The following is a 144,179-nucleotide window of genomic DNA, read 5'->3' as shown; positions in this document are numbered from 1 at the left end:
GACTATTACATTGAATTTTTAACTCTTCTGGACCAAGTAAAAATATAAGCTTTATATGAATGTTAAATAAACTAATTTTGATTGAAAAAGATGTTTGAATCTAGACCTTAAAAACTACTTCAGTATTACTTCCATTTCAATATTACTGAAATGAAGGTAGAACTTAAGTTCTGATTTAGGATATAGCACAGCTTTCAATGAATAAAAAGCTTTAAACTGTAGGTTTTTCCATGTCAGATAACAAAGGTGTTTTCTTAGTAGTAATGATATACATCCAACCTCCCCACCTTTCAGTCTTATTTCCAAATCCTAGGTTTGCTGTTTTGATGTGGAGTTGGTTTCTCCTTGAAATTTGGAGATGTTAAAAAACATGTAACTTTACTATAAAGGTTTTCAGCAATTTGGGCCATGACAAAGCTCAAAGCTTATACATCCCACAATTACTCTTGAAAGGGGTCTTCTAAAATTCACTTCTGGTGCAGTTTAAAAAAGGCCTCAGAGCTTAAATGTTCTTTATCCTGTGACTTGAACATAGACATATTTTTTAATATTTTATTATCTGCATTATCAACTTGAAAAAAAAATCAGCAGATAACTATAATATATCCTACTGTCCTATAAGATGTAAATAACCAAGCTCAAGATGGCAATGAAGAACTTGCAAATATCTTTGCAGTTGGAAATTTGAAGCAAGAATAAATGTTTCCTTGATACAAAGGAAAGGCTTGTTTAGGCTTGTAGTTAGGTCCCCCTGTTACCAGCAGGAGGAAAGGAAAAAGTAAAGATTCTGTTGTCATCTTCCAATTACATGATAAAGATACTGAAGACAGCCCTTTGAAGCTTGTTGAATTTCTACTTAGCCAAAGGGTTAAACTATCACTAAGATTTTTACTTTAAGATTTCTAATTTGATTTAATGACTCAAAAACTTTACCTCTGGCATATTTAAGAGAAAATAATGCCTTCAGTCTCCATTATTAGAGTTAATCCATTTATTTGAACTCTGATGACTGATTTTCTCTGAATCTTCTCAGCAAGAATGTGGTCGTTACAATGTTTACTGCACACTGATAATATACCAGACTATTTCTACCCCTTCGGTTGAGATGTGAGCAAAATGCATTACTCACACACCTGTGTTCCTTCTTAGCTGGCAGGTTTTTAGCTCTCAGCAGAATTTAATGATACCTGCTTCAGTCTCATGATTGCTAATGAAATGGCATGAATTCTGCATTTCTTATGTCAAGCCAACTTGATGCAATACTGATATCCTTCATTTGCTCTAACTCTTATATGAAATGTATTTTTTACAAAACAAATATATCACAGAAGGCAGCCAGATTAGCTGAAGAAGAAAAATTTTTCAAGGAGCACAAATATATACCATAATATTACCTTTTTTTTTGACAAAGCCAAGTGCTCTTGAGTGAGAAGGAGAGAAATAAAATTATTTATCACAAAAAGTTTTCTTTTCTTCTAATAGTGTTGGCACTTGAAAAGTAAAACCTCTGTTCTGTGTAGGTTTAAAGCTTTTGTTTTCATGCACTCCTTGTTGACAAACCTTTTTCTCTTTTGATCTTGTTCTATGATCCTTCATAAGGTTGCTAAACAAAGCGTGTAATGCTAGTAAGGTCACATTGAAAAATTAGTTTTACAGACAGTAGCTAAAGGCTTGTTGACCTTGCACAAAAGAAAGCAGGAAATTTTTTTTCATTAAATGAAAAAATGCATAGTGCTCTGGAGAAGTACCTGCAAACATATTCTTACCGTTTCTCCAACTATATTTTCAGTAAAAGGAACACTTAGAAAAGATGGGAAAGTGGTTGACTGGGGAAATTAATACAATTTCAAGCAAAATTGAAATTACTGTAGTACTTCTATTAATGTTTACCTTCCTACATGGTTTGGTAAAAACTTAGATGTGTTGTGTGAGAGAGAAGCTTTTATTTGTAGATTAAATAGTAACCCACAAATTGTCAGTTTTAAACAAGATAAAATTTCTAATAAAAAAAATTACATGCCCTGAAAGTATGAAAATTATTGATTAAAAACAATCATCATGTTTTTAATAGAAAGGGTGTGAGTACCACAAAATCCCTTTGTTATTCAGGCTTGTAGAAGTACATATGTAGAACATGCTTCATAATAAATATCTGAAAATATCTCTGAATATCTGCAACTTTTTACTCAGGAGCACCATGACTTATTTTTGCATATAAAACTGAAACATGAATGACTTTAAGTCTTTCGGACACAATTAGGCTCTTAATAAGGATTAGAGCAGTACAAAAGGTAGCATTTACATTGTATGTTCTGAATAAATACTATCCTGATAATTTACTCATGAATATCCTGGTCCAGTAAACAATTCATTTTTAATATACTGGTTATAAGCATTCTCCACCATGTAACATACAACAGTTTTGTCTTGACATCTATAATCAGAGATAATTTCTTGTAATTAAATTATAATGCAACTAATATACCTACATGATAAAAATGCATTCATTAAGTATGCCAAGACCAGAATGTTGATGGAAAAAATATTAAATAATTATATCAGACAAATTTTACAACAACAAATAAAGTGGTGGTTATTTTTAATTAATCAGAATTAGATACATCCTTAAGTAATTAATTATTAAATTATTAATGAAGTTACCTCTTCCTGGAAGCAAAGGATGCCAACCCATGAGGTGATTTTATTAAGCAGAGATTACTTTAGTATATCTTGTTAGAATTCAATTTCAAATCGTATTCAGGAGTCAATAACTTCATGTTGCTATGGCAGAGTATGACATACATTTATAACTATGCATTTTCGACAAAGGATACAAATCCATTGGGAAATATGGAAAAAAGGAGGAAGTTAGAAACTCTGAAAACTGATGTAGGCATGCACTAATTTAAGTTCTTTAGTCTAATGACTAGAAGTCTTGATCAGGAAGAGAATAGCAGGACTTTAAATGTATGAAGTTGTATGGTGGAACAGTTGGCTTTTTCAGTTTCTGCTCACATATCAAGTAGTATGTCATTTGGGACCTAGGAAAATTCCAACATTTACTACTGGACACACCTCCTTTAAAACCTTGTAAAAACTACTTAAAGACCACATTAAAGAATGGAAAAAATAGACATGATCTGTATATCATTAATCTTTGAAACTCATTTATTCAGGAAAACTACTTGACAAATCAGAAATTTTTAAAAATAAATTTATATTTAAAGGAATGAAGTAGTTTCACAGAAAATTGTTTAGAATGGGTATTTCTGCCAGGAAATAGGTGATGACTCTTATGGCAGTCCTGTTGTCTTTGCCATTTCCAAGAGATTAACTACCAAACACATTAATTCCTTTTCTTTAACCCAGAATGCAGTGCAAGAAAAGAGTCTTCTGAGTAGCGCTAGAGGATAAAGTGTTAAAGTTTTCTTTCTTTGTTTAAAGGTGTTAAAATATACCACAGAACATAAAGAGAGCATGTAATCAACAATTTTTTTTCACACAACAAACCACAGAAGAGCACTTCTGACTAAAGCCTGAATGATTCTGCTCTTATAACTGAACTTGCATGTGACAAAATGCTGTGTGTTAGCTGATGAGACTACACAAGCTAAATTTTACACAATCTAAATATTATGCTTATCATATATTGTTGAAATGGGATTAACTGACTGAAATGAGACCAACAGGTTAAGATCTTTCAGGGAATCTAGGTTTTAACTTCACAGTGGTACAGTAGGAAAAAATATTTACTCAGCTCAATGTTATTTAGTCAGAGCTATTTTATTTCAGTTGTACATTATTGAAAGCAAACCCAAAAGCAACCTGGGCAATGTTACGGCAATCTAAGGAAGTAAGTAAGAAAAAGTTAAAGTACTGTTTGGTACAACTGTAAATGAATAATTGGTGCCTTACTGTATTCTAGTGTTGGGGTGCTCTTTTCTGATACTTAGTAGAAATAACCAGCAGAATTAAAAGGAAGTTTTAGGAACAGATGTGCAGAGGAAGAATTGTTTGTTTTTTTCATGTCACTTTGGAGCACATCTTTTATATTCTATGAAGAAAAAAACCTAAAAAGACTACAAGAGGAATTTTGATAATGGTATCCCTGTGAAAAATAATGAAAATAATTGTTAAAATCCAGTATGGAAACCTCAACTCTCTGACATCTGAAAAAAAAAAAATGGAGCTCTAGTTAAAGAACTCTGCAACAGAAATATGAATAATTTACAATTTTTTTTCAGGAATAAAAGGAGTTATTGGAGAATATAATAGAATGGCAAAACCCTAAAAGCTGAAATTCAGCTGACACTGAAATTCACACAGCAGGATTGCATCCTGCTCATATCAGTTCAAAATAATGTTAGGGCTAGAAAAGAGAATACTTCAGTGTTTGAACTTGAAATATGATAAGCACTCTAGGAATAAGAACTGTCGAAACATGGACTTAAGGTAGAAGCTTTTCCGTAGGGGCAGTGTACATAAAGATTTTAGAGAATGGTTTTAAAATGATCTGATAAAAGTGAAAGTTTCTAGTGTTGAAGAAAGTTACTATTTAATGCTCTTATTTAATAGTAAGTTTAAGTACCTTTCAGCAGGTAGTCTGAATACTAACATTGTCTATCTCAATCTTGAGTGCTTAATGCAAACTTCTTTAAAAAGTCAAGACTTGTTAAAAAAAAAATCAAAAACGTGTTATCAAAAAAATCAAAAATCAAAACAGAGAAATCCTAAAAACACTTTGAGGTAGGATATATCTGGAGTTTGCAGAAAAATATTTAAAATTATAAATTTGTTATTTACTTTAAGATAGTGGTACATAAACATAAATTTTTAGTTGTGCTGAAAGACTGACATTTGACAGTTGGATTCAGTAAAAGCATCAAACTTTTTGCAGAATTTAGCCATAGTATCTACTTTTTTTTTCTAGTCTCTGCCTTATTTATCTAATTTCTGAGCACTGTCACTCAGTATTATCTTTCCTGAAGGATTATTTACTCCTGCCATCCTATCCCTGTTCTGGATTGAAATATAAATGAACCATGTATTTATTTTTAGTTTCAAGTTCATCAGGCAAACTTGAGGTAAACTGATTGTAAATGAAAGTAAATAAAAGTAAAACAATTTTATTGCACTGTTCAGTGTAGTGATCAAAAGACATAATGATCTACAAATGCAAATGTGCAGCTTTCCATGCCCATCTCAGTCATGTAATTTTTCAGTCTATTGGATAGGTCACTGATAATTAAGGCATGACAGATTTTAAAACTGCACGTAAAATGTGATCTAGAAAATCATGCTTTTTGACCTAATAATGTTATATGCTGCTTTATAATTTTAAATGTTTTTATTGTTTGGCTAATGGACATAAATGAGCAATTTAACAATACATTGAAATATTTTGTGCATGATGGTTTACTTCATCTGTAAATTGAAATGTCAGAAATATTTCTACTCCACATTTTCAAAAGTCACAAGTGATTTATTTTAGCTCTTATTAAAAAAGCTAAAAATCAACAATATATTTGAGAGATATGAGGATGCAGCAAAATGCCTGTTTAAGCTATATCAGCAGTTTCATGGATTTGGCAGATTTTGAAGTCTTCTGTGTCTTTCCTGCTTTATTTTATATCTTTATTGATATCAATGAAATGTATTGTGATAAACTGCAGAATTCTGTTTATGAACTCTGATTAAGATTATTAATCATAGAAAGGGTTGTGTTTGAAGGAACCTTCAAGATCATCTAGTTTCAATTCCCCTGCTGTGGGCAGGGACCCAGGTTGCTCAAAGCCCCATCTAACCTGGCCTTGAACACTTCCAGGAATAGGACACTGGCAACTTATCTTGGCAACCTGTGCCAGTGTCTCACCACTCTCACAATGCAGAGTTTCTTTCAAATATCTGACCTAAACCTGCTCTCAGTTTGAAGCCACTGTTCCTTGTTCTATCACAACATGTGCTTATAAAGAGTTCCTCTTCAGATTTTCTTTTAGGCCCTTGCTGGGGACCCCAGACTGGACACAGCACTCCAGGTGGGCTCTTTCCTGAGCAGAGTGGAGGGGCAGAATCTCCTCCCTTGCCCTGCTGGCCATGATGCTTCTGATGCAGCCCAGGATCCAATTTGCTTTCTGGGCTGAGAGTGCCAGTTCCTGTCCAGCCTCTCATCCACCAGCACTAACAAGTCCTTGCAGAGCTGCTCTGGATTCATTCATCCCCCAGCCTGTGCTGACACTGCAGGTTGCCCTGACCCAGGTACAGCAGGGTGCACTTGGACTGGTTGAATCTCATGAGATTCCCATGGGCACAATTCTCAAGATTGACCAGATCCCTCTGGATGGCCTCTGATGCCTGAGGTGTGTCAACTGCACCCCTCAACTTGGGGTCATCTGCAAATTTGCTGAGGGCGGACTTAATCACTTTGTCTATGTCATTGATGGAGATATTAAATAACATTGGTCCCAACACACACTCCTGAGAGACACACCTGTCATCACTGATGTCCATCTGGACTGAGCCATTGTCATCAATGTTTTGTATGGATGTCCATCAAGTTAGTATTTGCAGTTGATACATGGAGCCTTTTGTTTCTTTGTCTTTTTTGTCTTTTGTTTTTCTTCAGCCTAGTCTTCAGAAGCAGCTCAGAGAGAGGATAGTTCAGAGCTAGCAGAAGAAAGCTATTGCTGTAAAGACTCCATTGCTGACCTCCATTCTAACCAACAAGCTGTCTCAATTTAAGCGAAAATTGTTTTGTCATGGGGAGACTGTCAACGAATTGATTAAATCTAGTAATGATTCACATCAGGTTGCCAGACAAGCAGAGGAAGAGGAACGGCAAAAAGGATTTGAAATGGACTTGTTTGATTGTCAGTCGTCTTCTGCAGTTAAGACTGAGGAACACCATCTGCATCCAGAAGAGAGCTGGGGAAGGATTCCTAGAACAGTCACAACACCAGTGCGCACACTGTTGAGCATGAAGCCCTTCGTCCTTGAAGGGTTCTTGCATTTTCCCCATCAGGTGAAACAGAATAAACATGTTTCTCACTAGTAACCCTTCAAATGGCTTTTGCAAGATACTCCACCATATTTACTCTGCTAGTCTTGTCTCTTTATTCATTAGGTTTCCAGGTAATACTAGGTAGTTTTTTGGTTTGGATGAGAGATAGTGATGCTAGGTGCTGTTGGAAATATTTTATACTTGTGTCCATTTCTGGCTGTCTTAAGCTGCTGCCTTCTTTGCTCTAATTCTTACACATAACTCATGTTTTCCGACACACATTTCCTATCCCATCACACAGCTCCTTTTGTTTTCAGTTTTGCCTCTCGATCTCCTTGATAGACTTCCTGTAAGTGTAGGATCTGTAGACCAGTGTGCACCAAACACGACATCAACTGAATGAGTGCAAGTCATGTCCATCCTGGAATAATATTCTGACAGTTCATAAATAGTGGTATTGCCAGAAAAAGTGCAATTTGCATTGATTTGTCATCTAGTGAGTGGTTAAACTGAGTGTATAATAAGTGAGCAAGAGATGTTTTCTCAGGAAATGCAGCTGACAGGACGAGGTGAAATAATCTTCGGAAGGAAGTGCTAATTTTTTACACACTTATCTCCTTTTTTCCATCATCTGCAACTCTAGGATCCAATTTATAGCTGACGTTACTGTTTGTCATCCAAGTTTTACTATAAAAATAAACAATTTCCATTTTTTTTCTTAGCTGCTATATTAGATCAACATTAAATTCAAATGTTTTGCATACCCGTGGAAATATGAAACAGCCACAACTTTTTCTACACTGATCCCCAAGCCTTTTTCTTTCTTTTAATGCAGAGATGTAGCATATTGCTTTTATGTACATGAGTTGTTTAATTTAGTTAATCCCAGTGAAAAATGTTTAGATATAATAGAGACACTTGCCATTGATAATTGTAGGTTTAAACCCTACAAAATTTTAAGGATTTGAAGTTAAAGATACAGTAAACGTATAAAAGTTAAGGATACAGTAAACATATAAAAAAAATGGAGTGATAAAACTATAAGTTCAATTTTCCTGATTCTTATCTGAGTAGTGAGTTGAACCCGGCTGGTTCCAAACAGGTGACCAAACACCCTTGCCACCTCCTGATCATTCTCCTCTCCATTGGGCTGGGATGAAAATCAAAGGAAAATGTTAGGTCATGGATTGAGAAAATGACAGCTTAATAAAGAATGAAAAATCTGTGTTTGCAAGCAAAACAAAATAAGGAATTGATTCACTATTTCCCATCAGCAATCAGATGTCCAGCCACTTCTAGGAAGCAGGGATTCTGCACCTGTAAATGTTTCTTGGGAAAAGAGCAGAACTTTGAAAGTCCTGCCTTCCTCTGCCTTTCCCTGAACTTTTGCTGATGAGCACAACATTTTATAGTTTGGAATATCCCTTTAGACAAGTTGGATCACCTCTCCTGCCTGTGTCCCTTCCTGACTTCTTGTACTTGAGTCTGTTTGCTTTTGGTCAAAAAGTGGGAAGGCGGAAAGCCTTGATTCTGTGTAAAGACTGTTGACCCAAAATACTGGTGTGTTATCAACAGTTTTACCCATAAAGCACAGCACCACATTGGCTGCTATGAAGAAACTTAACTCAATCACAGCCAGACTCAGTACAGAGCATATTTTTCTGCTGAAATTCTGTAGCTATATACTTACTCTTTATTCTGTGTCCATGATGACAAAAACAAGAGGATGGTGTTTGAAGGGAGTAGGGACAAATGCAAATTATTTACTCCTTCAGAGTAAAGTCTTCAGTAATTTTATGTAAATTTGTTTTGAATGTATTAATCATACTCTTGCTATGTGTTTTGCAGTGCAGGATTAGATTTTGTAAAAACCAGTGTCATTTAATACATAGCTTTATAATGCATTTCCCAATGCATGTTATGTTAATTTGACCTTGCAAGGTATGTTATTATTTGCCTACCAGTTAACATATGAATTGCTCAGGAATTTATTTCTATTTTGAGATTAAAACATTTGTCTTATGTTCTTGATTTCCAATAATTATTTTTATAACTTTTTTATTTATTTCAAATATATGAGAAGCAACATTTTGACTTCTTTTCTTAAAGACCATAACTATTTAGCTAATACTGTATGAGAGTAATCTCCTTATTAAATTGACAGTTTCATTCTATAGTAACATTCTCTCATTTGAAACTGTACCTATTTTACAACCATCTTCTAAAAGCAGTCCAGACAACAGCACTATTTCACAGAAATGTTTCCTTTACTTCTCTGTTATTTTTGTAAACTTGTAAGTGCAAATTTGTTTTTCTAAGAAAAATAATGTACTGAATATTATTATCATGTTCTATAGAAGGAGGGGGGTTTCTTAAATTTGTACTTCCACTGCAAGTAAAAATAGTCATATTAAGAAAAAAAACTCCTTAAGCAGGATGGTCTAATTTTAATGTGTTTCATGGAATACTGGAATCATTTTACCTAATAAATATTCTATTTTTTTAAGTCAGTGATAATTGCCTATAACTAGCTTTTGAGATGCTTGTTTAGTTTTTTCAACTTTTACTGCCATTAAAGATACTCCTACTGAAAATATTCAGCTTTTACAAAAAATAGCTTTCAATAACATACTATTCTCCCTCCTTCCCCTTCATGTTTAAGTCACCAGCACTTTATGGACTGGGTCTCATAAACTGCGTATTACTGGACCTGATTGAACAGGAACAGATAGCGGGTGAAGGGAACTTTCAATATCAACTCTGTTGCCAAAGAAAACGCAATTTAACTAGCTCCATAAAATTATTATGTCCAGATAATGTTTTCAAAATGCCTAATTTCAGTTCTTTCTTGAATACTTAGTATTTTTATTACATGACATTTTAATTTCTATATACATGAAATATATATCAGAGTGCTATATATCTGTTACATGACAGAAGACAATATAAATCAGCTTAGAGAAACTTTAGGCAATTATGAGGACTGTGATAGGGCCATAACAGGCAGTATTCAAAAAGATGTTGATGTCTGTTTCTTTTTTCACTATTACGTATTTTTTCATCATTCTCTCTATGACTCAGAGTATAAGCTATGATAACAATACAGGGTTTTTAAGCTGGATTCTTTTTGTTTTTATTTTTAGGTTCATACATATACATATCTATGCATATGTTTTTATAGATATATATGTATGCATATATTTATACATACATAAAAATCTATGTATAAATATATATAGATGTATACATATATATCTGCATGTATATGTATGTATATATATATGTATAAAAGATAAGAGTTAGACTTTTTTTGCTAATAATTATATATGTATATTATAAAGGCCAATTTTGGGAAAAGCATAAAGTTGTTATTCTAAAGAGAGCAAAATGAAAATTATTTTTATATCATTTTTTTGAAATTAAAATTAGAGAGTTGTTAGGGACACTATCTATTTGCTATGTATTTATTAGTTTAGTCAGGATTTGTTTAAAAGGTCAAAATCACAGTTATCCCTGAAATATGGTTTAGGTGCCTGAAAATACCATAATCACTACTCACCATTTTGATTCAACTGTCTCTGGATATTCATGTCAGTTTTCTGTAGTAGCAGTAGTAGTGAGACTGAACATTACTCAGTAATAATTTAGTAAGTAATTATATGTTGGTTAGCTATACTTTGGGAGAGATTTTATTTCATAGGAAGAAGGATCAAGGGTCAAAATTCAAAACAGGGTGAGCTCTTGTAAGCCATTGTAACCCACTGTTCCACAGGGATGTACACTCAGATGGGGCAGATGGGAACACTCCTAAAAACATCTGTTGTCCATCATTCTTCTGCTCAGCCACCCAGATGCTGTTGACAAGTTGTGTGCAAATCGTGCCGACAATTTGTTCAATGTCTTTCCTGCTGTGACTGAGGTTGTTCTGCTGATACCATCTATCAGATGTACAGGACATCGTGGTCCTGCAAGAATGGCTCCAACTGTTTTGTTGGTCAATGAGCAATGGTAGTCATTAAACCAGTGAAAAAGTTTCTCTACCTAGAATATGTCTCTATCTTTCAGAAGGAATTGTTACCTATTTCCCTCATTCTGTGTGAAATTGAACGTTAGTTACTGAATATTATGCATACTAGAAAATTCTAAATTGCTTTCTATGCCTTTTTCCTCTACCTTTATAGTGACAATGGCAGATATTTCTCTACTCTTGTGTTTTAAAATTATTTACATCTCAAGCATGTGACATACAAGTGGGAAATTGCACATACATTATTGTATAAATGTCAGGCTTTTTAGTTTGGAAATGCTGCTATAAAATCTTTACATTGATAGAAAGGGGATTTATACCCCTTATCAGGCTTAAATTTACATCTTCCTAATTTTTACCCTGAATTAATCAAAAAGATTTTGATATTTGTTAGGGGCAGGAGAGGAAAAAATGTTAAGTGGGTTTTTTTTGTTTTTGGTTTTGGGTTTTTTTGTCTTTTTTTTTGTTTGTTTTGTTTTTTGTTTGTTTTTTTATTGTAGGTTTCCCAAATAATGAGCTAAACCACTGGATTTTAATAGGTCAATATAAAACTGCTATAGACTATTTTAAATCCCCTCTATTGTGAATGGAAAAAAATGTGTAGAATGTCATCCTACTTAAAGACATGGGAATATATTTATGGACTTTTTATGAGATGGATAATGCATAGTTCTTGTGTGACAAATAAAGCCTTGCAGATTAGTTATGATTGGGTTTAGTATGCTGATATTAATGGATTGGTGGTGGGACTCCCATGGTCAAATGGGAATGAATACAAGTTACATAGGATGGCCAGAAGAATCACAGAAAAAATGTATAATGATCTCTGAGTGCTCCCTGAGAAGTACTGAATATACTGCTAAAATTATGTTACCCTTAATGCATAAATATTCCAATAAACTTGCAGGAACATGTAGAATAAGAAAGACAGAATACATTGTATACCTGCAGACAGTGTCTCTATATTGAAAGAAATCTATTCTTTATAATTAAGTTAAATGTATGTCAATTGGGCTATAGTTTGATTAATGTAAATTTGCAATGCTTCCTATTTAATGATATTTAAAAAAAAAAATGCTCCATTCAGAAAGATATTCAGAAAGCCAGAAAAAATAATGACAATGTAGCATAGTCTCTGAAACTTCATAGAAACATCCTTAAAGAATGCACTTATATGGGACTGATTTTTTTTTAATGCCCTGTACTTATTTACAAAGTTTATTTCAGTTTGTTAAAATCTTTTAAAAAGTTAAAAATTGGCTGGGTTTAGTCCAAATTTCTCTAGTTTTTTTCCCCCTTATGGACTTTTGTTACTAAAAATCTTTGTATCATCAATAGCAGAAGTACTATTTCTAAATAAATATTAATCCATTCTAAAATAATTCTATTCTAATTAGAAAGGTAGAAAATAATGGTACTTATTCTGAAGCGCCACTATTTATTGGTTTTCATCATGATTCTAATGGATTTAAAATGTCACTAAAATTATTTATTTTGCAAATCAAAATCAATAAAGATTTGGAGTCCAGCTTGCAAGAAAATTAGAGGTAAAAAAATCAGGCACTTTATACTTTGTGACAGATCTTTTTCATAAATTTATCCTTTTAATAGAGTATTTCATCACACTGAATAATAATGTGTATTTGTAACAAGATACACAACAGAAATAGTTCTTGAGATGGAAGATTAATGCAGCATTATGGTTCTACATCTTGGTTCTAAGTCTGAATGACATGCATTATCAGAAAACAAGTAAGAGGTCTGAATTCTGCAAACTTTTCTGAAATTAGGATCCCATGACTTCCTATGTTTCCAGCTCCAATCAGAAATAATATTTAAATTGCAATAACACAATAACAATAATTACAATAATAATATTAAAATTGCAAAGGAGATTGGAAATAAACTGCATGGAGCAGTGAAGCCCTGTTTTATTAGATTTATGTATATCATATAGTGTACTTAACTTCTGTTAAATGGTGCAGAATACCATGCAATGAAAACATTCATTCATTGAAGAAAGTAGAAAGTGCAGTAGGCAGACAACAAATTGTAAACTTCTGTCCAGTAATATACCTAAAAATAATATTCTAGTTATGTCTGGGAAGATAAAAACCCAAATCACAAAAGCCTAACCAACAAAAACAAAATCAAAAGAACAATAACAAAACCACAAACAAACAAACAAAAACAAGCCAAAAAACCACCCCAAAATTAGAGTTTATTGTTTATTTTTGTGTGCCTCTAATTAATGAAAAGTGACCCTGAAAGAGTTCACAGTTTATGACTGTCATTTTTTTTTCTGTTCCAAAAAATGTTGGTACATTTTATTTCTCTACTGCCACTCATCTGACCTCTTCAAATGACAAATGGCTAAGGTATTTTTACAGTCTTTTTAAGAAACCAGCAAGTACCTTATGTGTCTATATTGGGTTTATGTGGCTGGATTTTGGTAGTGGAGGGATGACAGAAGTGGCTTCTCTGAGAAACTGCCAGAAGCTTCCCCTGTATCCAGTAGAGACAAAGCCAGAGTGCTCCAAGACAAACCTGCTTCTGTGATAACACCTTTAAGAAGGGGAAAAAGTTACTGCATCAGAACAGCTGGAGCCAGAGAGGAGGAGAATGAGAATGTGTGAGAGAAACAACTGCAGACACCAATACGTTAAAAGAGTAAAGTATCAAACAGAGAGCTCTTTCAAATGTGCTTCTGTCACTCCTGCATTCTGGTGAAAGGGTGCTCAGCCAATGTTATCAACTGCATACACAGCAGCTATAGACTCTCTTGTAAATGTGGACAAAGTAAAATATTGTAATTTTATTTACCTTCAAGCTTCTGTTAACATTTAAACATGGCCATGAAATGTTACTTGCTGAGCTCAACAGCTCCAGTGCAGGCACATCCTACAGCTGAGCAGAGATGAACTTCACAGCAAGCACAGTAACCTTCTGGAGCCAGGGAATCTGCAGGAGAGCACTGAGACCCCCATGGAGACAGCAGCTTGCCCTAGGGTGGTGTCAATGTGAGCAGAGCCAGCACTGACAGCAGCTGCTCCCATGTGATGGTGTTCACAGGGGTCTCAGGTTGAGGGAAGAGACGAGAACCTTGACTCCATGTTTCAGAAGGCTGATTTATTATTTTATGATATATATGATATTAAAACTATACTAAAAGAATAGAAGAAAGGATTTCATCAGAAGGCTAGCAAGTAATAGAAAAGAATTATAACAAAAGCTCGTGACTTTCAGAGAGTTCGAGCCAGCTGACTGTGATTGGCCATTAATTAGAAACAACCAACATGGACCAATCAAAGATGCACCTGTTGCATTCCACAGCAGCAGATAATTATTATTTACATTTTGTTTCTGAGGCCTCTCAGCTTCTCAGGAGAAAAAATCCTAACAAAAGGATATTTCATAAAATGTGTCTGTGACACTCCCACTCTGTCATACGGGGCCCACAGGGAGTGCAAGTGACCAGGAATGTGGTGAACGGAGCAGGCAAACAGGGCATGGCGCAACACCTTGCTAAAGCCTGTGCAACAGGGAGGGCTTGTCTCTCACCATCTGGGAGCATCTAATAGAGGCAACGACCAGCCCCAGAATTTTGTGACAGAGGGCACAAAGAGGTCTTTTCATCATCAGTCTCATGCCTGCATACTTTCTCAGCTCTAGTTTTGGCAGGCTGAAGAGTTCATTCTCCTGTCCACTGTTGTGCCATGTCAGAGGCCTCCAGCCAGATCTTCTGATGGTAGATGTAGCAACCTGTAGCTCTGGATCTCAGGCTGCCCAGCATGCCTGATGTCTCTCTGGGCTTACAATCATTCCTTTTTGCTGCTGTTGCTGAGCTATATTGTCAGGTGAAGGAACTACGGAAGGAAATGAGCAGTCTGTGAAGCATTCCTGAGAATGAGTGAGAGACAGGTAGGCTATCCAGGGAAATATTACAGTCTCAGGAGTCTCAGAAGCAGAGATACAGGTGGACTGAGAACTCTGACAAGTAGTTAGTCAAGGATCTTTTTGAACATGAAGGCTGGAGGCTAGTCACTGCCCATACTAGGAGGAGGACTCCTACTGCTGAAAACTTAGAATCATAGATTCAGTTCCTTGGTATCTGCACAGAAGTGAGGAAGTGCATGTAATTTTTATCTGGAAACTGAAAAAAACTACTGGGAATAGCGTCTAAAATATAGGTCTTCCCATCAAGGTGATCAGTTAGTTACAAACTAAAATCCTTTCTTTTAAATCACATAATTCTTGCATTTCTCTCTGTACAATGATTAAGTTCCACTAGGCAAGGAGAAGAAGGGATGTAACCTATGACTGGTTCAAAACCAAATAAATTATTTTTGTACTTTTGCATTTTGAAGACTTTATGTATTCTGAGCGAATTCACTCAGTGTTGAGGACTTGCTACAGTTCTAGGATATATTATTGCTATTTCTTTATAACAGGGAAGGTAATTAAAATAAATCATTGTTTGAAGCTCAAAAATCAACTAAATTTTCTCTGGAGGCTTCAAATTACTTATTTCAATGATATTATCTAAATGTTGCCCAACCCTATGGCAATATCTTTGCTACTTCCTCAGAAAGACTGAAAGGCTCCTATAAATACCCAGTTTGGGATGCACTTGTGGAACAGGTGAGTCCTCAGGTTATTTCCAAAATAAACACATGGATCTTAAAATGGATTAATCTGCATATTTTCTACCATGTTGAAAGTATTTTTGTTTCAGAAACTAAAGAATGGAAACTGAAAAATGGGATACTTAATATTTTTGCAAAGCAATGACAATTTCCATTTTCACCACCCCAAAATGTAGGGCAGTTGAATCAAGAAAACTTATCAGACATCTTAATGTCTGAAAAGACATACTAATGCTGATAAAAGCTACAACGTCAGCAAATTTATAAAGATAATGACTGGCATGAAATAGTTCCAACTAGTTATTTAATATTCAACTTTTTGGCTCATGTTTTTGCTAAATTCCTAACACCTCCTTTTTTGAAATAGCTTTCATATAGAAGTCAAAGCAATTTTATAATCTCAAATAATTTCATATTTTTAGGATACTGATGTTAGTTCATGATTCATTTCTTCAATATAGCCAATACCAAGAATCTTGGTAGGAGTGAGAAGCATTGCTTGCTTTTTTAAAAGTTTTTTTTCTTTTGTCCCATCATTTTATAATTCTTGATGTAATCTGTGAATGCTTTTAATTATTTGATTCTGTGTGTGACACAGTAACAATAAAACCATGCTGCAAAAGAAAAAAATATAGGAAACAATGTGTATCTATGGAAAATGGATGAAATAAGGTTACTTTTGTTTTTTAAACTTATATTTCACAGCTGATATACACCAAAGATTTAGAGCATATTCCAGACTTGATTTTGGTATTCATTTTGCTTACTTTTTTCCTTCACAGTCCTTTACCTTTTAAAATATTCTTACTATAATACCATTTAGTATTTAGGGAATTGGTCTTACAGCTAAATTTGAACCCAGAGTGCTTCTTACTCCGCAAAGCATTTATGCCTGGATTTGAATATGATAGGTTTGAATTTGTTTTCTAGTTTAGACCAGGTCCATTACATTCAGATTACTTCATATTTCTCCTGTGACATTAAATTCTTTGCTGTAATGGTGCTCATTACTTGAAACAATTTATATAAGTATCCTTTCAGCAACACTGTTTTTAATTTCAGTAATGTATTTTTTTTCCTAGAGATGAATGCCAAAGTCTTTATTTCAGTTTGTTTTATTGTCCCCGTGAAGGAAATGAAAGCATTTGGGGAACCATTACAAGTAGCCAGATATTTGTCGTAACAGTGTGAACAGTAAGGTTTCCATCACTTGTTCTCTTTCTAAAATATTTAGAAGAGTTTTGGGGGGACAGTAATATTTTTAGTCAAATATAGCACATAAATGATATAGGACTAGTTAGGAAACACAAAATTGAGGTTATAGATCAGTACTGATGACAGTAATAGGATTCACAAAAGTCAATTTTCCAGCTTTGGATATATAAATGGGGGCGGGGGGGGAAAGGTACTTTTAGAGGCATAAGTCTATTTCCACATTTAGTAGGTACTGGAATATGAATACTTCCTATTTCAATTTGGTAAGGGGTTTTTATAAGTTTTCCTCTGAAAAGTTTGGTAAAAAGGATGCTCCAAATGAGTTACAGTCAGATTGTCACAACTGTTCCTATTGGGAAATGTACAGTGGAAACAATTTCATGCAGATCTTCTTTCTATTAAACTTAATTTTTTTTCAGGAATAACTCTGAAGGTGAGAAACAGATGGAAATGTCAAAATGGATGGAAGTCCACAGACTAATTTAGTTCTGCAAGTGTTAACACTTGATATACTGAAGTATGATTAACAATATTAAAGTTCTCTAGAAACGTGATATTTCTTGTTGCCCTCTTGATGGGGAAGGGAATTCCTGCAGTCACATGTAATTCAAATTGAGTGAACCTCCCACCAAACAAGCCACAAGGTCAACAGCTCTCTTAATAAAGATAAGCCTTTTGTTTTTGTTTTTTTTTTTTAATATTTTACTTAGGAAAGCACAATTATTATTTTAAAATGCATTAAGGTCCTTTGTGAAATATTCTCTGAAAGATAAGCAGAGCAACTTGAATCCAGAAAATGGATATTTAAAACTTAGAGATAATGAAACTTATAGTATTTGTTCAAAGTTCTGTTTAGAATGGTGTCAAATTAACTTTTGGTGGGAGGCTGCTCTTATCAGAAATTTTTTATGATTTTCTAAAGCAACAAGAATTAAGAGATCAGTGTCAGCCTTCTACCTTTCAGTTTTTGTTATTGCTTTTTAACCCATGAACACTTAGAACCAAATGTCCCAAAGATGCATAAGTCATAGAATTAACTTCATGTAAGTTAGATAGTTGGAAGACAAGTAAAAAAGGAGAAAGCTTCTGTAACCTCCAGAACAATGCCTGGCCTGTTACTTGGTGTCTGTTGATCAGGAATGAAAATGTGGATTCTTTGATAGAAATGAGTGGAAGAGGTATTGGAAGAAATACAGGAAATATAAGTAGGAGAGACAAGGTCCTTGCAAAAATGAAGAAGAGAAATATGAGTAATTTTTTCATCTCTAGGGAATTAGGTTTAATTATTTCATATGCCCTTGCAACAGCTTCTTTATTGTTAGGAAAAAAAAAGTACTGGAGTTGCTCTGAAAAATGAAGTCAGTTACAAGAAAGATTAAATAAGACAGGTACCTCCCATTTCATGAGAATCATTTTATGACCCTAGGCATCCAACCATGATTTTCAGCAGTGATTATTCATGTTATGATCTTTATTCTTCTAATAGCCAATACGAGATGCAAAGGACCTAATGGTCAGCAATTACTAAACACAGCCTTTGAAATGTAGAATCTCTTTTTTTTTTTAAACAGAGAGATCATAGGCAGAATGCTTCTTCCTTTCAGCCATTGTCATGAGAAAATTAAAAAGGCTGGTTGCTGTCAGATGAACCATGTTGTGCTTTTATGTTCATTCTACAACTGTCTTGTTTAGTAATTATGATTCTTTAATTGGTGAAATATTCCCTGGAGACATGGTTGTATATTATACTACCTACAGCTACACTTAACAGTTATCTTCCCTATGTTTTCTTCCTGATTATTTAATTTCTATAATAAATAATTAAGTAGTGCTCAGATTGCCAGCATAAGGACTTAATGATGTAAGCTAGAAGATATAAACTTGAAATGCTGTTTGTAATATAAATGGGAAGAGAAAATTAATTACCTGGGATTTCAATATGCAAAAAATTAACAAAGACTGAAAACATTACCAGGGTCATCATAATCAGTCACTTAATTATCGATCAGTCTATAAAGATGCATCATAATTTTCAAAAATCTCATTAAGAAAAAAATACAAAGCCATATCAAAAGTAAAACACTATTTAATGAAGTGCAGTACTGTCCTAGTTTCAGCCAGAACACAGTCCATTTTTTTAGTAGCCAGTAAGGATGCATGGTCAGACCCAAGCATTATTTAATGCCATATCATGGGATGAGATGCAAGGGGTAGGAGTAAGGGAGTAAGGGTAAGCTTACTCCACGTGGGAGAAAGCTGGATGTGGTGGGGAAGAACCAGTCAGTATTTTGTCATGGTTTTTCTATGTAAATAGTGTCGTACTTACGTACCTTTTTAATACTGTTGCTGTTACTGTTATTTATCTTATTGCTGTTTCCAGTAAACTGTTCCTATCTCAAACCCTATTTTTCACATTTTAGAGACTCCAGTTTTCAATTCCATTACTGGAGTGGGAATGTGGGGGAGAATCGGTGGGGAACATGCAGGCAGCATCTGTTTTGGGAGAGCCTTGATTGCAGGGGGCACTAAAATGAAAACTGCCATTCCTGAACCGTGACAAGTACAAACACTGTAAGTGTCATCTTACAAGTACTGGAAGTCTGAAGTTCATGTCTACCAGTGCCATGCTTTTGTGTCTGTAGCAATAAATAATGAGGCAGGTTGCTAAAATGTGCGACTGCCATCTAGTCTCACCCACTTGTCTTCTTGGAGTGTCAGAAAAAGTTCTCATGGACCTTCAATATTTCTATAGCCTGAGTTTTGTGTATTATTTTGTATAATATTTCATATATTATATATGTATATTTTATTCCTGCATACTTACAGGTTAATACAGAAAGAAGCGAAATACTGTATAAATACATATACAGTATATATAAATACATATACAGTTTATACAGGTATAAAAGGAAATAAAAAAAAATTAAAATTAAGATGCTTAGACTGATTGTGCTTTTATTAGTTATATAGACTTTGATCATAATTATGATGAAGCCAAACTGTTCCATATATGTTGTTGAAGAAGGTATTCCCATAAGATACCTCAGGATGTTCTGAATATCTTTATTTTATTCTTAGTCTGGTGACTGTGCTTTAATTTTCCTGTCATTTCATTTCAGTGTGTCACTGTTGTATGTATAGTTGTTAAATGCGAGTTTAGGAAATAAATGTATTTCCATCAAAAATCTGGTTCTGGAAACAATTACTGGAGAAAAGGATTTTTTTTGAGGATAGCCTTTAATGGAACTTTATGCCCTGAATACAGATCAAGTAAGTGTTTTGGCCAAACTAAGTGAAGGATATGTGCTATTCTTAGGAGAATCCCTCTGTTCCCACCTTTATAAAAGGAGCCTTAGAAAGAAACACATCTAGGATGTGTGATGTGGAAATCTGTTTTAACAACAAGCCTTGTAATTGTGTAGCCATTATTCAATTGCCCATTTTGCCTCTAGAGAGGAAATGGGTTCCTACACATCCATTCAGGAAGGATAAGGTTGCCAGGAAGACTCTTGCACTATATGACACTATATTATCATTTTCTAAATAGAAATATTTCAAAAAGATAGGCTTAATTCTTAGGAATCTGGAATCTAAATACTTCTAATCTGTAATAAACTAGAAGGATGTTGCTCTTATTTTCTTCTCATTCATTGCTCTCTGTGAGTCTTGTTTTTAAAAGCCTGTTAGGGCATTAGTTATTGATGTTTGTTTTACACTGGGCCCTTCTGGGGGCTCCCTGGATGGGGGAAACCCTCCTGTAGCAGTTCTGTGCCAGGAAAAAGGAGATACATGAGACTTTTTCAGTCTTTAGCTTGTTTACTGTTATCTTATGTAAAGTTTTGCACACTGTCCACACCAGGCTCAGCGCGCTGGAAAAGCACTGCCAAATGCCCCCAAAATGTACAGTTTCAAGGTATTTTAAAGTTGTTTCATCCAATTAACTCTTAAAATGTACATTATTTCTACTTATCTACCAATAACTCATCCCTTGACTGTACACATAACCTCTGCACTGTGCTTTCCTTGACCGATCACCCTGTGCCACCAACGCTGCAGAAATTGGAACAGATGAGGAAGAAGACAGGGACGACACCCAAATTCCTCCATCTTGCTTCTTGTCTGCACCATACTAAAAATCCAAAACCTAAATTTTTCACCCAAGTGATATACTACACTACTCTCTATTACCTATTTCACACGTTGGTAGACTCCAGTCTATCTCAAAGCCTTAGAAGCCCTCTCCATGGGCGAAGGTTAAAGGCAGTGTTTCTCTGGGGGTCAGAACACCCTAGAGCAGACAGAGAAATATTCCCTGGGCCCCAGATTCCTACAAAAGTCTGCTTTTTTTCTTGTTGTTTTTTTTATTAATATTTAAAGCTTGATTTTTTTCTTTGTTTTTCTTTGTTGTGTTTTTTTATTCTAAAGGCATATTCTATCATATTACTTTTTTACAGGAAAGAAGTTAGTACTTCTCTGTATTTGAGACTGGAGAAAATGTTAAATTATTTTCTTGTTATTATGAACAAAACATGCATGAAGAAAATTATTTAAAAATTAATAACCTAAGATATCTTGTAGTACAAATATTCAACAACTATAAGAATGCTGTATGGCTCTCATGTATTATACATAATCACTAACATCTCTATGTTGTGCTATACAGTGTTCATTGTAACAGCCTATTATGTAGTCAGAAAAGTTTATACTACCTTTCCATGATTAATACATTTTCTATATTGTCTTGGTCACCCAAGGACATATATATCTTATTTAAATGCAGTAACCATTACAGAAATGTTGTACATATGTTATTAATATTGAGATAATAATTAGAAAGATTATTTCTATTATAGATATAAAATTAATATGTCCATAATAACTAAAATATTTTAATATTAAGAAAAGTGAACAAAGATGCCATTGTTATATACAGTCCTAGCATCTAGTCCTTATATACATATAGTATAATTACCACAATGTACAAATAAAAACAAAATGTTCCATAAATACAGTAGACACATTTTTATGTAAAGTGAAGAACATTTTGAAATAATTCCTACCATCCAACAAAATTTAAAAGCTCTATGTATAAAGATCCATGCTATATTTAGGTACATATTCTTCACATCTAGATTTCATCAGTGAGAACATATCCTAATTAATAGATTTGTTTAGGTTGGAAAAGACCTTTAAGATCATCATATTAAACAGCTAAGCCAGTACTGATATGTCCACCACTAAACCATATCCCTGGGTGTCACATCTGTATGTCTTTTAAATGCCTTAGCTTCTTTAGTCCCTGCCTTGAGGTCCATCCGCTCATTAGATGTGGGAAGAGAGGCTGCCAACGAAGACTGAGGCAAAAATGTTGTTAAGTACCTCACCCTTCTCCTTGTCAATTGTCATTGACCTTCATTTTCTGGCTGACATACCTGTAGAATCCTTTGTCATTGTTATTATTATTATTATTATTGTTATTATTATTATTATTATTATTATTATTATTATTATTATTATTATTATTATTATTATTATTATTATTATTATTATTATTATTATTATTATTAGTGTCCTTTCCTGAGCTCTAGCTGTGCCTCGGATTTCCTGGCTTTACTCAGCCATGCCAGTGTCTTACCTTTCTTTTCTGATTTTCTGCACCAGAGCATCAAGAGCTCTTGCACACTATGAAAAGAATCTTTAAATATCTGCCTTCTCCTGCTCTTGTCCCTAGTCTCTCAGGGCAGTTTCCCTGGGAGTCCTATTGACTAACTCTATGACCTCTTTGAACAGCTGGAAGTTTGCTTTCCTAAAATTCAGGATCCTGACTTTACCCTTTGCCCACCCTATAATCCACAGGTCTGTGAACTCCACCAGTGCATGATTACTCCAGTTAAAGTTCCCTCAAATCTTGATGTCATTGATCAACTCACTTACATTGGTAGCCATCAGGTCCAGTATTGCATCCACTCTTGTAGGGTTGTCTACTACCTGGCATAAGAAGTTATCTTCAGTTCACTTCAGGAATCTCTTGCATTGCCTACAGCTTATTGTGCTATTTCCCAAGCAGATGTCAGAATGGTTGAAGATCCTCACCAGGACAAGAGGCTGCGAATGTGGTGCCTCCCACAGCTGGAACAAAAAGGCCTTGTTAATAGGCTTTTCTTGACCAGGCAGACTTTAGTAGACACAAACAACATTCCCTTTCTTGCCTCAATCTCTAGTTATTCCTCATAATCTTTCAACTTGCTCATGGCTGTTCTTCAGAGACAGCTTTACGTATTTCTGTTCATTTTTTGATGTAGAGGACAACCCCTCCACCTTTCCTCCCTCTCCCGTCCCTGCTGAACAGCCTGAATCCACTGATAGCCAGACTCTCAGCTTTGTATTCATATCATCAAGTCACAATTATGGAAACTAGGTTGCAGCTTTTCAGCAGCACGGTGGCTTCCAACTCCCGTTTGCTGACAATGCTCCATGCGTAACTCTGGAAGCACTTCAGCTGTCACCTTCTTAGAGGAATGCACCTTAATTCCTTTGAGGTATTTCAGCAGTATTTCCCTGTTGGTTCTTACTACTCCATGAGCCCCTTGCCCATCTATGTAAGATGCCAAGTGTGCTCCAGCATGACTCAGAGCAGTAGAGGCTAAGAGCCCTCTCAAGCAGCATGTCCCTCTACCCTTTGAGGAAGGTGATTCTCAAAACTAGACATCCAATACCCAAAAATATTTCATAGACATAAAGGAACTTGTAATATCTAGACTTTAGATAGTCTAAAGACCTACATTTAGAATCTTTCTAGATTTTAACAATAAAAGAAAACATGAAAGGAACTATGGAATGCGAAAACCGGAATACTGGAATAGAATGGGTTATCCCAATGGGAAGGAACCTAAAATGTCAAAGTGCCTGACCATTTCAGAGTTGACCATAAACTAAAGCATGTTATTAAGGACAGTGTCCACATTCCTCTTAGACATCGACAGGCTTGGTGCATCAACCACATCTCTAGAAAGTATTTAAGTGTTTGACCACCCTCATGGTTAATAAATGCTTTATGATATCCAGTCTAAATATCCCCTAGTGCATTTTTTTTCCTCTACACCCTATCACTGGATCAGGGAGAAGAAATCAGTTCCTTCCTTCCTGTCCACTTCCCTTTCTCAGGAAAATGTAGAGCTTTGACGTCAGCCATCAGCCTCCTTTCTCCAAGCTAGGCAAGTCCAAAATATCCAGCAGAAAGAAGCACTTTAACTAGCCAAATTTTGTTGATTGGTGGAAATTTTTATGGATAACATGCCATATTTTACCAGTTTGGGTAGCCCTCCAGTGATCCTTATCCAGAAGCCAAAGTAATGGGTAACCTTCCTGAAGCAGCACCTTTGGCCATGGACAGTCTTTCCCTTAGAAAATGGCTGCTAAGAAGACTTTGGCACCTGTCCAGGTGTCATGAAATTAGCATAACTTTAGTAGCTGTTACACATCCAACACCTTTTTTACAGGCAATTTTGCACGTGGACTGTCAATTCAAAGATTTCCTTGATGTAAAGTTTTTGAAGATGCACTGAAGAGGTGATAAGTGGAAACGTATATCCCACACAGTGGAAGAATAAGTAATATTTTGTCTTGACTTCACATTTCATACTTCTACAGGTTGACAGAATATAAAGATGTATTGAAAAGCGCCTGCAGGTAATTGAGAAATACTGGAAAGTACTGAGGAGATTAGGTCAGTGAATATTTGATTTTTAATCTAAAATATGAATTTTTGTAATAATACTAAGGAAACTGTAATCTTTCCACTCATATATACTAATATTCTGACGCTGGCAAACTGTGTGAAATATATTTTTGTCAGACAAGGTATAGTGGAGATCCTATGAATGGATAGTTGCAGAAACTTCCTTAGAAGATAATAAATAAATCTAATTTTAAAGAGATGCTGAGATGATCCTAAGTAAGGTACAAGCTTAGCCTACTTTTTCTCTCACATTTTACTTAGAATGTTTTGTGCTAGCTAATCAACTGATATTAATCATTCAGGTACCATGAAATACGTACAAGCCCTAGGGGCAGTACTGTTACATTTATCTTATTGTGACAGAACTGGTGCAGAACTGCCTTAAGATATCTGTATTCCTACAGTGTGTGTAATGTCACCTGGAGCTACCCCATGAACATGTGGCAGACTAATCAATTCTGTGAGCTTGCTCCTTCTCTCCTCACTGGTTCAGGGAGTGTAGAATGGAGGCAGAAAGAGAGGAAAAATTATTACTTTAAAGTAAATGTCTCTGGAAGGGTGAAAAAACATGGAAAACTCTCATTTGTGCAGGAACTGTCATATTTCTATCCTATGCCATAAACAAAAAGCTAGAGGTCTTTCTTTATCTTTCTTTCTTTCTTTCTTTCTTTCTTTCTTTCTTTCTTTCTTTCTTTCTTTCTTTCTTTCTTTCTTTCTTTCTTTCTTTCTTTCTTTCTTTCTTTCTTTCTTTCTCTTCTATTGATCATCAAGCATTCCTAAAAGAATTGCTCTTTTTCATTTTCCACTTGATTTTTTTTGTGAAGAACAGGCACATGAGAGGGGTTATATTTAGTGAGTAAGGCTGACAACAAAAGGTTTTCACTACCTGGATAATCCATTTAGTATTTTAATGCTTTTTTTTTACAATCTCTTCCTCCATATATATCGAACGGGCCAAAGTACATGGAAACAAATCCTTAATTGCGGTGTGTCAAAATGAAAAAAATAGCTTGAAATAAGGCACATGAAAATGCAAATGTTAGGAGTGTTTTGATATTTGGCTTGTTGACTGTTTGCTCCATTTAATTATTATTCACGATAAAAAATGTAAGTATGTGGTATTTCCCAGGCTTTTGCCTGATGAAAAGGTGTGGACTTGTTCATATCAATTCTAGATCAATATTACTCTGCTTACAGCCTGGCAAAATATTATTTGATGTGATTTGATCTTCATGGGTTAGAACAGTGTTCTGACCCCTTGTGAAGGCTGTATATTAATTTTGTTCTTCTAGTACAATTTCTTGTTTCTACATGTGTTTGTTCATAGACACACAACTTAATAAATTTGGCAACTTTTTAAATTCTCAACAATATTGGAAAACTGAAGATGGATTAATGTAGTGTCTTGGGGCCTCTCGCTGGTCTGAGTGACCCCAAGAAATGTTAGAAAGTGTTTTTTCTCAGCCCAGTGGTCGAAGAAGGAGTCAGAGTTCTTCAGTTCTCGGTCTCAAGGTTGTTTATTGTTCTTTATCTATAAAATTCTTTCTCCTGTCTAGCTGAGGTCCACTCAGCAAGACAGTCAGAGGCATTCTGCCTGCCCCTGGGGCGGTGTTATGTCTTTATACTAACAACTACATATACAATGTTTACAATTACTTTCTAATACTTATTATGTTAGACAGTGAGTTTCTACTCTAAACTAATCTAAAAGTGCCAACATCACAGCAGAAGATAGAGGCCAAGAAGAAGAAGGAGAAAGGCTGGACACACCCAGATCTTTCCATCTTGCCCCCTGAACCTCCATTCTAAAAACCCCAAAATCTACTTTTTCATCCCATGATAAATTCACTATCATTCTACTTAATCTGTCATGGCTTGCAGATCTTCCTCTAAGGTTGGTAACTTGCTCCACGGGTCATAATCAAAACCACAGGCATCTTGGGCTCTGTGCCAGAGTCTCTGAGCCCCCTGGCAGGGGTCTTGGCTGCTCAGGACAGCCAGAGGGATGTCCTGGGTCCTGACAATCTAGGGTCTGATTTTAACGTTCCTTAAATGGGACTTGAAAATAAAATGACAAGTTCTGCAACCCTCCTTCTCTTATTTATTTGTTTGGCCATAATAATATGCACTTATTGCAGAAAATTATAAGTCAAGAGAAATCTTCAGATTTGTAGCTCTAGAATTTGCTTTGTACAATGATAGAAAAATCTTGGTGAAGAAAGATTTCAGGACTTAGTTCACAAGAATGAAGCACAGAAAAAACTAAAAAAAAAAACCAAGAAACTGATTTTTCTTGCAACAGGTTTATAACTCTTTTGATCCTTTTTTTAAGCTTTAGCAGAATTAATCCTGATATGTAGTAATTAAAGGGTAATAAAAAATCACATCCTAAGATATAATTTCAAAGAATAGCCTGAAATAGGTATACTCTGGCAGTCTTAGCTTCAAGCAAGTAAAGATTGGAAACAAAAGTATAACATTCTTCAAAAAATTACATCTATTTAATAGGGAAACTAGAATTCCTTCTTATTCAAATAATGTGTATCAATCACATGAAAATTCAAACTCTTTTTACTGTTCTAATTACATATACCATTCCTATTCAGATTAATGCTTCAAGGAAATATTTAGATACTTCTAATTTTAAACTACGGGATTTAAGTGAAAAATTGAAGGTTCTTTGCCATATAACAATCTCATTGCTATTCCTGGATCCATACTGCATAGGAAGGAGTTGTATGGTTTAGTAAAGACCTGCAGTCAGTGGAGTGGAAAAGAAAGTGCATTAGACCAGAAATAGTAACCTCTAAAGGAATTGTGCCATCAACACAAAAAGTATAAATGTTATATACAGCAGAGTATTTGAATTTCTCTTGTACATTTTGTATATACAAACATACAAAACCCAAAATACCGTGAATGCACACATATAAAAACAGATTTTAAAATAGAATATAGCTGTTCATTAAGAGATATTTAAAATAAATTACATCCAAATAGCCAATACGTGCTACTTTTCCACACAGCAAAATGAGTTTTCCCTGCCAGACTTAAAATGGGTAATGACTTGTTTTCTAATGCAGATAGATTAACCATCCAAAAATTTCTCTTAATTCTTGTGATGGGCCTTAGTTTAAGTCAGAGCATCCTAACCCTGTCTGTCACCTTTTCTGTTGTAATTTCAATTCACCTAGTTTCTTCATGCTTAAATATTTCTGCAAAGTTTTGCTTTACCAACACTTGGAGAGAAAAATTAAATACTCAAAAACATACATCAAGCTCAAGACTCATTTTGAGCTTCTTCTTGAAAAGTCAGCTTCTCCTCCAAGTAAGTCTCTTTCTATTACACATATCTCAAACATGAAATGGGTATTTTTGCATTGCATTACATCTTATGTGAGCCACCAGATCAGGTCCTGAGTTCATCTTAATCTTCATATAAGTGTTCTCAGATACAAGCTTGCAGCCATTAAAGTTCCCTTCCAACAAAAGCAAAGCATGTTTGCTTCTGCTTGCTAACTTTCCAATTGTTCTATTGATCCTATGATTTTTTTCTGACCCAAATAGGAAAAAAAAAGGTTCTGCAGGATTGCAGTGATTAATTTACTCTCTGTTTGTTCCATTCCTCAACAGTCAGGTTTAAGTGTCAGAGTTGGCATGTAGGAGGTGTCAAAAATGTTACAGAATTTCAGGAAATGCACAAGAGAACCTTGTGAAGAATAAAACCTCTGTTTCTGGTGTCAGGAAGCTACTAAATGGACTCACTTGTATTTTTCAGCCATGATCCATTTCCCTGTTTGCTAGGCAATGATTTCAATAGTTTTACATAAATAAACATTTGTGGTGTGGTTCAGACTTCCTGTTTGTTCTACCTGTGAGTTTGAAAGGCTCTCATAAATACATCTGTGATTTCATCAGACAGAAGAAAACCAGACACCAAACAATTCAGTACCTGGCCTATCATAATAACACAATAAGGATATTTATATTGACACATTTCCTATGTTCATTATCATTGTCATTCTCCTGAAAGGTTAATGTCTTCACAAACTCATTTGGACTCACTTAACACATAAAAAAACCATTTTTCACTTCCATCTGCACAATGAAATTAAATCATAATATTCTCAAATGACGAGTTCATGTAGAAAAACCATGTTAAAAAATAAAGCCAACAAACCAAAACTCAAAAAAAACCTACCAAAAAACCAAAACTAATTTCCATTGTTTTTCAGAGTTCTGATTTCCATTTGTGTCTGGCCATCTTATGCAGAGTAAGACTAAAAGCTGACATGTTAAGGGGAGAAAGAGGAGTAGAAGCTATTCCTGTCCAAAATACAAACAAGAATATGCTCACAGGGTTCCAGATCTTGAGTAAAAGTATTGTTTAAGTAAAAGCTGTGGCAAAGTATTTAAGCGAATACTCTTATTGTGGTATCTGGAGCTGTGTGCTTCAATTCATCACCTTAAGGACTCTTCTGGTCCAGTTATTAATTTGTCAATGAGATACAACAAAGAATGTACCAAAAAAATGTGTTCATCACCCATCATGTAAAGCTGCCTGATGTTTTAGTTGTTGTGAAAAAAAATTTTATATATATATATATATATATATATATATATATACATACACACACACTGTATTTTTATACAGAGGTGCCTGTATATAGGGAGAAAGTGGAAAAGCAGTCAATAAAATTTTAGGCAGTCCCAGTAGTCAAGGTAATAATGCCTATCGTCCATCCACAAGGCTTAGATTGACACATTATTTCTAAGTTTAAGACATCTAATAATGCTTGAGTTCACATTTTTAAGGGTGTTAAGTTGGTATTTGGACAATTTTGAGGATACTTCTTGTATGTCTCTCATTAAGAGGGTAGGTACTTTCCAAGGGTAAACACAAAAGCTGATAAAATTGACAACAGAAGCAATGTATAATGAGCTAAGAAAATTCATAAGGAATGTCGGGATTGTCTCTAGGACCCTTGAGTAAGATGTTGTCAGCTGAAAATGAGCTAAGACAATTCTTCTAATTGCTGAAGAGATACTTGGCAGATTTGCAAGTTATCACCATAATTTGTTTTTCAATCTATGCAAAATGCATGTGTGAAGCAGCACATGCACATTAACTTGCTATATCTAATGGGAATACCATCACCATATGGCAGTTTTCCATTACTTCTAGCCCTATATAGGTAAGTACAATTCTATCCCTCGCTGCTGAAAGACTGCTCACAGTTGGAAAAGCATAATGATGTGAAAAGAATGACTGGAGAGACAGGACTCACAGCTGGAACCTGAAGGGTTTGAAGAAAACCAGGTTGGACCCAGCCAGTTTAATTACTGAATTACCTATGTTTCTTATTTCTAGAAGGTATCTTTGTATCAAGAGTGATCAATGACTTTTTATTCAATAATAAAACCCAGAAGAAATCAAGAAAGATGCTGCATTTTTTCTTATGAATAAAACCAAATCATAGATTCACAGAACCCTTAGGTTTAAAAAAGACCTCCATGATCACTGAGTTTGACCTGTGACTGAACACCATAATGTCAACTGAACCACAGGGAATGTCTTGAACACCTCCAGTGATGGTGGCTCTAACACTTCCTTGGGGAGACTGTTTCAATGCTTAATCACCCTTTCAGTGAAGATATTCTTCCTGATGACCAATCTGAACCTCTCCCTGGCATATCTTGGGACCGTTTACTCTTGCCCTATTGCTAGCTGCCACTGAAAAATGGCAGCTCCCACCTGGCTATGGCCTCCTTTCAGGTAGTTGTAGAGAGTGGCAGGGTCTTTCCTGAGCCTCTCACAAGACTTCCTCTCCAGATCCTTCATCACCTCCATTGCACTTCTCTGGACATGCTCCAGCACCTCAATGTCTTTTGGTGAAGGACCCAGAACTGGACATAGGACTTGAGGTGCAGCTTCTGCAGCACTGAGTACATGGGGACAATCACTGCCCTGGTGCTGCTGGCCACGCTGCTGCTGACATAGGCCAGGATGCTATTGACCTTCCTGGCCACCTGGGAGCTTGCTGGATTATTTTCAGCTGCTGTTGACCAGCACCCCCAGATTCTCTTCTGCTGGGCCACTTTCCAGAGCAGACACTCTGCTCCCACTACAGGGAGTGTAGTGTTGTAGTAGTAGTGTTGCATGGAGTCATTGTGACTCAAGTGTTGGACCTGGCACTTTACTTATTGAGCTACATACAATTGGCCTTGGCCCATGAATCCAGCGTGTCCATATCCCTCTGCAGAGCCCTCCTACTTTACAGCAGATTAACACTCCCACCAATTTAGTGCCATCCTGCATGGATGTGCTCAATCCATCAGACAGACCATTGACTGGCCCCAATCCTGAGCCCTGGGGACCGCCACTCTTGACTGGTAGCCAGCTGCATGTAACTCCCTTCACCAGTTAGACTAAATCCACAACTTTTCCTTTATCTACCAGGCAAGTCATGAAGTTTTGTTTACTTAAAATTTTCCAAATATCTATTCCTAACTTTTTCAGTTGCAAACAATATGTTGCAACATATACTTGTTTTGTTACTTTGGTTTGCATTAAAAATCCCAAAACCAAACAAACAAATGCAACCCCCCCCCCCCCCCCGCCAAGCCTGTCTACAGTTTAGTGTCTCAGAACATATTTTACATAAATAATAATGACTCAATTTTCACATTCCTATCTGGAAAAGTTTTTCCACTCTCACCCTGGCAAAAGATCAAAAAAGTTAATGTGAATCCCACAGAGTAACAGATAGGCTTATGAGACCTCTGGTCACCAACATTCCTTGTCCATACATTTAGGAGACATTGTGTTTAATCACAAGTTAAACAAAACCTCTCACAGGAGTATTGCGGTATGGTAAAAACAAGTTTCAAGGAAACATTTCATATCCGCATTTTATTTTTTTCTCTGTGCTAGCACTGTATGTTGGTAGATTCCACATGCAGTTGATCACAGCTGTCTAATTCTTAGCCAAAATCTCAGAAATTACCTAGAGAAAAGAAAACAGCATGCAGACAGTCAAACCCTGCATGACATCATGTACAGCAGTGGGTGTTTCAGAGTCAGAATTCAGGTTTTGACTTTCAAAGAGAAGAAGTTCTATCTCACAAGATTATGCCATTCAGTTTATAGTGCAAACTCTCTCACAGTCCCTGACAATTAAAGACCTGTGAAAAATGTGTGAAATAACTAATTAGCATGAAAGTAAGGAGCAGTTCAGAAGGTATAACATCTGCAGAAGTGAGGTGTGAAACACTTTTTCAGAAGGGTTAAATGAAATAACAATCAGTGGTTTTCAAAGAAAATTCCTGGCTATTTTCCCCCTATCCTGAATTTGGCCAACAAAGGATATTTTAAGGGAAAAAAAAAGCACTCAATGTTTATCTGAAAAAAGTATGCCAAAATTTGATTATTTCCTGTTAAAAACCCAAAGAAATTAATTGAAATGTGTTTGCTTTCCTTCAAAATTTGCATGGGAGCAAATTAGATCATTTTCACTGCTGTAAATGTTATGAAGACAGAAGCTGAATTGGAGAAATCAGGTGTTTTATTGCCATGTTTTAGAAAGCATTTCGGAAAAGATGAGATGCTATACAAAATTATATTTTTTCTCAGCCTGAAAAATATGTGTTCCATAGCCTGCAACAGCTGACGTAGCTTTCTTAGAGAAATAATATATCCTGCCTTTAATACTGCAAGTGCCATAGTAAAGAATGCTTCACATTTAATGAGAAAGGAATAAGATTTCAGAAAAGCTGTGAACACCATTGCATCTTCATACTTTGTTGTTTAAAAAAACCAGTACAGATCCTTTACACATGAAATGAACCTTCCCAAAGGTTTTACATGGAAAGGATGAATAGTTACAGCCTCTGACATCAGACATTGGATTTGGCTGACCAAGAATAGCAGCCAAGTCTTGAGCAGGATAACATGGCTGGCTGAAAAAGAACTAAAACTGTTCTGAGACTTCAGAACTCTTCAGAACCCAGAAGAGATGCTATAGAGCCCCATTTTTTTTTGCCATATTTTCAATTTATGTAAAATATACTGAGAGGTTCCTAATAGAACATCACTCAAAGTTGTAGCATGGGACTGGGACATGAGAGATCTTTTCTATGGAGATAGCATTAGGTAATATGAACAACAACAAAAAGAAAAAATGAAGAGCATTCTAACAGATATTTCTAACAGATAGCATGTAAAACCACTAAACAAAGACCTGGATTCACCTTTTCCTAATTCTTTCTAATGTTTTAGGTTTTGCATTGATAACATTACTACAGGACATCCAGTCATGAGTATAATTTAAATAAAAGTCTTAAAATAATAGAGTTGAAAAAACAATTATTACAGCAATATAATCTTCCATGCAGGGTCAGTTTAGGTCATCATTATGTGATTGAGTCCAAAACAGTAAGGTGAAAGCAGTTTGGCAGCATTTTTGCAAAATATGCCTCTGCTTGAAGCTTCAGTCCAGTTGAAAAAAGATAATGTCTGAACGGGGGTGGGGGCAAATGGGGAAAGGCAGATGAAAGACACATAAATCAGAATAGGAGGATTTGAAGCCCATTAAAAAAAAAATAAAAAGCTTTTCATTTCCAAATATAGAGTATCAGATTTGGTTGTGATTTTACTTCTTTTCAGTTGGCACATCAGTTATACTGAAAAGCAATAGAAATGTTTCACCATGTACTGATGCATTTTCCTAAAGCAAAGCCTCACTAAATTAATAAAACATACAATAACGGTTTTGAATATGCTAACACAAACATATTTTAATTCTCAATGTAACTCACTTTTGTCTAACACAAAACAGTGTTGAAGTAAAATATTATATATGGGATGTTGTTCACTTGGTCATGAGGATTAATTGTCATTAATTCAAATAATGGTTAATTTTGTATTTGTAAAATAAGTTTATCTAGAGAAGAAATTTCCAATGCTCTAATTTATAGTTTGTGAGCCATTTCCTATATATCTCTTAGTGAGATAGTAATATGTATGTGCTGTGTAGTCAGAAATCTACATGACATGTTTCTTGAGCTATTCCATCTTTGTGAAATTGATACTTCTAATGATGTGCTGAAATGTGTCAGGTATGTTTCAACGGAGCAACATAATCAGAGCTCTCTTACAAAGAGGGATGATACACCGTTATTGTGAAAATGTTATGAAATATACTAATACTTGTGAAAAATAATTTCTTTTATTCCTGTACACTTTTAAAATGTGTCTTCCTAAAATAAAATGTGCAGTTAACACAGGAGTTAGGAGTTCAGTTTATACAAGGCAATATCGTAAGACCTAATTTTAAGTAGCTTTATTTTTTTTCATGCTGTAAAAATATCATTGTTGCTTGCTGAATATTTGGTTTTCTATTTAAGTATACTCAAGATGATATAACTGAAATATGCTGATATTTGCATATCATCAAGAAAACAGATGATAACTTGCAGAGGCATTAGAAATATAGAGCTTCTCACTGAAAGTCAGAAATATTTGTTTGCAGAGAATGTGTTTTAGACAGCTGTATCTTGAATGCCTCCTGAATGGCTTGGGTGATATTTTTGAAAAGTATACAGTTCAGGTTTGTTGTTCTTGTAAGTCTTCTGGTTGTTCTTCGTAAGTCTTCTGGTTCAAGAAGAAGCTATAACCACATATGTTAGAATTAAGTAATAGCTGTGCTCTGCTATTAACATATATATATCTGATTCTCAAAGTAATTGTGAAATATTAACAATGGAATTTCCCTGAAATATAGAAATAACAGGAAGGGATATGGGTCATCTGCAGTCACAGTAATGCCAGGCAGAGATACAGATAATTTTAGGTCTTGGTTTTCTGAAAGTAATAAGTAAAAAAAAAAAAAAACAAAAACAAAAACAACTTTATATTGCTTCTAGTTGTTTTTATGAATCAGGGAAGAGTCATAGACTTTGGACTTGAAATTTTCTTTTCCCTAGTCTCATTTTGCTCCTTAATCATCTAGAACTGATGCCTTTAAAGGAAATGAATGGTGCTTCTCTCCAGAACTGCACCAGGATATGGTAGTAGGATCTACTACAGCTTCTTTTCAAATGTAATCCCCCTCATGCTCAGTACACAACTTAATTTATGCCAATATCTAATGAAGAAGAGAGTTAAAAAATCCATAGTCCATTGTTTTTCTTTTTAAAACTCTGTGACTGCTCTTCTTTACTGAAGGACTAATGAGGAAAAAGTAGACTATCAGAATGAATAAACAAGCTGATTTTACTAGTACATACTGGTTTCTCAAAACAAATTTATTTTAATCATATGTTTTTATCTTTGCAAGTTCGACTTCCTTGATTGTGCATGAAAAATCCCACTATAGTTATGAAAGAGAAGAAACACCCAGAATTCATAAAGTAAATGGTCCTGACTAACCCAAACTGCATCCTGCTGAAATTACATTGAAGTTGTCTTATCACTTTAGGGTTCTACTTTCTTTAATATCAGCAGAGGAATATCAAGGTGCCTAAAAATAATCAGTTAGGCTGTGAATTGCTCGTTTGTGCTTAACTGAACTGAATCTATTTGAGGTATCCACTGGAAGAAATAAAGCTGAACTAATGATAGAAGGAAACATTGGCCATTTCTTCAGGTTATACAACAATATTTTATTGCTACATTATTTCAATACTTTTTCCTGTAATAACAGTGCAAAAAAAACCACCAAGCCCAAAACATTTTTCAGCTTTCACTATTTTGTAAATAAAAAATAATTTATATTCAACCTCTAGTGGCAGCATGAATTGCTGTTAATTCATTTCACAGCATTTGGGTGCTAGAAAAAAACTAGACCACTCCCCTCTCCTGACATTTTACTTTTAAACATAAAATGTTTTTCCTTTAATATCTTATGTAAGATAATTGTGCATTAAATGGCTTAGATATATATAAATAGCTGACAGTGGCCAGGAGTAGTTATTTTCAGTGGGCTTAAAGAGATTTTATCTGCACATATGAATGTTGATTGCTATTGCTTTTACTTATATTAATTAAATTAAGGGATGTAATCACAGAAATATTTTGTTTTCATTGAAATGGAGAGACCTGACAAATTGCTACAAAGCTGAATCTCAACTGTGCAGATTCTTGTAAGCTCTGTCGGTTGATTTGTTTTTCCTTACATAAAAACTTTGAGAAAGGTTTCCTCTGTTTTTCAGTTGCAGGTCTTCAAAATTACTCCTAATTCTGGTTTTAGGCACCTTCAATGAAGCTTACTGGCATTAATTTTAACAGAGTTAAAGCATTCTTTGTGTGGTTTGCAACATGATGCACTTGATGCTGAAAGAAATAACATCCTTCTGTAACGAGCATAATCAGGCAGGTTGGTAGCTCTGGAACTACAAAGATTTGAATTTAGAAAGCAGATACACAGGACTGTTTGCACACTGTCTCAGTCAAAAACCAGTTCCAGTTTGCAAGCATGTTTTACATTGGCAAAAATGTGTACTGACCCAAAGGTAGAAGATTAGAGCACTTTATAAGAGCAATTTTACATTAGATATTTGATTTTATTCTGACAGTTATTAAGAGTAGGGGTAAGGCATATGGTATTAGTCAGAACATGCCTGTGAATAAATATGACAGCAATAAGTCATATTCTTATTTGAGGGTTTCTTAATGTGTTATCCGAAAGGAATAAATACTGAAAAGATTGCTACATTTACTTTTAAGAATATTTACAATTTATTATTCAATCATGTTTTTACCCTATGAACTGGAATTTTAGGGAAATAGAATTTTCTTTTAGGTGTCTGCTGATAAAAAGGCCTTTTTAAAATGTTTTATAGTTGAAGGTTTGGGGTATATTTTTTCTATTTTCCTATACAACAGATAAGAACTCTGAAGTTTTACTAATATTAATATTAATAGAAGAGTCTATTTTTTTCAGGGAACAATAATCTGGCAGGGCCTTATTTACAGTAAACAAACAAAACCCCAAATTTTCCTTACATTTTAAATTAGCTAAATCTACAAGGGAATCTTAGACCAGTCAGATTTTCAAATTTTATGTATGAAATGGTTCCTTACACGTTACAATATAGGTACAACTGAATCAGGAAAAATCTGATTGACTTTAGCACATACTAATGGGAATAACAATTAAACTTATTATTAGTTATCAAAATTAAGGCTGTAAAGGCAACTCAGAAAATTCTGTTATTGAGGCTGTGCTTATTTCTTTATTTTATATGTGTGTTATAGGCGAGTTTTAATCATGTGGTGTTTTTTTCAGGTGTCTTTTTCTCTGTTGAAAAAGAGACTGCACTTCCTAAGCAACTATTGACTTTGTCCAATGAGTACCCAAATATTTAATTCATCTTATTCTCTATAGAAGGGGCTATCAAGTATTTTTCTGTGGTTTGTTTGCTTGTTTGTTTTGGCACTCCTATTGTACTTTCCACTATAGAAGACCAGTGTTTGACAATTAATTGAACAATAAAAATCCTCATGGTCTAAAAGCCTTATTTATATGTCTTTTAAAAATAAGACCCGTGGAATAACTACTAAAGAAAATACCTCCCAGCTGAGATAGGTAGCTGTGAATTCTTGGTTTGAAGGACTGATGGTTTTGCCACAAGCTTGGAGCTCAGAAATTCAAAACTATATAGGTTATGGTTCTCAATATTTATTTTATTTTAAGACTCTCCAGTAGGAATAAAAATAGAAGACTGCTTCCTTGGGAAGTGGCATTTTGTTGGAATATTTTTACTACAAATGACAATCTCTGTATGAAATGAGGCAAATCTCTACAGAAAATAGTCATTTTACAGTAGCCCCTAACTATTCCCAAAACAAGTTTACCCAGTGTGGAACTGAGGAAAATAGACCAAGCAAAAATAAAATATGGGAGCATAAGAGCTACCATAATACTTGGAGTACATGGAAATTTGCATTAAGGAAGAAGATTTTTCTCTCTCTCTAGTTCACTAATATGGAAGAAGGCCAGACTGAGGCCTTAGCTACAAAGGAACACTTTTTTACAAGAAGGGTTTTTTGGATTACATAATTAAAGGTCAGAAGACAACCTTCATGATTTTCTTTTTTTCTGTCATCCAGCCTCATTTGTGCCAAGGCTGCTCAGGTCACTGTTTTGAGCTGGTGATGCAGGAAGGTTTCTATGTCTTTGGTATAATTGTGCATAGCAGTTTCCCAAAGTTTCTCTGCTGGGAGTGTCGTTCAGAAAGGTTACTGTGACATTTTGAAAACTGTGTCTTATTAACAGGAATGAAACATGTTTGTTTCCCTTTTCATCCATCAATATTGTATACATATTTATCTATGTTGTGATATGTTTATCTAGAACATTAATACATACTTGTATATATATATATATGGAATATTGATGTTAGAAATAGTATTTTCTTTGGGTCATATTTTGCTTTGAATGTAACATAAAGAGTAGTAAGCAAAACTACTTCTCAAACATGAATTATTTGGAGGAGAGAAAGAAGTTGAGCTGCAATTTCCTTCCAATAATCGTTTTCAGTAGTCTCTCAGTTATGAACAAGATTTACTAAATAAGGTGATACTTATGGCAGCTAAATAAACTATAAAATCCTTGACTATGTCTGATGGAATTTCATGTAGAGGGAAATATTTTAAATTTCAATTTATATATCATCTCATTAAACCTAGTGTTTGCTAGCTATTATGTCAGCCATGTCCTAGAAAAGTATCCACTTGTATCCACAAAGTATAAATTTGAATTAATTTATATTTTGGCCCCACTTATATTAAAGTGTAACTGTAATGAAGGGAAGGTGAGTTTAGCTGAGTAAAGGTAAAATAGAGCTTTTCTGTCAGTGATGTTTAACATTTTCCTGGTCTACTTCTCTTCTGCATACTGTTAAAACACTTTCTGGCATGACAATTTAGCAGCACTTAAAGATGTATTGAAAGAATGTCAAGGATTTTTGATCCACTTGATCCATTGAGAATTATATGGTGGGATTTTTTGCTGGGGACAGAGGGAAGGTCATAAAAATGAGAATGTATTAATCATTGTAACAGAAATCCAAATGTCTAGGTCGTCAAAGCCTGTTTTTGATGGTGGCCACCTGTGGGTGGTTAGGAAGACTGAAAGCATAAAGTAAGCATGTAGTGATAATTACATATAGAAGTTTCTTCTATGATCACTGGCAGTGTAAAATTGTTGGGCTTCTTGATTGATTATAACTTACATGGAGGGGCTTTTGAAACATTTCCTTCAATGATTTTGTAATCTATTTAAGCAGCTGGCATCTAAAAAATCTTGCAGCAAGGAAATCCACAGTCTAAAGTGTGTTTTGTATCTGAAAATAATCTCCTTTTCTTTTTTAACCTGGTAATTTTTTTTTGTTTTTATTATAAGATTCCTGATTCTGTTATTGAGAAACACAGTGAATATTAGACCCTGCATAAAATTCATGTTTTCATAGACATCTATTTCCTATCAGCTGGAAAATCCCAGCCTGCCTTGTTCTTTATAAAGAAACCATTTTCTGACTTTGATCATCGCTCGCTTGCCCTCTTCTTTATTTTTTGCTAGATGGAGAACACCCTGTCTGAGGGAGGATATGCTAATGACAACAACAAAACCTTCACTATAAGGACATGCCAGTTAGTAGCATAACATTTATTCTTCTTTTCCTAATAATTCTTAATATATTATTTCCTTTATTTACTTAGCACTGAGGTAAGACTTTCCCACAATGAGCTATAACTACAAGATCTCATTTGTGAATAACCATGTTGTACCACTTCATCACTTCTCATTCTTTTGAATGGCCTTTTTATTTACTGGTCTTAATAACAATCTCAAATAAGCTCTCGTACCAATTATTCATTTCCTTTGCCAGATCAAAAGATCAGATCTAAAAGAATTCCACTTTTTTCCATCCTCTATTAGGATTATTTAATGTTTACTTTAATTAATTTTTCTGTATTTTGTTGAGGAGATTTTCTAGCTTAATTTCTTTTGAAATGTTGATGATAGACCTTGTCAAATACCTTCTGGAAAGCCCAGCAGATTATGAAATCTAAAGCTCCCTCTTCTGTATGTAAGAAGTGTAACTTCCTTGATTCATAGCATTCAAATGAAATTCCTGCAAGTGGCCAAATCTTAATTTCTGTCCTTGTGAACAAGCAGGGTACCACACTATCTGGAAACCAGCCAAAATTAAGAAAGTTCATTGATTATGTAATGTTTTACAATTCTGAAATGAGTAGGATGAGACAAACAATTACAACATGAATATGATGGAGATATTTCTTATGCACCTATGTTAAATACACTGAAGTTCCTAACTAAATTAAAGTTTTTTCAACAGTGTCATGACTTTCAAATCTTTTCAGGTGTTACCGATTATTTAATTTGCATTTTCTGTACTTTCTTTGACTGCAAAGTTGCAAGTTGTGCTACCTGTTTAGAACATAAAAGATACTTTCTAGATTCAGCTACTGACTTTTCTCTGACCTTTTAGTGACTATAATAAATTAGAATTTGTTCTGCTTCCCTCAAAAAGTTTTGATAGAAGTTTCCACACAGAGTAGCTAGACATGGGTGCAAAAATATTTATAAAATGCTTACCTTCCAAGACTTAATAATTAAACAAGATACCATTTAGCAAACATTAATGGAAATGTACAAAATTTTTTTGCCAAATATAAGTTCAAAATTTATATGATTTCTGGTTTGCAGACAAAAAAAAAGGAATATTTCATATTAATTTTCAGATACATTTTTAGTTTGTCCTTGTTGACTAGGGTTTACATCAATTTAAAGACAATGAATTTTCTCAAAATTTAAATGATTGTTTTGATTTTTTTTTTTTGAGGGGAAAAATTCAGGAGAAACTGACATTCTGAAAAAATATTGGTTTAAAAACTGTCATTTTGATTTAATAGTTGATTACATTCTTTTAAAATGGAAAGAAAAATAGCTATGAAGAAGGGAAAACAAAAGAATTTAAGAAATTCTCTCTGGCTTATTGTATTTGTGAATTCCCATGTTATTAGCTCTATCTTCTGTCATGTAGAAAGTGACTTTTCATACAGCTTAACCATATTAGAATAGAGTTTATATAAGCCTCTAAAAAACTGGAGAGACAATAGAGAAGCCCAGAATACTTTGTTGGAAAAATAAAAGTTGTATTCACATGTCTCCTTGTGTTTCCAATTATTTCCTTATGTTTACTATTTATAGGATGGCTTTGAACGTAACAGATAACACTGTTACGAATAAGTGAAATTGTTTTAGACTGAACATCTATTTGTGCATCTTGCTATGAACAGATTACAGCTGAGTGATTTCTGCGCTGTTCAAGCCTGATAATGATAACACAGTGTTTGAAGGCTTCTGGTAACTTTTATTTCCTGGTCTCTAGTTCAATTTATTTGACACAAAGTAAGGAAACCTCAACTCTTTATATTTTTATATAACATGTATACTACTAACTAGCTTCCTGAAAGGTTCATTGTGGTTTTTTTATTTTATTTTATTGGGTATAGTTAGTGATGGGCCAAAAGAGTGTTTGCTTTTTATTCAATATTGGATAAACTTAGAGGAACACTGTCAAAAATTTTAATTCTGATAGAATAAGGGCAAACCAGTCTGAAGCAACCTGGAAAAATGATTGCATTTAATTTTCTCCATCATTCATGATGTTTCTTCTGGGTCCCTTCCAACACAGAATATTCTGTTATTAGCATAATAAGCAGCTCTGTAGCCATTAACAAGTATTTATGTAGTTTACCCAGTAGGAGCAAATTATAATAACAGGTTTGAAGAGAAATAATGTAGAAAAATTGGTCCTCTTTCTTCCAACTTTCTGTGATAGGTAGAACAGGAAGAATTTAAGAAGTAATAGGAACATGTAATTCAAAGGCAACTGAGTCACACTGGACAACTGAGTGGGAGGAATGAAGGGTAAACTCTTGACAGACAGTAATGCAATTGATAAATAGTTTGGCCTGGGAATATTATTACATATGATTGAAGGAGAAATGATGGAAATATGATATGCTGTAGGAGCGAATGAGTTAAAAACATTTGCATATACAGAGATGGAAGTGGTGGATATTACCTGATCTTTGTAACATGAGGATTTTGATGGTTTAAGTGCTTGTTTTATACTCTGGAGTTTTTTTACTCTCCTTAGACTGTTCTTCCCATCAACCACTTTCCTGAAGGCCCTATAAAATATTACTCTTTACATTGTTGTCAATAACATAAGATCTTATGCACATCTGCTTCCATAAAATCCCTTTAAATATACTTTTTTTTTTAACACACTCTAAGAACTCACTGTCAATTGCATGTCCAGTGGCTACAATTGTTTTTATATACTTCTGACTTTTTAAACATTCATAAGGTGTCTGTTATAAATAACTTGTAAGTTCCAACTGAAATGCAATATTAATGTTTTTTGTTTGTTTCTGTGGTTGTGTGGTAATTTTGTCTTAAGAAAATATAGAAAATTAATTCAGTCTAAACAATACCATGATTTTGTTTACTACATGTTGGTATATTTTGTTAATTTTCATCTGATTTCATGTGGCTAAGCTTAGCAGATACTACTTGGGAAGCAGGTATCCTGTTTTACAATTTTTCCACTTTGAGTTGTCCAGGAGTTTCACTTTCCAATTCCTCACTATCTTAAGGGTACAAGAAGACATTTGTAATAGTGCCTTTGATTCCTAGACTTTCCTAAAAGGTACTGAGAAATAAATGTCCAAGGATATGGCAGCAAATAAAAAAAATTTATACTATTTATATGATAATGTTAGTAGGATTTTTATATATGGTTATATATTTTCACAATATATACTAATATTTAATAGAACACACAGGATTAAATTTTAAACATCAGATTCAGATTCTGCTGAATAGTTATAAAATAACTTCCTCTAACACAGTGACTGAAAAATATTTCCTTATGTTTATTACTTGGAAATTAGTACTGTAATGCAAATCAAAGTCATAGAGTCTTATTTGATGTTTGCTGATATTGATTAATAATGAGGGAGATGTGTATTTGTTTTTTATTTCTGGAAACAAACCAGAAATTTTATATGTAGAAGTGTTGTCTGGACCTGTTTAACTTTGTTGTTGTTGTTGTTGTTGTTGATTTTTTGTTTTGTTTTGGTTTGGTTTTTAGCAAAGAGGTAAAAACCCCAGATGTTTTACAGCCTATTTCACCTTCTGTCCTAGTATGTACTCAGTTAAATACATAGCAGGCCACTGATCTCAGTGTGGCTGTAGACAAAATTAGTTTTGGAAGAGTGTCTTTTGTCCATTTATATATTTAATGGCTGGATATTATTTGTTTTTTTCTTCTTATTGCATGCTGTTGAAGGACTAATGGGGATTTGGAAGAAAAAAATTAGGTCCTGTTCACTAAGTGATCATAAAGAAGATCAACTGTTTGCATCACCTGTAAGACTTTTTAAAAACTTTGTAATGCTGATTATGTAAGACATCTTAATATTCTTAGATTCATATTCTAATAAAGAATTTAAAAAATCATTAGTTAATAAAAGTACTACTGATTGAAATTAAGAAAAATCCATAATATTCACAGTTTGTTCATATTGTTAATAGATCAAATAGTTAGCTTGATATCAGGTCAATAAAAATTTTTTTTGCACGTCTCCATTGCACCAAAATAGATTGCTAAATGGTAGTGTATTCAGCTTTCAGCTTCACTAGGTTTTATCAGCCCATTAAGGAGAAGAAATATCCAACTAAAAGAGAATGCAACATTTCACTTTTCAAAGGACTAATATATTTCCAATATCTCTTGGTGTTATGCCAATAATTAGCTAAGAGAAAGTGAGGACAAATAAACCTTCAGGTGTTTTTCTCCCACAGTAGCTAATACAGACCTTTTAACATACTGCTTTGGCTCTGAAATGATTTAATCTCAGCAGCATTTCAAAATTGTCTTCAGTGCTTGTCTAGTACAAAACTTGCATAACCTAAAAATTATGGGAAAGGAAGAAGCATTTCAAAATGTTTTCGGATACCTACTCTGTTTTGTGATAGCTAAAGTATATTTTTGGTTACAGTTGACTAGGTGCTCAGGTTTCTTTTTACCAGACTTGAGAAAACTCAGTAAATTGAGGGGAGGGGATGCTGGTTTTCGTGACACTTTCTCAGTCTTCACATTGACAGCTTTAAAAGTGGTTGAAAAAGAACACATGATGCTTGTCAGCAAATGTCTTTGGAAAAATAGAGCTTAAAAAGGATTGAGCATCTTTTTATGCTTTATCTGTTGCACTTACAGATCACTTCTGATGATGATGTAAGTATGATTCAAAATGGAGAACTATAGAACAAATAAACTGAGATTTTGAAACTAATGTTATGTGTTTGGATACATAAATTGTGCCAGCATGTTTTTTGAATAAGGCTATTTGAGGTGACACAAGATAGTAATTCATCTTTCCAGACAAGAATAGGATTAGTTTAGTTAAAAAATAAAACCAAAATAATTCTCACAAACATTGAACTGTAGAAAATAGCCCTTCTGAGCAAGCAAGTAATTGTATAACTTGCTCCTGTCTCAGTGAGCATAAGCACTTCAGACTTTGTTGTATGTATGGAGAATACTTCAGCACAGAAGTATTAGCACTTGGTTGTGATCTCACTGGAAAAATTCCATGTTCTCTTCAAAATTCTCTTCAAGTTTGAAACTCATGGTGAGAACAGGCAGGCAAACGTTAGCATAGTTGTAAAAACTGGTTTATTTTTTAAAAATAAATACAAAAATATAAATATAAAACATTGGCAGATAGAATTTGATGAAATGAAGTTGCACAAACTTTTTTTTAAACCAGCTGCATATTACACTTATTAACACCACGTGTACATTTTGTTTTATTTTAATGTACAGAACAGGACATATTGGATTTTTCTTCTTCGCCATCTTAAAAGCTGCACTTGCAGGAATAGGACATGTACCTAACAGAAGCGGCTTGTACATGAGGTTGCTTAAGGGATTATCACCCTGTTCAAATTTCTGAAGGTAAGATATTTTTTATTTTACTTACTAAATGTACAACACTGAATTTCCATAGCTTTGGCTCTTGGAAGTTTGATTAAATAAAATGTTGTATATATTCCAAGTGGCATCCTACTAGAAAGAATGAATGACATGAATGGACAAGTTTAAAACAAATTTTAAAAGGAAACCATTGTGCTGAGTGACAGGAAAATTTTCCTGAATGTTAAATACTGTTGAGTGCAGAAGGTGTCTGTAAAATTACTTCCGCTCAAAGGAAAAGAAAAAAGTAGCCTACTGTAGGTTAAGAAGTGTCTTTGTCACTTTCTCCTCCACCGTACATCTCAGCTAGCTTATTAAACCGAGGGCCCCACTCTCGGAGGTAATCATAGTTTTGGTCTCCTTCGGTAGTACCTGACTCCAAGGAGCTCAAGGATTCAGCTATGGAATCATTTCCTTCATAGGCATAGGTTGCAAGTGAGTCATACGGCGGCGCGGAGGGATCAGTGTCGTGCTCTTTTAGCCTTTGGTTAATGAAATCTCGGACATCCGTGTTGTCTGGTGCCGAAGGAGTCCTCCGTGGCACAAATAACGTTTCAGGGATAATGTCTCGCCGAAGCTTCTTATCTTCGATAGCTGCAGGATTCCTCAGTGTGCCGATATCAAAGGCTTGGGTGTCTTCCTCTCCACCGCCTTCGTCATTGTAACTCACAATGTTGTCTCTGATGTCCTCTTTAGAGAGGATCAAAGGCTCCTTCTTTCGTTGCCTCTTCAGAGCAGCAAATAGCACCACTATAACTTAAAGAGGGAAACAAAGAATGGGTAAAGATCTCTATTTAACAATTTCTTAGCAGCAAATCCACTGGGTGCAAGAACGACATTTCAGCTACATTTCACCAACCCATTTTTTTCTGATAACTGGATAAACACCTCTATCTGTATAATGGCAGCACAATAAAGTCTATATCAAAAACCTATTTTGCACACATTGTGTGCTCTGCTGTACTGGACCATGAGCTTGTCTGCATGCTCCTTCTGTAGCTGTAATGAGCTTTAAAATAGCCAGGTCTATTCTGAAGATATTTTTCCTTTTTCAAGCTCAAAGGATATTGTTAAAAAGTGGGTTTGAGTTGAATTATAGGTCATTAAGTGTTATTCTGCAAACCACAAAATGGAGGTTTTACAAAATTTTTCTTTTTTTTTATTACAGCACTGAAACCACTGGATAGACAGGGCTTTGATGTAGTAAAAATGCTGCTTACTGTTATAGCATATGTGAAATATATACTGCATATTGATTTTTAGTAGTTATTTAAATGAAAAAGAGACTTTTCCTCAAAAAAAATTAAAATGAGAGACATGAAAGCAATTTTTGATTATACTTTTCAGCCTCTCTGATCTTTCTTTTTTTGGGCAACTTAACGAAACAACATAAATGAGCTTCTGGTTGCACAGTGATAGTTTAACAGTCTGGGACTCGAATTCTTATTTACGGTGTTAAATTAGCAGATAACGAAGATAACGAGGGTTTGGCCTTGCTTTTTCCTTTTTATTTTAAGCTGCAGTTATATTCTTCTCGCAAAATTCAGGACCATTAACTCTATCCACCTGCATAATTTTGTGAAATGAGTCAGGCCTTTAATATTTGTTCCTGGGTAGGGGACGACGCATTTCTCCCCTTACCTAGCAGGATAATGATGCAGAGGAGAATGGCCACCAGTGCTCCCGTGCTGAGGCCGGCAGGGAGCAGCAAGGCCTCGGCGCTGCAGGACTGCATGTTCCCCCGGCTGTCACAGGCGCACACCCGGATGGTCAGCGTGCCCGTGCTGCTCTGGATCGGGTAGTCGTTGTCCGAGATCACCACTGGGAGAAGGTAAGTGCTTATTTCATGCCGACTAAAGCCATTCCTCCTCGTCAAAATCCTGGCAGTGTTATCTAGATCGATTAAAAGATACTGTTGTAGGCTATACAAACAGAAACCATATCACTTATAGTAGATGCAAATAATCGTATTTTATATGACTTCAAAATAGATCCTGATATCATAGTGATATCTCTGTTTTTCTAACAACATTCTCATTTGATCAGAAAGCTATTTTTAAGTTTTTAGGTACATCTGGCCTGCTTCTCTGTGCCTCTGCACCACTTTGGCGTGTGATTTGAAAAAAGGATTTCTCAAAGCTTAAAATGTTTTATAGATTAATGCATGCAGTTCATGACACAGTTACAGTTCAGGGCTGAAATCCTGAGATGCAGCAACCAACCGAGGAAAAAGAACCTTCCACTTTGTGCAGTTCAACAAGTACTCTGTTCTAGAAGATTCTTTCTGTGGATCATCTGTGACAACACCCACAGGAATGCTGTCAACTCAGTATGAGATTTGTTAAACCAAACCGCTTTCAACACGCTATAGAACAATGAATTATGTACCTTAGCACATGAAGTAGGGCTTTTTTTGGATAGAAATTGTCTTAGGAATTCAGAAAATGTGAAAGATGTTAGGTATTCCTGCACATTTTTGAGAAGTGAACTTGCTAAACTGTATCTGTAACAGACAAATCTTAGTTGTGTGCAGGATACTTCAGCACCGAAAGGTGTCCACAGAGTGGCCAGAGGGAATGGAAGGAAGAGAAGGAATGAATAACAGGGAGAGACTATTTCTTCTACTGTTAGAACCACAATGCTAGAGTGGCAGCCAACACCAGAGCTGATAACGTTTCATCCAAAAGACAGAAAATACAGGTTTAATGTGCACTAAAAAGAAAATTTAATTTTCATCATATTTGTGGGTTGTCTGAGCTATGTGGTTAGCTATTTTGATAGATCACTTCAGGCACAACTAAAATAACCCATGTGCAAAAAGAAAGAAAATAACTACAGATAATAAGGAAATATCAAGGTCTATACCTCTCTGTATTCAGGGCCTAGTCACCAATATAGAACCTTTGTTTAAAATATTAAATCATGTATTTTTTAATAGACCTCAAGATGTGAAACATAAAGTTTTTCTTTCTTGCTTCCCTTCACTGGTTTTAGGTATTTCAACGTTATTTGTTTTCACTCAACATCAAAAAGTCTCTTACAGATCTTTAAACACCTCTTCTGCAAAGGATTTTATAAGGTATGGAAAATATTTTATTTAATTACTTCAATTTCCCTACCATTAGAAGTTTTTTTTCTGCTGTTTTTTGTAGTCTACTACATCCTGAAATACTCACCAGGAACAGAGGATTATTCCCTTTGCCTTTATGCCTTTGACATATTTGAAGGCTGATATCATGTCCTCTCTCATTTATGTCTTCTGTAATCTAGAGTCCTCTCAATTAATCATACTAATAATGAAAGCCAAAATTCATAGTCTCACTTCCCCAACAGAAGCTTCTGAAAATTTTCTCTGATAAAGACAGATTGAGCAAGGATCAAAAGAAAAGCCAAAGTGGTTCTCAGAACCATTATTTTCATTAATGGTCAGAAAGAAGCAAAACAGAAGGCCAGGGGAATCAGAACAATGTCACAAAAGGCTAAAGCGAAAAATCTCAACTTTCAGCTGAAGACATTTTTGAAAGCTTTTTTCTTTTGTAGTCAAGTATTTAATCTGTCTCTTACCCCAAACCAACACTTTTCTGAGTTTCTTCATAACTTTTTTTAAATCACATTTTTGCTTTACACAGATACAAGTGTAGACGTCCTAAACCTCATTCAGGTAAAGTATTCTTGGGAGCAGCAACCTTCACAACTTCTCTACATATTGATAGACATCAAAAGCAAATATATTTCAGGAATGTAGCCAGACAGAAAAGATAAAACTCCTTCCTTGGAACAGGCATGAATTTTACCTTCATTGTCCTGAACAGTGAAGTTAGGGTTAACGGCAGCTAAACTGAAGAAAAATTTTTGTCCACCAAGAGGGTCATCTTTGTCTACTGCACTTATGGTTTGAATAAGCTGCAGGAAAAAAAGCAAGCAAACAAACAACAACAACAACAAAAAGACCAAATACACCTAGGTTTTTGATAGAGCTGTCTGATCAAAGAAGATGAAAAGCATTGGAATAACTTGGCATTCATACATATTGACTTAATATTTATTCTGTAAAATAAAAAACCAAACAAATGTTCAACAACTGTCTTATATAAGTTTTTTTTGAAAAAGAACATCTGTATTTTTCATGTGATAGAATATGTGCACCTATATTATTGGAGCTACATAGTGGACAAAAATTGCCAAAAATAGTTTTAGCTGTAGCTGGTAGTTGTTATACTTCATCTTTGATTCATGATTTTAAATTCAAATCAACACCTAAGACTGTAATTCACATGAAGTTTTCTATTTTTGTGATAAAAATGGCATTTTATTAAACCGTTTTTTTTGAAAGGGAAGTTAATGCTTCAAATTACATTTCTACATTCAAACATTTTTTCTTAAAACATGATTTTTCTATTTATTAGTATAGGAGAATACACCAACATGATTCCTGAGATTAAAAATTCCAGTTATATTTTATACATATTTCTACTCTTGTAAAACATTGTAGCACACCCTAGAGTTGCACAAGTTTGGAGTGGGATGAGAATCAGGTGTCATAATTCGGAGAGTAACCTGCACCAGGTCAGTTCCATACTCAGACTCAGAGCTTTCTGCAATGCCTACAACAAATTTGGGCTATTTTTGGGGACAGTACTGGCAACCCCTTTATCAGTACTTCTTCACATGTCAGGCAAGTGAATATGTGGCTTTTTCAGTGAAATTTCTATACCTAAGAGTGGCTAAATATTGTTTCCCAAGAAAAATGATTTTTTTTACTATTATTTTTTAGTTTATTGCCTATTTTCAGTCTGGGGCTTTTTTTTATACTATGGAATATAAAGTTAATTTAAGTCTGGACTTTTGTGCATACATGCTTGAAGGTTCAGTTATGTTCTTAAGTTTAACTTCCAAATATAGATTATCTTTAGTCTAGATCATTTTTATTCTTCATTTCTTATCCATCATTTTAAATTGCACTGCTCTTTCAACCATGGAATTACATCTAATTTTTAACACTATTCCTTCCCTGTGGTGTACTTGTTAAACCCTGTTTGTTTTTCCTCTTCCAGTTCTTCCAAATACAGCCATTTCTCTTCATATCACAGCTTTTGTCAGGTCTGATCATCTTTCACATCAACAACTGCAGTGCACTCCTGTTTGCCTTAAAAAACGCATGACTAACTCCCAATTTCTCTCTTGTCCATCCAGAAAATAGCAGTAAATATCTTGAGAAGGCAAGGATGGGATTTCTTTTAATAGAGCAGCTTCCTTGCTTTTTCAACAGGAGTTTTGTCTTTCTCTAAATCTGTTTTCTTACATAATCCTCCAATAACTTTCTATATGAATAAAACTGATAATGCAAGCATAGAATATTATTTGTTTTTGAAGAATGAATACTTTAATTATTTAGTGAGCAATTACCATATGAATTTTAATAGATATTTACAAAATGAAATAAAAAAACCCCACTAGTTTATTTTACTTAACAACTAGAGACCATGAATATGGTCAGTTGCAGGTGTTAGGCTATTGAACATCAACTGATTTGCTGAGTGTTCATTATCGTAGTTTTTTTTTAAAAGAGCATGTAGAATTGAAAGCATTATATTGCAGCTTGAAAACAGCTTCCTGATAATATTGATTACTATTTTAACGTGATAAATCCTGTTTTACATGTGGTTTCCAAAAGGTCTTTTCTCTTAGACCTGCCAGCCATGGGAAACCCCAATTACCTTGTAAATAAGGATATAATACTCTTAAATTGTTTCTTTCTAGAAATGGCACTAAGCAGTAACTGCAGGAAAGCCAAGGATGTTACTCTGTATGATAACAGGTAGGAAATTAATGGCACAGTAGCAGTCATGAGGGTCATTAACCACTAAAAAACTGATAAACCACTGAAAACAAGTTTGCTATATGGTCTGCTTATTCCAACAAAATTCATCTTTCTGCTTGGTAGGACTTCGGCAAGCATCAGTTCCATCAACTGTTTAGGTAGATGTTTTCTTCTAAAATATACTATATTTTTTGCTTTTAATTTTAGGACAAAGAAAATATAATGTGCTATTGAGAAAAAGAAAGCAGGACGCTTTAGAAATTCTACATCAATTTGCAGTTCAGAAACTTTTCCAAGTGAAAAAAGTAAACCTTTGAGAGTTTTTGAAAAAGGTAAGGCAAAGACAAAATTCTGACACTCATAAAACCACTGGAAAGTATAAGATCTATGGCTATATAGTGAAGAAACTAAAGAATGAATCAGGGGAATTGGGAAAGAAAGAGAACAAAATTTCAAGTAAATTGATCACAAATTGTGATTTGTCAAAAAAAATGAAAGATGCAATAAACAGAGATAAAATAACACTTCAGCATTAAAGGATTTAAGAAATTTTTATAGAAATATCTGAAATATAGGAAGGGAAAATTGAAAGCTAGAAAAAAACCTCAGGGATTTTAGTTTTTCAATAGATATGAATTTTAGCTATTTTTAGGAAGACACTTGGTGAATATAAGAAGGAAATTTCTGGAAATATGAAGATCCCAAAAGCCATGTTTAAGCAAGATTATGGTGAGAAAAGGATATCCTTTTCCTGATAAGGATTGTTATATGGCTCAAATGAGCTGATAACATGAAGAGCAGCATAAAAATGATTGGTTCAAGAAACCTAGTGTGTTTATATAATCTATACTGAATTAAGTTATCAGATAAAGGAAAATAGACCCCATGATTCATATTTTAAAATGTCTTTGAAAGAGAATCCATTATGAGCTAGACCTATTTACATAACATTTGACCATGTGAAAAGGTATGCATGGATTAGGTAAAAATGAAGGCTAGTAACAGCAAGACAATAACAAGCCTTTTAGACATCACACTGGACTTGAAAAAGGTGAGGCTGTCCTAGTGCTGGCTGTGCCGAGACTGTGCCAGGGCTGCCAGGCTGGCCCCAGGTGGTGCCAGCGGCTGCAACAGCCCCAAATTGAGTCTGTTTTGCCAGTGATGGTAATTTGTAAGTTTGTCTCAAGCCATTTATTTTTCATCTTTTTCCCCCTGTACTGTTGAGGGGGAAGGAAGTGGCTTGTTGGGCACTTGGCTGCTGACTAAGGGCAACAGCTGCCTTCCTTTTTTTGGCAGATCATTTACAGATAAAGAAGAAGGGCCTCTCTTCTGACATCTACTATAGGGAAAATGAATATCTAGAAAAGTTTTGCTTAACTTCCATGCAAGATCTCTCTAAAGCAAGGCTGACTTCTGCTTTCTAAACTGATTCTTATCTTTTACATTAGAGGATCTTTGGAGGCTGGCAGCTGAGCTGCCAGACATGTGACAGCTGGGAGCTGACAAAACCAGTGGGATTCCATCTGTCCAGATGCCCAGCTCCTGGCTCTTCTCACCTGGGGGCAGAGGACAGCTGAACTTCTTTGGTTGCAGGGCTGCAGCAGTCTGAGCATTTTGCTGCTTTATTTCCCTGAACTCCTTTTGAGTCAGCCTTGTGTAGGTCACATGAATGCCTGTGTCCTCTTTATGCCATCACACCAAGACTGTCCTCATTTTTAGAGGGGGTCAAAAGAACAGCAACCACCAAAATAGCATTCTGCCAGAGGTGCTGCTTGTGTATAGCTTGAGCTTTTTGAGATAGGATATTTGCATTGTTTGTAAGTTCATGGTAGGATCTGACATCAGCAGTAATAGCAAGCAGGAAAATAATCACAGGCCCTTTGAGTCATTCAGACTACAAAAGTCACGTTTTTCTCTTGCTATATATTTGCATATATATGTAGGTTTGTAGACATGGATTTATGTGCACCTCCCTACGTATCACATATAGTATGTGTATGTTTAGATATATATATGTATAAAATTTAGGTTTCTGTACAAATTAAGTAAATGGAAAAGTATAATATTTATTATAATATCTGTCTTTAGTAGAGGGGAAATGCTGAAATGAATACAACAGAATCTGTGACTGATGAAGCATCATCAGTTTCAGTTACCTAATAGATATAAATTTCATGGATCAAATGTAATTATGAAAACGTGAAAGGGAAGAAAAATAGCAGAAATGTGGGAGGAATCAAGCTCAGGGAACCATGTTCAGTTTGAATTGATTACATTCTCTCGGGACAGATTGAATTCAAAAACTAAAAAGTCTTATTTATGAGCTGCCAGTAAACAAGAAGAATATAATTACATTCAAATAGATTATTTGTGTTATCCTGCATTACATTTTTTCTCTTCCTGAGAATTGTTTTCTTTAAGCAATCATTTGCAATTCAGATTTCGTAAAAAATGTTTATATTTATGGTCCTCTCAATAACCTTGGCAGGTTTTTTCTGATAAAGACACTATTGAGCCCTATAACAATTCAAATAAGCATTTGTGGATGTGTAAACTTATTTAGCATCTCATTTATTAGTTATAAGTGATTAGTGCTATTTTATTCAACTTTTTAACTGACAGCCTATTCTGATTGTAAACAATACAACAATGCAATGTTGAAATACTTTTATATTTACTTTTAAATTATACTAACTTTTATAGTTTAGATAGCACAGAAAAAAACCTGTTCCTTAAAATACATTTAATATATTTACATGGAAATTTAACTGCTCTCTTAACATTTCCTGTGCGCTCTAGAACTAGTAACCTGCTGCACAGAAAAAATTCTGAAAACTCAGATGGGTAAAATTTGTGGATTCATGTGTTTTTTTTGTTTTTTTCTTTTGTACCATTTGATTTTTTTTTGTTAAACTGGAAGAGGAAAATTCAAAGTTCTTCTTTTACAAGTCTTAATACTTATGTCATATTGAAAATTATTAAAACATTATTTTAGCATTTATAGTTGACACTTCAGCTGTCCAAAATTCTACATTTTTGGCCAGTGATTTCTCTTTATCTAACACATTGAATTCTCTTGTAACTGCCACAGCAGACAAATGCACTTGCTCAGTACCTTTATATATTTTGTGCATTATAAATTTGGGCCTCAAGTTCTTTGTTGTAAGTTCAAACTGAAGTCTCTTTGGAAGGAAGAATGGCAACCTGAATGCAAAATTTGCAATACAACCTGAATGCTATACCTGTGGGACTCCAACAGTTAAGACAAGCTGGCACTTGTACCACATTCTATTCAAATGTACTGAGAGGGTTGCACTGAGGTACTACTGCTACCATTTTAAAGGTTTTATTATTGGCTGATTATGCTCTGGGACATGTAATAGGAAAAAAAATTTAGAAGTTCTAATAAGTGACTGCCTATTGGACATTAGGTATTAAGCAGTACAGTCATTTCACTTAAATTGAAGTACACATTGTGTAGCCTCAAAGAAGCAAAAGAAAATATTATGTTACCATTTTAAAAATGCATGTTTTCTTTACAGAAATTTTTGGTGTGATAATGAAAGATGAATCTAACAATTGAAAAAAGAAAATTGTGACAGATTTTTGGTTTGTTTCACTGTCAGCATGGATTGAAATATATCTGAATTTTGCTGTTGGAGAATTATTAAAAAAATATAGATCAAAGTTTTTAGTTACATATAATGTTCTACTTTGGGAAATTAAGGACAAAGTGAATCATGACCATGTCATGGATATATCTCATCTCACTACATTTAAAAGCAGTACAAGGTTAGGTAAGAAAAAGTGGTGATTGAAACACTGATGTGCTTGTAACATATTGACATTTCACCTAAACCTCACTTACAGAGCTTCTTTGCTTTCATTTTGAACACATCAAAAGCTAATTTATATATGATTTTTCTTAAGCAATAGGCAGGAATGATCTGCAATTGAGTTCTGTAGCAAAACTGGATGGTGGGAAGTGTTTATCAAAGGCATACCTGTCCAGCTCTTGCATTTTCACAGACAAAAGTGTCGTAGAATACAGCAAACTGTGGGGCATTGTCATTAACATCCAAAATTCTTACATAGACAGGAACACGAGTAGTATCTTTGGGGTTGTCTGACAGTAGAAGAGAGAAGAAACATGAGATCATTTTCTTATTAAGAGTTTTCTGTTTTCTTCCAAATTTCATGAGCAATACACATGCAAGATGAAGTTTGAATCTGGTCAATATTGAGTGTACAAACCAGTAACAAAGCAGAATCAGGCCTTCTGAAAAAGAAAGGAATTAGTTGTGTAGAGTAAAAAAAAAGAAGTATTGGGATCTAGTGAGCAATTAAGTTTTACATGAAGATAGGGGGCTGCAAATGTTAATAATATATTCAAATATTGTATATGAAAAGTATGCCCACTACTACAGTAACAAATTTGATCACTTGGTGGGCTTAAGGTTTTGTATGGTTTTGATCTTTAATTTTAAAATTCTTTGTTTATCTGGTTTGTTTTACAGATAAATGATACCAAGGACATCATTTGTGCATTGTGTTGGTTTTGGCTGGGTTAGAGTTAATTTAGTCTATGACATGCATACATATTTTGAAAAATAGTTAAGTCTGACTTTCCTCTCTTACCCCTCAAAGAAATTCCAACAAAACAAATGAAAGTACTCCTCCAAAAATTTGGTAAAGAATTTATTAGAATAAGATTTTTTAATGTTTAAATTGCCTTAAAAAATATGAATGTAAATTTTCAGACCTTAGGTTCAGAAACAAGAATAACGTCCCCCTTGCCAAATGCCAAAATACTATTATTATTATTTAGAGTGCTCTTTTGTTAGTATAGGTTAATTCAGGAATATAACAGTCCCTGTTCTCACTTGCTGATCTTGTTGCCATACCAAAAATAATAAATAATTCCTGGGTGTAAAAAGTGCAGATGTTTCTTGGAATTCTGCTGTGTGGTAACTAAGCAGCATATGATTTTTAAACATTAATGGAACTGGATAAGTAACAAAAGTAACAGATTGCTCCAAATTACTGATTTTGCCCCCTCTTCTTCTGCTTTAAATAAAACAAAAGACATTTAGGAGCAGCTGGAATTACATTGGCTTGTTATCAGTAACAACTTTGCTAAAGAGTATGAAGTGGATCTTTTTTGACATCCTGAATTATTTAAATTTCCAGGTTTAGGATGCAGTTTTTCATAGCCTTCTGTATGTTCATGCTAACTTTCCAAATCAGTTCTAACACTGCTTTCATTCTGTCATGCTTCACAGGTAGCATTTTAAAATATTTAAAGATCTCTCCCTCTTCACTTCTTTCTCCAAAATTAACATATCTCTGTGGAGAATGCTAGCTACTCCAGATATGTCCATAATGTAAATTTGCTCTAAGTTTACTGACAAGTAGATAAGTTTAGCACTAAGATCTAGTCATGCAAGGATGCTAAGTTTCATCATTATATAAATCTGAAAATAATTTGTACAACATTAGACAGCGATCTAAATGCTTGCAAGCTCAGGACAAAGCATCAAAAGAAAAAAAAAAAGTGTTTTTTTTTAAAAAAACCCCCAAACTACTGTATTTTTTTGTTTGTTTGTTTGTTTGTTTGTTTTAACACAGAATGTATAATTGGCAGGACACAATGCTCCATTTAGTCTTCTGCAGTGTAACTCTTGCCAGACATATTTCACTGCTGACCAGTACTTTTTCCTTTTTTTTTTTAACTGATACAGAATTAGCCCTAAAAAAATTAGTGACTTTGAGAGGAAGTGATTCTTAGATGCTGATTTCAAAGATCAGACCTTTGTCCCTTAGAAAATTTTCTGTCCATTGATTAAAGCTATTCTCAATAATGTAGTAGGTTTAGGAGGATATCTGTTCTTCTCTTTATACTCTTAACATGAAAATATCTACAGACAGGTGTTTTAAATGGTCCAAGAAATGCTACAGCTTTGGGAGAAACTGGATGGAACTTGTAAGATATATTGATTCTAAGAGCTGTAGGTGTAGATACCATAGGAAGAGATAATGAAAGTATTTCTAAGGAAATGAAGAAAATAATAGAGACAAAAACATAGATTACTATGCTAAACTCGACTATTTTAACAGCAAAATCATGTTATTGTCTTCCAAGACAAGGAATAAAAATAATTACTCCAGTCTTATAATTTAATTGGCCAACATTTCAGAAGTAACTTGGATATTAAAGGTCAGTGATGGAGGTAGCTGAGGAAAAGAGCAATGAGGAGACAGCTGCTGTTAGCTACCCCACAGTTCACTTTTCCAGAACATCTAGTATAAAGGGAGAGGGAGAAAATAAAGGAGGGGTTTTCATCACAAAGATGCAGCTGTAACTTTACAGGCTAAGGAAAACTGAAAGGAAAAAGAAAAACCAAATTAGCTTACTAATCTCAGCTGCTATTACACTAAGATTGTGCCATTGGGATATCTCACGGTCAAGTGGCTTAGAAGTATAGATGGACCCGTTTCCAGAATGAATGTTAAATATTCTGTCAAGGTCAGTGTGACGATCCAGAGAAAACCTAAATATGACAGTAAAATAGAAAGTAGCATCAAAATTATAAAAAGTCAAAGAAAACATATATTTCACAAGTCACTACAGGTTTTATGTTCTATATTACAAAGGTTAGTTTTGAAAAGATATATATTTAGTTTCTATAAATACTTCTCAAAATTCTGAATGATAGCTCCATAGAACAAGGAATTAAAATTTGGATTTTAAGAATGTGATGCAATAGTGTAATATTTGATAACTGGAGCTTTTACAAGATTATAGGAGAATTATTTTAAAAAATCAGAATTTCAATGTATATTTAAAGAATTAATTTAATCCTGAAAGGAAAATGGTCTTTGATATACTGTTTCTTCAGACTGAGACGGACAGCTAATTTACAAGCTGTTCAAAATTATTGCTATGAGCTCAGCTTCTGCTATTTAGGATGTATTAATTCACTAGAGATCAAGATTAAAAAAACATGTGTAAAAATAAGTCCACATGCAGAACTTTCATGCATAGACCTTAAAGGACCTTCTATATTTCTATAGTTGCCGTACTTCTGGCAGGCATGATGTCCACCAACATGCTATGGTAGTGTCAAACAGTATCAGAAAATTTCTCTTTCCTCATTTTTTTCTTTTTTTTTTTTAAATATTTAACATTGCCTTCAAATTAGAATTGGAATGGAATTAAATGCAGGATTTTGTCAAATACAGAATGATTTTTAGAATACATGTCAGAATTTGGCCAAATTTTTTTAAAAGTTAAATAGTACACTTGTATAGCACAAGAGAAACAATGCTTATGTTTCTATGAAAATTCATGAGTGATCTAAACTGTTAATCAAGTGCATCTGGTTTCATTTACAGTACTTAACTAAATTGAGCCAAATAAAAAAGTGCTGTTATATGAAAACAACATCTATTCGGTTTTGGTGGCTGTTGTTTGCTCACTCCACTACACACAATTGCAGTAAATATAAAAGACGAACAAATAAAACCCCAATGAATAAGTCAATGCCAAAATGAATATGAAAACAACAAAAAAAGGAAATTAGAACAGCCAATGAAAACTTCTGATAATGCAATAAAGACTTACTCAAATGTTTTTGGTTTTTTTACTACTAGCTTATTTAAATAACTCTTAACTAGAATAAAACAAAAATGTACTATTTACTAGAGAAATTATAAAGAAGAGAATTATAAAGAGAAATTATTAAGACTATTTGGCTTATATGGTAAGCATTTCATTTTACTTCATACATGATGTTAGTTTTATTGAAGACTAGAACTTGTTTCATCAGCACTCTAAAAGCTTTTCACAGTGCGAAGTAAAAAGCAATCCTGATGGGCCTACTTGAAATCAAGTTTTTATGAATTGTGACACTGGAAAATATTTTGTGTGTCTCTTGAGTGCAAGTAAATTGCTGTTGCCTGACATATTTGTAGGTTTACAGATAGCACCATTCTCAATTCTGTCTATCTCTGGGACACTAATAAATAATAGAAAAAACCTCTATCTGAAATTAATGTTGAATTACTATTTATCTTAATTTCTTTAGCAAAAAATATGTTTAGACAGTGAAGTATTACCTTATTGGACTTGAGGCAGAATCAGGATCCCGTGCCATTACTGTTCCTATTATTGTCCCCAACTCAATGTCTTCATGCACCTCAAAAAGGTAAGAAGACCTGCTGAAAACAGGAGGCTCATCTACATCTTCTACAGAGATTTTCACAATAATTGTGTCTTTGAAAGGCCCAAGGTAATAGAAACGGGGATCCACATGGGTATTTTCAGCTTCTACTTTCAAAGTATAAAGTCGTCTTGTCTCATAGTCCAGTGGCTAAAAATGAAAATTGCAGTAAATTTTATTAAATAAGATTTACATATTGGCAGATGTTGACCTATGTACATAATGGAAACTGAAGAGGGCTCAAGCTTTATCAGATCCTACCCCTGTATTCTGGGAGCACCAACACAGTTAATATTTTCCCCACCACAGGAGTCACTTTGTCAAATAAGAAATTACATTGTTTTTAGAAGAAGTATCTTTTCCTGTATATTAGTTAAATTATCGCAGCATGAATGATAAAAAGATTTTCAGTGCAAATTAACTAATTATTTAGGGAATTCTGCAGCTGTTTCATAAGAATATGGATTTGAAATAATCATATGACCATTTAAAAAGCTTGAGATACTGACTGGAAATACAAACATTCCAGAACAAGGTATTTAACACTAATGTTTCATAGGAAATTCTGTAAACTCCTGAATAATCAAAATGACCAGAGTATTGTTATCATCAAGCCCATATGGTGGGCCTTAAATATCAGGAATATTTTAGGTGTCTTTTGAGGAAGGTATGTATGTCAAAGCTCTCTATATTTAGAGAAAAAGTGGGGTTTAATCTTGTTCCTTTTCATTTAATTTAATGAATCCGACATCAGAAGGGTTTTTTTTTTTGAAAATATATTTGACATTTTTGTCAGCAGTTCCTTTTAAAATGGGAGGAGGAGCAGTTCATGGTTATAATTAGAAATCATTTTGGATAGAAAATAATTCTATTCCTTCAAATTTTTCTAGCTGTCATAGATGAAAAGTGTTAGCTAATTAATGATTCTAAGGAAATGAGCAAGCTGAAAATCTACCTTTCTGACACAAAGAAGACTTTATTAACTCCCACAGATTCTCAAAGAGATATAGAACTGGTGGTTTTCATTCATCAAAATGGGTGGTTGATAGCTTATTTTTTTCTGCCTAGCTGCTTTTAAATATTAATTAATGCTCACTAAAGATGCCAAAGTGACAGGTTATATATTTAAGTACACTATACAAAAGCAGAAAGATGCAGTCCAGCGCATGAGAAAGAATGAGTTTCCCCACTGCCTCAGACTTGTTTTAAACAAGTAGTCAGAGCAGATGGGAGTGTATCTATGAATACAAATGAGGAAAACAACTATTTAACCTAGATCTGAGGCTATTGCTGTGTCTGTAAAGTGTATCATTCAGCTGTTAAGGGACACTGGCTTCAATCCTAAGAGCAAAGAAGACATGCTAGTCCTAATTTATTCTAATCAATTTAATCTGGCAGAATGTGCACCATGAATATGGAAACTTGCTACTACAACATTCACATCCAATTTGGATATATCTACCTACAGTGCAAAACATGGGTATGAAACCTGTGGATTATACAGGCATTACAGCACATCCACAGTAATGAAGAAAAGTCTTGCCCAAATATATGAAATTGTGGAAAATCAATTATTTGGTGTGTGAGAAATTGTATAGAAAAATTTGTATAGAAAAAGTTCTTTTATAGCACATAATAAATTCAGACTTAATAACTTGGAAGCTTTGTAAAGGAATACAAGCTATTTGTAGTTATTCACCACTGAAAACAGAAATTACAATCAAAGTGGATAAATAACAACAAAAAGAAAAGAGACTATTTTAATTAATCAATGAACTCAGCATTCTCATCTCCTTCCTTGCTTGTTAGTGCTGTTGTCTGTGGTATTGAATAAACTACTTATTCATGACTGAGAGAGCATCCTGAAAAATGCAAATTCTGTCAGACTGTTAATAACAAAATCAGAAGATCTTGTTCATTAGTATTTATTGACATTTTTGGAACTGCTGTATTATAATTTAGGAAATTTCTTGTGCTTGACTCAGCTACTAGATTTTTTTCAAGATGCTATTGATTTAATGTAATTGTGTGAAAATCTGAAGCAAGCAAGAAAAGAACATCTCAAGAGAAGCCTTCACAAACTAGGAAAAGAAAAACTATTAGACCTCAAACTTTTCTTTTTTTAGTTTTTTTTCCCAGATAAACAACTACACTGACTATGAACAAAATAAAACACAGAAATTAAAAAGGAACATTATTTGCAGAACTTCTCTCTTCCTTGGTTGCCATTATCAAGAATGTGAAGGTATCTTTTATATCACTGTTTATTTCATTATTCTATGCTTAAGAACATTTGTTTGGAAAGCTAATATAAACAATGTTTTATCTTAAATATGGTGCCTGAACTCTTTGAAGTTCATCTCAAAGTCCCAAGGACAAGGACCAAGGGACTTCTGGAAGGGAAATTTTTGAGGAGTAGGAGAGTAGCATTTCTACTTGTGAGATAGACTTAGAAAACAAGCATCTGGAAGTGCTCTGACAGTGCAAAACAGAGGGCAGAACTAAAGCTAGCTCTGGATCAGGAACAATACCTTCATTACATACACATTGCTCATGTGGCAGCCCTCTCACACATTGGAAACAGGAATAAAACCATATCCTTTGTAACTCATGTCTGTGTTCTGGAGCACAGATCTCATCTCACCCAAGCAGATGAGGATCTCACAGAGAAGGAATCTGTGTCTCTCATTAGTGAGTGAGCTGCTGATTGCTTGCTGAAGAAAACAGGTAATAGAAATACTTAAGAAGTCTGCATTTGAAATCACAGATAATTAGTGCTAAAACACTGGGGCTGGTCCACTTTTTCATACTTTGCTTACAACAATGCTTTGAACCTATGCATACCTTAGATATGGTCACCACCTTTTATTTCCAGTTCACCTTAAAGGGAAATAGTACCTTTCAGTCACTGATGGGGGATGCTTGCAAATGTTAAGCAATTAGCATGTGTTATCACATTATGCAAGCAATGAACACTTGTGACATAACTTTGACATAAAAATCATTTAGTGAATGCTGTTAAGAGACACCTTTCGCACAGTGATGATGCCTTCCTGTGTGTCCTTCTGTGTCACAATATCAAACATATCAGTCCCATCACCATCTATAATTCTGTACTCTACTTCTGCATTCTTTCCAGTGTCTGCATCTGTGGCTTTAACGCTGCCAATGGCTGTCCCAACTGGGGAGGACTCAGGAATGCGGAGATGGATGGTACCTGTCAAAGAGACAAAGAGCCATTCAGGACCCCCACAAGCTGGTACACATGCAGGAAGTAACACTGTGTGACACAATAGCTGGTAACATAATTGTTTGTGTATTTTTTTGTTCTAGAGAACTTGCCATTTAATACTGAGGCAATGGAGAAAATACGAGGCAGAGAACTATCCAGAGAAAAGTTTTATATAGAAGACTGAAAACAAAATTGTTGAAAAAACATTCATAGAAAATAGGGTTGAGAAAGACCTTTATTCAATCTCAGAGAAGAATCAACTATATCTGCACTCTTCTTGCCTTTCTTTTCCTTGTGAGTTTCTTGTTCTCATTTTTCTTTCATTCCTGAAATATCATCTGGAAAGACTGCTGTGTGTTCTTGCTCAGTTTCACTCTTCTTTTTTACCCCTTAATATCTAAGGGCAGTCTTTGAGATATATATTACATGTATTTTATCACGGAAACAATAAGAAGAATAGAATTCCTTGATTTTACTGGCCAATTCTATGCAACAGATGGACATTTCAGCTTTCAAAATTAGATAGCAAGATATCATATTAAATAAATTTGAATAACACATTAATTCAGGGGGAAGTATTTTAAAAATCTGCGAGCAGAAATTGTGCCTATACTTGTTAAAGCAGTTAATTCATACTGAAATAGGCTTATGAATATTACAATTCTTGGTTTGTGCTACTTTTCTTATCTCAGTTATATCCCTTTATGGTAGTGTCATACAGCTGATAAAATACATAGGAATAAAACTGTCATCATTCAGACATGCTGCAGTAAATTGAAATAAGTATCTTACCATATATTTTAGCATTCTATGTCCTAGCCTTAGTGTGAAAACTGTAAATAACCATTGTGATATTTGATCCCATCTGTTGGAACATATGCTACAAAAACACGTGGGGGACATAATACGGTATGAAGAATTCTCAGAAAAAATATTTTAAAATTAATGCATCTCCAGTTGTCATTCCAAAGATGAAAGTGAATGCATCAAATCTCTCTTGGAAAGCATTTTCTTCTATGGTCTTTGTTAAGTTTACCAAGATTTTCTGTTCTACTTAGACACTACCTAAGTTAAAGGAGCTAGAAGTATGCTTGAAATAACACAAAAATGGAAATTGTAAAGGGCAGCAACCACAACAGTAAAAAGCTGGACAGGCTACACAAAAAGCAACACATAAATACATTGCCCAAATAAGTAGTACAGAAAAGTCCATCAAGGGCATATTAGTTTTATGCAATCAAGAAGAGTCATGGGGAGAGATTGGCATGGCTGTATGGGAAGGTCATTGGCAATGTGATTTTACCATAGTTCAGGAAAGCATGAGTCATTTGAGGATTATTGGTGTATTACAAGACATCTACAGAGTGACACTTAGTACAAAAAACCCTATTATTTATTGGGTCATTAGAGATTTTTTTCTGCTTCTACAGAGTTGTTTTTTTCTGTTCTATTATGGTATTATGTTCCCCTTTGACAGACCTAAAAAAGCAAAAATGCAAAAATTGAAAAATAAATGCATTCACATTTAGTTTGCAATTAAACACTGAATGAAAAATATCGAAATATTTAAATTTAATTTCTTCATATAATTTTACTTAAGCATATTTTAATATGAAAGGGACATATAGCAGCAGAATGAATTCTTTATGGCCATGTACACCCCATTCTATTTGTATGTGTTTATTTTTGGCTCAGTCACAGTTTGATGTTCAGTTGAGTATTTTATCCTGCATTTTCTCTAATATTTTCATTACCTTTCTCTAATATCTAAACCTGTAATACTTCACTAGTAGAGAATCTCTCTCTAATCACCTAATGGTAAAAAAAAAGCAAAAGTAAAATTATCCCTAGTTTAGTATTTAAGCAGTACTGTAGGAGACTATGGTGAAAGACTGTTGGTTTTTTTAATCCCCAATTAATATTTATATGTTATAATTATTTTTATGAGGTGTCAACTACTCTCCACTTTTCTTTTTTCAGGACTTAAAACTATCTCCCTATACCTTGTGGACACTACTTTGACTCCCAGGGCAATACTCGAGTCATTATTTAGTCTACAAAGTTGTAAGAGCTCATACCATGAATTGCTAATAAGGTAGTGGAAACAGAGAGGGAAAATAACCAGAAACTTATCCTCTAAAAGATAATTTTTAATCTAGCCTATCTATTACTGGAAATCTCCACCATAGTATGAGACACTTCATTTTATTCCTTTTGTCACTGAATACATTTAATTGACTAAGTATGGGATGCAGTGCAGCTTTGGACACGGTATCAGAATACAAAGTACACCAAAGTAGACTCATCCTTGCAAAACTCTGCTGTCAATCTTATTTCTTCCTTCTCAAGGAATGCAGTTTACTCTTTGCATTTACTCCAGTGAATGATGTCCTTTCATTTGTCTGTCAGGAAAAGAAATGGGAGGATCAAGGAAAGGAATACTTTTCCATAGACTAAGGAGAGCAGAAATCAGCTTGAGGATTACAGTCTACACACTTGGGATTGAAAATACTTCAGTCAGTCATAAAGAATGAAAAACCAGTCTCATTTTTCCATTTACCCTTCTTCCCATTCACTCTTGAATAGGCATATAATGTAAGGGCAGATATTATAAACTACCACAGGCTATAGTCTCACAGGATACATGGGCTGCCATAATTCAGGTGCACTGAGTTTCACTGAGTCTCAGACTTCTAAGTCCATAAATCACATTTTCTGTTTATCACTGGTCAACAGCATCTCCTTACTTCTGAGAACACCTGGAAGTATTATAGTTGAAACAAAGATCCAATGTTTGAGGTCTTTGAAGACCTTTCTGTAGCACCTTGAAAAAGTTTTCAATCTCATCACCACTGTTATCTATTTGGGTTTTAGTATATTTTTAAGAAGAGAAAAATATTCTGAAGAATCCTTGTTTCATAATGCAAACAACAGAGGAATTAGGGGTTCTTCTATATTTATTTTTTTAGAATGTATGATACAATACATTATGTCAAATTTTCCCCAATATTAATATGAGTTTCTTGTGGGAGACATATAACCTGATATTAAACATTTTATTGAAACATATAGCTGTAATATGCTGAGTCCTGTGGAAACATAATGGGAATTCTAATACTTAGCCTGATAATTTATAAATCTGATATGAATATTATTGTTTCATTAACCTAATACATCTGGGTTTTTTTATTATTGGAATAGAATAAGAATAATTTAACTTAATCAGTTTCAATTCTAACAGTCTCACTGAACTCTGTTAAAATCTTGAATTGTTATAATGTCTACTTCCATTTTGAGGCTAAATATATATATTTTTAAAGTCAATAGCTATTTTTACTTTCATATATTTAGTAAAATATGTCATCCTTATAAATGTTTTAGTTTTCATCTCCAATGAAACATGCATTTATATCTAACAAAGAAATTGGAAGAGAGAAAGTAGAGAGAAAAATCAAACAAAAACAACAAAAGCCCATGAAAGCAAAATTAAGTTTCTTTAAAGCAAATGACACGTCTGATTTAAACTGACATTAAAGAAAAATGCAGAGATGCTTATCCTTCTCTATCTCAAATATTATCTTGGAATCCCAGATAAGTCATGTTAAAATGGTCTGGAAAGTTGATTCCATCATTCTAACTTCTAATTCACCACACTGTTTAAGAAACAAGAAAAAAGAGAAAAGTATAAATATGCACTCTTGAAGCTTCTATGCTGTCTTAAGTTTAACTTATTTTTTTTTTCCTGCAAGGCTTTGAACATGGCACCTCTTTGAATGGCCTTCTTCAGTGTGTCTCCAGAGAAGAGTAATACAGCATTCCTGTCCTACACAGCAATGGAAATACCATAATCTTCTATATACATATTGAAACAATAAAAATAATTTTTAAAAATTGTGGAAAAATGAAAAAAATAAAATTATAAATTAACAATAAATTCTGTTCAGAATATGACCTTTGTAGAAATGCACAAGTTCTACTTATTTAATGGTGTATGTCTTTTTTTTTTTTTAAGTGTGAATATGAAATTACATGCTGATAAACATCTTGGCTGAATGCATATATATTAACTTCAATATTAAATTGAACATAATTATGTACTCCAGTTCTGCCATAAGGAGCATAATTTGAAGCTGATTCTGTTATTTTGATCAAGAAGAGTGCATGAGTAACTACTGGATTGAGTAGAATAATACAGAGTGTATAAAATGTGTGGTGAGGATACTCTAAATCCTTTACATACTAAGTAAATCTAAATCATCGCACAAATACTGCAACTTCAATTTATGCAAAAGGCTTCAAATGTATTTAAAATGCTTAACTGTTACAAGTTCAATGCTACATAGTTCAATATTTTCATATCAGATAGAGACCGAAAATATTTTTACATTTTGGTTTGAGGATAAAAAGTCTTGACAGTGGTAGTATCAAGAAGCAAAAAGCATTATAAAAACCTTCACTAAAGCTGTAAAAAACAAAGAAAAAAAAAGTTTAATGTAATTTCCTTTAATTTGGGAAATTTTGTATATTGTTTTGTAGCTCTATAGCTGAAAAGTACAAATCTGTCTGATTCCCTTTGAGTAATTTCTTTTCCACATTCTTTATGATTAAATATTTAAGCAGATACCTCAATTCAAACATTTCTGCATATCTAGAATTACAACATGTCTTATTCTCCAGTGGGAGAGAATGTAGGATTTAAGCAATAGGTAAGGAAAGAGCAAAAACATTGCTTTAATGCTCTTATGATTCCACCTACTATTGCTCCCCATATTCCTGGGAGGAATTCCAGGTTTACTGCAGTTATGTTTCATCATGTAACTGTTTCTTAACAAAAAGAAAAAAAAGCTTTAACATTTAATATACTGCTTTAATAATAATAATAATCAGCACATAAGCCTTTTGTTTATATGTGCCCCATAATCTAGATTTACTCTAAATTAAACCAGATGGTGACTGCTTAACTGTTCCAGCACAAGTCAACTATTAAATGCAGCTTACTCTGGGGGAAGCGAGGTGGATTGTCGTTGACATCAGTCAGTGTGATGTTCACGGTGGTGGTCCCTGATAATCCACCCATCTGGCCTCCCATGTCCTTTGCCTGGATAACTACTTGGTATTGCTCCCTGTTTTCTCTGTTCATGTTCGGCAACGCCGTCCTGATGATGCCTAAAAGAAATAAATTGGAAAACAGAATCGCTAATAATGTATTTGTTGCTTATCTTTTTTATATTAGTCTTGAAATAAATCTCTAAAATATTCATTTAATGTTTCAAAGAACAAATTTCTGTCCATAAGTTTTATAGTAGTCTTATAATTATAGTAGTCTTTAGTACAGGCTATGTCTTGGTTGAGTACTTGTTCTACATCACAGGTACTTTTCCAGTTTCATGCTAAAAATGCTTCAAGATATTTGTGTCAAAGGTTTAGGAGAAAGAACATATTTTATTAATCTAAGTAGAATCATTAGGGAAAAAAAGAACAATATTTTCTAAGGAAAAAAACCTTTATGCCTGCCTTTATCAGAAATGTTGTTATTTAAATCTTAAGCAATAAATAGTCCCACTGTGAAATTACTTATACTTCATAATTTCAGATGTCTTGAGTTTTTATATGTATTATAAAAGTTATAAATAATGAGAAAAAGCAAGAAATGCTCTTTCATTTCAGTTAGTTTTTAATTACATTTTTATGTGATCTAAGGTCTTTTAAATGAAAGAAAAAGTTTAAAGTTTATGGTAAATGAAAATAATGAAAATATTTATTACCTGTTTCTGGTTCCACAGAGAAATATGGCTGCCCTTGAAGTATGCTGTAAATTATTCTGGCGCTGTTTCCATATGAAGGGTCATCAGCATCAGTAGCTGTAACTTGGACCACAGAAGTACCTGGAACATCCAAAGCCAACTTAGTTGCATATGACACTACACGGAGGTGTCAGAGCATCAATTTCCATTCCAACAGACACCAAAGAAAATGTCAGCTAATACTAATTGGATTTTCCAAATATATTTGTGATCTTCTAGTCAACATTAGGAACATTCTTCCTTATTCCGGGTCTCCTTCTACATAAATTGAAAATAAACTTCCGTAATCCCAAGTGTGATTAAGATTTAATTAGAAAATATAAACAATAGCTATGTCTGAGCTGAAATCTTATCCTTACCTAGCTACAACAATTTCACGTATTCACATCGTCTTTGCAGAAGACACTTTTTTACTTGGAAAAAATACCTTCATTCCATTGCCTAGAATGGGTTTGGGGTGTTTTGTGGTTTGTTTTCTTTTTCTTTTCTTTTGTTCAATGATATGAGTATGATATGATATGAAATTACACATGCAGGAGCATGACAGAAAAAGATGATTAAACAGGTCATTGGAACTTGTGAAAAACAAGGCATCAGTTCTCCCTGTTTCTAAGTGTTACTATAGATAGATATTACCAGAAGAAACAGTGTCATATGAACTTTAAAGTCGGCTGATTATTTAGATTACAGAAAATTTCCTAACCTTAAAGACCTTTTCTAAGTTTTAGTAGAACATACCAATCCTTTAAGACATGAAATGTTTGCCGTTACCACTGACAGTTTTTCCACAATCAAAATATATTCTACATCATGTTCAACTCTTCCATCACAGAAACAAAGTATGAACAAGGATCCCCCCAACTGAGCATCCATAAAGTGGAGACACTATTTTAAGTATATAGGAAAGAATTAGAAAAAAATAAAAGGAAAAACAATCATCGTAAGCACGTGACTGGCTAGCCATGGGCTAATCTGAGGATCTTCTAGAAGACTTCAAAACTTGTTTCTCCCAATTCTTTCAAAATTCTTTTCCCCACCAAATATGAAAAAGGCACCTGAAATCCAGGACCCTTGGCACAACTATTTAATCCCTCTCATTATCTGCATTGTCTGTCCAGATTACATACTTATTCTAACATACACAGAAAAACATAAAAAAGTAAAAGTAAATGCTATTTCTCCATTTATTTGGGATTTTATGACATGACAACAAACCCACTTTTTACAAGTAAATTGTTCAATCATAGCACCAATATCAAGGGAATAAGCATGTGCCTAACTGTTGAAACAGAGATGAGTTCTCCGAAATGTTCAGTTTTCAACTGCTAGAGAATCAAAATGCTTGGTTCAGTGAGTCCTTAAAAGTACTGGCTTCTCATAAAGAAGGCAGAATGGGCTGGTTATAATCATGAATTTAGCAGAGAAAAGACCCAAACATAAAATAAAATTTTAAAATGTAAAAACTGCTACACAAGTATAAAGAAATTAAGAGAAAATAACTTTCTATTGTATTACAGATTGCATCTAAAAAGTGGCTGAATCCAAAAATCTGATTTTTTTTTTTAAAAAAATAAGAATGTGGAGATGACAGGTCTGTTCTAAAAGCTTTGTCTCTATGATTCTCTATGTCTCATGTCTTCAGCCTTACTGAACTCCATGCGTAGATATATGTCTATATAACTATTCTGCTAAAAGGGGAATAGGCCTTTTGTTTAATATATTTAAGTTCTGAAGAGTGTTGTCTTGATTCTGAAATGCACTTTCGCACCATCTTACTACTATAGAGAAACTGCAGTGCTAGAATGCATGCCTGTTCCTAAAGAACACCTTCTCTGAAATAGCGGTTGTGTAAAAGAAGGATAAGACAAACCATCTTCAGTAACTGAAGTGCTGCAAGTTAAAAAAAGGGCAAAAAGCCCCCAAGCGACTGAGTATGCTGACCAACACGTGTGCAAGTAAAGTTTACAACTCCTCAATTTCATATCCATACCAACAGAGAACAGTCATAATCAACACATATGTCACAACAGCCTGATGTGTTAATCAGAAACTTCTACATTGTAAATACATGAAAATAAATACTATATTACATGTAACTGAATAATTTATTTTTTCTAGTTTTCACATTTCCTTCACAAACTAAACGTATCTATTAATAGGTCAATTGTATGAGACTTTTGTTTCATTTTAGTTTAAAAATATAAGGAAAACCAATTTTGAAGAATAATTTGGAAGGAAACTGAAGAAAATGTTTAATAAATTTAAAATATATTTTAAACAAATAAATTTTAAATGCAATAATATGTGTCTAACAGTTACTGCTGTCTTATTTGGGTGTCATAATGAATATAATAATTAATACTCTCAGTGCACATGCACATGAAACAGCAAATTACATCATCTATACTTCTCCCCAGCTGGAATTAACATGGCTGCATATATACACCCCCAAAAAACCTGTCAGAAACTTCTGAAAACTGTAGATTTGTACCTATTCCCTTTAAAGTCTGTGGAAAGAGACTTGTGCTCCTTAATTTCATTGCTATCACACCATGCAATTGGTGGGTTATGTTCAGGACAATGTATACACTCTATTACCCAAATGCAGTAAGGATGAACTTTACTTTTTAATGTTACCTCAGCTCTTTGGTTTTTATGGGTCTGGTACCTGGGAGGAGAAGTGCAAGGGCACTACTACACTTCCAAGTGCCATTTAGGATGCAGAACTCCCCTTGCTATGAGAGGAAAATAGATGTGCTCCTCAGGCTTCCACAGGGGATCAGCAATTCCTGTAAAAACCTGACAGAAACCACATCAAGAAGTAAACAGGAGTAGTGCCATCAGTGTATCAATTACATTCTGCACATCATCTGTCAAAGCACCAGCTGGTTTTGCTTTGCTTCAGTACACTGAAGACCACTGATGCTCAATAAAACAAATGTATTGTTTGTTCTGGTAGGAAACCTGGACCAGAAATCCAAAGGCATTGAAGATGATCAGTTATGCCAGGGCTTAAAAACTACAGTGTAGGCATCACTTAATAATCATCACTTAGTCTAGATCATGCTCTGTCTTTTACATAGTCACAGGTTGCTTCTGATGAAGCTGGTCTTTGACTTTCAGAATTTAAAGCCTAATCTGACCTCTATAGCAGTGCATAAAGGAGACAGTGATTACATACAGGAGAGATGGAGATGGACATTTTACAAGGGCATGTAGTGATAGGACACGGGCGAATGGCTTCAAACTGAAAGACAACAGGTTTAGATAAGATATAAAGAACAAATTCTTTACTGTGAGGGTGGTGAGGCACTGGAACAGGTTCTCCAGAGAAGCTTTAGCTGCCCCATCCTTGGCAGTGCTCAGTGCCTGGTTGGATGGGGTTCTGAGCAATGAGGTCAGTAGGTGACATCCCTGCCATGGCAGGGGAACTGGAACTAGAAGATCTTTAAGGTCCCTTCCAACTCAAACCATTCTATGAATCTATGAATAAGGCACCATCTACATTATTAATAACACACCCGTGAATTCTATTATTTTCTTCTGGCATAATTGCCTATTTTACATACCATGAAGTAGAATTTAACAGTGGTAAACTTGGCCCAGACACAAACAGTCTCTTGGCAGATTATTGTAGTTCTCAGAAGGCATATTTTAACATATCTTTAATTGTAGTGTTTGACTCTCCCTTGAGTCTAGGACTATAAAAGTAATTAATATATTTGGCCCTTGCTGCTGTTTTCTGCAAGCATCTTCAAACACAATACAAGTATTAATGACTTTGACCTCACAATTCATTTATGATGCATACATATTAGATAAAAATCACTGGAAATAATTATCTAGGAAAAGGAATCCACAAAATATCCACTGTGGAGCTGGATTGTAAGCTTAGGTTTTGTTTTCTTTACTCCCAGCTGAGTTATGTGATACTTGACTAGAGTAAGTACCCTCTATAGTAAATTATCCATACAAAAAACAAGCCAAATTAATAGAAATTTTCTGCTGTTTTTAGTGGAAAAGACAGGAAATAATGACACCTATTTTCCCCAGAAATAATGACAAATGTTTTCCTCTGAAATAATCTATTTTAAGCTGCAGAATACAGAAAAGAACTGAAAAGGGCTGCATGTTCAGAGAACTCAGTGTCAGAAAGATCTTTGACTACAAGATAGTCCTGTAACTTAGAAAAAAATAAGTTGCAAACAAGCACAGGAGTGGATAATTTCAATTCTTTTAAGATGTCCTTTTTAAGGAAAAATGTTTTAGCTTGGTGGGTTTTTGTTTTGTTTTGGGTTTTTTTTTAAACTTTTTGTTTCATCTCCTAATGGCAGGATTTGTGTGCAGAATGAAATTAAACTCTGTAAAAAAATAAAAAAAATCCTGATTTGGGTTTTTGAAATGTCCTAAGTCAGAAGATGCAAAAGGGTTTGTTGAGAGAACTTTGTATGAAAAAAAAAAAGATTTTGAAATATCTTTCTAAGTAGGAAACTAGAAGGAGGTGTTGTAAGATGAATTCCATGGCAGAGAGGACTAAGCATTGGGAACTGATGAATAGCACTAATAAGGGAGTATAGAAGAAGCTAGGGTAAAAAGTTAAGCAGCTCTAACTGCTGTCTCAAGAGAAAGAAAATATATAACAAGAGGTAGAGATGACAGACCAACAGGGCACCCTGTACATCACATGTAAACCCAGAAGGAGGTTACATCTTCTGAATATCATATATTGATATCACTAATTTAGAAGCAGAAAAGTTACAAGATGCAATAAGGATAGGGAATGATTATAGAATATATAGTCTGTGAAGATATATAAATATATAAAAAGAGGTCTAAAGAGAAAGTTCTGAAAACTTTTCTAAAATACACTAATAGGCAAATTCTACAGGAAAATCCATCTAGATGAAAATAGACTATTTGCAGTTCTGAAAAGAAATCTCAAAATGAGCAGAAAGAGATAGGTAAAAAATATGATGGACAGAGCAGAAGACTGTCGTCAAAACTGTAAGAATATTCTGGGTCACAAACTCTGAAAGTAAGGAAAGGAAAAAGTGAAAGAAGATAAAAATCCAGTAATCAGTACAAAGACTTCAGGAGAATAAGTTGTCTTCTCAAATATCGACCCAGCTGTGAGATCCTGAAGCTGGCCCATTTATGTCTGCCTTTTCAATGTTTAATAAGCAACAAAAGAAAGATGAACAAGACAACAAAGGATTTATGGGCCTTTGTAAAACACTCTATTTGATAATAGAAATAGCCATATCCTCTGGTGTCTGTCTGGTTAGTACCACAGCCGGAGGAAGAAATCAAAACTGCTCTTGTGGTCTGAAAGAGGCTGGTGTATGGCTGCATCATGACTTGATAAGGTTTATGGATGGAGGCATATGGAGTAGATAAAGACTAAATAGTGCTTTTCTGACTTCCCGATCACCTTATCATTCCTTCTTGCACAGGAAACTTCAGGATGGAGCAACCCCTGTTCTCCAAGGGTGCACTGATTTCAATCACTTCAAGGTTTTGTTATATAAGCATTTCATTCTTTTCTTTGCATGATGTGATACCATGTTTCTCTTCTTTCTGGTATCCTGATAAGTGTATACAAGGTTCATATGAACACCTCACCATTGTAGCTGCTTTACAGATGTGTAGAAATAGACAACACAGTGGCAAAATTGCAGAATAGCTGACTTTTTGGGGTTTTTTGACACTTCTTAAAGTAGAGATAAGATTAAGCCTATTTGAAACATTGATAATCAGTACCAGGACAGAGAATGCAGTCACCAGGCGATGGCCAAGGTTTTGAGAACACAGACAAAGCACAACATAAATACAAGGCACAGTTACAAGTTCTAAGTTAGTAGTCATATTAAAGACTGATACGGATTTTATGTATAACAAAGGAAAAAAAGAGTAAATATTTATTATCTATGAAACATTGCTTGTGTGATGAATATACATATAAAAGATTATGACTACTTCCACAGGAATTGGAAACAATGAACAAAGAGAATTGTTCCAGTGTTCTGTCCTCCAATAGGAGGCATGACATCTGATCTCTATCTGCACCATCTATGTGCACAGGTCCTCTTTCACCTTTGATAGTGAAAGTGCCATGTATTTTATTTTCCTTTTCACCCCATTTTATTATACTATACAATCCTACTTTTATATATAAGGATCTTTCTCTGTGCAGTTGGTTTGAATAAACTAGTATCTTAAAAAACATTGTTTGGATATGTTTATGTGTCTGTCTAGTGGTCCAGCCTTTAGACCTGATTGATAGTAAACTATTGAACTTAGATGTACCAATAGTAGCAGGAGCGCAAGTCATCCTATAAGAATATAGATGTATTTTTGGTGGATAATGCTATCATGGAATCATATAATATACTGGGTTGGAAAGGACCCATAAGGATCACAAGTCCAACTTCCTGCTTCTCATAGGACTACCTAGAACTAAACCATATGACTAAGAGAAGCATTCAAGACACTCTGACACTTTTCTGGAGAGCCTGTTCCAGTGACTGACCAATCTGTCGATGAAGAACTTTTTCCTAATGTCTAATTAGAGCTTCCCTTGACACAGTTCCATTCCATTTTATTGTGCCTTATTGCAAATCAGCAGAGAGGGGAGATCAGCACCACCCCTGCAAGGGCACCTGTGACAGTGAGGTAGTTGCGGAACAGATGCACCTGCAGGACTGAGCAGGAACTTGTCACCATTCTCCCCTATCCCTGAAGTCATGGCATTCAGCAAAGTGGAAGAGAGTGAGGACAGGGAATCCTTCACATGGGATTTTGTCTGCTTGGCAGGTCTGACACAGGAAAGGCAGGGTGTGGTTCCAGCAAAATCTCTCTTTCTCAGGCTCCCAATATGTAGCATAGTGCCACACCATGTTGACTATCCTGGGTTAGATAATGAAAATATTACAGTCCTGAGAGTAGCACACTTTTTGTAGAACCATATAACTCATCTCTATTCAGGTAAGGGCCAGAGTAATTTAGCTTTGTAATTTCTCTTTCTGGTACCTATCACTGTGAAAATATTAATATCATAAACTCCTCTTAATGTTTGCAGACATTTATAGAAAAATTAACTGTTTCTACTTTCTCACAGAAGTGACTACTACAGGGGACATTCAACGGAATGTGCAATTACATCCAAGACTGCAATTTCTATCTGCATTCCTTACATCAAGCCTGACAGTTTCTTAGCCCATGGCCAACAGTACTGGGCAAGTAATAGGCTGCTCACAATACCATAACAAAAAAAAAAGAAAAGTCCAGAGAGAAAGAAAATAGAGAAATGTAGGAATTTCTTCCTATTTTCCTTTGAATGAGGAAGTGAAATTGTAATAAAAAATGTAATTGCTCCTTTTTTCATAAATTTCTCATGTAAGTTGCTGTACTAAAAATTCTTGAATTGTATGATGCGAGAAAAAATACAAATTTAAAAATATTTTGTAATAATGATGTGATAATATATTATTGTTGTACCAAAATGTGAAGTATTTTGACATAATGACTTCACAATTTCTGATTAGTTCTATTTTTCTCAAAAGTGTTAGTCGCTTATTCTTTTAGAAGATTTCTCCCCTTCTTCCCTTAGCCTTTAGTTTTCAGATTACTGAGTAGATTTTTTTTTAAGTTGGAGAATTAAATTAGTGTTATGAAGAAATGAATCAACTTTGATGAATACTTTATAAAATCACGTCATTCTCTTATGGACTACAGATGAATATAAACCTCTAGGGAGCAGACATAAAGCTAAAAGTAATAAAGCTCAAAGAAATGCTGCCTGTCAGGTAGACAGTCACTCTAACAGCTGAATGACTGCATTTATAAAACCCAGGAACATGACAGATTTGAACTGTGTTACAATTCTCCTAATTATTATCATTTTATTGACAAAATGAAGTCCATTTGTTTCAGCACAGCTATTTATGTAAGATAAAAGGTTAACACACTAAGTACACCCAAGTTGGTGTGTTTGTTGCTCTTTGTTTCTCTATAAATTATTGTTTTGTAAATATTTTTCTTATCATATTATCTCATTTTTTGTTGTTTTAATGCTGACATTTTGCAGTTTCAGAATTTTATGATCTATGTACAGCTGTACAGATACACTGGAACCTTGCAATCTGAATACTTCAGAAGCATTGAAATAATGCTGTGAATGTTTGAGAATACTTATAGAAAAAATGTTATTTATGGAATTGAGACTGATGAAATGAAGAAACAATAGCTTAAAACTTAGTATTATATAATAGTATAATATTTAATGAAAATCCTGATTAATTTTATTATATCTTTCCAATCATGTTTTAAACAATTCATTTTGGAATTTACAGAAAGACCATAAGAAATGAAGTTGAAACTCTGAGACATACTTTTTCAGCCCTCCTGTAATCTAGCCAAATGCTTCTGTAGAAAATGCTCCAGAAATGTTCTTTCAGGATTCACTTTCAAGATGCTCTGTCTAAAGCTGTATATGTTTATGGAAATTTAGAAAACTGACCAGTATGTTAGTAAATTGGTATTACACTTTGTTAGATTTTGGAACAGTAAAGGTGGAAGATTTTTCAGTTCTTCTCTTTATGTGGGCTGATTTGATGAGATTTCAGTACAGGCCTACACAATCATCTGTCAGATTTCTCTAACTTTCTTTATAAATTTTATTTTCCTTTACAATAAAAAACACTTGCTGAATGCTGGAATCGTAAAAACTGATTCAATCACAAACTGAAAGTAGATTGAAATATTAAGAACAAAAAGATATTAGTATTATGCTTCCATACAATGCTGCACAGATTTGCTGAGGGCATTCTCTTTCAATAATTATGTATTTTTTTTTTCTCTTTTAGCATTTTCCAAGGTCCTGGAAGTTAAATATTAAATTATTAATACCTATGTATTTAAAACATCTTAAAAACTTATCATCTCAACAGGCTAATTTAGTAATCTAAAATACCTGTTTGACCTATTCAGGCAGTGGAGGTGATTAAAATGGTAATAATAGCCTAAAATTACATTGAATGAATTGTTTGTTTTCTGAATTTTTAGAATTTAATATTATAGTAGCTACATTTATGCAATTAATTAATTAATATTATATTTTAAAAGAAACATAATATATTTTTAAGTTTTTTAAAATTATCCTTAATGAATTGTATGCACTAATATCAATAATAGGTCATATTTCAAAATGTTATTGGTTATAAAATTCACCAGCTGGCATGATCCAGGCCACAACTTTATAGTTAAGATAGGAACTGAAGATACATTGCAAAGAGAAGAAAGATCAAGTCAAACAGCTGTTTAATATTCATGAAGGTGTCATTCGTGGATGGAGTTAAGGAAGTGAAAGCACAAGAGGATTTGTCTATACAGTAAAAAAGTGAAAAAAAAAAATTAAGAGGGTGTCTACCTTCAGACAGTGCATCGACAGTGCATGAGTCAATATGTAATTCTCCTCACCCACAGAGGGAGTGGAGATAGCTCTCCATTCAGTGCTTATCACCACTGGGAACTTACAGTGAAAATGAAAGAAAAAAAAATATTGAGCTTTCAACAGGCTAATTTAGTCATCTTATTCTAACAGTTCCTAAGGAGGAAGATGATTCACCATTCACCTACTATCTATAATATTTATATTCCAAAGAACTGTAAAGCCAATAATTTGGATATTCCAAGTAGAAACAGATCTTAGATCATAAAAATCTGGTTCTGAATGCCATTTCAGTATTTGAACAAATGTGTCAAAATGAAAAAAACTTACCAGGTAGAATTCTGCTGACTTTTGAAAAGATGGGGAAATAATTTGTCAAGTAATAGAGAAAAGGCATTTGTACCTCAGTACAGAGAACCCACCTACTACTGACATCTCAGGAACACTAGCAGTGTAAACTTCTTCTGGAAATGTCGGTTCATTGTCATTGATGTCATGGATCTTGATGACAAACTCAGACTCAGGTTCCACTGGTCTCAAAGTTCTTCTATTGATAGCTTGGGCACGCAGGGTGTAAAAGGCTTTCTCTTCCCTGTCAATTCTCCGAGTTGCATGAATATCTCCTGTTTTCTCATCAATTATAAAAAGAGTACCAGCCCCATCTCCTGACAAAATGTATTTGAGGGATCCATCTCCTTTATCCTGATCAGAATGAAGCTGAAATGGAAGAAGATAGTACTTTGTTTAGAAGCAATGAAAAGAATGGTTGTTTTTAAATATCATTATTATATTTTAAGTTATTCTGTATGCCACATATATGGTTGATACCATTAAGAAAGTATTTTTTATTCACCACTGACTGACAGCCAGTTTCCTAACTTAGTTCCAAGAATCTTTCAACTTGGCTGTTCTGGAAGATTTTACTTTTGCAGCAACACCTGTTCTCTGCTAAGAAACCTCTGCACCACATTCTTAAAGAAGATTTTTATGTTAATACTGACCTTTTCTTTCCTTGAAGAGATCCTATTAAAAATTCACAACTGCTGTGCTAGTTGTAAATTCACTAAGCAGATAAAGAACATGGCTAAATACAAGACAATTAAGGAAAACAGAACCACTGGTTTCATGAAATAATATATTTTTAAAAATTTCATTTCATATTATTTATATTCCTCCCAAATCAGGGAACATTTAATTTTAAATAATTTTCACTTGCACTTTATCAACTAATGTAAATAGACTAAAGGAAAAACACCCAAATTTATTAAGCATTCAGTATTGATTTAACACCCATTATTTAAGTTGTATAAAGCTTAACTTAACATATATAACTTGCAGTCCTGAGTGCCTTTATATGGAAAATTATTCAATTATGCTTTGTTGCTCAGCACACCCGCGTGGATGATGGCTCATTCGATCTTTTGGATACATTTAGCATAATTTCTCTAAACACCTTGTTGGAAAGGTCCTTCCAATCTCATTGATTCCATAATTAACTGAAAGAATCTGGCACTCAGATTTATTTTCACCATGAAATATATTCTTTTTAGTACACTTAGTTTTGAGTTCAGCAGAAGGAGAAAAGTAGAAGCTCTTATTACAAAACTGAAGTGCAAATACATTTCTTTTAAATCACACTAAAAAAATAGCAGAATATTCCAGTTGAAGAACTGGTGCATTTTTTCCCTTCTAAAACTAGTTATTTGCACACGTAATTGCAGCACTGATTAAATCCACAGGAAGATAATATTTAGTCATGTGAAGAGTTTTTTTTAATTTAAGCCTCTATTTCAGATAATGAAAAATGTTATACATGTAGCATAGCATAAATACCCCCCCTTGCTTTGCAGCCATGAAAATATTTCTCTTTTTCATCTGTGATGCCCTCATGTTGTCTTCCATAGCAACTGTTTCAAGTATAAGAATAGAAATAGTTAATTATTCTGGTTTCAAATTTGTCTTTCCTTGTCTTTTGTGCTGAAACCAAGCATAAAGAGTGGACTGGTGGGATAAGCTAAAGTCAAACAGTAGACTTTTAGGTTGTGCAAAATTTTCAAACACTCAATATTTCCCACAGACTTGATGTTGTGAAAAATTCTCAAACACTGAATATTTCCCACAGACTTGATACATGTGGAACAGACAGAACTCACCAGGCATCTTCGATCAAAGCCTTCATGGTAGAAATTTGAATACTATCATGTTCTGAACTTTGATTTTCTACATGAAAGTATTTAGACCCATTAAACTTTGCTTACACTACACACGTGCATGTTTACTTTACAAAGTGTTTTCTTACTGTTTCTTTTCACTCTACAACAAATAAAAAAATATGAAACTCCACCAAACACAAAAGAGTAGGAAGGTAGACGTTAAGAAAAATCCTTTGCAAATAAATATTTTTCTTTCTTTTCCTTCTGTTTCTCTTAATGACTTCAAACTGAAGGTTGCAAGCCATTCTCACACCTCTTTTGAAGAATGAATTTTTAAAGTGAGCTTTAATCTCTCCCCTGAAGGCTCACAAAAATTGCGACCTTTCATGCCTCCAACTAACCCTTTCACCCTTCTTTAAGGGACTTGACAGCATCTTCCAAGCTGTGTTCCATTTTAAAATGTCATCTAGTGTAAGTAGTTCTTGAGTGTTTTCTTCTCCATGTCTTCCTAGAATATAATTTCACTGCAAAAACATTTTGGTCCTAGGAACTCACTGCTGAAATATTTGACCACTCTATGAAACATGACCACTCTATGAAATATTTTCATACCAGAATGATGAAGAGTACGATAAGAGCATGCTCTTCCTTAGACCTGTGACAGAAATATAAAATAAGGTTCTGTTTGAGTGGAATCCTTAAATGGGCACATTGCAGTTTTCCCAGATGCTTTCCAAGCCCAGGTCTGGTATTATTAATTCTTGCAAAAGTTTACAATAGTGTATTGGTGCGGCAGTGCCTGTCCTTTCACTCAGAAACCATTAGGCAGCCTGGCAAAATCCATTCTAATAAATTATCTCCAGAACAGAATAACTCCATGCAAACAGTTCCCAGCAATAGTGTCTGGCCAAACGGATGATGCATGTAAATTGTTTTGGAGAGTGATATTTAGCAAAACCATGCCAGGAACTTGTAAAATAATTTAGCAATCCAATAATCATATTCTGGTGCCTTAAAATATTGCCTGGCACTTGAAGCCTGAACAGTATGGTGAAGAAAACTAAATCAGAAAACTAAGAAAATCCCTGCACTACAAAATATGGAGTTTTTGAACAACTATATTTAAATCCAATTTAGCGTGTAAAGATCTTTTAACACAGTTATTTATCTAATATGTAAGCTACCATCATTGCTGATTTTCCATTGCCTTTCCTGTAGCCATGTTTAAGCCTTAGTGAGGTGATTTAAAAATGTTTTTTTTTCCCACAAAATCATTAACCTATTACCTCTGCCAAATTCAAACTTCCTACTTGTGTGTGCTTTTTTTGTTTGTGTGGTTTTGGGACTTTTTGTTTGTCTGTTTTTCCCCACACATATATTAGCCAAAAGTCTGGAAACGGAGCTGAATATAGGAGACAACCACATAAAGACTTCTAAGGAGCCAAGAGTTGCACCTCACAGTAACATAAAAGGAATACAAACATACATAGTTAGAAGAACACTTTAAGCTATAACACTATGCTCACTAAAAAAATATTAATAATGCCTTTAGTTTGGTAATCCAGTTTAAATTATATGTATATACATAGGAGTCCAGAGTTATGGTAGAAAAACTTCAAATTCAGAATAACCTTTCAGGTCTTTTTGAGTCATCAGGAAACACAAAGCTATAGATAAAATGAACAAGTCTTCCAGACTTAATTCAAGGGGTGAAAATGTGTAGTATAGTTAAACAACAAAAGAGAATACTTCTGATTTTGTTTTTTTCAGTTCTTAATTCAATCCAGATGTTAATACAGGATTCGAGGTGACTAAAGTCTGCCCAAGGTGTTTCACAACCCTGTATGGTGAATCATTACCCAACTCTGAAATGCCTAAACACTTTGTCAATCAGTGCTGCAGAGTTTTTTTCATTTTACTCAAGTACTAAAAAAATATTCTGTGAAATATTTTTCTGCTACTTTTAGCATAAAGTGTTTCCTATAGTTATTTTAGCTAATGGGCATCTGTGATTCATGTCAGCCAAGCTGAGAAATGGAAAGACATCTGTTTCATTTAGCAATTTCATTGCACAAAATGATCAGCTGTGAAGATGTGGTTTTGTTTTCATATCTGTCACTGATATTTTGCAAACTCCTGAATTTCTTGCAGTTCTTCCACAGAAATGTTTCCCTTTTCAGCTCCACTGGTATATGTATTTTATGTGTATTTTTTCTCACTTCACAGGAAATCAGAACGTCAGTTGGTATTATTTTATATAGCCCTGTTTCATTATACAGTAATTGCAATTACTATGATATTTTTGCATCTCTTCTATCTAAATCAGTTGAATAGCCTTTTTAATCCAGAAGGATTTCATATAAATAAAAAAGGAAGATCTTGTTAAATGGAAGATAATATTTACAGAGGGCCACAAAATGGATTGTTATGTGAATACTTAAAAATGAAACTGAATTAGCAATCCAAGGCAGACACAAAAACCGGTTTAAAGAGAAGTTTACTTTTTATTCATTTGTGGGAAAAACACAGGGTTAATGAACATATTACATCCTTCTTTAGGGTAAATGCAACCATAAATAAAATGAGCTCATGAAAAGATGCTCCAATCAAATTCAGCTCAATAACTTTTTAGATCTGTATAAGATCTTTGTAAAAATACAGATTTGTATTTGTATTTCTAAAAATACTTTCAGAAGACTTTAGTTGAACAACACAATAATTTTGCTTCAAAAACTACAACAGAGGAAATCCATGTTAATTAGCATGCAATGATTCAAATCAAACCTGTCCACTCAGGATTTTGGGATTTCTCCCCATCTTCCCCTATGAAATCCACACAATTCTGAAATCTCCCAAAATGAGTATAAAGTAGGTGGACTTTTTTTTGTAATAGCATACAAAGTGTTAATCCTATTTTCACCAAAAAGCAAAAAGATGCTACTGTAAAAATGAGAGAGAAGATTGGGCTAGTCAGATCTATTTTATCATACAAGCTACTTCTGGAATTCAAAATGATTTATGACAATGAGAAATAGACTTCAGGATTTGTCACACATATTTCTATTTGAATTTCTGATTCAAAACTCTCTCTATGATTTTTCAGTGATTGGTATTCAAATAACTAGACACCAGATATGAGTGCATTAAGAAACCTCCCTCTGGTTAGAAAATTTATGTAGGCATTAATGCAGTTCAAGTTATTTTTAATCTTAATTTAATATACTATAATGTATATAGTATATTCCAAAACAGTTTAAAGTTTTTGTAGTCTTTGCAAACTGACAGACTATTTTATTATTAACTTACTAAATGGACTCTTAATCTCTTACTTCATAGCAGTCATGTTTTAATTATATAATGCAACTTTTTTTTTTCTACTTTCTTCGGCAATGTGTCAATATTTCAATTTAATTCTAGTATCACAAGAACAATGAGACCTCAGTACACTCTTGAATTAGTCTATCTTTTAGATTTTATACAAATAAGTCCAGAGCATCTCCTAATTCTGAGGATAAGTTTCAGGGCAAATTGTAACCTATTAGCTTTTTTGTAAGTAATTATATTAGCAAAGTGAAGCCAGAATACACCATAGAAGCATCTGCCATTTCATTCATTGTTCTAGTGCACACTTAATATTAGCAACTTGACTGGATACTTAGTTGAATAAGAATGATTGTGTCTCTAAACATAATCACAACAGTGGGAAGATTTGACATGAAGTCAGCAGAAAATAATTGATACAAAATTCCCACAATGGAGATATTTGTTTTAATCATCATGAACTGAACTATTAAATGATGCAGTTGTTTAACAGTAGCTGCATTTACTGTCAAAGATTTTCAGACCAGCTCATATCCTGTGTGGTATTCTCACAGTTGACAGATGTAACAGTCAATGGCTTTCAGACACATTTACTCGCCAAAGACGTTCACTTATTTAAATGTATCCAAAAGGTAACATTTTAAGCAACTCTTTTCAGCGATTCTGTAATTTGCACTAAGTTTTATTCAGACATGTCACACATTAAATTTTCTCACTCAGTTATACTGTCAGTTTGCCAGGACTGTGCTATTGTATGTTATTTAAGAGGAGACAGGCAGAAAGGAAAAAGATTTAAAAAAAAATGCTTTGTGAGACTGGGAAAGATAAGGGATGAGCAAATAAACTGGAAGTGCAACAAGTAATGTAAGATGAGGAGTCCTCTGAAATTCTTTTGCAAGAAACGGAAATTAAAAACTCCAGTCTGCAATGCAGACTATTTTCAGACTGTGTTTGCTTAACTTGATTCATTATCAAAAGGAAAGAGAAAAATATTTTCCACTATTTTTTTGATAAATTTCACAGTAGTTCCTTGATGTTCAAAATATTTGCTTGTTCTTAACAATGTTTTAAAATGGTAAGACATAAATTAAAATTAATATACTTTTTTAGCATTTCTTTCCACATCCCTGAGTGAAATACCATCACATAGATAGAATTTTCACATCTCCCTACAATTTTCATTACTGATAGAATCTTGAAGATTCTCACTTCCCAGAAAATAAGCATACAACAAACACATTTTTCATCACTAGATTTGTATCTTTTTCCTCTTACTGTAGATTATTTTAAAGGGAAGAGTCAAGCCCGGAGAAGGTAAATAGTCTTGTCACTGACAAAATATTCTAGGATTTCAGGTGAGAAATGCTGGATTTTTTTTTTAAGACACATCATATGAGCAGCAGCAAAAGGTCTTTCATAGATGCACTAAGTCAATATGCCAATACCCAATCTCCCTCCTCAAGCCAAGGTCTTTATCCGATGTTCAGAGAGTTAGAACTAGAAAGTTTCAGCTTCATTAGGTTGTTGTAGCTTCCACTCCAGAAGACACACAATCATTGAGCTAAGATGAAAGACTAATTGAATTTCATACACCAAAAAGTTCTTGCATAAGCCAATATGCATATTGTCTTCCAATTTTCATGTAATAAATAAAATCTGTACATTAGGTAAAGACAGAAAGAATTGCCAGTAGACCTGAAGCGCCCTTATTTCCTGGCTCCTCCAATACATGGGTATGAGTAAGCAGAAAGGAATTCTTGTGTTAAAGAGAGGAAAAAAGTCCTGACCTGTGGCAGTTGTCCAGGTCCCCATTCATTAAAACACTGGACTGAACAAAGAAACATGGTTTGGCTCTCCTCCTACTGAAATCAATATGGCGCAAGCCTACATTCCTACTTCTACGAGTAGTCTCTGTCCTGTGGTCTCAGAATAAAAAAATATCTGGTAAGATCTTCCTCAGACTTGGTTAAAGGGTCTTTTTAACATCCATGAGTTTTATGTGCTATGTTTTTTGCCTAATAAAAAATTGGTGCTAAATATTGTATAAAGGAATAAGTAGCTTCCAGAACAATCTCTCTATTCCACCAAGGAACAGTCTAGGAAGGCAAATACACTAAGACAGCACATATTTTTATTTGACTGAATTCACAATAGCTTCATGTGTTTTAAAACGTAGGGGTTTGTCTGTTTAGGTTGAGGGGTTTTTAAAGGAAAAGATTCCACTTATTCCTATGCTCTCTGCATTAATCACAAAAGAGTGGTTGTAAGAACCAATTGTAGGTTTGGGGTTATTTGTAAACAAGAATTATTTTATTATATATATGTTCATATATGTTTTCCTAAAGTAGCCTAGTTATTAACAAAATAACCATTGAAACAGTTATTTTTTTGTATCCTAATGTACAATTTGCACTATACATATAAAGTATTGTATTTTTAAAAATAAAATAAAATTTAAAATATTGATGCTTGGTTTATTTTTCCTACTGCTGGAGGCCATTTAAAAACACATTACACAATATTGTGTTTGGAAATATTGTCTTTGTTTCCATCTGAAATCATTGCAACATGTCAATTGGTAAGTGTTTTGAAGGTTTTCTACCATTATGATATATGTTTTTTTCTTTTCATGTATACTCTGTATTTATCACACAGAAATGAATAACAATGTCTGTCAACCCAGGAAGTGGAAAATGTCAACTTAAGAGGAGACTGTATATCAAAATTAAGGAATAAAAGCTATTTTAATAATCTCCAAAACAGTGTTGTCCACAATAATTGAGTATTATTGTTAAATTCAATCCCAAGGAAGGGAAGAGAAAGAAGGAGAGAGCTGACATATGTTTTTATACATTTCAGGAGACTTCTGATGAGTCTGAATTGATACTATTTTTAATCACAGCAACCAAAAAAATGAGAGATGAAGATGTTCTGTATCAATCCTGACCTCATATATATCATAGTGAAATCAGTGTAACTATATATCCAGGAAAGAAATCTTATAACCCTAAACAGGTAGGTAAGGCATTAAATGAGGATCAGTGATAGAAAAGAGGTGGAATATGTATAAACTCTTAAATGCAACTCATATTTTTATTTTTCCATCAAGTTTGTCTCTTCTTTTAGTAAATTATGAAATCTGTTATTCTAGGGAACACTATTCTCAAGAAAAATCCTGTGTACATACCAGCTAAACACTAAATAAAGAAGTTGTAATTTAAATCATTACATAAAATTACATTCTGGCATGGTTTTTCCAGTGCTATCACCTTCACAGGACAAAAGTGTTTCCTGATAAAAGTGTTTCCTGATGTTCAGAGGAACCTCTTGCTTTCTGGTTTGTGCCCATTGCCTCTGGTCCTGTCAGTGGGCATCTCAGGAAAGAGCCTGGCTCTGTTCTCTTTGTCCCCTCCCCTCAGGTGTTTGTGTACATTGGTAAGATCTCCCTGGGCCTTCTCTCCTCTGTACAAAGAGCTGCTCTCTCTCAGCCTTTCCTCATATGTAAGATGCTCCAGTGCCTTAAGCATCCTTTGCTGTACTCTCTCCAGTGTGTCCATCTCTTGTTCTGGGAGGCCTAGAACTGGACACAGCACTCCAGGCATGGCCTTCCCAGAGTTGAGCAGAGGAAGGATCTCTCCTCTTGGCCTGCTGTGAAGGCTGAGGCCACTTCTATCTGTTTCTAGAGAGCCTCATCTACTTGTTCTTCTTGGTCAAGTGGCCTAGAGCAAGCACCCATTATAATGTCACCTTTGCCTGTCCTGCCTTTAAACCTAATCCATAAACTCCCCACTGGCTCCTCTCCCATCCCCAAGCAGAGCTTCATGTGCTCTAGCTGCTCTGTCACATAAAGGGCAACTCCCTCTCTTTGTGTTCCCTTCCCATCCTTCCTAAAGAGTCTGTATCTGTCCATTTCAATGCTTCAGTCAAGCAAGTCATTCCACTAAATATCCATATTCCCAACAAAATCAGCGTACTGCAGCTGTATGCAGGCCTCTAACTCATTGTGTTTATTACCCACACCTCATGTTTTATCATACAGGCATTTAAGAGTGCAATCCTAGCATGCTAAGTTCCTGGAGACAGTTTAGGGACTTATCCAAAATGGTTCCTTGTAGACACCTTGTAGGCACCCCAATTATGTAGGGAATTACAATCACATAATTAAATTTAATTGAATTTAATCATGTTTCTATTAATACTAGCTGTACTAGCTGTGTACGTAGCTATAATTACTATTAATTACAATTTTTCTACCAAAGCAGCATATTTTATTCCACTATCAGAGTGCAAAGTACCAAAATAACCAGATTTGGGTGTAAATCTTGGCACAAATCATACAGAGAATTGCATGTTATGGTGTATACAAAAGGACAGCACCATCAGCCCCAGTGAACTCTATTCCTGAAATACTTTTACTGGGGACAAAAAGCCCATCGTGATCTTGAGTGATAGAAATTAAGAACTGTATTCTACAGTAATTATTCTCCCCTGCAATGTTAATTGCTGATTTCAAAAATGTGTTCTGTGGACTACATCACTGATGAAAAATTTTTTCTAACTTATGTGAACTCCAGTAATCAGCTGATAGGCCTAGCCAGTATTTCCATAAAGCTTCTGTGACATTTGCTGACACTTGTAAGACATCAAAAGCACCCTTTACTTAATCTCCCTTTTCCTAATTACAAATAAAGTACACTATATTAGTTATGCTGCTGGTCTTTCATTCTCTTTGTGTGGGGTTTTATGTTTTGTCTATAGAATAAAAGAAATCCTTTACATTCTCTTTTTTTCCCCAGAATTAGTTCATTTCCATGAAGCTTTAGCTCTTCCCTTGTGTATTATTTTCTCCTACTTTCTTCTTTCGATAGTAAAAGGAATTCTAAACTATCCCTAGAAAACTTTATTCTCTTTTATGATACAGAGACTTTTACGTGGCACTTGAAATAGTATTCCTTATTCCTTTAATGACTTTGTTTTCTATAGCATGTCATTATCCTTTCCTAGGAAATACATCAATATTACTGAAATCTCTTCCATTATTCTTAAATGACAAGCCTTGATTAATCCTGTGCAGCTCTTTCCAGTGTCACAGCCATCAGCAGTCCTCTAGCTATTCCATTTATTTTACTTGGCTTTTCGTAGACAACATGCCACTCCTGACACATAGAGAATGGTCTGTCACATAACCTGACCTAACTAAATAGGTAATTAAGCAGTTTCCTCATATTCCAACTGTATTATTTATATAGCAGTCTCATTATCCTTTTTGAATGACCTAAGACATCCTGCTGATTGCTAGAGGTATTTCTAAGTCCTCTATGACATCTTCAGTAGCAAAAATGTGTAAAATTGTCGCTGTATTTCTGCATGGTAATTCTCACAAGGGACAGGTATTTTAAAAGTACAAGAGTGTTCTGTAAAAGATTTAAATTTTAAAAACTTAAATAAATTAACAGAAGTTATGTTTTTTTTCTGTCTCCTCATAGATGTATTTATTTGCTGTATGGCTGCACCCAAGTGGCCTCTCCTGAAGCTCACATATTCTACTTGCCTCATTAATTTTACTTTTTACAAGTACTTTCACATCATTAAAACTTTTCTTAAATTTTAGTAACATGGCTTGGAACACTGCCTTACTCTCTTTCCAGTTTCCTTTCTCAAAATGGATTTTCATGGCATTTCTTTAAATTCCTACTCGTTAAAACAAAATTTAAAAAATAGAACCCTCTTTTTCTCCCCCCATTTACTTCACCTCTCACTGTTGCAACAGAGTTGCATTAATCAATATTCTCACTGCCAAAACTTAAAATATCAATGTCATTTTAATAATTTGGTATTAAGATAGATAATTTCTATCCAAGATTGCCTAGGTACTAATAGTTTTTAATTATTACATTCACTCTAAGATAATATTTCTTAAATATTTCAAATTCCTAAAGATATAATTTCTAATGGAATTTACAATCATCAGCATGGAGACTCAGAAATTTGAATTTATGCATACTTCACAGCAAATGTCATACATCAAAATGGATATGCAAATGCTGTCATTAGAAGATGGAGTTCTTAATATAGAAAGAAAAAATCTGTACTACTACTTCATGTTTCTGCATATCAAGTGTAATTTATTCTATTAATTCCTATATTGTAACATATGTACTTCTAAATTACATATAATTACCAAGAAAACTATTAAAACATTTTAGGAATAAAACCAAGAAAAGCACGTTTGTAACATAAACGAGCTTCTAAACCAAATGGTCAGAAAGACTAGTTGCATCTTTTCTCAGCTGTTCCTGAGTGTGGAAGAGAAAAAGTATCCCATATTATCATCTCTAATGCATCATGCAGTCTTCCAAACTTTTCTACGAAGTAGGTTTTTTTGTGGGTTTCTGTTTGTCTTTGTGCTTCTTTTTGCCACCAGTTTCACCCAGAAATATTCCAAATCATCATTTCAATCTCTGTTTCCTGTTGTGTTAATAAGTGTCATTTGCTTGAGAATTATTAAGTAAGTACAAACATTCTCAACCAAAAAAAAAAAAACCCCACAAAAAAAAACCAAACCAACAATCCAACGGGAACCTGAAAAAACCCTCAGATTACCAAAACACTGGCAGTGAAAGACAGTATGATTACTCCTAACTTTACACCAAGAGTAAGCCTAATTTGCTTATGTCTTCCCCCACAACTGCTTTGATCCACATATTTAGGCAAGTTGAAAGGAAAGGCAGGACTGAAGGAATACAATTTCAGAGGCAGGGAGAGCATCTACACTACTTCCTAAATAATAATATCACCAAAAAAGTTAATTTGGTATAGGTTTGCATTGTGTGTAAGACAATAATTTTAAATCCAGGTAGCATAACTGGACTTTGGACCAGAGATCTATGAAAAAGATGAAAGGCATAGCCAATATGAAGAAGCAAGGCTTTTCTACATGGTTGATAAGGGGAACAGGAGAGATGATCAGAATTGCTGTTGAGCACCTAGGTTTTCTTCAGCTGTTCCATGTTCTTGCAAGTATGCATTCTTTTCCCACTCAAATTTTAATTCCCTGTCCTCTGAGTATACAGTGAAGGCAGCAATCTTTGTAACTTCTTAGTTTTAAAAACTACAATACCATGAGTATCCCAGAACATTATCTTTCTTTGTTCAGCACATATTTTCCACCTAGCTCTTTGCATAAATCTGTTTATGAATGCCTTTTATGATACCAAGCCTCCTAACTATTCACTAATAATTTTCTAAGTTCTGACATGTGTTCAGATGTGTAAGGTACCTTTGTACCTGCCTGTCAAGAATTTGGGTGGTCTGTGAATTCAGTCTTTGAAACAAAAACAAGACAGCTTCTGTTCTCAGGCTTGAAAAGATTAGGAACTCATCTAGGGTTATATATTTAAAATTACTACAGACCAAAATATTGTAAAATTAAAGGGTAATTTTTTCCCCTCACTGGTCCTGTCCTCCTTTAATGCTCTGAAGTAAATAGCTATTGAAAAAACTTAGGAATCAGAAATAACTATTTGAGAAAGTAACGCTGGTGAGTTGGACAATGATATTTGTTTACTCCTGCAAGCAAATCCTACTCTATCTTCTGGGACTTCAGATACTTCCTGTCTCAAAACAAAAGGTATTAGAAACTTTGGAAGAACTTACCATTACAGTCTTTTCGCTTCAGCTTATTTTAATTATCTTCAAAGACAAAACCACTCATAGATATAAGGAAAACCTTCTAGCAGGAAGACATTTTAAAAGGGTAAACATCAACTTTTAACTTCTTAGAACTCTCTCCCTCATGGGTATTTTGTTGCAAGTCACCAATTTTTCCACAGTATTACTCCCAGATCTTCCTTGCGATCTGTGTATACAGGATATTTAAAAGGTCATCTGCATCTGATTTAACAAAAAAAAATCAAGAGAAGGAAAAATAAAAAAGCCCCTAAGGAGAATCAGCCTTTAAACTGCTGCTGTAACTATTGGCTATTTACACATTTATAATTTCAAATAAGGTATAGGTCAAAAATTTGTAATGCTCTCTTTTATATTATGGTTTTTAATTCCTTGAGTGAATGAATGTACTGTGATGAAGCAGACTCTACTTTTCTTGAGTTGTGGCTTTGAATATAAATCATTTCAGATTTATCAGTTCTTTCCCTTTTGGACTATCTTTTTTTGTGACAAGCAGATGAAATTCTAAAACTGAAAGATAAATTGAACTGAAAGGAACTGGAGAGTTCAGATTAAACTATTTCTCAGTTTCTTATACTGTTTTGAAGTATGATGTTGTTTTAAGTACAATGCATAATCAGATACAAACTCTAAATGAAAACCACCCAAGAGAGCTATAGGTGTTCTTCATAAAGGCAGCAAAATGTATCCTATTGGTGATTTTACACCTGCTGGAAGTATGCCCGTAATTTAGACTATCTTCCTTCTAAATATTCCTGACCACTGCTAGATTTTATTTCACTTTGTGCTTACACAGATGAGAATTATTTATTTTATAAATTATTTTCAAAGTGGCAGATTACTACTACTGGGATTACTAGAATAAATTTAAAATCTACCATTTAAAAATACTTTTCTCAGATACTGAGTAAAGCAGTTTCAGGAAACCTACCTCCATGACTAGCAGAACTGTATTGACTCCTCAGGCTCATTTACCAGTTCTCATCAGATTGATAAATGGCTTGGACTCAAGTATCAATGTGCAAAAGAAAAATGGAGAAGTCAAATAGTATTATTCACTCTTGTATCAAACTAGATAGTTTTCATTAAATCATTTAGGTAAAGCTAGCCTGCTGGAATTCAAGAAACACTGGACAATGCTCTCAGGCACATGGTGTGATTCTTGGGGTTCTGTGCAGGGCCAGGAGTTGAACTCAATGCTTGTGGGTCCTTTCCAGCTCAGGAGATTCTGGGGTTCTATGATTCATACATTCCCTGTGTTTTGCATTTATCATGCCACCTCCAAGCACTCAATAACATTAGACAAGTAGCTTCCATTTACTTGACAGAAGAGGAGGAAAAAATATTCAGCTACTTGTCCCTACTCATATTTGCATTAGTTTATAAGTAGACTTGCAAAGTATTTACATAAGGGTAAAGCACTTGAAAGCAATTAGATGGATGGACTTGGAAATACATGAAGTGAAATACCCACACTGTTTGGAAAGTGGTATTTGTGAAGCACTCACGGCAGATTAAGTATGAACAAAGCATGTAATTCTGCAATACTGAGAACTCTTGACACATGGACAAGGAAATAATAAAAAGCTGCGTTAATACACGTGAGCTAGGCGTGTTATCATATATAGGGTAGGTGCCTGCTCAGTGGCAGGGGCAGCACTGGGGGTCCTGCCCTGCGTTCCCTGCGCGGAGCCGGGGCTGTGCCAGTGGCTGCAGCGCGGGGCAGGCTGAGCCCCTCAGGGAGCGGTAAAACACTGCCCCGGACATATGACAGCAAACAAGAAATACCTTTTAGTGTTTTACCTCGAAAGTTCAACATACCAGTTATAGCATGCAAAAGCTGTGCTTGAAACAGAAAGCTTTAAATTGCCTGCAAAGGGTCATTTTGGTCAGGAAGAACAATTAAGTTCATTTTATTTTCAATTGATTCATAACTTTGTTCAGTAGAACTTGAAATTTCCATTAGTATATTCCTCTACTTTGCACCTCCTACATTCAGTTTTAGTTAGTTTTCCTTAAGAGGGGAAAAAAATAAAACTATCTTGTTTTCTGTAAAGATCTATTCAGATTCCAAGACCATTAAAATTGTTAAACATGGTAAGTAAAATACTTAAGGTCCTATAGAAGCCAAAGAGATAAAAGAACAGATTATAAAATTAGTATTTGCTTGAAAGTTGAGCAAATATAATTTTACAGATGATATCCCACTTCTTTGACTGTAACTCCTTCAGTTATCATGACCTTTAAAACTATGCAAAGTATGCCTCAAACAACCCATGGAAGTGAAAGAGGTCCTCTACTATGCTTCGTGTTTAACTTCAAGCTATTGAATAAAAGCACATTTACATGTGTCTACCTGAGATATAGATATGTCTACCTGAGCAATTTAGTGTCTTACTGTTCTTTTTCTATGTATTTTGCTTTGTTTCTCTTTTTGGAATTGCAAGGAGTTGAAGAGCACAGTTGCCTGTCTCGAACACTGCTCATCCCACAGAAGGACTTTGCCATGAGATAAGACCAGAATGGAGCAGCAGGATGGCATGAATCCCAGGCCTCACAGAGTGAGGTCTGGTTAGCTCATCCTGGTTAATGCATCCGGGCAAAAATTCGTCCTATGGCAAACTGTGTAAGGAAGCAACTGCTTGTACATATATCACTGGTCAAACAAAGACCACCCCAAGTTATGGGACAGATGGCATCTGTGACCACTAATGAACACCTAGGCCCACCCAAACATCCTTCCATGGATACCCAGAACTTGAACTATAAGAGAAGGCCCCATAGCAGGAACTTGGGATAAGATAAAGGTCGTACTATTTTCTAGGTGTTTCCCCAGATGCAGGGGGAGGTTAAAAAAAAACTGCAGGAGAAGAACACATCACTGATATTGGAGACACAAAGAATACAGAATATATGGACTACAAGGAAAGCTCTGATTGGGTAAAAGGTCATTCTGGCCACAGGGACATCATGACCCATCAACTTAAAAAACTCACTGGCTCAAAAGAAAGGAACTGGGAGTGCCCACTTAGGTCTTTCATTTAAAGTGTGGGGCACATCTGAGCAAAAATATAATCAGATAATTTGGACACTGGGAATTGTCTCCTTAAGCAGTGGGTAAGGAAGTATGCCCTCAGTATGCCCTACTCAGGTGACTTAACCTCTCTTTTCTTCTAAGCAGACAACACTTTAAAGAAATTTACACACACAGACATCTGTCCCAGGCTGTGAAGCCACAGTCTTTGAACAAATATATCTGGCTTCAAATTCAGGCGCACAAAAACTGTGGCTCTTTTGGTCATCACTAAAAGACTTGTGAACAATACAAAGCCTTTGCATTCTTCAACAGTTGCCCATTGCATTCTGTATCATCCAACAAAATCCAGTGTATTGTAGGGGTACATCCAGAACAGTAGCTAACAAACAATTCATTATTTATGAAAATAAAACCTTAGTATTCAGCCTGGATAGCTCTTTGCCACCAGCACCTTTTGCTGCTGTTTCCTGAAGCAAGAAATCAGAGCCTCCAGCATACACTGAGGTTTCCAATGGAATAATCCTTCTGCAAATAGAAAATATCAACCCTCTGCACACTAAACGATTTAGAGTAAGTGATGAATCTAAGCAGTTATAGTCATAACTCCCACTAAGCTGAGACTCAACAGACTTTGAGAATGAACCTTTCCCAGACTCACTCAATCAGCCTTCAGGACAATCCCACAGGAAGCTTTTGATGTCTCTGATATTATGGGAAAACAATATCACACTCTGACACTGTTGACCTGTTCATAAATTTCTAGGAGGCCACACATGTACCCCCAAAAGCAATCTTTCATAGACTTGAGATGAACTGGTGCCTTAAATAACCCTCTTCACATTCTGTATTTTAAGTCTTGCTGAGAAAGAAATAAATTTATAAATGTTCTTGTGTCTCAAATATCAATTCCATCACAGTGCAGTATCTTTAATAAGATAAGGGTTTTGAAGATACACAGCTGTGAATAACTTGGGCTTTGGTTCATGTGAAATTGTACCAAAACCACCTCACATGGAAACTGTTAAAGGACTAGCTGCCCTCTTTCACCTTGACAGATCACTATTCATTTATTCAGTTTGTAGAATATCTTCCAACCCTTTCCATTCTTTTTTATTGATCTCTGTCATGAGAATCTGCTCTAGCTGAAAATTCAGCCTCTACAGAACTTCAGTGCCACAGAGCTGATTACCATCACCTGAAAGAAAAGGCATTTTATATCTCTCAGTCAGAGCTTCACACCAAATATTAAGCCTGCACATTAGCACTTGGAATTCAAAACCTTTCTCTTCAGTCTCTCATAGCAGCAAAGGTCTTCAAAAAAGAAAGAACTATGGTAGAAACCCTCTTCAGAAATCAAAATGCAGAGATTTTTAAAAGGGCTTGGTAAGTCTTCACCTTACCACTACAATAACATCACTTCATTGGGACCATTTATTATATGTGTCACACCTGATGATGAATTCTTTGAAATCAAAACATGATATTTTATGCTACCCTCTTCAAACCAGTACTTTTGATAGCTACTTCATCAGAAACAAAAATAAAAGCAACATCTGAGGCTTCACTGCCTTATGTCTTCCTGACTGTTATGTGGCACATCATCCACAGCATCAATGGATAGTTACTGAAACTATAACTGCTGCTCCTGAAAATGTGTCATGCACACACAGCTTACTAAGTCTTTCCCTCAGAATCATGTCTGGGTTGGGATTCTCTGAGTGAAAGGAACTAAGAGAGGCTGACATGTTCTGCTCTTTACACCATCAAAGATAATGACTACATTACAAGCATGTGAAAGTGAATACTGCCAGGATAATCCTTTCTGGTAACAGTTCTAATATGACACACACAAATGTTATATATATTTATGTGCAAATATATGATAAATTATCCCTTGAGATACTAAAAGGCACTGCAGTGTTACTAAGAACTTCAGTCTCTCAAAGTGCTGAAATATTTGTGTCAGTGGATTGTTTATGCAATAAAACAACTGTAATGGACATTGCCAGAAAAAGTCAATATTTATCTCAGAAATCTAAGCTGGGAGAATATCTGCAAAAATAAACAATTGACAAGATCTGTTGAGATAATAAGAGGAGAAATGAACTTTAATATGGATAAAGAATTTACTTGTAAATTTATTTTTGAATGATCCTGTACAAAGATATTGTTGGTACAGAGTGCTTCCTTTAGATGACAACTACTAGAAAATAAAAGTTTTGTTTCAAAAGTTTTTTTTTTCTGGATATACTCAAAGTAAACTGAAGTTTTTCAGAACAGGTTTGAAAATGAGTAATATTTTATAATTTCAGCACTTAATTTGAAAAACAATAAATGGGCCTTGAAACTGTATACTAAGAAAAGAAATAAAAATTATGAATCAACTTTCCATAATATTAATGAAGGGGTTTTCTGACATGAGGTTTACACTTCTTTTAGAACATTCCTGCATTGTTTAATTAAAATGGGAGGATGACTTTTACTCAGATTTTCTTCTAGTAAGAAATTTCTTCTAAATTTCTTCAGATTTTCTTCTTTTTTTTTAAAGATACCTCAAAGACAAATTATATTTTATATATATATATATATATATATATATATATATATATATATATATAGAGAGAGAGAGAGAGAGAGAGAGAGAGAGAGAGAGAGAGAGAGAGAGAGAGAAAGGTTTGTTTTTCCACATGGCTCTTCTTTGTGACTTCAACCTTTAGTAGAAATACAGCTGGAATCATTATTTGAGATTCTGCATATACAAAAATCACTTACATAATTTTGATTTCTGTTCTAAGGATGCTCTGTGTTACACGAAGGAAAGGATGACCATCCTCTTTCTTGTGATAATAATAAGTCCTAATCTAAAGAAACCTGGAAATGTCCATAACCAGCCAATATGTACTCTGCCACCATTCCACACAGATTAATGAAGGCATGCTTCAGTAGTTATGGGATTTTGTATCCCCTTAATTCAGTGAACCCCATTTCCATCATATTATTGTAGTTGAACATTCTCAAGATGACCCAAACAGTGAATAAATGAGTGCATAAATTGCATTGTGAATTGCAGACAATTGTTTCATATTCACCAGTTATGAAGTTTCCCTGACAGATATTTAGATGCAGGTTATGAAACAAGAAAAAATATATCAGTCATGAGATCAGAAAGCAAAAGATGTAAACCATAAACCCAGATGAATCAGCTTTGGAAGTTCTGCTGATTTGTCCACTGGCATTGTACAAAAATTCTCTCATAGTCCTTGACCATGAATCATTGAGTTCTCTTATTATCTCCCAAAACTTCCAAACACCATCTCTAAACATGCTGCAGAGAAATTAAGAGGAAAGTGGCATTTCTTGTCACCTACCTATCAAAATAGTTGTAAGCAATATACTTTCAATACAATAGTAAATGTTTTGATACAGTGACCCTTCTTATTTTGTGGGTAAGGTCAATTTTCATAAACTATCTACCTGACCCAGACTGAGGAACTGGCCTACTTGCTTAAGAAAACTTGGTAGCCATGACTTTACACTTGAGAACTGGATGAAATAAATATAGGGACTATTTACAAGACTTAACATGCTTTGGAAATGGCTGCAGTATTTAAATGCTAGTGCTAATATTACAGACTCAAGGCAACAAATAAAAAATTACTTACATTCATAAGCCTGCACTCTTAAATTTTTACTTAGTGTTTAAATTTCATAAGTTTTAATAAGCATTTCTTTTCACAAATCCTCCAGTATCCTTAATTCTTCCAAGAAATATTTTCTAATATAATGCTCCCATACACCAGTACATGCTGGGGCCCAGCTGGCTGGATAGGAGTTTTGCAGAGTGACCTTGAACAGCAAGCTGACCAGGAGCCAGAAATGTGCCCTTGCAGCAAAGGTCATCAGCACCCTGGGCTCCATTTGGAAGAGATGACTTGGAGATCAAGAGAGGTAATCATTCCTCTCTCCTCTGCCTCGGTGAGATAAATCTGTACTTCTGTGTCAAGGTCTGGGTTCCCCATGTGAAGAGAGGTACAGAACTACTGGAATGGAGTCCAGGAAATAGCCAGAAAGTTGAGTAGGGGATTAGGGCATTTTTCATACTAGAAGAGCTGAGATTGCTCAGCCTGGAGAAGAGAAGGCTCAGCACAGACTTTATTAATGTATATAAATACTTGTGGGGAAGAAGTGAGGGAGACAGGCCCTGCTCTTTTCAGTGGTGCTCAGTGACATGACAAGAGACAATAGGCACAATGTGATATACAAGAAATTCCCTTTAAATATAGGAACATAACTTTTACTGAGTGGATGGTCAAACACTTGAATAGTTTGTCTGGTGAGATTGTGACGTCTCTACCTTTGCAGCTATTTAAAATCTGACAGGACATAGCCATGAGAAAAATCAAGCTTACTCTGCTTTGAGCATGCGGTTTGAACTTGTTGATTTCCAAACATGCCTTAAAATCTTAGCTGCTCTGTGGTTCAATGATTTTCAAAAAGTCAGTATATCACTGTGGTATTTTTCAAGTTCAAAACCATGTAAATACTCAAAATCTGCTTTGTAGAAAATTGAATTTCTTTGTTTAGAACAAATCATTGGTGTTAAGTTCTACCCATTACTGGTGACACTAAATTTCATTTTCAAGAAAATTACCACTTTGAATTAACATCTTTTACCTGACTGTTATTGTAGTGATGATGTAGTTAATGTTAGTGTAGAAAATATATATAATGTATAATGTATTATACATTATATATATTTTCAATAAATTACTTGGGAAAACTGAAACATCAACAGAAAATGGTTTAAAGGACACTTCCAGTGTCATTTATGTATACCTCTAGTAAGCTATACATTCACATGTACCAGTCTGCTGTCTTCTATTGCAGTTCACTTCCTAACCACGTCATTTCTATCACATGGTTTGCAAGTAAACTTTACTCCTTGCAGTTAATTGATTTTCAGGGAGAGGTAAAGAGGAAGAATATTTTTTTCTTCAAAATAGGCTGCATTCCTCAAACATGAGCATAGAAAAAGAATGAAATATCTTGTATGAAACATGAAATATTCAGAGACAGAGTTAAAAAATTATTTAATAATTATTTATATAATATTATGCTTTGATAATGAAGACATACTGAGTGGGTTGCTGGTAGTTATGATGTCCTTAACAAAAAAATCTGTGAAAAATATTTTTATTTTTTTCCTTCAGGTATTTCTCAGTAGCTCTAACTAGCAACATTAAGTTAGTGGTTCTAATAGGAGAAACAGTTTATCTGTTTCTTGGAAATCTGCTTCTTACACATTAGAATAAGACATAGAAAGTAAGACTGTGGAAAGATAAGAACACTTGAAAATTATACAGAAAACCTTATGAGAAACTTACCTTGCCTACATACTGATAATCAGATCCTGTGTATTCCTCTAAAAGAAAAAACTGATTCCACATCCAGCCTCGCTTCTGGCGGTGAATTGCTTTCCCATCATTCCCTAAAGCACGTCCTCCAAAGCTTCTGGGTCTGAGATCAGGAGTCCTTCTGAAGAGCATTTCTGTATGGCAGGGATGTGGCAGCCACATCCAGAGCAGCAGAAGTAATAGGACTTGCTGTATTGTCATAGTTCTCCACTGCTGATGCTCTTCAAGCCAGGCAGCAGTGGAGCGTAAAGTCCTGTTTTTTCTTGGCTTGTTTTTTTATGTATCTAGTTTCTGATGCAGCCAAGCAGTTTCCAGCAGCTCATCTCTGAACTGTATACAGTAGCCAAATCCTGAAAGTAAACAGAGGAGAGACAATGTAAGTTGAAATGCATTCACTCCTTAGCATCCAACATCACTGCTTCTGTACCCTTCACATACAAAACATGATGACATAGAAAGCAATCTGGTCAGAAATATAAAGGTTATCCATGTAGGGGGAACACTGAATATATCAGGAAGCTGCTGTAAGAATACTTCCTTAAAATAAGTAAGAGTGCCATTTTAAAAAAATTCAAAACTTCTGAGTGTTCTTTATTTAGACTGGTGGATAAATATTGCTGAAACTTACACATTAAATACTGCTGCCTTTGTTTCAGGTGTTTTCCACCCAATTTCATTTACAGGAATTTCAGTGTTTTATTAATCTTAGTATCAAGAGACATGAAACTCTAACACAAAGTAGTTTTAGAAATTACAAATGGTAAAACACCAGTTCTCCAGGGCATTTTAAATGGTAAAAGGAAATATCGTATGCATCAGAAGAACTACAACATGATATGAAGCAAACTTTTAAACAGAAAAAGTTCTTGAGATGGTCTTGCAATATAGAGTGATGCGAGCTTAGCCTTAAAATGTAGGAAACATTTTAAAAAATATGACAGCCTAGTTTTCCAACTATCCTGAAATACTGAATTTAATCTCATTGTGGGAAGTGATATTGCAGGGAGAAGGCAAGCCTCTCCCAAATGACCCTTTTTTTGTCTCCACTTTTGTTTTTTCACTCTGCTTTATTTTATTTCTTCCATCATCTAACAGAATCATGAGATGTTATTTCAGCAAGAGAAATTCAGTCAAGTTCTCTTCACTTTACTTCTATACCAGCATTTAAAGAATAGCAGTTTTTGTTAGTGAGACCATTTGGTAATTGTTTGCTCCAGTAAACAATAATAATCTTTGACTTCTCATCTTAATAGGGTGTAGTTTCTGCAAACTTTAATTGAGGTGGTTTTGCTATTCTTCCTAGCATATTCCATAAAAAACAAGGACGGGTTGAATATTCTTCCACATGTGGCAAGAAAATCAAGTAGTAATAAGCTTGGGTTCTTTTTTTCTCCTCTTTGCTGATTTTAATAGGTAAGTAACGTGCTCTTCTTTCAATAACTTTACACTATATTTCACTATCATCTTAAATATTTTTATTTTTCAAAGAAGAGCTATGTAAACATTTCAGAAATTCTTCCTGTATTTCAATTTGATATTCATGTGTTACTTAAGCTATTTCCGGTAAGCCTGTGTTGATTAAAAGAGCTTATAATAAAATGTCAGGAATTTTAAATTGGGTACACTATGAAATACAGTGACATAGTTTAAAAACTGTGTGTCTGTGGGCAGGCATCTTAACAACTGAACATATACTTTTCAGGAACCAGTTATTATCTTCAAGTCATATTCACTCAGGCGAACATTCTCCCCTCTCTCTCAGCATTTGGAAGTCCAAACAATTTCTCAAAGCCACTGCTATTAAGGATTTTGGCCCCAGCCTTGTTCTCAGTAACTCACAGATACACATTTCCATAGGTCAAAACAAACACCAAGTTATATATAATTTCGTTTACCCCTTTTCCCTTTCTTCTAAAATTTTGACATTTATCTCATTTGTGAACTTCGATTAATACACAGAAAAATCGGTTCTAATATAAGCTACTAATGATGAATATGTTACATATGCTGAATTATATCAGCATGTACAAACTGGAGGTCCTCCACTTTGGAAATAATTTATCACAACTCATTCTTGCGTTCTTTTAAGATAAAGGTATTCTAAGTGAGAGAAGAGGGCAATGATTTATTCCACGATAATTATAAATATTTCTTCTCAAAGACCTTAAGAAATTGAAAGTTGAAATTCTCTCTCAATTTCCCTAAAATTTTGAAAACCGTTTCCCTAAAATTTTGAAAACTAGTGGGTTTTTGAAAAGGGTATATAGAATTTTCTTCTCTCACTCTCTCTTTTTGTGTGTGTGGGTATGGGTTTGTGTGCGTGTGTGTATGGGGGGAAGTGTTTCCTTTCTTTTTTTCCCTTTTTTCACTTTCTTGTTGCCCTCAGTATATATATTCCATTATCCACACATTATTATTTGATGTAGAAGTGTTGTTAAATGCCTCTTGGGAAATAATGCTTCAATATTAGGGGTTGTTATTGAATTTCCTTCTTGTTAAATTAGGTCAGCAGAATGAAAGCTCAGATGAAATTTGTTAAACTCACAAAAGTAGCTAATGTACTTGGCAAGCACAGCTGCTTAATGGATGTACATACCAGCAAGGACTTTTCTCTCCTTTGAGAGTCCTGTTAGAGTTCAGTTTCCTGCTTTAAATGTGATGAGTTTGATAGTAGTCTACTCTAAATAATAACATTTACCTTTAAAAATGATCTAGCAAAAAAGAAAAAAACAGACTAAACTAATAAAAAGCATTGTATAAAGGTAAAATTTGAAGACAATTAGATGAAGGAAACCTTTTAATCCATAGCTACAGAAAGTAAACAGAAATCTGAGCTCTGTATTAGATTGCATATCTGGATTCTGTGCTGGAAGAGTGGATGGAGGAAGAAACATTTTTCATCTGTTTGCTTTTTTGGTGTTTAGGGTTTTTGGTGGTTTTGTTCGTTGCTTGTTGTTTGCGTGGTTGTTTTTTGTTTCTTTTTAATTCCCTGGAAAACAAGATGGAAAACCATCAAACTTGTGAAAAAAAATTTAACTTAGGGGAGGGTTTGAGAACTCAGAAGAGTTTAAATAGCTTTGTTGGCTCAAGTATTTATTTTAAAAAGAATTTAAAGAGTTTAAAATAGCTTCAAATAGTTTTAAATTAAACTGTTTCACCAATCTTTCTCATCAAATCTCTCTCTACCTCTTTTCCCAGAAGATCACTTGAATTTTTGTCACAATAGAAAAGAAACAAAGGGAAAAAAATTACAGCTTTTTAAAATCTATCAGATATGTCCAATTTCTGTGTAATATCCTCCTGTGTAATTCCCATATTTTTGTGTTATACCCTTCTAAATTACAGTAAAATTACTACAGAAGAACATTGTGCCCAACTGTGCTCTTGTTTATACAGGTTTGTGGATTTGTATTATTTCTAATGAGTTTTCTTGGAACAATTTCTATCATCATTAGCTTTCAGGTAACAGTTTTAAAACCATTAGGCAGTACTTTCCACAGGTTGATCACTTCTATATTTCTCAGAACTTAGAAGAAAATGTTTTAATGCTGCTCAAATGTATACATGTGATTTTCAACTTCTACAAAATTCAAAAAATACTATATATTGCTTCTCATTAATTCAACCCCTCTCTCCAATACTAAAACATACTTCATGCCATTTGAAACTCATAAGATTTAACATCTGTATAAGATGGGCCATGAATACTTTTGACTGATGCATGAGTCCAAGTTCCACTTACTGGTTCAGGAGACAGAACTTTTACACTAGGAATTTTATTTCTATATTAAGTTATGTCCTCTTCTTGTCTGTTTTTTGGTATTCATATATAGTTCCTTGTGGAATTCAGGAGAACCAAATTTAAAATAGAAAATTTAATACAGATCAAAACACTGTGTTTATTTTTTTAATAAAGAAATTTCAGTAAATTTCTCTTCTGAGGAGCAAATTTGAACAATAAAAATTTTACTTGGGATACCTACCATTTAAGAATTTTGTTCTGTATTTGACCTTGGTCAAACTTGAACTGAATTTTAATTATTTCAAAAAGCTTGTTTAAGGAAAGATATTTATGCAATGCTGGTCCTGTTTTCTCCATTTCTCTTTCAGCTGGGAGCCATTCACAGCTCTAATCTTGTCTTTCAATCCTTTTTGCTATGTTTGTACAAAAGAAAGAAATTTTTGGAACTGAAGATGCTTTCTGAAAAATTAGATTAAATTGTGTTGGAATCTCATGAGGAGAATAATATTTAATTTTATTATACTGGAAGCAAGCAGAGCATATTTTGTTCCTGTTTTGCTCTTGCTCTGCAGAGCTGATGCCAACAGTGCTATTCTTATACGTAGTCACAGTGAGAAACTTTTCTTACTTTCTGTCTTACTTCACCAAATTTCTGGACCCTCTCCAGCCACTGGTAGAGAGTTACGAACATGGTTTCCAGACCTTCTATCATAGTTCCTCCGGCCTTCAGCCTACTGCCAAAGTTCCTATGGCCATCAGCCATGAGCCATAATTCTTACCATTTTGGTTCTTCCTTGAATTAGGCAACTTGCTAAGGTGCCTCTATTTCATCAGAACTATGGTTCCTGGCTTATGGTGTCAGAAATTAAATTCAAACCTCTGGCTAAGATTTGAAGTAATAGGGACTATTTAATAAGCTACTAAAAATAGAAGTAACAGGACAGCTAAGTGCAGAAAAAGCTGTATTTTCACTGAGCCTCACAAAGAGCCTTCAGCTCAGGTAGTTTAGTTGTGTTCGTTTATTTGCCATCTCTATCAAAATCAGAAATTCTAATGCTTTAGAGTATAGTGTGATGAAGCAAGTACTTTAAAAAGACAGCTTTGCAACAGCCTGTAACTCAAAACACAGCAAATCTCTCTCTCTGTATGTGTAACCCATTGGTGTTAGATATCCCTTAAGGGAAAAGAAGACTATACATTTTTATAAAGAATTTTAAGAGTATTTGAAACAGACAAATTAGGTCTGTCAAATGATCAATTCATAATGGATTCTAATCTCATCATTCCTTGTATTATAGATTTATGTTCATTACTTTATGTATTATATCCCAATGAAGTCAACTGAAGTAATTCATAATGTAATTGCTTGATTCTGAACTAAGAAGATAATTGGTAAATTGTCAATAAGCTGCTTATTTCATAGCTTGTAGCAGAACTCTTGCACACCACAGTGACCACACTTCAAATTATTGAATTATAACAGGAATTTGCAAAGTAGCAGTTATACCTTTGAACCTTATAATTCAGTCTTCTTTATGAAGTCCTGCAACCATTAATCTGCTTAGGAATTTGAGTTGAATATGCATAGTCCAATGCTACACTAAAAAAACCCCAACAACTACCATTTCAGAAATAAGTTATTATAATTTTTAATACTAATAATATTTACTAATCCTCAAAACTACTTCATTCAAAGGAGTGTTTTGGGGAGAAAGGTACTGAAAAATGAGCAGAGAAAACAAAGGAAAAGGAAATATTGAACTTTACAACTTTTGCTAGAGAGGTTGATTTTTTTGGCTACGGGAGATTATATATAGACATACCTTATGTCTTTTTTTAAAGTATATTTATGTACTAAAAATTCTGTTAAAAAAACCCAAAACAAGTAAACATGCACTATACTAAATTCAAAGTGGAAGATTAAGGATGCAATCTATGTTCCACTGGTAGTTCAGTAATTGGATATCCACAACTATAGTTAAGTGAAGAGAAATCCAAAACATGGAAAAGATAACTCCAAGCAGATGTTAAACTGAAGAGGAAAAAGGTATTGAAACCCACTCCTCTCAGTTCCCCTCCTGTGAAGAATATAGTCCTCCACCCTCTAAAAATCTTTGGATGCCTCATCAAATCTTCTCCCATGTCTTCTTACAGAAGAGTGAGACCCTTAGGCTTAAGACAGAGTGGGACATTCAAAGTGTGAGCAGAAGACCAGAGAAAAGGCAGAAGGTATTAGTAAGTTATTTTGCATAAAATTTTGACTGTTTATTGATGAGGTTTTTTTTGTTAATTTGGTTATCTGGATAACAATAGCTAACAATAATTCTTAGCTCTCTACATACACTGAATATACCTTTTCTGACAGTAAGACATTGAGAGTGCCACACTATTATAGCAGTTTTCTACATAGATAAATTTACCACTGTCACTAAAGTTTTGTAGGAGAAGTTATACATGCAGCAGTGACTAAATGGTGGGTGACTTGTGAATATGCAAACAATATTTGAATCTTTATAATTGCCATAAATTGTGAGGTACCCACAGCATTTTATTATATGTGGCACTCTGCTCTCCCTTCTAGATGACTCTTTCCTATCTGATTGCATATACTGAGTTAAAGTTCCACAGGGCAGCTACTCAGTACTCTTCTGCATGATAAGGATGAAGAAGTATAGAGTTAATTTAGTAAATTTATAGAGTATATTAGCCCTCCCTGCTGAATTAAAGAAAGAAAATCAAAGTATTAAAAAAAAAAATAAAGACATTATCTGAAATTTGCAGGATGTAGCAAAAAAGTGAAAGATTGCACAGTATAACAATAAACTACTGTGTTGAGTTGACACAGGCAGGCAGCCAGAACACCTACAAACCCATGTCTGAAATGAAAAGAGTAAAATCATTTTGTTACTCACTAACCAGAGGATCCTGAAGCAACACTGGGCAGAGACAGCCAGGAGGGAATGCAGGCACCATCAGGCTCAGTCCACCCTGATGGACAGCGGCCCTGCTGTTTACACACATTTCTCAAGGCCCTGTGTACATGTAGTTTACCACCATGCTCTGATCTCATCTGTGGCTTTTATGATCTTTGCTTTGATCTCTCCCAAAGCAGGGAGCTCAAGCATGTCTGTGAGACTGCCTCCAAATCTCTCAAAACACCGACAGACGTCATCAGCAGTAGGTGTAACATGTGAGGTTTCCTGCACTGTTATTCTCCAGACCTTGGCATTCCCAGATGCAAGGTTACCTGAGAGATTCTACTATCCCCCCTTGCCATTCTTCTGCTTTTAACCCTGTCCTCCCAACAACTACCTAGGCACAGTTCTGGAGAATATAATGCAGAAGAAGTATAATAGTTTTGAACAATCTCAGTATAGTGGATTTTTTTATCACTTATCTTCAAAAAGAAGAAAAAGAAAATGGGAAAGAAGATATGTGGACAGGAATATTATTTTTAAGAAGTATGAAATAGTCCTTCCTCTCCACTCAGCCTCATTGTAAATTCAGCATTCAGTTTTGAGCATACATCTAATTATTTATAACATACAAATTATTAGACATCAGGCTAGCAACAAAATATTAAGGAAAAAAAATATTTTTAAGGAAAGAACAACTACACCTAGCTACCCAGTCTACAGAAAGAAAACAAAAGGAAGAAAGGGATATGGTTGTAGTTTTTAGAACTACTTCTTGAAATTAAGAAATTATTTTCAATGCATACCACTGATAGTCTAAGCAATTTACTTCATTAACAGCCACAGTGATTTAGGTTAAGTGTTAACTGAAGCTTCCTATATATTTGCAGGGATAGTTGGCAGCTGAAATGAGATGTGACTGAAAGATTTGAAGGACAGTCTGAGCAAACTGCTTTCTGAAATGGGCTGCCTGTAGCTGGTATGACCAGAGTATTTCTCAAGATATTTTCAAGTTTCATCCCATTGAATTCTATCCTTTCTTTTTCCATGCCATTATTCCTTTTCATTATGTCTTTCTATGTCTGGTGCCACTGCTACCAGTGACCACTGCAACCACTGGTCACCCTATTCTCCTGCATGAGTACGGATTGTTCATTCCAGATCAACTACATCCTTTTCCATTTATCTGATTTAATCTCTAAAGTGGCTTTAGATTTGCTTTTGTGGGTTGAAAGCAACTGAAATTCTCTTGCTTGCCAGCCAGCATAACATGCTTTTCCACATCAAATGATGCAGTCCAAGACACAGGGTTTAGAGAAGGTCTTGCTAGACCTCTGAATTTCCCTCCATAAGAATTTGTAGTTGTATTTATCCCATAAATTGCCTGCTATACTCTCCCCGATAGTGAATTTATCTCTTTCTTCCTACAATTCATCCCATGTATATCTTCCTAAATAATTATCTTTTGTGTTTAGCCTATAGCCATGCTGTCTTCTAAAACATCCATATTTACTATTAGTAGAGATTTTTCTTTTACAAAGAGGGTAGTCCTCTGCTTCATGTATTATAAAACCTAACTGAAATCCCAAAGCAGTTATAGCTTTTTAGTATTTGATCCTTCCTTCCTTCCTTCCTTCCTTCCTTCCTTCCTTCCTTCCTTCCTTCCTTCCTTCCTTCCTTCCTTCCTTCCTTCCTTCCTTCCTTCCTTCCTTCCTTCCTTCCTTCCTTCCTTCCTTCCTTCCTTCCTTCCTTCCTCTATCCCTATTTTCTTTTTTTTCCTTACATTTCATCTTTGACAGACCATGGTTTTTCAGGAAATAAAAATATCAGAAAATTCCATATTAATTTTGCCAAGAATGAAACCTGAGAGATCATTGAATATCTAGACCTGGTGACTGTTCCTTCTCCCTGTAATGAAATTTGCCTGAGCAGGGTGAATTATAATGAATAATGCTGAACAGTTAAGAGAAAGACATTCTTTTCCTCCAGGGCAGGTGGAATTTTAAATCTCCTAGCCTTTGCTATCCAATGCTTTCACCTGCCAGCAAACTCTAAGCCTTATTAGGGAAATAGAATAAGCACAGAAGCGTGCCAAATATCTAAAAACTCACTCTAATCTCATCAGGAGTTTATATCTTCAGCTCAGGCTGAAACCTTACAGCTTTAGAAAGCAGAGGCAGTTCACTAAAGCGTAAAGAATTGGGGCATTGAGAGACTGTGCCTGCTTAGAAAACTGTGTAATTTAATAAAGTGTTCATTGATGTCTACACAGTGGCTCCTCAAACTTGTGTTAGTGCCTGTGCCTGCAGCATGGATAGTCACATTCCTGCTAATTAGATGATAGCAGAAGGATTACATTCTTTCTTAGCAGTCAGGAAGAAATGGAAGCAACCATTTCTCACGAAAAATCACAGCTGAAATTAACAAGAGGATCAAATTTTAAGAAAGTTTGAAAAATACATTATTTTATTTCCCAAGTTTATTTGAATAAAAGTGTAAGTATTGCTAAATTCATTCAGTTACTGACAAATTTCATAAAACTCATATTTGGAAGAAAAATAAAATCTTGAATGACAAGAAGGTATGTTTGCAATGCATTTGGATTTTTTTCCTATAAATGTTTCTTAAAGTGCCTGAAGTTTCACCTTGTGCTCAATTACTTTATAATTATTTTAGCATGCTAAAATTCTGCTATGGCTTTTTGTACTGTTGTCAGTTAATCTAGGAAAGCAAAAGTGTCCTCATGGGGTAACTGCAATTTGTTGGACCATGATGATCTTATATTATGGAAGAAAAAATTGTAAGGAGTGTTAATATTCATTATACTAGTTTGCTGTGGCTGCATGAAATGATCAAAATTTCTTCACTTTCAGTGAGTCAGAATTATGGATCCTCTTTTATAACCTCATTCATAAGCTGTTACAAATGTCAAACCATGACAAGAAATCTTTTAAGAATATAACAGATACATGCATAGTTTATAACAGTCTGTAGCCTTTTGTGCCTTACATTAGACAATCTGCAGTACATTGCAGCATCATGAAGTGTTTTCAATTTAGGCAATATAATATTTGCTGTTGCCTATGCAATGTGAAACTATCTGTTGTATGAGGCATGCAAGAAGAACTCCTTCTTCCCAAATGGTTCTTGCTTTAAACCACTACACAGCAGGCTGCATCTGAGATTTTTCAAAATTAGTTTTTCAGAGGGATTAAATGCAAAAATCTGTAAACCATATAATAAAATTTACCCTTTTTTTGCATATATCAGTAATAAAAAGGATGTGTCTTGACTGGTATTGTGAAAGGATATCTGCTTTTAAGTAGAACATAAGCATGGCCATGATAAACTGATGATGTACATGGATCAATTAGAAACTTTGGAGGCAAGGGAATTTTCACTTCAGAATGTTTCTGTGTACTGTACAACTGTACTATAGTTACACTGGCATTCAAAAGTGCTTTTCATGCTCAGAAAACATAATTTATACATATACTAGCACTTCTGTATAAAAAAGGAAGGTAGACATTGATAAAATAAATTAAATTATGCATAGTCTGACCCAGGGCTCCACACTTGGATCAAGTGTGTTCTGAATGCCTTCTGTAGTATCTGTATAGTTCTATGCTTTATAAAATCTCTGTTTGTGTCTCAGCTTTCAAGGTACAAGAGGTCAGGCCAATGCAATAGATTCTGTTGGACTCCCAAGCTGAGCTGGAAAAGTCAGTTAAACCTGTGGATTTCAGAAATATTCACTGGACAAATCTTTTGACATTTAAGAACATATTTGTATTGTACAACTTTTTTTTTATACATCTGTCATGTTTGATGGTTATACAGAGATATATATGTTAGTTTGCTGGCCTTCTATATGTTGTCATTTTTTGGTGTTGACCATAGCATCTGAGGAGACAGTTATAATATTGGACTATTGCAGAGAAAGCCTGAAGAGAGCCACTAAATTTGTGATAAAAGCCAAATAGGACATGCCTACTTTTTCCTGTCCAAGTGTCATCAACATAGTACACTTCTTGAAAAAAACAAATACTTGAAAATTATTTCAGGAAAAAAATCAATGTGCTGAAAAACACTTGTAAGGCCTACATCAATAATGTGATAATGTCAGGAGAAACTTTTCCCAAGAAGAACACTTCTCTGGAGAACTAAATCACTGAATTCTACTTTTTTTTTTTTTTCCCACATAATGTTACACATTTCACACGCTTTGCTGTGTGCTTTTCTGAGAAATACATGAGTGGAAATCAGCAATCACTTGGACTGGAAATGACCTTGCATGGGTAATTGGTAAGGGCTATATCTAGCTGCCACTAGAAAGATTTTATTCAAAATAGTTATTTCATCTCTGATCCTTCTCTCCTGATTTTCAAGGGTAACCAATGAAACACCTTTCAAAGATAAACCTGGAACAGAACTTCAAAACTCATCTAGGAGAAAAAAACTATGAACTCAAGTGAGTTTATCTTTTTACTGTGCATCCCATTCTCTCTCCCTTCCCTTTTAACCTCTGTATGTCTGCAGGTTATAAACTAACTAAATCTCTCTTTCCCTTGAGAGCTAAATATCTCTTGTTATTCTCCACAACACTATTTTCATACCAGTCTATTTAATTGGTGGCAAATATATATGTATATACATTTTTTCTTTGCAGAATTAATGCAATTGATAGCTATCCAATTTAAATTAGAGAAATTTCTTCAACTTCTGTATAAACTCCATTTTTTCTATTTCAGATAGAAAGTGTTTCTATGCCTGTAAGAATATTTTGGATTATGGTTTTCATTTTGGTCAAATACATCCAGATAGGCTAGCAAATTATTTCGACATTATTAAAATAGTTATACCTCATCTGTAACATCTCGGATCATTAGTTACAGCAACACTAGAAATCTTTATGGTGTTCACTACTGCTTCATCTATGATACAGAAAAGGAATATACTCTCTTCTATTGACTCTACAGAACACAATAATAAAATATTTTTCTGTCATTCTAGATCACCTGAGATTGCAGAGAAATTATGTGATGGGCAAAAAGGCAAATTGCACCTTTTGAAGCCTCAGCATACAATACTGAGTGGTCTTTCATTTAACTTCTTCTGAGAGGCTTTTATTCTATATCCTGTACTTGTGTGCCCCGTTCCAAGCCTGCTTGGCGAGGTCATTAATATATGACTAGCAATACATTTACTATTAATCAAGTGAAATCATTTGCCTTCTCAGTAAGGAGGATGTGTGGTAAACAAGGAAACAATACTAAGCTCCTACCTGTAAGATAAAGCAATGCTCTGGCGAGTTATAAATACACTGAAGTTATTTTAGTTGCATAACTCAAGTAATAGAATATTAGGTTTAAAATCCACATTTTGTGGGGTCAGTGGTTGGAGAGACGGACAACACACCAAAGCTCCATGTGAACAACAGCCTCCAGTTTATTCCTCCAGCTCCTTTTATAGGAGCTCCAATCACGCATGTAATTGGTTGAGGCCTCAGCCCATCCAGCTCTCTGGCCAGTGACAGATCTGCATTTAGAACTGGATGACAGTGGCTGAGAGTCCCTGCGTAGACCGAATCCAACCTATCCTTGCTCACACAGGGACTCCAATGCCACAACAGAACATTGACATAATTGAGTGTGAACTAATGAGCGACTACAAAATAGAATAAGAAGGAAAATCTCCTTAGTCCATAGGGAAAATATCTGCTTTGTGGCACCAAATGAAGAAACAAACCTGTGTGTCAAATGGAGTATTAAGTGAAGCTATGTGGGTAAGCATAAGCAGCCCTTTTCTTCAAAACATCTAAGAAATAAGGCAAACTCAAGAGGACATTTGTAACTTCTGCATGAGGGGTTGCAACTTGAAGGTTTGTTTCACAGTTTCAGGGTCTGCAGAATCAGTAGTTTAACAGCTCTCATACTGACAAACAGGACAAAGTGGAGAGTGAGAAGAAAAATAAAGACTGAAGGTAATCAGCACCCTGCATCTCCTTTCCTACACCTAAATCTTGCTTAGCAGCAAGTTATGAAGTAGCAACATCCACAGGGTAAGGCATAAAGACATTCCAAAGTAATGACTTTTGCAAGGAGAGGGACTAAGCAGCAACCAAAAAAGTCTGACTCATGGTGTAAATTAAAAGGAATGATTAGCCCATAGTGGTGTGTCTGCAGATATATTTGCTTGAACTCGGAAAGTAGGGATCTTCCAGAACAAGTGAAAATAAATGGAGACAGTGATTTGATTTAAGAAAGCCTGGAATAATCCCATGTAATTACAGATTACCTTGATCTTAAAAGAGCTATAAAGAGAAGAAAACTGAAAAATGCCTGCAAAACTACCCAGACTTGGCATTCATCCAAGATGTTTTCTTGTGATGAGCAGAGATTGCCTGAAGGAGTATAGAAGCCAGACCAACAATAAAAGTAACTTTCTGCTATTTTTGGTTAAAACCAAAAATAGCAGAAAGTTACTTTTATTGTTGGTCTGGCTTCTATACTCCTGTTTGGTTTTGGTTGTTTGTTTTTTTTGTTTTAGTTTAGTTTGGTTTGTTATTTTTTTAGGTTGGTTGGTTGGTTGATTTTGGTTTTGGTATTCATAAAGCAATGATTTGGAGGTGAGAATTTATGTAAGGTTTACTTTGACAACATGTTACTTTTTTGAAACATAACAGTTTTTGCCAATCAGTCTTCTAAATTGGAACACTGGAATAGAGTCAATTGGCAATTGGCAGGTAATACGCAGCACCTACAGTGTTTATTGGCATATTATTTAAAATGAGCATTGGATGGAGAGTTTTCATCCTTTTCAGCCAAGAGAAATGAGAAATTTTGCTTTTGGATAAAATTGAAATCTAGATGAATGAAGTAAAAAGTCATACAAGCAAATAAATGGTCTGTAATTATTTGTTAAAATAATCAGGAACTAGGAGTAACAGAATATCAAGATAAAAAATAATTTGAGGCATATGGAGAGAATTAGACTTTTGGATAGATTTTTAGTGTTAGCTGGTTTCTTTTTCATCTGAATTCTGTCAGGTAATTCCATGGATGGCTTTGGAATTGGGATTACAATACTGGAGCTTTTTAGATAGTAAATGCTCTATTGTAAGTGCCATCTGAGAAGTGGTTGGATAGCTGATAAAGGTTTTAGTTCTGGATACAGTCTTATTTGTTTTGTTTCTGTGTATGTAAGTATGTGTTCATTTATAAATTTTGCAGGTGTAGGGATGTTTATTCAGCAAAGTATATATTAGCAGGAATATTATATGAAGATAAAAATATATTCTGAAGAGAAAACAAGCGAAAACTAACAAGACTTTGTTTTGCTATTAATTTCTATTTTATTGCTCATTCTCTTCAATATTGTGTTTCAAGGAAACTCACTTCTGTTTCTCTGATAAGTCCCCTCCAATAACCTCTGCTAATTTTTTCTGTGTTTTTTTCCTTTCTTCATTATTTTTTTTCTCTATCACTACCAATTTCTTTTACATGGCTGCTGGACACTCATAAAACAGCAACCAATATTAGCTGTTCAACCAGTACTGGCCAGCCCTGCACATCCCATGTAACATCAAGCCAGACTTTGTTTTACCTAACAGCTCTTTTTAGTCCAAACTGAAAATACAAACCTGCAAGAGGCTCTGCTAGGCAGAGTCTTGGCCTGTCCACACCATATCCAAGGTGATAATGAGTCTTGATGTTTTGATCCAATAATTCTCCAACTGCACCCACAACAAAACCAAAAATCCAGAAAACAAAATCCAAACAATGCATATGATGTCACATTTAGCTAGCAAGCTCACAAGAAGCTGTCTGACAGTTTAGGAATACTGTATTAGAATAGCAAAGTAGCTGTCATGGTCAAAGGGAAGATGGATTCATACCTGATAGGTTTATGCAATTACTTCCTTTGTTAAACAACAAACAGTCCTAATTAAAAAGATACATTCCCACAAATACCTAGAAAATCAATATTTTTCCTGACATATTCCTGTAGGATTACAATTATCCCAGTAAAACTTAATGATTTATAGCAATATACCTGATGTATTGTGAATTCTCTGGTTTTAAATAAGTAATTGATGCATGCAGTATTTACAACAGTTTATAATTACCTCTCTTTTTTTTTCCTTTTTTGGATCTAAGATGAATAAAATACTCTTATAATTGTAAAACAAATGTTTATAGTTTAATTACAATTGGAAGTCAATTAGGATTAAAACATATTTCTATGCGAAAAAAAATCTTGTTTATTTGTATTTAATGTGACTGAATGAAAATTGTACAAGAGAAATACAATTAGTATATAGGAATAACTTATGCCTGTCAATTACCATCCGCATCCGGTCTCTGAGTTTTGGGTTTTTGAGATTGCTTTTTTAGAACAAGGGACTGTTTCACTGAAATATGGACAGCTAATAATTTAACTGTTTTTTTAAACAACAGTCTTTTTTAAAAATGGAAAGAAATTAGAAGTGATTCATGATATATTGATCTTTGCAGTTAAAGACTTCGTAAAATGTTATAGAGAATTATTCCTACCTTGTCCTATATTATATACCATATTTTGATATCATTTCTGAATAAGTCATGCTGTACTAGGCAGTATCTACACATTTTTCTCTAAATAATATTCTTCTGTAAATTTACCAAATCTCAAGAACAGCAAGTGAATTCTCTCTTGTAGAGATCACAAATGAGTAACCACAAGAGGACTGCAAAAAAAAAAAAAAGAAATTCTCTAATTCCAATTCTTAGAATTAGAAATGTTCTCAAAGTGTCTGTTCAGTTATAAATATATTTCCATCCCAGCCTCATAACTGAAATGATAATGATGTATATACCACCCAGATACCTAAGAAAACTATCTGGAAAAAATAAGCTTTTCTTCTTAGAAAAAGAAGAAACAGAAATTTGATAATTCTGTGTATTTGAAGGCAAACCCTTTCAAAATGTCAAATATATAGAGATATATGCAGCATGTACCTGAGATATTTTACATATAGTTTCTTGTCATTAGAAAGTAATAGTTTGGACAAACACAAAGTATTTCTGTAAAATACTTAATACTTAAAAATGTTATTCAACTAAGGCAAAAAGAAATCTCACCACTAGGTGCATAACATACTAGAATCCCTCAATTCATTTTCTCATTGTACAGATTTTGTCTATGGTAGAATCAATTTCCTTTACAGTATCTTTTATTGTGCTCTGTTTGGGATTTTTGTCGGGAACAGCGTGGATACCACAGGGATGTTTTCCTTCTTGTTAAGCAGCACTTGCCTCGTGTTGAGGCCTTTTTCTGGTCCTTACCCCATCCCTCCAGTGAGTAGACTGGGGGTGCATAAGAAGATGGGAGGACACACTTCCAGGACAGGCCACCCTGACTAATCAGAGGGATGTCCATGTCATCGGACATCATGCTCAGCAATAAATCTGGGGAAAAAAAATGGAAGTGGATGACATCAGGAAAAATGTAATTTGTCTTCCCACATCACCTTTGCCACATGTGATGGATCCCTGCTTTCCTGACAATGGCTGAACACCTGCCTGCCCATGGGAAATGGTGAATTAATGGCCTTCCTTTCCTTTGCTTGTGTGAGCAGCTTTTGCTTTTTCTATTAAAGTGTCTTTATGAGTTTTCTCACTTTTACCCTTCCCTTTCTCACCCTAATCCCACAGGAGGGGGAGTGACAGAGCAGCTGTGTGGTGCTTACTCCCTGCCAGGTTTAAGCCAGAAAATCCATGCTTTTTTTCCTCTTCCCTCACAGAAAGTTATTTTCAATAAAGTTACTCTTTTTGGATATCAAGAACCAGATGATCTGTGCATTCTTATCAGCAGATTTCTTCAAATCACTTACAGGGAGGAGAACACCATAAAAGATCAAAAAATGTGATAGATACATCTATATGTGATAGACTCTCCTTATAATTCTTGGGTTACAAAGTCATGACAAAAATCTGAATGTCCCATCTTCTGTTAATACCAATGTCTAAAAGCTGGCTAAGAAATAAATCCATAAAGATAGAGCTTTTTTTATGTGTAGAAGAGTAAACATAAAACAATATATTCAGACACTGTCTGCACAACAAAATTCTAGGATTTGTCAATATAGGAAATGTTGACCATCTCTTATCAAAATCACTCCAGGGGAAGCAAATCCATTTCCATCCAATGCATACCATGACTTAACTAGTAGATAAAAAATTACTATTTTATCCAATCTGCCTTGATATTTTTACAGGGTGTCATCCAGCTTCTCACTTCTGAGAAGTTTATGTCAGACTGGATCTGTGTCATATTGCTACAAACATCATTTGCTGCACCTGGCAAGAAAAAAACATATTGACCCATTGCTACTGTCAGCATCGAAGAAGCAATGCTGAACATTTTAAATGTCCTATTTTCATTTATATCTTGCTTTACAGTAAGGCAAGCAATTACAAGAAGGTTAGGATTTTAGACAAACAGGAGGAAGATTACTTGAGGTCCCACATCAATTTATTAGGATCCAATGGATTAATGGCTCCAAATAGAAAGTAAAGGTGATTCTTAGGAGGCTATAAAGGTCACAAAAATTAAATGGTAATACATTCCATTGAATGTTTTTATTCTTATGACTCATTGTGTTCACTTTTCCAATTTCCATTCAGTGTCACTCACAAGTTACTTGCTCTAGCCTATATTTTGAAAATAGATTTTCATTGCCATGTTGACAACTATCCTTCCTTTTCTCCACAGCTTCTTTTTTATCTCTGGTGGTTTTTTTTTTACTCCTCTTCCAAAGACCTATTTGAGAAAGGCAGACTAGCATAAGAATCTAATGTTGGTGACAGTGTTATCCTTGTGCTACTACAAGAATGTCAAGGATTTGTTCTCAGTTTCAGCAACAAAAAGCCATCTACTTCAGTGACTGAAGTGTACTTGCTAAAGATATTCACTGATGCTACTCAAAGGAAAATGTGATATGTAATTAAAGTGTATATTATGATTTTTAAAGAAACTACAGGGATTTTTTTCCTCAGTGCTGAGAAGCACAGAACTACAATATTATGAAATATCTATACATACATATTAGCAAAGCTTAGTGAAAATGTCAAGCAATGTCTTCCTCCCTCTTCTCAAAACATTATTTTAGAGTTAAACAGATATCTCATCTCTAATAACTGTTATATGAGTGAGGATTGAAGAACTCAAGTGTAATTTCTTCCAATGCCTATAAACAAACATTCTAATTTGCAATCACTACTTCATGTTACTCAGTGCAACTCTTTAAGACAGACAGCTCTATGACTGAAGAAAATAAATACCGAACCTACAAAAAGTACACCAGTTTTGAGAAAGAAAGGTGTTTAAAAAATGTCCATACACTGAATATGATAGAAAGTCACTCTCACACTGTTGTAAATTTTGGGCCTTTCTGGAAACTGGTGAGGTAAGATGTTAAACATCACTGACAGACTATGAGCTCAGCAAGAAGTCATGTCACAGAGCAGCCAGATCAGCAGCAGCACTGCTGCTGTCATTTCTATCCTCAGTCCTGACAGGTGCTGCATGTGAGTCCCTTCTGCTCTGCAACTGGACAGAAGCTTCTTCAATGTCTCTGTGCCTTGAGGTTTTTCCAAATCCTGTTCCATAAACTTTTCCGATTTAATTTCCCCTCCAAAAACTTTATTTATGCAAATTGCAAATTATACAAATTATACAAATTCTCATCCATGCCAAGGTTTGCAAGCTTTTTCCACAGTATTAACATTTGTAAAAACACCTTACTCTTTTCATTAACAAACTCTTTTTATTCATTACCTTATAGAGAACCTTCTCATAAGAAAAAACCTCCACTTCTATAGAACAAATTCTGTAAATAAATCTGTGACTAATTGTGTCATCTGGACTTCTTTGCCTTCCTCACTTAGGGGACATTTTTCACTGAGTTATTACATAAAGATTTTTTTTTTTCCTTAGGGGACCTGAAGGGGAATAAGGAAGGAAAAATTATGTACTAGCTTAGTAAAAGGATTCTAGAGATGAAACATGCTAACACAAACATGTTAGTTAGGTATGGATAGGAAAAAGAATATAGGACAGAATAAATAAGAGTTGAGGGACAAGAAGGATAAAAAAAACAAGTCAGGTTGAGATACTGCATTAGGCATCTAATCAGATGTCTTTGGCATCTGTACATTAATACAAAAATGAGCAAACCTAGAAAATGACACCATTTTTTGTTTTGAAAGTTCAAAACCATATAATAAGCATCTTAGCGAGCTGGTGCAGTATGCCAAAGGACTGGAAGATTACAGGAAAGACAAGAAGACCAAAGGAGGAATAACTTTTGAAAGAAACTATATGGCACAAACAAAAGCTTTTGTACTGCAAAACTGGAATAGAAAATGCAGTAAAGAATAGACTTTGGCTAAGACACTGTAATTTCATTCAAAACATAGTGAAACAAACCTCAAAAATATAAAATACATTGTGCTTTTAAATATGAATATAAAGCAATAACAGGGAAAGAAGAAGGTAAAATAGACAAAGTCAAGCACAAAAAAAAGTCAGAGATGTCTAGGATGAAACAATTCTGTAAGAGAATTAGGAACAGAAGCAAGATTGAAAATTTTGATTCAATACTCACTAGAGGAGCAGTGTTTGACAGATAAATTGAAGGAAGTTGGAGAATGCTGTCTTAGCACAGCAGCATTCTTTTACAAATAGATTTAGGACAGGTAGCTAATACAATTTATATTGGTAGCAAGATATTATGATCTCTGCATTAAACAGGAAAGAGTAATTAAAGAATTTAGATGTGAATGGCCACCTTTTGCAATCCTATTAGCTGAGTTACAATATGTTTTACAACCAAGAGACATAATATACTGAAGAAATCCACAAACACTTTGTAGGTGAGAAGTGATGTGAAGTCCCCCTGATGGGGATGGAACAACACTGGACAAGGTGTGCAGCTGTAAGCAAGGCAACTGCTAAGCTATGGGATGACTCAGTTATAAGACATTTGGAAAACCCAGCAACCCAGCAGCAGCACATTCACATGTTGATAAAATAAAACCAGCTCAGCAGGAGAATCAGGGATTCTCAAGGACCACACACTGTTCACTGCAATTTGCAGGTTTTCAAAGCATGGGCTTAATGAATTTACTACGAGTATAGAACATGAATTGGCTGAAACAGCTTCAGAATAATTAGTCATTCCCTGATTAAAAGTATACATTTTCCACTCCAGTTCCTCTCTTAATTCTTCCTATGATTGAATAATTATCATGCCTGGTGGACAGAGAAAAATTACTAAATGTCAACCATCTTAATGCTTGTGAGGCAAAGATCACTGAATATGATTTAACGGCAGGCATCATCAGGATTCAAAAAAACCCAAAACTGATATATAAGGAGGACTATTACCTATAAGAAAAATAAAGTATATCTTCTCTACTCAAGCAACTATGGGAAGGGTACAGCTAAAATAATAAATTCATTTTGAACACCACATTTTAAGAAGTGTGGAGGAGAGGAAATCTCATGACTGTCATGGCACATGAAATAAACTGGTGCTGCTACATTATAGAAAAAAAAAGCATGTGAGAGGGAAGAACAAGTTACAACTTAGAAATATGAACGATTTGGAAAGAGGTTAATCTGTTAGCATTATTTACTGAGTGTGCAAGAAATAATGTTTAAAATTATTTGTAGCTGAGAAGAACAACTGAAAAAAAAAACAAACCACAAGCCCCAGCCCAGTGAATTTCTTTTTTAAATTTTTTTTTATGATAATCACATCTACAGACAGAACTAGCACACATTAACATAGTACAATTAATCTCTTAAGACTGTGTTGGAGATTAACTTCCTTCTCCTCCTCTATCCATCCTTAACCTTGTAACTGCTATACCCAAAAGACCAACCCTGAACTTCATTTTATCTAGACTGAAAAAAGTATTAAAATGCTATTATATAATGTATAATTTGAGATATATTTCACATCCACACAATAACTGAACAAAGGAGAACCAAGCTTTTTGAGCCAATCTTAATCATACTGGCCCCATATTGTGAAATCAAAAATAATGAAGTGTTCCATTAATGTAGATTCCACATAAAATGGGTAATATTTGCAGGCTGGCCTTCACAGCTGTTTAGGGATTAAACATAATTTGAAAAACTAAATGCTTATTCATATTTTGTTGACTAGTATCTCACCTTATGTTTTTTGGGTTTTTTTTTTGCAGCTGGTCCTTTAGACTGCTGGATTTTCAGCAGTACTTCATAACCTCACTGGAAACAGGAAACAGCCTAAGGGCCTGAACACAAAATGGTTAATGCTTATGTACCCACTGTGTCTTCAAGGAAAGAAAGATGGAATGATTCTAAGCAGGCAGAAGAAATGCTGTCTGAAAGAGGAAAAATCCTATGAAAACTGTAATTACATTGCTATTATGAACGACCTGTCTCCAATGTAACATTTGATTCTTTTAGCTGTTTCAGTTGTTTCAAATCACACTAAGCTCTAATGTGACACGTCATTCAGCATTAAACATAAAATCTTATGTTTCCAAAGAGACTGTGGAAAGAAGCAGAGGAAATAAATCAATATTGTTTACAGAAAAAAAATAAAATCAACATTTCATTAAATTGGCAAACGATTTCATCAGACTTGAAAGTTCCCAGATTTATTTTATTATCTATTACCATGTTATTTTACTTAAGTATACAAATACAATCCCTATCCAGTGGACAGGGATGAAGCTGACTTAGGCCAAGTTATTCCCAAACTCTGTGAGCTATTCCCCAGTCTTAGTTTTACAAATGTCTTATCTTTGTGACAGTCTCTGACAGGCCACAATATTCCCATACACAGGATTCCATAGAAGGACTTCCAAAAAGTACAAGAAAATACAAGCATCTTGTCCTGGATTGCCAAGCAAATTGTTTTCTATTTGCCATCTGTATGGCAGTTGTCTTTTGTTAAGTGGGCAGTTTTCCTTATCTTTATTGAATATCACTGCATGACTGACAAGGACTATAGCACCCCATTGTGAGATGCTCCGCCCAGAGGGAGGAGCCAAGCATTCCTACGCAGATATAAGCATGGGTTTCTTCACTAGATTTCCCAGAGGAACAGCTGCCTCTTCCACTGGATCTTCAGAAGAATACACCCCTTCTACAGGATCACTGCTCCAACAGAACAACACCACGAGGACTGCAGCCACAATTCCAATTGGACTGCTACCAACACCTGGACCAACAGGATGTCAGGTCGTGTTCTGACTCTGTCAGTGTTATTTTAGTTTACTGCATTGTTTATTTTATCTTTTTATTTTCTTCCCTAATAAAGAACTGTTATTCCTGCTCCCATATTTTTGCCTGAGAGCCCCTTAATTTAAAATTTATAGCAAATCAGAGGGAGGGGTTAACATTTTGCATTTCAGGGGAGGCTCCTGCCTTCCTTAGCAGACACCTGTCTCTCCAAACTAAGACACACCTAAACATGGCAGTTTACATAGGTCTGTCTTCATGCTGGAAACCCAATACTCACACACTGTAGAAAGATTTTGTTTGCTTTTCACTCCTGTGTAGTGAAAAATGGGTAAAGCTGCATACGTTCAAACAACTGTACATCATATGTACCCTGGGTTATGTTTCCCCTCCCAAAACACAGCTCAGACATCCTAGTTCTTCTGTTCCCCATGAACATTTTTTCTCAATGCTTACACAAGCATTGTGGCACAGGACCTCAAGGAAATGGAAGGCTTTTGAAGAGAATGAGCAAATTCCACCAGAATCTGTTTACAAAGAAGGAGCCCCAGAGATTATATGCAAAGCAGCCCAATCATTAGTAAAAATTCCCAAGATGCAACTGATATTAGAATGCTGTTTTCAAAACCTATATACTCATAACTGTATTCCATAATTTTTGATAATCTCAAATGATCAAGAAGACTTATTTTATTTGCTATACAGTGGTAATTGCAATGCTCCCTCTCTAGGCTAAATACTGATTGTTAGTTTTGTTTGAGTTCAAAAGAAAAAAAGCCGCACCAGTTATCGAATTATAATTTAATTCAAATTTCACTAAATAATGTGCTGCCCAAGCATCCATATAACATTTCTAGGAGGTAACAGAACTACAGACTAAGCAGAGTGGATATGGTCTGGGGGTGGAGGTGGCTGTATTCTTTAATTATAATATATTGAATGGACAAAAAATAGCCTAAAGCTCTTCAGCAGTTCTGAAGCCTTTGCTGTTTTGCAAACAACCAGGCAGTGCACAAATAGATAAGAGGTCTATGCCTATGCACAAACACTGTTGCAACCCAATAACCCCCATTACTTCCCACACCTATTAGGAGCTAATAACTAAGACATGATAAAACCAGACTTTTCTTTATTGTTAATTAAATCTTTATAAATAATAGCCTTTATACACTGAAAATTATCTAGGAATTCTAGCTGTACATCATGAATACCCTTGAGAGCATTGAATATTTTTAAAAGCACTGAATACACCATAAAATCAATGTTTAAAAACTAGCAGAAGGCTGAAGAAACATTAGAAAAAATAAATTTGTAAGCATATGCAAAGTATTACAGCATCTCCAAGAATAATCTGTATGTGTGTGTTGATACCTAGAGATAGTCTTTTCTTATGGATAGATGTAAAGGGACTTATCACATGATTGCTGATGTCGGAACAATTTCTTAATTTTTCTCCTTGCTTCTGTGCCATATGGTCTCTTACATGGTTTCAGGGCATTGCTGCACCAATTAGGTCTCCTCAAGTTTAACCAATTTTTGTGGATCCTGGTGATACAGCCCAGGAAGGGCATACCTGGAAGAAGTATGACATTACTTAGCAGCCCACTACAACAGAAGTTTGGATGCCTGAATTAATATATTTTGATGCTAAAAAAAGAAGTGTTCTATGTTTTAGCTACATAATAAAGTTTCTCACACAGGACTTCAGGCTCCTTTCAGCTTGCCACAGTAAACCTTTTGTTCACAAGCACCAATTGTTTTGAAGCACTCAATTGTTGATTGCATTTCAAAGCATTCAGTTGTTAATTTGCTGTATTACAGCACACAGATGAAGATAAACATCTGTGATTGACAGGAAATGTGAAGTGAGAAGCAATGAACATAAGAAGTATGTCCTAGGCAAAGAACATGACACATAAAAGAAACTTTAAAATACCAATACCCACACAGCACAGAAAGAAAGCCAGTGATCAAGAACTGAATGAGAGCTGGGCCACATTGGAATAAAAGTAACATTACAAAAACATTGCTTATAATTTTGGAAATTGTATGAACAGAAACACATAAAGGAAAATGCAACAATCATTAAAATTCTAGAAGTAAAATATTTGTATTAAAAAGGCTTGTAATTTGATTTCCCTAATAATTTTATATTAAAGTCTTATGTGGAAGATTTAATAATTCTAAAATAGTTGGCAGTGTTTAACTTACCACACTGTAGTATTTCAGTGAGGTAACTTATTAGTGTTCTATTAAATATATAATTCCCTATATTGCTTTGGATGTGAAAATTTCTGCTCAATGTACCCTGAAGCAAAAGTGCAATTGAGCTCTTCCTAGGCAATAAGAATGTTCAGCTCAGTGAAAGTTCTCATTTTGCACTTCTCTTCCACGACAAGCTCTAATCATGTGAGTTCTCTGCAAAATTTAATCATTCCAACTGTCCTCTTCATTTCAAGACTAAAGCAGGCTGCTCACTGTGGTCCTTAAGTCAATTAAATCAACTTCCTGACAAATACTTATTGGACATCATTGAAAGGCTATGAAAAAATTCGCTGCCTCCTAAGAATTATGTGAGCAATTAAAATTACCCTTTTATTAAAATGAAGGTAGAAACCAATGAAGAGTCGGAAAAATTATAAGTTCTGAACATAATACTACTAAGCACTAGCTGAGACAAATATGTAAGGTTGGTGGTTAACAGGGAGTTAGAAGAAGTTAAGTTCAGAAATACAGAGCTGTTTTATTCTTATTTTCTGTTAGAAAATTAGTCTCAGAACAAGGCACAGCTGTGTTTAAGGACAAAATTGTCCAAAGCACAAGTGTGTACATATCTGGACAGAGTAAAAAAACAATAAATGTGCTGAACTTTGTATATCTGATCAAATCCTGTCAACAGTATTGGAAATTAAACATAAACTTAAATAATTTTTGAACTGCTGGGGTGTCCCCTGCACAGAAGTGTTTGAGTTTATCAACATAACCTGGCCTCAAAATTCTGTGGTTTTCTTCATACAATCTCCAGGTTTGAAATATATAGTAGGAAGTGGCTTTCAGTCCTTCCTGAAGGCAAACTCCTTCCCTGCTATTGCAAAGAGGGCATCAGAAATCCACTGACAATGAGGAGCTTCTGCAGTGCTGTCCAGCCCTGAGTCTCCTGGTTCCTCACATGCATGACTCTTCCGCCTGAACAAGCCCCAGTACTTCAAGCGTGGCCTAATTGACACCTGACTGTTGCTGTTAACCAAAATGCCTTTCAGAGAAGTACCAAAACACACAGAAAGAGGAAGATTAATTCTTACTTAATCTCCTGCAGGATTTTTTTTTTTAATGAGTGGCAAGACAGACTGGTATGGTCTTTTCAAAGGGTAAAATCTGTGAAGTCCTTGTGGACAGCAATGTGGACTAACAAAAAAGAAGCAGGAGAGCTGATCATTGCCACCATTCCTTTCCCATGTAAATCAGTTGTCACAAACACCTAAGGAACTAGAAAAGACCTGTAGGCTGGTCTAAAACTATCATAAAGACTTCTGGAATATCTGGACATAAAGGTGTTTTTTTTCCTTAGCTTGAGGAGAATGTAATTGAATGTTGTAGAGAGACACTTCTAGAGAAGAAAGGGTTTTGTTTCTCTGAAAGTGTTTCTATCCTGCACAAGACATTGTGAGGCTATTAAAAATTATGGTAAAATCAGGGAAAAATAAGTTTTAAAATTTCTTAAGGCTGGAAATTTTTGTCACATTTTTAAGGAACTACAATTCCTTTTGCCTTTTGCTTCCTGAATTCTCTTAACAATACTAAAAAGTGACAGCTATCCCCATGACAGTCTGTCATAGTGCTTTACATCAGAGTGTATGGCTATAAATCCATTGCAGGAAAACACATTTTTATTTCTGAAGCATGTTGATTTCATCCCATCAATCCAATAAGAGATAATTTTATTTTTTTCTTATTTCTATATTCATACATAATACAAATTTATTATTATTAGAAGTAATAAAAATAAAAATAAAAATAATAACAATAATTTAAAATAGTTCTACACTGTAAAAGGCAGGGAAGGAAAAAAGTGCATCATTTGCAGATAATACATACCTAGGCTTCTCTGTTTATCTTCACAAGAAAACAACCAAGTTTTCTTTGACAAAGGTAAGTTTAACCAAATGCCAAAAATTACATATCAGTATCACTACTTCTAATTTTGCAGTTGTCTTTTCTATTGAAAAAACCCTTCCCAGCTTGTCCTAAGAAGTGCAATCTCCAAAGGACAAAGTCATAGCTACAAACTCATTCAGACTGTTTCTGCAGGAGTCTGAAAAGATGGCACAGCTACATTGTGCATGTAATAACAGCACCCATGATTGTCAGGAGTCTGTGTTTTTGTGACCTTTATGTCTTGTTTAAAATTTCTGAAGGCTTGTGGGCCCTGAAACATGTCAGTTATTTACTACTGCGGTTGTACAGCAGGATGATTTCTTTTCTTTCACTGCCACAGCTTAGGTATGTGTTGCTTAGACTAACTGGTCGTCACTCTAGATATAAATAATTTTGACAGTCAGGAGAACACACTAAATACACAAGTTCCACAGCTCAGCAATCAACCTTATCTGACAGACTAACCCCAGAAACAGTTTTAAAAAGCATTTTTTCCCTTTGATCATCTAGACAAGTTCAGTGACAGATGCTTTTCAGTCTCCCCTTTATATATAGGATCCAACAGTTTCCATCATAAATAATGTATTTACTTACCTAAAATTCTAACTAAATTATGCACACTGGGATTGAAAGAACAAAATCTACTGTTCAACAGGTGCCATTTGAAGAAAGGGAATACAAGGAATTTTACAGCAAAAAATGAAGAGATTCTAGCATTTTTCCAAAAATGTATTCTGAAATTGTGCTATACATATTTCTAAGCTTTTCCGACGATAATCACAAAATCATTAACTTTTCACCTCCAGAAGCTCTACAAATAGGAAGAAACACTTAAATTGACCATGTTTCCTCTTCCCTCCCTAACTTCAAAGAAGACATTCATAGATCGAATTATTTCATCTTTCTAATGCATTTTCCTATCTACATATTCTTTTTATCCCTTAAACTGATTTTACTTCCCTCTTATCCACATAACACTGTCTGCAAATTTTCTTAATCTCATCTCTTTGGAGACTTGCTCTTCGGTGACTTTTGGCAGGCTGCATCATCTTTCTGTACCTGTGCTTGCTCTTTTGCCCATCTCATTCCATGATTCAGGTGAAGCATATTGCCTGCCTTTGCTGAAGCTTTTAGAAGAAAGTACATATTAAAAATGCCTTAAACTAAAAGTAAAAAATACCTGTCCAAAACATATAACAGAATTCTACTTTCCTCCTCTTTAATAATCTTTAAAATATTCTGTAATGTTTGTATTAAAAGTAACAGAAAGACATTTACACTGACATGCATAAACAAATGTGTATTAATCCAGAATAAGAAGTTAGGAAGATAATATATTGGTAAATATCTTTCTATAAACCTTTTTAAGATTTAGTTTGTACCTTTTTAAGATTTAGTTTGTGAGGCCTTAAGCTTCACACTTTTCTGTCTGTGTTTCCATCAAAACTATGACATTTAGATTTGTTGTAAGGGAATATACATCTCATCAACTCACTGGAATCAGCAATTGCAATTCTCTCTTAAGTCACCACTTTAATTTTGTAGTCTATTACAGGAGGCAGATATAGAAAGAGAGAGAATATTCAATACTTAACTGTTAAGGGAATTTTACTGGGATGAGGACGAAATAATCACATTATCACATACCTGTAAAAACTGTTGAAATTCTGTATCTTATTACATTAATATTATGATTCTTGTCTTCATTCTAGCTGATAGGCAAGGGAGTTTTATACCTAGCTAACCCTAATCAGAGAAATCACACAAACTCTAACCAACAAAAATGAATGCTTCTTCACCTGTTGACTGACTTATCGTAGTACACTGAACTTATCACAGTGGTACCTCAGCTAGTGACTGATTATTAAAAATCATATTCTAGTGACTAACATTTTAATATTTACCATATAATTGCTAGAAAAGCTTGATTTTTTATCCTTCGAATATTATTTTCTGTAAAAATACAGGAAGTATACAGTACATAGACAGTAATGCTAATGTTTACAGAAAGTAATGGAATCATCTGACACGAAAAGAACAGGTGGGATCTTAAAACAGTGTTCTCATTTGGTACTAATTTTGATTGATAGTATTTTCTTCTTCAGCTGGGAGGATATTATAATAACTCACAAAGTAATAATCTGACATCTATTTTCAATAACTACAGCATATTTGGATGTTACTTGAACAAGATATAATTTCTTTTCTTTTTTTTAAGAATAAAAACATCGTTACTTTTGAAAGAATGAGAACTCCCCACCATAAGTAAAAGCAGGACAGACATCTCGATTCTCTTTCCAGCTCTTTAAAGAGAATAGTATATTTGCATCGAAACTTTCATCAGACTGGAAGTTAGAGATATGTAAGCAAATATGGACTATTGTATAGAAAATTCCTTCAGAAACTGAGCAAGAATGTGATCTTTACTGATTGCAGATACCTACAAGCATTATCTTTAAAGCCTCTCTGTATTAAGCTAGTATTTATTTAGGACAGAACCAAAACTACTGATTTTTCTGAATCCCAATGAAAATACCAGAAAAATATGTAGCATTCTTGTGCTGTTCTTGCTCCTTTTTTTGGATGCAGGTTGAATGAATTCTCCCAAGCCAAAACCAGAAAATAAAATGAAACACAAGAATGCTATCACAGACCCTGGCTTTCTGTTAAACATTACAGGATGCTGAAGTGAATATTGCCTTGAGCTAGCTAAGTATTAAAGTGTTCTACAGAGATGTAATGCACTGCTAGAATAAAAATATATTGACAATTGCCTTGAACCAGTTAAGTATGCTACAGAGATCTAATGCAGCAGACTAAAAATCTATTTCTATGTGCTAATGACAGTCAATTTTTGTGAGATTTCTCAAATCGATACTTATAGGCACTTAAAAAGGAAGAAAACTGAAAACCAAAGATAGCTTTGTCCTATGCATGAATTAATTTGTTATTTTACAGTCACTATTAAAATTCATACATAAATATATATCACCAAAGCAAGGTACATTTTTCCCAAGCTTAGAAAATACGTGCTGAAAAGACTACCTCTTTGTTACATATAATTATGTTCTTGCCACGAGATGGCACCAAAAGATTAAAAATATCTGCATTCCTAAGGCTCCCATCTGAAAAAAGGAACACTTTTCAGGGAATTGCACAAGAAATGTCTTCAATATTTGACTTTCAATTTGGTTAGCAAGTTATGAATATCATTCTGCTTACTTTGACAAACTACCAAAATGTAGAGACTTACCACAGAGTTAAAGGAGAAAAAAATTGTTATACTAAAGCTTAAGTTTCCTACAAATTGCAAAGAACTAGCTTTGGACATTTAGAATTATATATTTCCCCTATAGGACAGGGAAGCAAAACCATATCTAATATATTAATAAAAACTGAACAGACACAAAAAACGTAACTCCAAACCCATCAACAATGTATAATTTCCCTCAAAGAAAATTTATGAAACTTCATTTATGCATTATGAATTGTTCCTTTACTCTGCTCAATTACACCTCCCAAATGCAATTAAAAAAAAATCTTATCTCAAATTTTTTGAGCTCTTTAAAAAGTTGTGTGATATATAACGTGAAAAGTGAAGAAACTGTTTCTAACTTGTAAGATACCATATTGTCAAATGAATGCTTTTCTATTCCCACAGCAACACCTCATCCTGTATGAAGGGCATTACTATGTGACATGAACAGCTTGGAGAGGGCTAACTGCATAAAACCAAACCAAAACCAGACCCCATAGTCCCATGTAGGACAAAAAATTCAAGCCATAATCACTTCACTGGCAATTATTTCATGTAACACGTGTCTATTAAAATTCCAGCAAAACTACTATTAAAAAGCAGTTCATAACCTCCAACGAGAAAGAAAGCAAGCATCTCAGAAAAAAGAACTACAAATTCCACAGCTAATTTCAAGTCACTATAGCTTTTTTTCCTTTAAAGAAAAATTTTAATATTGTAAAAGAAATATGTTTGTGTCAGTATTGTCCTGATCTTCATCACCAATATTTCTGATTTTACAGAAACATATTAAGCCACCTTCAAACATTTTTTTCTGCACATCACTTCATTTTAGCTCATATATTTTAAAGAACTAATGGATTACCCTTGAGAAGTCAGCACTTGATTAAACATTAGAATCATTGAGATGATTTCTGTTTACTTAGATAGAATTAGAAAGAATACTTTAAAGTATACTTTTTTTTGCTGTCATCATGCCATTATGACATCATTTTTTTTTTCCTTTTATCTTCCTCATAACTAATATCCCAGTTTGAATCCACTGTTATGATAACTAAATAGCTTCTAAACTTGTCCCGGAATTAATCTTTTAGTACCAGGCCATCAAGATGTTTTTTGTAGTGTTCTTCTATTTTTTTTTTTTCTGGGAAAAGAAGGATTTTAATATACTAGAAGTAGAAATGGACTCCAACAAGCATACTCAGAGTAACAAGGAACCAGTCACATCACTAAAGTGACCCAATAGTCATGGATACCTCTAAGGCAAAACCACCTGGGTGCTTTTCCAGAGATTCAGCAGGAACCATGTAACTGACAGCTGTGGGACTGATCCACCTAGGCTGCTTTTATCCCATTAGCCTTGACTTTCACAGCCTGTCCAAGTGGCAAAACAACCTCAGACCCACACGCATGAGCACTTTCTGGCTGGATCTTGACGGCTGCAGCCATGGAGAAGGGAAATGGCCAGGTATTTTCTCTCCTGCATGTACATAACCTGAAATTTAACAAGAACTCACTGCTCTGTTAACACAGGGCATCTGGTCCTGTAATTTAGAAGGCTGAACTACTTTGAGCTTTACCACTGGTTTGTAACTCCAGCTAAGTGGTTGTTGCTAGAAGTAAAAACTTAAAAGCTCATTTGTAAGTTCTGTTCTAAAGCACTATATATAGCAAATGCCATTTAAATCCCTGAAAGCAGTGAAATGTATTTATACTGGTATTTAAGAAAAAAAAAAGCAACTTCTGATTTCATAGCTCAAATAATTGGTTTCTCCTTCGTCATAATATTTTAGGCATCCAGTTTAGAATATCTCAAGCCTAGTGACCTTTTTTTAGTCACATTATAAATTCTCTAGAAGACTTATGTTCATCAAAACTTTAATGGGATTAATAATATAATGCACTATGTCTTAGTTATTTTCTTTCCTTTCCTACTTCTCATTATTTTGGCTTCAAATAAAAAACTGGAGAAAACCAACCACAGTCAGGATATATTCACTAATAGCATGTGTTTCAGAGTGATTCAGATGCTTTGTTAATCAAGGATGGAAAGAATAAATGTATGATTTTGTCCTAATTTTCCATCCTGTACAAGTATTCCACATATGTGCTTAAATTTAAGAGAAGAGATCAGTTTATTCTGATGATCAGAATGATTAAAGACTCTAAATAGTATAAACTAATAAACAAACAAAAAAATAATACATTTCTTCCTTAAGAGATTAATTAGACTAATCAGGATACTATTTGGTTTGAAACCACTGAAGAAGGGAAATTTGAAGGAATAGTATCAGCAATTTTATAAAACAGTGCTATTAGAGAGGAAAATCCATCTATCTCTATCTGTTCAAATTCCATTCTGTTGTGACTACTAGAAAACAAAGTAGTTCCAGTAACACATAGCACAATTGCTTTTAACTTCTTAATCAGAAACTTAATAAAATGCCCCTAAGTCATGAAGAAAACCAAATGTACCTAACATGCCTGGGACTCTGTTCACCCATTTTAATCAAGATTCCAGCTTTAGTGCTATCTTCACCATGAGGACCACAGTCTCACTCAAGGGAAAGAGCACATCTTAGCATGCTAATATCAGAAAATAATCTTTGTCCAACAGAGGGGGAAGAAAAATCACACTTCCTAAAATGGTTCTCACGATAGTGAGATCCCACTCTTTTATTGACACTAGAAATTTCTGCCAAAAGACTGTGGAAACTATCCCTAAGAGAAGATTTAGAAGACTATTTTTTTTAAGACTATAATATTTAAAACTTGGCCAAGAGAAGTGGAAAGCAGAAGTATATTTAGGGAACTTAGATGTAATATGCTTAAGTAGATATTAAAATATATTTCATGCCATAATGAAATGTCTAACTTCTGTAGTCTCAGAAGCAAGGAAATTTTTTGATTTGGCTACAAAGTAATTATGTGTACCCCATTAACACATTCATGATTTGAGCTCTACACCATTACTTACTGCTTAATACAAGACTATTCTTTTTAACAGTGCTTCTATTTTTTAGCAGAAAGTCAGGAGAGCAGGGTAGCAGCTCTGCATAGCTTATGCCACAGAATCAAACCTCTAATGCATGAAAAAATAATATAGCATGAAGCGGTATCAACATGTAAAAACCGTGTCCCATATTAAAAAAAAACCCCAAAAATTAGAAGGTATCTGTACTCTTAATGAAAATATGATTTATAGCATGAGGTAAACTTTTTGTAAAAGATTATTTGCATAATTTGTTACTAAAATTTATTTTTACAGATGGAAAGGAAGTAAGAACTGAAATATTGTCATTCTCTTGCTTCAATTCATCATGTTTGGTGATTTTTTGTGTTAAACTTATTCAGCTGGGTCTTTTTTCTTTCTGTGCTTTCTGTTTTTCTTGGGTTTCGTTTTGCAATTATTTCTAAAAATGGAAAGTCCAGATCATCTTCTGAATAATCTCAACATTTAAAAAACAAACAAGCAAATATACACCCAACGTAAGTTTAAGAATGAAATTTATCAATCTAATTAGCCCATGTAAACTTTTAGTAGATGTATTACCTATAATTTTAATGGTTTATAGAATCAATGATATTTTATCATAGTGTCATAGGAAGGGTGGGGTTAGAAGGGACCTGAAAGATCTTCAACATCACGTAGTTCCAAGGCCCTCCTACCATGAGTTATGATGCCACCTACTAGTGTGGATAGGATAGCTACAGCTTCCCTGGATATCCTGTTCCAGCGCCCCACTACTCTACGAGTAAAGAATTTATTCCTAATATCTAATCTAAATGTCTACTTTTAACTAATTTTCTGGTGACACAGAGATAAAATGGATGTTCATTTATGGTTCCCAGTTCCATACACCATGGAAAAGGCATCAGGGAAATGACAACTCACTACTTCAAAGAGAAAATAATTGATACATTTATGCGATAATTTTTCTTGGAATACTTAGAATCAGAATAAACCTAATCACCCTCCCTCTATTGTCAATATTAACTCCAAATAATTACACATACTTTGGCTTCTTGTATATTTTCTCACTCTCATTTAAAATCATAGATTTACTCCATGTATTTTGTCTTTTGTATAAGATATGAAATGTTTGAAACTCTCTTGATTAAGGCTGTGATACTTAGTGGAACTAATGACAGAATGCACAGCTTCTAAGTTTTCTAGACACAGGTATATCTCTGTTTTATTTGTGCTTACTGTTAGGAGAGTATGGCAATTGGTAAGATATTTTTTGCATGTATTAAACAGATGGCATTTTGAGTCTTGCCAACATTGGTATACATTCTTCATGTTCATAAAATCTGGGTATTGCTACACTGCAGAGTTCACGAGGATTGCAGCCATCTTTAAAGATCATGTTCTGGTCTGGATAAGTGGTGGCATATCATGTTCTTTATGTTGTAATGCAAAATATTGCCCTAGGGTGATACAATAAATGCAACCTGTAATGTGGTAGGTGATGGAATATTAACAGTAAATACATGTACATACATTCATATATATCATGCCATATACAGTTCTTCATGAGAAAATATTTGAAGAGAGGTTTTTGTTTTCTAAGAAAATAGAAGAATACAGTTGTAGCTTTTTTTTTTTTTTGAAGCAACAGAATTCTGGAAACACCTATTTCAAGTCATTTTTTGAATCGTTACCTTTACATAAACACACACACATGAACTTTTGATTACATGATTCCCTACTGTTTTAAATATAGTTCAACATTCACTTTAGTTAAAATTAAGAGATGCCATAATAAGTTACAAATAAAAACATCATGTGAAGAATGACATACATAATATTAAAAAGGACACCTCCCATGTTGCTTTTCATTATATCCAATTAACTTCCTAAATCTTTGTATTTCCCTGATGCAGCCTGTTGGTACAAGGTACACACTTCCAGATAGCAGACTTGAGTTTGTATCCCAGAGCAGATGTCCTGTGACAAGCTAGGAAGTACCTCTGAGATTCTACTAGAGCTTTATGCCTCCTGATGGACACACTCCTTTAACAAAAACATGATAAACATGATCTATTTTATCGAAGTTAATAAAAACAAGAAACAGCAGTGGGACTTGCAGAAAAAGTCATGTAATAAAAGGCTGAATTAAATTAAGAAAGAAATTTTACAGTATTCTGCTTCAGAATGCAAGCCCTGTTTAAGATAAAGGTTGTCCTTGTTTTACCTCTACTGTAATCACACATACACATCTGAGGTAATTGTCTCTGACATTAAATAATTAGGAAGACTGCATGTAAAAAGAAATGCGTATAAGACTTCAACTGGCAATTTTTTTGCCAGATTGCCCACATATGAAAAAATAGACTGATAGGCCAGTAGAGAGAATATATAAGCTCAATAGCCTTTGGTTGGGTGGTACTCTGGCCTCCCTCCAGATGAAAAGGAAAAAAGTGTTCAGGTTCAGCTGATACCTTTTTGGTTTTTTTTGGTTTTTTTCTGTGTTCAGTAATGCAGTCTGGTCACTACAATATACACAGTTCCCAGAGATGACAATTTTTTTTTCTATTGCTCTCTTGTAGAGTCATAAACCGAGAGAAATAGGCATGTTAGGGAAGTCACCATGCCAATGATTCAAAGCTGAAGACATGTAAATCCAGGGAGTAAAACACAAGCAATTTTAGATATAGGAGTTCCTCTTGGCCTAAAGAGAGATTTGGAGAACATTTAGAGCTCAGAATACCATTGCTGCTTCTTTTATTTCTTTTTGCTTTTAAGGTTTTCCAGAAGTTAGACAATAGAGGAATTATGGTTTTTTTCTCAAAAGGCAGGTGTTCACATTAGCAGGTATGAAAGTGCAGGATGTGCAGCATGTGTGCTTTTTAATCACCTAATCTTTCAGTGAACTGCACCTTTAGTTTCTATGAGCTTTCATTGATAGTTACATACTATTATTACATACTATTGAGCATACTGTAGAGCAAATGAAATTGTGCTATGATGTGGCATCCTTATGTGCAGTGAAGTCACCCTTCATAATGTTTTACTCAGGCATATTTAAACTTCTCATGAGAAGATGGCTTTTACTTTTCTAATTTCAGTTTTTTCCTCCTCTACAAAAACCAATGTATCAAATAGAATGCTAGTAAAAAGCCCATAGTAAACTCAGTGGTAATATTCATGTGGTTCGCTGAAGTCACTCACAAAATGTTCCTTAGACCCTTATATTCTGCCCAAATAATCAGTGGTTTTCTTCTGTTTCTGTCAGTCACAAAATTAATAATAATGTCAAAGAATTAGCAGTACAGCAGGTTTTTTTCAAATCTATGAAGGACATTTTATGACATCCAGTTAAAACACCTTGGTGTTCACAAACATGATTTCAGGTGATAATAATGAATAAATTAAAAATAATATTACCATAACCCCATATTCACCCCATTACTACTATTCAACAATAGTTCAATCTTACTTTGACCCCCTGTACCAGTGCTGCAACCTAGTGGTACAAAATTATACTCCTTTTCAATCAGACTGTAAGTATGGTTAGCAGACCTAAAAAAAAAAATAAAAAATTCACTTGCACAGAATTATCCAGATGAGACAGGCTCTATTGCATTCATTTCTTTCCTTGGGAAATCACGTTGAGATGAGGAAATTACTCTCTCAGAATCAGAGGCAGATATTATCTTCAAATTAACCTTTTCTGACTTTTACATTTAATTATTCAGCAAGGAAAAAAACTTACATCACTTAGCTGAAATTTGTATACTGCTTTGTATGTCTAGATGTGTATTTTTTTTTAATCTCTCTCTACATTTAATTAATTCTATGCTCATTTTCCCTCATCTATAACATTATTTTTCTGCATTTTTAACTACACAGAAAAGAACAGTAGACACAGTGTCTACTGTGAGCACATTTCAGTATTTCATCATTCTTCACAGACCCTTTGTCTATTGAGAACATGCAAGTGTGAAGTTTTAGTGTATCTATACTCATTTATTCTAATGCAAAGCCAAAAAGATAATCTAGGAATATATAAGATTTTATATACAGTCTTTTTAAGTTGTATTTTGCTATTTTCTTTCCCACAAACTGCTCAAGTATTATAAATGGTTGGCAAGGCAAGTAGCCAAGACATATTTTCCAATGCTACCCAAAGTAACAAGAAAATCAAATAATCAGGATCAATTTTCAGTTTAAATACATGCATTATAATCATTACTCTTCAGACATTTCAGTGTTCCTCTTTTAAGTGCACATCATTGTCTTGACATCACAAAAAAAAATCTTAAAAAACCCACAGACATAAATCTAAATTAAAATTAACACAAACTGCTGCAAAAATTATTACCTATTTATTCAAACTTTTATATAACAAAGTATATAAAAAAATATGAGCCCTCAGGCCCAAACTAGATTAAGAGTTGATAATCCAAGAAGTATTCTTCTCTTGCCATAAACCCATATTGACTCTAAATAGCTGGTTTTCAACTCTTGAGGAAGATAACCTGTTTCCTTCTTGCTTTCCTTAGTTCTCTAAGTTCCTTCTTTCTTTTTATCCTCTAAAAGAGCATAGACTGCTATTTCATTCAGAAGGTAAGCAATTAATATAAAAGTTTGTGTAGCTGTGAAAATCTCAATAAATCTTAGTACCAGACTCGTAATATTCCTAGTAAATGCCATATGTGAAAAGGAATTAGAGATTCAGAAGTGTGTTCCAGTCTCCCACTCTCTGCCTTTCCCCTCCAGTAACATCACCATGTAAATTTAAAGCCTACTACCTTTAAAAGAAGAAGAAAAAAAAGGAAAAGAAAATAAGCCCCACACTATTTTTTACAGACCTGCTTCCTCACACTGCACAGATACTCACATATGCATCCACACATACATGCACAACAAGTTGTATAATTAAAAAATACCTTCAAAGCAGCAGGAGTGCTGTTGGGGTAATACAGAGGCTTTTACTGAAGTGAAAGACGAAGATTATAGGCAACAGCTCCATTTGTGTGGAAGCAACAGAGATGATAGGTCCGTTTCAAAATGCTGGCTGCTATTTGTCACTGATTGCACGTGTAGATGCATTCTCCTAAGCTGAAGGGCTGTTAGATTTTTACAGCTGCAACTAGTATCATGTACAGTATGAGCCTATTGAAAATTTCTTGTGCAGCTGACAATGCCATCAATAGTTAGTAGTGCATGGATTTAGATTTGTATTGTGCTGAATTAATTTAACACCACATCAAATATGGATTTTATTGCAGCATTGACAATAAATGCTCACACAGGTGCAGACTGAATTTTTCCTCCCTCCACCTTTTCCCTTCTAACCCCTGTTTTTTCCTTCTCCCTCCACTTCCCCTTTACTGAAATGTCAAACCAGGCAATTTTATCCCTATCTATGTGCATATAGCTCTGTACAGATATTTGAAATACTGCTTGTATCCACTTTGCTATCCCTCTCCACAGGGATTTCCTTCATAAGAAGCATTTTCTGTGAGTATAGGTAATTATTCTGAAATTCAATCCAGGGCAGAATGATTAACAATGAAAGCTGCAACAGACTTGCACAGGTATACAGAAAGTGAGGGCACATATGTGTATGTTTCAGGCTATGTTCATAACTGTTACACTATGAAACATTGTGCTTTTTTCAATTCAATTAGACTTGCTCCCCCCATTCTGAATTTTCAAGAACTGACTATAGATGGAAACTGCTGCTCAAAAGACAGCCTGCTTACTAGGAGAAGAAAAAATATAAAATGCTTAGTGTTTCAATCCTGAATGCATATGATGAAATCAGTATACTTTGAGGAGAGAATGCACAGCAGTTATTTCCTATCCCTTGTCTCATTACTCCTGACGCATATTTATAAAATGCAGAAAGTTGCATACAGTAGAAGAAATATAGGAATCGCATTAAACAACACACTGCTCTAATATAATAACTGTAATAATATCAACAGAAAGAAAATGAGAAAGGTTCCTACCTTTTTTTCTGCTGAGAAAGTGGTGTCCACCCCAACCAAACTGAAAAACGAGCTATTAGAGTCCTTTTCTTGGTCAGTTTTCTCCTGTTATTTTTTAAGACTGATTCTACTTGGATCTAACTCAAGCTTTTTCTCCCAGCATCACTTAACTCTGGACAGTCCGGAACCAAAGCTAAGGGGGGAGCTCTCCCTCCGACTGGCTTTCATTCAGAGCTTCTGATTTACGACCAAAAAAAAAAAAAGACAAAAAAAAAAAAAAAAAAAAAAAAAAAAACCACAAAAAAACCCCAAACCGAAGACGCACCACCGCAGACACACACACGCGCAGCGTGCACGGACACACAGACACACCGACACACACACAGCTCTCTCTCCCTCCTCGGAGGGGAGCGAGAGAGAGGCGCTGCTGCTGGAGCCGCAGCACTTACCCTGGGAAGGTTGGAGCCCGGGGAAGTGCAGGCTTTCCGAGCACACAGTGATTTGCAAGTGAATGCGGTGGGAGGGTACAGCAAGCGGAAAGCTTTTTTTGTGAAAGCCTGTCGCCCTCCCTTCGCTGCCAGAATGGTTCTCTGGTTTTGAAGCCTAAGCCTCATCTGCTTAGCTCGTCGTAATAATGAATACTGAAAACACCTCCACTTTTTGTGGTGTGTTTTTCTTCATTAAATGTAACCACTTCATTATATCAACAGTGGTCTTACAGCAGTGTTTATAAAAGATATATCTATTTTAAAAAACAGCATGCCACCAAGTTAAAGGAAAACCTTTGAGGGCTGAGATGAAACCAGAGAGTAATTATTTTCTTCACTGAACTGCTTTTTTCTATTAGATTAGTAATTTTTCCTCACACCTCGCTATTTTGCCTTATGATTAATACAAAACAAGACAAGTTCATATAAAATTAGGGTTTTTTCACATTTCTAGAGGTTCTAAAAAAAAAAAAATCAGCATCACTACTAATTCCCCATTAATATTTTTTCCCCAGTTGGTACTTGTGATGCCTGCTTTTATTTTAGTCATCGTATTTGGACTTCACATTTCGGAATGTGTTTCTTTGCATCGAGTAATCTGTGTTGGTTTCATGTTTCTAATACAGCAAATTGGACTTAGCACAATCCTCCTTGGATCATTTCAAATTCAATCCTTTCATTGTGATACTGTAGAGAGTTATGTGTACATTAGTTAGAAGAGATTTAACAAATAGTCACATAAGATTAAACCAATGGATGTCAGTATTGCTCTATTTAAGAAGTGTCATAAGAGGCTTTCTCTGGTTGCAAAAAAAGTCTTCAAAAACAAAAAAAGGAAAAGCCAAATTCTCTTAAAGCAGTTAAAAAATGAGTTAAAAAATGTGTTTGGGAGTGAGGAAGAAAGTAACAATGAAAACTATTTCACTATTAGGAAATCTAATACAGAAATTTGTAGCTCACTGGGTGTTGTTAGGCCACTCAGTTTCAACGGTTCCACTTGTCGTTAGCTGCTTTCAGGAGAAAAGACAGTTAAATAAAAGAATAAAAGGCAAGATCCTTACCACAACTTACCATAATTTCCTGATGTAACCACCTGCTGTTGCTTTCCCTTATTTGTAATCATCAGTAGGAGCAGAAATGACCCATCACCTAAGCACAACCTTTTGGCAGATGAGCAAGTCAGCATTTCAGTAACATACTATACTAGCATGTGAAGATATCGTCTGGAGACAGAAACAAGTAAAGCAGCAAAATGCCAAGTTGTGGGGGCAGAGGGAATCTCTTTTTACTGCCATATATGAAATTATTTTGTTTTGAAAAATTCATCTACCCTGACAGATTTTTAATCTTTCAAGGAAACCAATTAAATTTATTGCCTTTCATTGTACTTGGGCTCATAAATACACAGTGCCATGTATAAAACCTCTGTAGGAAAAAAATATTCTTTTTATCTCTCTTTCCCACGCTTTAATCAATATAAAAATCAGAACTGCCATGTGCCTCTCCTGGTTTCCAAAGACTTTCATTCTTAGATCTTCATCTTCTCCTTTCCTGTCAAAGGACTAACTCAAGTTTCCTAGTCTCTACCACACTATGTAACGATACATTCACAGTTCCCATTAATCCATGTGGAACTGGCAATATTATTGAGGTACCTGTGCTGTTTTCCAAGTTTACATATTTATTTGTGCTGAACTGGAAGCACAAGATTATTTTATTTTAAGCAAATCCTCTCATATCAATCTGAAGGTAAAGTTCATGGAACTTCCTTTTCGGACTGTACCAACTGCGCTTCTGTCTCCTAACATATTAGATTTAGGCTTTGATCCCACAGCAGAATGATAAGGATTATGTTAGAATAAAAGTTACACTTCCAATTTAGTAATGCTAACAAATTAAATTATGATGAAGGGAGACACAAATATGAGCAAATGTATATACATGGATACAAAATAGCTTTTTAAAGCTGGACTGCTTTTTGGATGATGAACAGAATATTAAGTGTCGAATATTAAGGTAAAAACTTCATCTCTATTTATCATTTTTCTCATTTGCAACCATGAAGTTGGTAATAAATGAAAATTTGTGTAAATGCACAAAAATCTATTCTACACATGCACACACACATACACACAGAGATCTATGCCAAATTTTGAAATCAAGAAAATAAATGGAATAATTCAGGAAAAAGAAGGTCAGGGACCCTGCCTGTGTGCTTATTTCCTTTTCTGAGAAGTATTTTGGAACATTTCTTCTACGGTTTTATTCAGCTGAAGTGAATCTGTCTTATCCTAGAGAGATAATTAATTTATTCAGGCGTAGTTACTGCAAGTCACACTTGTACCCTTAAACTGGACTGACTTTGAGAGTTGAGGTTTAACTCTGGAAAAGCCATACTTTTTCACAAACTACTGTTTCTGTTGGTATGGTCAGCTGCTTAAAATTCAGTGTCTATGAATACTGATAGCATATGGTCATCTAAGGAAAAACATTTATTCAACCATATACTTATTCATACACATGACAGTAATTTTAAAACAAGGTGGCATCATAACCTATTTTTAACACTGCCTAATACTTCCCATTAGAAAAGTCCATTTTTAGTTACTTATAAATTTACCAAACAAATTATTTAGGATTAAATTTTCTACGCTGATGGTCTGCCTTGGGCAGAAATCATATAAAAACATTTCGGCCAAAATGACACTGAAATTTCAAAGAATCAGAAAAAATTATACAGCTGAAATTTTCTCACAGAAGTGAAACAACCTTCATGTTTTGAAGGCAGAATGTGAAACTCCACAGGGTACAGCTGGCCTTTGAGTCACAGAAGCTTAACAATGGGGACAGATTAGGTCAAGGAGCATGAATATAAAGGGTGGTAGAAGCAGGAGTGGAGGCTGGAGGACTCATTCTTCTTGGACAGCAAAGGGAAAGAAAAACAACGTATATCTGATAAAGAAGCAAGAAGGAAGAAGTAGTGGCAGAATAGGGGCAAAGAAATAAATTCATGGAAACTGAGCAAGGAAACCTGAGGTGGAAAAAAAAAGAAGAAGCACACAAATGAAAAGCCAGACAGATAAAGATCTTACCAGAGACTGTGGGGTTGCTTTTTGCCATCTTCAAGGTACACAGTTTTATCATCTGAAATTATGTATCTACTACCACACTACCGTGGAGATGCTTTCCTTTATTTTCATTTCTGGTTACAATAGTGGCAGAGATACCATAGGCCAACATTTTTTGCATTTTAGGAAGATGAAAAGGTATAAGAAAGATGAGAAAGAAATATCTGCAATTGGACCCCATTCTCCTAAGCATTGCTGCTGGCAAATGTCTGTCCTACCCACTGGAATTCTCTCCACTCAGTGTTGGCCCACATGGAGCATGACAGTACATTAGTAGCCTCATGAGCCCTTGAAGTATTGATCACTGTGGTGCTTGTAAAGACTCCAAACCTAGCAGTGACCTGTATGGAACTTAATGATCCTATTTCTCCATGATTTTATTCCACATTTGAAACATTTTTTATCTCTGTAATATTTTATACAGAAACCTAACAATAAAAGTCAAGTGCCCCAAAGTTAACAAAAGCCAGAATTGTTTGTTATAAATACAGAAAACTAAACTAAAATATTGTAGTACATATATGAAAAGAAATCAATTTATGACACATATATCCTAGTTATTTTCCATCTCTCTTCACACAATCCAGAAAGTACACTTACTTGCTGCACAAGATGGACTGGTTTATGGGTAAGTTACAGTCTGGCAACAGTTATCTAGAAAAAATTGTCTTTTATGGTAGACAGAAAATTTTTAGGGAATGGAACTGAATGGAGGGGAAAATAGAAGTTTTCACAATAAAAACATTCTTCTTTGAATGAGACCATATCTAATCCTCTGCCACTTACACCTGTGTGATGCTGAACATATTACTTGAACCAGATATCTTTAATGGTTGCTTTCCTGTTATATCTGGTTCTTTCCAAGTTTCTGACTGAAGTGCTAGGTGTGATATAAAGAAGTGCTGAACACTCAGTTTCATGTGCTGAAGTAACAGCAAAAATTGTGAGAGTGAAGTCTGTGTGTTTTCACTGAGTCTGCCAGTACTTCTGATCATGGTTTCTCTCTATGTCGTAAATTCTATTGTTTTGGAAAAGGTTAAATATCATGGCCCCTAGTCAGACACTTAATAAGAGGACAAGCTAATGTTTGGAAAATATTAATGATAGGAACTACAGAAGTCCTTAAGAATTATGTAAAAAAGCAGGATTTGAAAAGTGTGCCTCAAACAAAGTCATACACTACATTGAATAATCACAATGAAGCAGAATTTTTTTAAAAAGTGAATATGTGCCTTTAAGACAATAAACTAGGAAAATGCAATGATCATTATGCACCACATCGTAGCTTCAGGATAAGCAAATAATCTTAATATTTCCAGAATTTCTGTAAGTTTGAGTCTAAAGTCTTATCTGTTTTCTTCTACAATGACTACATGCATATCTAAAATGTGGATTATTTATTTATGAAAGGCACATGAATGCAGCAGGTACTTAGGTATGGAGTCTAGTTGGAGGCCACTTGTTAGCAGTATATCCCAAGGATGGGTATCAGGGACAATACTGTTTTACATTTTCATTAATTATCTGGATGATAGGGCAAAGTATGTCCTCAGACAGTTTGCTGCTGACACCAAACTGGGAAGAGTGGCTGGTGGGCCATGCTGCCATCCAGAGGCACCTCAACAGGCTGGAGAAACAGCTGATGGGAACCTCATGACGTTCAACAAGGTGAAGCACAAAGTCCTGCATCTGGGGAGGAACAACCCCACACACCAGTATATTCCAGAAACTGACCTATTGGAAAGCAGCTTGGCAGAAAAGGACCTGGTTCTCTGGGCACTAGGCTGAACAAGAGCCAGCAATGTGCTCTTTCTGCAAAGCAGGCTGATGGCTGCATTAGGCAAAGAACTACCAGCAGGTCAAAGGAGGGGATCCTTCTCCCTGCTCAGCACTGGCAACGCCATGCCTTGGTGTCCTTTGTCCAGTTATAGACATCTCAGTTCAAGAGAGACATGGACACGCTGGAGAGAATCCAGCAAAGAGCATCTCACATATGAGGAAAGGCTGAGAGAGCTGCAACTGTTTGCACCAGAAGAGAGAAGGCTTGGGGAGATCTTATCAGTGTACACAAACACCTGAGGGGAGGTGGCAAAGAGAACAGAGCCAGGCTCTTTCCTGAGTTGCCCCATGATAGGACCAGGGGCAATGGGCACAAGCCAAAAAGCAAGAGGTTCCTCTGAACATCAGGAAACACTTTTGTCCTGTGGGGGTGACTGAGCATAGGCACAGGTTGTCCAGATGACTTTGGAGTCTCCATCCTTGGAGATATTCAAAAAGCTGTCTAGGCATGGTCCTGGGCAACCAGCTCTAGATGGCCTTTTGTCAGAAGGACTGGGTTGGACAAGACAACCTCCAGAGGTCGCTTCGAACCATAAAAGTATAACAATAAATAGTAGAGAGAGGTGACAGTAATAAAGGAGCAGAGGATACAATATCAAACAGTCTAAGTACTCTGGAAGAACATATTGGTAGTACTAGGAACAAAAAGAAGGAGGAGCAAAATATCCCACAGTGCATGCATTAAGAAAAGAAATCCAACACAGCAGTACCCTATTACTTTTCTAAAAGTAGCAACGCCTCTCCATTCCATCCAGTAGTGTTCATACCAGCTGCTGCTCTGACAATACCACCATTTCCTTTAACTCTCCATGCAGTCTCAGCAATGTCTTACAATGCCCTGACTTCTGTTATAAATTCCCCTTGATCTATTGTTACAGTAAAAAACCAAAACAACAAAAAACTTGTTTGACTTCTTTGGGTTTCTGGCATCTCATTTTAACCAAAACAACAGGTTTTTTTTTGCAATTTTTGAAAGCTAAAGTAACTGACTCCAAAGAATCAGTCCAACATCCAGTCTTTCATTATTTTAGTTATTTCAGAATCTGCACATCCTGATATCTGCTAAAACTCTTTTGCTTTTATAAATCTGCATTCCTACTCCTCTATCTTAGAGTGCAGATGTTCTGATGCTACAAGTGAATTTTAGTACAATAAACTAAAAAAGTTTATACTTACATTGAAAACATCTACAAACATGGAATTATGTGCCATTTATAAATGAAACATAATTTGTACAGAAGTCTACACACAGAAAAGATTAAATTACTAAGAAAGGTGTCAAAAAATCTATATTGTATAAAAACTTGTCTTTGGTTTACTTAATAATTATGAAAAAAAAATTATAGCAACCAGCAGGACAAATCTTTATGGATTATTGGTAGCAGTCTTCAAATAGCCTTTCATTTCTTTAGCAGTTAGAATAGACAATATAAAATAATGCTTTATCAATACAAGCAAGCAGAAGCCTTTTGATAGAACAGCTATCCTCTGCTTTGGACAAAATTTTTTTCTGTATAATACTATGAAAATAAATTTGAAAAAAGACATCTTTACTTGACTTCACTAAAATTACTCTGTAGATTTCCCT

The 144,179-nt window shown here is 34.6% G+C and overlaps 1 protein-coding gene across 3 annotated transcripts; it reads right to left on the bottom strand.

The window, feature by feature from the left end:
- Window positions 1–44,385: 44,385 nt before the first annotated feature.
- CDH10 (cadherin 10) lies at window positions 44,386–137,647 on the bottom strand. 3 transcript variants are annotated; one of them, XM_066559450.1, is made up of 12 exons: window positions 137,586–137,647; window positions 98,814–99,193; window positions 77,652–77,946; window positions 67,743–67,862; window positions 66,976–67,143; window positions 61,775–61,962; window positions 58,642–58,895; window positions 56,938–57,074; window positions 54,528–54,649; window positions 48,497–48,605; window positions 46,344–46,595; window positions 44,386–45,458 (listed from the first exon to the last, which is right to left on the bottom strand). In XM_066559450.1, the coding sequence occupies exons 2-12, from the start codon at window positions 99,042–99,044 to the stop codon at window positions 44,965–44,967; spliced, it is 2,370 nt and encodes a 789-aa protein (XP_066415547.1). In that variant the 5' UTR covers window positions 99,045–99,193; window positions 137,586–137,647; the 3' UTR covers window positions 44,386–44,964. The 3 variants fall into 3 exon arrangements, with proteins under 3 accessions (XP_066415547.1, XP_066415539.1, XP_066415556.1); XM_066559442.1 differs by lacking the exon at window positions 137,586–137,647 and adding an exon at window positions 137,158–137,356; XM_066559459.1 differs by lacking the exons at window positions 44,386–45,458; window positions 46,344–46,595; window positions 48,497–48,605; ... (1 more) ...; window positions 56,938–57,074; window positions 137,586–137,647 and adding an exon at window positions 137,158–137,366 and having other exon boundaries at window positions 58,638–58,895.
- Between the last annotated feature and the right edge of the window lie 6,532 nt (window positions 137,648–144,179).

This window comes from Molothrus aeneus, chromosome 1 (assembly GCF_037042795.1).
Source record: "Molothrus aeneus isolate 106 chromosome 1, BPBGC_Maene_1.0, whole genome shotgun sequence".
NCBI lineage: Eukaryota > Metazoa > Chordata > Aves > Passeriformes > Icteridae > Molothrus > Molothrus aeneus.
This window is presented reverse-complemented; position numbering and strand designations above follow the sequence as displayed.

What these genes read in the sequence shown, in the direction of transcription:
- CDH10 (XM_066559450.1), bottom strand. Translation starts at nt 99,044, where the DNA reads ATGACAATACAGCAAGTCCTATTACTTCTGCTGCTCTGGATGTGGCTG. An exon ending in ATTATCAGTATGTAGGCAAG is followed by an intron (nt 77,947 to 98,813) that starts GTAAGTTTCTCA and finishes CTTCCATTTCAG; the next exon opens with CTTCATTCTGATCAGGATAA. An exon ending in TCCACCTCGCTTCCCCCAGA is followed by an intron (nt 61,963 to 66,975) that starts GTAAGCTGCATT and finishes TCTCTTTGACAG; the next exon opens with GTACCATCCATCTCCGCATT.